At 41.1% G+C, this 109,182-nt stretch overlaps 3 protein-coding genes across 5 annotated transcripts; 1 reads left to right on the top strand and 2 right to left on the bottom strand.

Annotated features, from left to right (window-relative positions):
- Positions 1-9,068: 9,068 nt before the first annotated feature.
- On the top strand, positions 9,069-28,104 carry MFSD9 (major facilitator superfamily domain containing 9). Of its 3 annotated transcripts, none has more exons than XM_042459598.1 (6): positions 9,069-9,359; positions 14,228-14,315; positions 15,996-16,039; positions 21,935-22,064; positions 23,738-23,893; positions 25,053-28,104. In XM_042459598.1, exons 1-6 carry the CDS (start codon positions 9,078-9,080, stop codon positions 25,835-25,837), a joined length of 1,485 nt encoding a protein of 494 aa, XP_042315532.1. In that variant the 5' UTR covers positions 9,069-9,077; the 3' UTR covers positions 25,838-28,104. The 3 variants fall into 3 exon arrangements, with proteins under 3 accessions (XP_042315532.1, XP_042315531.1, XP_042315534.1); XM_042459597.1 differs by having other exon boundaries at positions 9,073-9,359; positions 23,738-23,947; XM_042459600.1 differs by lacking the exon at positions 9,069-9,359 and adding an exon at positions 11,791-12,375 and having other exon boundaries at positions 23,738-23,947.
- A 7,244-nt stretch (positions 28,105-35,348) lies between these two features.
- LOC121924726 (sodium/hydrogen exchanger 2-like) lies at positions 35,349-83,117 on the bottom strand. Its single transcript, XM_042456088.1, has 12 exons — positions 82,649-83,117; positions 73,984-74,447; positions 63,730-63,980; positions 55,445-55,662; positions 54,256-54,458; positions 51,587-51,676; positions 49,878-49,948; positions 47,622-47,783; positions 45,126-45,225; positions 42,684-42,809; positions 41,584-41,674; positions 35,349-36,295 (listed from the first exon to the last, which is right to left on the bottom strand). Exons 1-12 carry the CDS (start codon positions 82,902-82,904, stop codon positions 35,958-35,960), a joined length of 2,370 nt encoding a protein of 789 aa, XP_042312022.1. The 5' UTR covers positions 82,905-83,117; the 3' UTR covers positions 35,349-35,957.
- Positions 83,118-88,657: 5,540 nt separating this feature from the next.
- Positions 88,658-89,089, bottom strand: LOC121926653 (ATP synthase F(0) complex subunit C3, mitochondrial-like). The gene has a single exon (XM_042459812.1). It carries the CDS (start codon positions 89,087-89,089, stop codon positions 88,658-88,660), a length of 432 nt encoding a protein of 143 aa, XP_042315746.1.
- Positions 89,090-109,182: the final 20,093 nt, after the last annotated feature.

Genomic DNA, 109,182 nt, shown 5'->3' with positions numbered 1-109,182 from the left:
AGGTTTTTTTTCTAATGCGAAATTACTGAACCAAATTTATCTTTTGCTATAAAAAATCTATAAGTTTTACTGCTATTAGTTTGACATATAACATTTTTATGACTCGGTCTATGGAAACAGCCCTGTGCTCAGTTACATTGAACATAACAAAACTTACCTCTCAACATACTAAGACTTACTTACGAGCAAATATACATAGGTTCCTAGTATGTCCTTTTTTTCCGTTAGACTGAAAAATTAAAGACTAAAATGCCTCATACTGACAACTTCTATGTTTCATCTTCACCTGCACTGTGTATGCTGCATGCATTCTCATCATACAATTAACTTGGTTTGAAAAAGAGAAAATAGTATTAGCAACACATATACCATTAGTCCCACTGAAACTGCTATTCATAATATGTTTCTCAGATTCTTCCTGACTAGTGTAATTTTTCAAGCACTTATCTTCAGTTGGTACAAAAATGCATTTTAGATTATTATAATCATCTGAAACCTATAAATAAACAACAAATATAAATCAGAGTTACATTTTACCAAAAATGACTGCCTTTTTCTTGGCACGGGCAAGAAAAAACTAAATGATTAAAAAACTATTTGATACAAAAGTGTAAAAAATATTAACTATTCTGAACTATTTTGATCACTTCTAAACTATTATCTGATGCTATAAAGGATGGAAGCAGGAAAAAATAAAACCCAAAGATAAGACCAGATAGTTTGAGATACTAATGATCTGAATGTTGTTTTTATGTAGCACACTACTGTAGTAGTAGTAAGAATAATTCTGATTGTGTGTGAATAAAAGCAAATCAATCTTTGTCAACCTATATAAAATCCATTGCTAGAAAAGAGTATAAAACAAAACAGATGGGCCAAATAAAGTGGCTTCTGGATGCTTTGAGGGCATGGCATTTAGATGGGTCATCCTCAAGAGGCTGGAAGCCAGATTGTATCCAGCAGCACCAGATCATTTAGGAGCTGATTTAATCCACTCCTGCCAGTGTGGCTTGGGACTGCCACTGTCCTGAACAGGCTGCGAAAAGGAAACAGTACGAAACCACTCTCTTTGTGGACAAGTTTGGGCAACATTGAGACAGCCCTGGTGCAGCCTCCACACAGCCCCTCTGCGATCCATGGATAGTGAATCATGTGCATGCTCTTTCCCCCAGGATTGGCCCAACGGCGGCCCTTTTCAGCCATCTGTTGAGGCCATGGTCTTTCAATAGTCTGGACCTAAGCAGTACAGGGCTTTATAGATGACCAGCATTTTGAATTGTGCCCAGAAATGAACCAGTTGACAGTGGCATTCTTGTATTTTTACAGCTGCAGAAGATGTAGCTATTAGGCATATTTCTCCAGGAATGGTGATGCCACAGATTGTGACATTCTGCCTGAGTATTTAAACTTCCCGTGATGATGGTTGTGAGCACTGTCAGCGGCAGACTTATTTATACAGTGCACCCGTGTTATACGCAGGTGTGCTATACGTGGACTTGGCATACGCATTCCAACGCCGCGGGAGCACGCGGGGTGCAAGGGGCAGTGCATCCCATTCAGATGAATGGGGCGCGCGCCCATGGCACCAAGTGTGCCGCTGCACCCATCGCACCACCATGCACACAAGCCCAATTCAAATTAATGGGGCTCAAGCATAGGTGGAATTCGTCTTACGCTGGGGGGTCCGCAACGGATCCCCATGTAGGCAAGGGTCCACTGTACACTGTACTTCCATGTAAAGTTACAGTAAAATCAGTAGCATTAGAAAACGGTTACATAATAGAAAATACAATATTTTCGATAACCCAGTAACAATTAACGAATTTGGTGTAACCATGCTGGCCCTGTAGTAAATTATATATAAAATACAAATCCACAAAACAGTGATACCTTTATGGGACCAACTAAAAGTACAACATACCTCACGCAAGCATTGGAAGCTCCATTGACACTTCATCAGGTAAGGTGTTAAAAATCCTCAGGAGAAATAATGATGATGTTGAAATCACAGACCTAAATTTTGTCTTAAAATGTTTATTTTGTTGTCAGTTAAAATGGCAGAGGGAAACAATGCAGGCAAGGCCACTCCCCTTGTTGGCCATGTTGGTGAGAAACAAAGAGACAGAAACATCCAGCTAATCACATTTCAACTTGGTTATCAACAGACAAGTAACCATGATTTATTCAAGTCTTTTGCTCCAAGTCTCAAGTTGAGTTTCAAGTCTGGGAGCCAACTGCAATTAAAAAAAAAAGGAGGTGGTGGTGGAAGAGCTGGAATACAGTAACTAAAAAATCAAATAGAATGCACAAAGTTAGATTAAAACTTATTGGAGGGGAAAAACATGTTGACAATGGGCTTGACGCAAAAGGTGCTTCTAAAGCTTTTCAAAAGCTTTAGAGGATCCTCCAAGTGCAGTGGGACAGGCTATTGAGCACGATCTCAGCCCTGGTCTCAAGCTCATTATATAACAGTTTGCTGTTTCTGAATGAAGTTAGGCCAGCAAGTTACTAAGGATATCAAAGTTTTGAGTCTATCAAGTCAGTGCCATCATTTACGCCTAGTCAAGTCCAAGTCAAGTTACTGAAGTGAAGTGAGTTTGAATCAATCAACTTGAGTCTACGGCCCTTATCAGATGAGTGTGGAACTGGGGTTTGCGCACTGGGTGGTTGCGAATTCGCGTTATTTCGCTAAGTACCATCATACCAGCATTCGAATGGCCAATCCGCACTCACGTGAATGCGCAAGCTGCCGAACTGAATGCATACTGGCTCCTCTTTTTGGAGCGTGTTGGCCAGTGCGCTGATAAGGGGATTGGCGATATCTGGATTGGGGTCTGTTGATCTCAGTGCGAATGGTCTGGTGTGACCACCCAGTCCTGAATTCCATCGCAAGACCCCAGATTCCAATTTTAACTTCCGGTGGGTCTTTCCTCTGCCGGTTCCAGGGAAGCGGGGGGGGGGCGGTTTCCAGCGGCCTCCTCCTCCTCCTCCCGGCTTGAGAGGCATCCCTGGCTGCATCCCAGGCAGGGAAGAAGGCGCAGGGGCCGCTGGAATCGCGGTTCCAGTGGCCTCCTCATCCTCCTCCCGGCTTAAGAGGCATCCCTGGCTGCATCCCAGGCAGGAGAGGCGCGGGGGCCGCTGGAATCGTGGTTCCAGCGCCTCCTCCTCCTCCTCCCGGCTTGGGAGCACAGCCTAGGCTGCCTCTCAAGCCGGGAGGAGGAGGAGGGGCCGCTGGAACGGCGGCGATCGCCTCAATTCTAGCAGCCAGGCGCCTGTTCCCTGCCTGCGGATGCAGCCCAGGCTGGATCCCAAGCCGGGGGAGGAGGAGGAACTCTTAATAAAAGCATCCCCATTGACTTAGATGGCCATCCAGCCTCTTTGACAGCCGCTGGAACTGATCCTCCCCCCCCCCCAGAATACATACCACACACTCACACACACACACACGTAGAACCGGGCATTGCTAATTTGTTGCAGGGAAGGTCATGGTAACGTTAAACCAAGCAGGAATGTAGAGAGGAAACAGTAATGGGCACGTTGTATCGCGATTGTTAATGTGCATGAGCTGGCTCTCCAGCTGTTTACCGGGCTGTCGACGTGACCTCCCCTTTCACCCCAGAAGCGTTTAAGGTCGCAACCCATGCAGGGCACCACTGAGCATGTGCGAGGGGGCCGATACGAATCGGCCAATCCTCATGTTGAGCACCGGTGTGACAAAACATTCTGCACTGAATGCACTCACGCGAATGCGGATTGGCCAATTTGAATCCTGCCAATGCGGAGGGACTCCCAGGTATGTGGTTTGTGCGAAATAACGTGAATTCGAATCGCCCAGTGCAGAAAGACCCCCAGTTCCACAATATCTGATAAAGGCCTACATCTGAAATAACTCCCCTGAGATCCAAGCTGTCCCTCTCCTGTGGAGGCTACTGATCCTTTTGTTAGGCAGAGAACGAGTTCGCAAGAAGCCTGTTACATCAGGAAAATGGGTGCTGTATAGTTTAAACTTTAGATCGTGTATAGTTTAGGTGCTGTATAGTTAAAACTACCAAACTCTAGTCCAAATGAAGGAGTTGTACCTTTGTTGGAGGTAGAACCTCAAATAATTAAGTGTGTAATTCTTTGGCTTCCTTTTATTTAGCATTCCCCAGTTGTGGCTAAATTTGATATCATGAAATCACGAGGGTAGCTGTGTTGGCCATGAAACATATACAGCAAAATACAAAATCTTCAAAACAGTTACTAGTCATGATTTAAATACTCATACAATGGGTTAAACACCTCACAATATAACATAGATTATAGATTAAGTAATTTAGTCACTCTAAAAATCCATACCAGGACTCTGGAAAAAAAAATTGTACCAAGAGACAAAGAAATATAGAAACAAAAGAAAAAGAGTTCTGCTGAGTTTCTACATCTAAGATTAATGTACACAAAGTGCTTTGCATGTTCAAAAGCCCCTTTTTAAATGCTACCTAATGATATTAGGTATAGTACATAGTCATAGTGATGACAGAATTAATAATGTATCTCCAAAAGACTTTTCCTCTGAAAAAGAAGCTAACATCTCTTTTCAAAAATTGTCTAAGAACAAATTGTTTCAGGATCAATTTTCTTTTAAGGCTCCCCTCCATCTTTTTTTTTAAATACAGTGGACCCTTGTTATATGCTGGGGATTGGTTCCAAGATCCCCCGTGGTAACAAAATCCATGGATGTTCCAGTCCCATTAAATATAATACACAGCAAAAATGGTGTTCCCTTATAAAAATTGGAAAATCAAGGTTTATTTGCAATTTATGCTTTTTTCCCCCCAAACTGTGAATGCTTGAATCCATGCATAAAAATCTGTGTATAAGAAGGCCACTGTATACAGAACAGTCTTTTTTTAAGTCAACGAATCCTCGCATTATAGTTGGTGAGTATTCAGCCTGGTTTTCAGAGAGTTCTGGTGCTCAGCAAACTACTAATCCCAGGATCCGTAGGATATAGTCTGGCGTTAAAGTGTTGTCTTGTGTTAACTGCCCTCGCGTTGCTTCAACCATGGCAGCCTATGGGAGACATCTCCAAGACCCTCTGTCCTTCACTACTCTGCTTAGTTCCTGGAAGCCCATACCCTCCTTAATAGAGTCCATCCATCTTGCATGCGGCCTTCCTCTCTTTCTACTTCTCTCCACCTTTCCTAGCATTATTGTTTTTCCAATGAGTCCTTCCTTCTCATGATGTGTACGAAGTACGACAGCCTCAGTTTGGCCATCTTGGTTTCCAGGGAGATCTCTGGCTTGATCTGCACTAGGATCCATTTGTTTGTCCTTTTGGCTGTCCATGGGATCCTCAGCACTCTTCTCCAGCACCCCATCTTGAATGAATTGATTTTCTTCCTATCTTCCTTCTTAATTGTCCAGTTCTCACATCCATACATGGTAAGAGGGAATATAGTAAGTAGCTTGTATGATTCTAACCTTTGTGCTCAGTTATATATCTTTCCATTTTTGGATCTTTTCTAGTTCTTTTATAGCTGCTCTCCCTATTCTTAATCTTCTGATTTCTTGGCTGCAGTCCCTGATTTTATCAATGTATGATCCCAGGTATGAACATTCTTTTACCATTTCTATTTCCTCATTGCCTACGTTAAATTTGTGTAGATTCTCTGTGGTCATTATTTTCTTTTCTTTATGTTCAACAGTAGGCCCCTTTGCACTTTCCTCCTTGATCTTCGTTAGCAGGTGTTCCAGGTCTGCGAGGTTTTCTGCTAGTACTATGGTGTCATCTGCATATCATGGGCCCAGTACACACGGGCGGCAAAATGCCACTCCTGTTTGCTGCACAGCAGCATCCACATGCTGCTGCATAGATGTGCACTCAAAAAGGAGCCGCTCTGGGTGGCTTCTTTTTTGCGACATCGTAAGGGCTGCAATGCAGCCCTAGGACGCTGCTTCTGCTGAGAGGCATCTGTATGCGGTGCCACAGCTGTGCAGCTGTGACGCCCACTGTGTGGCCAGGAGCACGCACCTGTGACATCACTAGGGCTGGGCGCATCTGGATGCCCAGCCCTATCGAGCCCTAATATCACCACAACGTGCCCATCTGTACTGGGTCTTAGATTGTTGATATTCCTTCCTCCTATATTCACTCCTCCTTCTTCTCTGTCCAAGCCTGTTTTTTCTTATATGTTCGGCAAACAAGTTGAACAGATGGGGGAAAGATACAGCCATGTCTGACCCATTTGCCAATTGGGAACCATTCTGTTTCTCCGTGTTCTGTTCTGACAGTCATCTCTTGTCCTGAGTAAAGATTCCTTATTGGGACTATCAGATGTGTTGGCACTCACATGTCTTTATTGGCATACCATAGCCTTACATGGTCTATTCAGTCAAAGGCTTTGCTATACAGTGGTACCTCGGGATACGAATTACCCAGCTTACGAATTTTTCGGGATACGAAAAAATCCCATAGGGATTTATTGTTTCGGGTTACGAACGTTTTTTCGGGTTACGAAAAAACGCCGGCGCTGTTTAAATGGAGCCGCGGCAGAGCCGCGGCTTTTTTCCCCATTAGCGCCTATGGCAATTCGGGTTACGAAGGTTTTTCGGGTTACGAAATTAGCCGCGGAACGAATTAATTTCGTAACCCGAGGCACCACTGTAGTTTATAAAGCACATGCTGATTTTCTTTTGGAATTCCCTCATGTGCTACATTAGCCATCATATGTTTGCAATGTGGTCCCTAGCGTCTCTTCCTTTCCTGAATTCTCTAGAATTTCTCTCTCCACGTATGGACAGTGTCTACGTTTCATAATTTTGAGCATGATTTTGCTTGCATGGAACATCAGCGCTATGGTGTTAAAGTGGTGTTAGACTACTTTAATTCTGTGGTGTAGTTACAGACCTATTTGAGGGTTAGAAAACATTCCCTTCTCTATGAACTGAATGACACGCCAATATATACACACACACACACATACAGTAGCCCCTTGCAATTCACAGGGGATGCATTACAGACACACACACACCCTTCAAAAATGATGACTTCTAAATATTTGAGTCTCATTGAAAATCACGGTGTGTGTGACTGCGGAGCACTTTATCCCTCCCCACGTGTCCCTCCCCCGAAGATCGAGACTCCAAATCTGCGAAAAGGGATACGTGTACAGTCCTCCCTCTGTTCTTGTGGTCTTTGGACTCGCCTCTCTCGCTTATGTACGAGGGATGAACAGAGGGGGGAAATGGAGTGCAGCCCCCCATTCAAGACAATGGGGCTGGAATATAAGTGAAATTCTATTTTCACAAGGGGGTCTGGAACGGATCTCCTGTGAAAAAGGAGGAGTGGCTGAATATCTTTTATTTTTGGCTGTGGTCCTTTCAGAAAGATAGAAGTGTGTGCATCATAATCAAGTTATATAAAAAAGTGAAAAAATATTGGACGGAAAATCACATGCCAATGCAAAAAGTTTTAAAGACTAATATAAGTAAAGATCCTAAGATGTTTTTACTTAACATGATTGATGATTAAGATTTAGAAGGAAAATATGGTAAATTACTATTTTATATGATTTGTGCAGCTAGAACATTGTTGGCAACATGGTGTTGGAAAACAGAGGAAGTACCGGATATAGATTCTTGGATACTAAAAGTCTGTGACTATATGGAAATGGACAGAATGACCAATTATATAAAAAAGAAATCAACAAAAGAAATTGAACATGATTGGAAACCATTGGATAGATTATGTAAAAGAAAAAGGAACACATGCTGGTATTATTTTTTGAATAGATTCTGTATAAATATACAATCTACTTAAAATCTTTAAAAGATGTTTTATTAAGTAATTGGAAAAAGACTTGTCATGCTAAGAAAAGACATTAACTCAAAATATGGTTATTTTTAATGTATCGGATTTATACATGTAAGGTCAAATGGACAGTGGGAAGAGATAGTAAAAATGTACGAATGTCCAAAACACTGGATTGATAAGGATGAGAGAAAGTAATGATGATGTAAATATGTACAGCAAATAATGTCCAGTTATTATTCAGAAATTTAATAACATTATATATATTAATGTCTGATTAAAAATAATAATTGTAAGCTGCCCTGAGAGCCATTAGGGCTGAAGGGCGGGATATAAATACCTAAATAAATAAATAAATAATCAAGTTATGGATATGGACAATATGTTAATCTGACAGGGAAATACAAGGCAAGGTTAACTGAAATCAATCGTTTCCTTTGGTATTTAGGAAGAAAACAGACTTGTCAATAGCTAACTTCCTGAATGTCAGCCCTGCCATTTTGACTGTCCCCAATTGCTTCCTGTTCTTGTTGTGTGCCTTGAAATCGAATTTACAGCGACTCTGAGGAGAACCTATACTATCATGGGGTTTTCTTGGCAAGTTTCTTGGGGGGGACAACTGCCCTTGCCATCCTCTGAGGCTGAGAGAGTGTGGCCAAGATCAGCCAGTGGGTTCGATCCATGGCCATGCAGGGACTCCCCGTCCTCTGAGGCTGAGACAGTGTGCTTCTCCCCCAAGGTCACCCAAAGGGTTTCAACAGCCACCCTCTGAGGCTGAGACAGTGGGACCCCTGTCACCCAGTGGGTTTCCATAGCCAGGCTGGGACTCCTCGTCCTTTGAGGCTGAGAGAGTGTGACTCCCCCAGGTGGGTTTCCATGGCCGAGTGGGTACTTCCCATCCGAGACTAAGAGTTTCACTCCCCACCAAAGTGGGGTTTCGATAGCGGAAGGAGGATTCCCCAAGAGTGGCCAAGATCAGCCAGTGGGTTCCCATGGCCCTGCAGGCAGGGGCTCCCCGTCTCCTGAGGCTGAGAGAGTGTGACCTGGTGGGTTTCTATGGGCAAGATCCGAACCCCGCTCCCCAGAGTCTTAATCCAGTGCTGGAACCACTAGGCTCTCCCTCTGAGCCTCTGAAAGGCGGGCAAGGGAGGCTCGCCTTAGGAGGCCAGGGGAAGCAGAGGCGAGCGGGAGGAAGGAGGAGCCAAACAGCCTCGGCGTCCTCCTTTTCCTCCTGCTCCGCCGCGGCCGCCATTTTGAGCCCCGGCGAACTTTGACTTCCCTCACAATGCCCGCCAAGGCCTGCGCAGGCGCAGTGGCGGTGGCTCGGGCCTCCCCTGCGCTCTCTCTCTCTCTCGGAGGCTCCTCCTCTCGCGGCCCCGCCGCCGCCGCCGCCGCCCGCATGGAGAATGGCAGGCCCAGCGGGGAGCCGAGGAGGACGCCCCTGCCTCCCTCTTCAGCAGCAGCAGCAGCAGTAGTGCCGGGAAGGCCTCAGGCCCAGGAGGAGGCGGCGTCGGGGGCGTCGAGGGCGGGCCGCCTGGTGCTCTGCATGAACGCCGTGGGCTTCCTGGTGAGCAGCAGCAGCAGTCGGGCTCCCTCCGGGGGTCTCGGTCGGGGGGCGTCGGCGCAAATGGAGGGCCCTCCAGGGAAAAGGAGGACCCTCGGAAGCTAGTCAAGGCACTCCTCCCAGGGGCTTCTTCGTCATGCGCAGAATGGAGACAGCTGGAGGCCAGGGCCAAAGGAAAGCTCAAAACACTCCTAAGTACCCAAACCCCTGCTTCCATGTCCTGCTCAAAATGGAGGGCAGGACTCAAGGAAAGCTCAGGATACCGACAGAGATGTTTAAGCCATGCTTTAAACAAAAGCTAAAAGCACTCCTACAAATGAAAGTGAATCCATGCTGCAGAATGGAGGACAAAAAAATAATGGAGGACATAGCTCAAGGGAAACTAGAAACACTCCTAGGAATGTTAAACCCATGCTTCCTTGTCCTGCTCAAAATGGAGGGCCTTCGAGGAAAATGGAGGCCATGGCCAAAGGAAACCTCCAGACACTTGTGGAAATATGAAGTCCATGCTTCTTAGGCTCCGCAAGGAGGACATATGAAGAAAATATGGAGGACATGACCCAAGGAAAGTTAAAAACACTCCTACAGACATTAAATTCATGCTTAGTTGTGCTTCAAATGGAGGACATTCAAGAAAAATGGAGGCAACGACCCCAATAAAAGCTAAAAATATAAAATTAGTGTTTCTTAGTCATGGTCAACATGGAGGACATTCAAGGAAAATGGAGGACATGACCCCAAGACATGCATAGTCAAGTTCATAATGGAGGACCTTCAAGAAACTATGGAGGGCATGACTCAGTAAAAAAGGTAAAAACACTCATCAGTATTAAATTCATGCTGCTTTGTCATGCTTGAAATGGAGGACCTAAGGGAAATGGAGGATATGACCCCAAGGAAAGCTATAAAGACTCCTAGAAATATTAAATTCATACTTAGTCATGCTCAGGATGGAGGACATTCGAGAAAAATTGAGGACATGACCCAAGAAAAGCTGAAAACACTCCTAGAAATATTAAACCCATGCTGTTTAGTTGTGTTCAAAATGGAGGACCTTCAAGAAAATATGGAACGAAGAAAAGCTAAAAACACTTGTACAAGTATTAAATCCATGGTGCTTAGTTGTACTCAAAATGGAGGGCCTGTGAGAAAAATGGAGGACATGACCAAATGAATGATAAAGACCCTCCTTATAAATGTAAATTCATGCTTCTAGGTCTACTCAAAATGGAGGACATTTTGGAATTCCTCCTGGCCAGAAGGCTGAAACGGACCCCTGAGAGATTCTCAGCTAACCTCGGTTAAAGTCGTGTCAACCTGGATTATTTCTGCGGTGGGGATGCATTCTGACACCATTTGACTCGAGAGCAGTGTTTCTCAACTGGATTTTCTAAGGCAGCCTCATGAATGGAAGGCCATAGCAGAAGACTAGGGAGAGAGGGTCATGGAGGGAAGTGAGATGTAAAGAAAACGGAGAAGTAAAGAAAATGGAAAACAGAGAAGTGACCATGCTTCCCAATGGATGGATTGCCTCACAGACTCTGTGCCAATGTTGCTTCCGTTTCCTTATTCCTCCCACTTCTGCACTCCAGCACTGCGTGCACCAAGCTGTCCATATCTCTTTTATCACAGGCAAGGTGCGTGGCTGCAGCAGTGTCAGTGTGTGGGGTGCTGTTGCTTTGTGCAAGTATTACTGCAAAAGGTTGTATATCTTGCATTGCTGCATTCAAGAGTTCATTCGCGGTTGCTGTGTTCAGTTGCTTCTCGGAAAGATCTATTGGGATCAGACATAATTTTTCATTTGTCATTGTTCGGATTTTTCTAACGCTGTTTTATTTTTGAGAAGTGATCTTATGTCGCAGTTGCAAACATATGTAAAAGTAGTCTGCATCTGTTTTGAATTTCGTTTTTTGTTGTTGTTTTTAGATAGCCCATGGCTACCTCCACAAAAAATAAATGTCAACTACATATATATTTTTGGGTGGTTAGCACTGTTTCAATATTTTTATTATTATTAATATATTTTAAAACTAATAATTTTTTTAAAATAAATAAATAAATGTCAGCAATACTCAGTCAAGCATCTTGGCTATGGATTTATACAATCACCACAAGACAGCATGATACTTACATCTTCCATATTTATGACTACTCTTTCCGGTGAGAGTATGTGTCCATGTAAGCTGCAGAAGTATTTGGAAACATCACATAAAGACAAGAACAATAGACCACTGGAATGTTTTTGAGCATTGTGGGATACATTTGAAACTAGACCTACATTGAATCATAGAATCATAGAGTTGGAAGAGACCACAAGAGTCATCCAGTCCAACCCCCTGCCATGCAGGAACTCACAGTCAAATCATCCCCAGAAGCCATCAAGCCTCTGCTTAAAGACCTCCAAAGATGGAGACTCCACTACACTCCGAGGGATTGTGTTCCACTGTCCAACAGCCCTTACTCTCAGGAAGTTCCTCCTAATGTTGAGCTGGAATCTTTTTTCCTGTAGCTTGTAACCATTACTCCATGTTTTAGTCTGGAACAGCAGAAAACAAGCTTGCTCCATCCTCAGTGTGACACCCGCTCAAATACCTAAACAAGGCTATCACATCACCTCTGAAGAAAATGTTTGTTCAGAAACTGTTTTTATATGACAAAAGATTTAATTGCATCTTATGAAATCTCCAAACTGATAGCCAAAGAAGGAAAATGACACACTGTAGGGGAATCCTTTATTTTGCCAGCAGTGTCTGTTGTTTTTTCAACCAACATACTTGTGAAATTATAAAATGCATCCGTTTGAGCATGTCACCAGTGTTGACATGTATTGAAGAAATGGAAGAAGATGTGGAAAATCAACTAGTCCCACAGTTAAATGTTCAGAAGTTCAGAAGACTTCACACACTTACTATTGCATAAAAAAGTCTGTTGGCTGTCCAAAAGTAACTGCCTTTGTCATTTTGTTGCTTTGTGAGACTCATTTGTGACATTTTTCAGAGGCATGGAAGTGGAAGAAAAGGTTAGCACTAAATGTGATGTATTTTATTCATGTGTTGTCTTCAGAAAGCTCAGTTTTCTAAATAAACTTACAGGGCAGAAATTGTGACCTTTTTTCAAGCAAGGAGATTATTACAGGGTTTCTTGAAAAAATCACTCTGTATGCCACCAGTATTGGACATCAAGAATTTGCAGTTTTCCCCTTTGGCATCAGTTAGTGATGAATTGAAAGATGATGAAATAATTGTGTATGTGAACCATTTGAAGCAGTTTTGTAATGATACAGAAGCCTGTTTCCATGATCTGCTGGACACAGATACTTTGGCCTGGGTAGTTGATCCATTTGCTGTGAATGCTGCTGACCTTGATGTTTTTTGCAAGAAGCGCTCATAGAGATACATAGTGACATGGCAGCCAAAATAATACAAAGTCAAGAAAAACAACATTTTTAGATAAACATTACAATATTGTAAAGGTCCACAGCTTTGGGACACAGCAACATTGTTTTTCATGCCATTTCCTACTTCATATTTGGTAGAATTGGGTTTCAGTCGTGTGAATTATTTACTCAGCCTAACATGGAATCGCCTTAACATAATGGACAGAGGTGCTCTTCAGTTATCCCTCACAGAGATAAAACCAGATATAAAATAACTTGTTTCTGGTCACAGGTGTTGCATCGGTGGAGAAATGCTTAATGTGTAATTTTTTATGTAATAGGATTTTGTATAATTTATAAAGATTATAAATAAAACATGTTCTGTTTACAAATAAAACATTTAAATAGCTACCCTTCTACCAGTAGGATGGGGGTGGACACAGGAAGGAAACAAGGTCAGAAGGGGGCCACAGTTGGAAAAGGGTTAAGAAACACTGCTCTAGAGGTCTTGATGGGGAAGCAAAACAAAAAACAAAACAAATTCAATTAAATACAAAGACATCTCCCAAACCTTCTGAGGCCCAGATTTGGGAGGGGGGTAAATGAAGGTGGTAATAATTTGGGTACAATTCAGGGATGGGGTTCTCTTTCCTTATTATTCCAAGATGAGAGCCACCTTCTCAAATCAGCTCATGTGTGCGTGTGTGTGTGTGCAATAACTAAATGGTACCTCCAGGTTTAAAAGTAGTACACATCAGATTAAAATGCATGTTCTGCATTACAAGCATCCTACTTGAATCAGACTGCTGAATGTGATGTTTGCTAAAACCACAAAGCACAACCACAAGAAGTGAAGTCTAATCATGCCTCCCACTATCTATCCTTCAGTTAATTTCCCCCAATTAATTTACCGTCCAAATTTCCAGTAATTTTTTCCTTCGGTTAACTTGATTTACCATATCCACTTCCCACCAATTCCCATCTCCAAAAATATGTTCTTCCTATCTTAGTATTTTATTGCCAATATTTATTCAAAGGAGGCTTGCCATTGCTTTCCTGTTAGGCTGAGAGTGTGTGAAGAGAACTGAAGTGGAAAAAACATAGTCAATAGTTTAAAAAATAGGTTTGCACAAAGGGGTTGGGGGAAGTCAACACACAACAAACATTCCAGGGATGCTGCTTATTAATCCTTTAACACAATTATGTGTGAAGCAAGAATATGAGAGGACCCCCCCCCCCTTTCCAGTTTATGCCATTGAGATATGGAAATACTGCTAAAGCTAGATAGACTTGATGACTCAGCATTCAAGTATACCTTTGTTAACATAAACTGCTGTGAAAAACCTGGAGACCAGGGTTTGATTCCCAGTTCAGGACATTTCTGATTTTTGGACTGCAACATTGGGGTTGGTAGGAGGAATCCCTTTTCCAAGATCTATTTAAAATGCCATTGTTCTGTGTCTAACTAACTGCAATTTTGTGTTGTCTCTTCCAGGATTTCTTTGGCGTCAGTATGATTGTCCCATTATTAAGCCTTCATGTCAAGTCTTTAGGAGTGAGCCCAACAGTTGCAGGAGCGGTAGGTGAGCATATCAGCCTTCTTTTTAAGCAAATGGTGGGCAGTGACTTTTTTTGTCAGAAAAAGACTCTGGCCAAGACCATTCAGCTTTGCACTTAAGCACTAACCTGTCAGCCTCTGTAAAGCAGTGAGAGGCTTGGTGGAGGAAGGATAGAATTCTTGTCCTTCCCCTGAGTCCAGAACAGAACCAAGAAGGCAGATAGAAGTGGAAAGCGCACTGCTCTCTGCCACCATAGAAATGCAGTGATCTGTTGCGACACGGATGGATCTCTTCATCCCATCAAAATATTCTAAACCTTCTTTGCAAATTGGTAGGGTTTCTGGGTTTACAGTGATAAATTTGATAGTTGCAAATTAAAAAAAAAGATTTTGCTGATTCATCTCTTCACCATTTGCGTATACCAGTAGTTAAATTTCATAGCTTTGCATTCCTAAAGTTCTAACAAGTTGGGAATTCTGCAGTGCATTTTCCTTTCCTTCCTTCTGCTGATTTAAATAAGTGGACAAAAGAGCCAGAAAAGGAGGCAGAGAAGTGATGGGCTGAGAGATGACCCTAGGTTCAAGCCTCCAGGAACAGAAGCTCAACGTTCAGTCAGGTGGCAAGTCCTTTGTAATTTCCAGCCTCTCTAGGCTAGGATAGTTTGTATATGACATAATTTCTTCTGGCTTACTGTTGGCTCAGCTTGTTGCCCTTGAACATCTTTGGTCATTAAGATTGTGCTCATAGAAGGGTCACTTATGTGGAGCTGCCTTGATCTAAAGCTGATTAGCAACAGGACAGCTTGTTCCAAGTGAATTTGTCCACTGAGGAATCCCATCGAACCTCAAGTATTACAGAAATAGCCAGGTTTCTGGCTTCTGTCAGTAAATTATTGCAAAGCTTGAAAATGTTTTGGGAAAATGACTGTGAATTTTAACAAGCAAATTTAATGTTACTTGTTTAAAAAGTAATTATTTAGAAGATACCAGTAATATTAATCATTTGATGTGTTATTAAATAATTACTTTTATTTTGTATTTACTTTTAAAAGCCTGTCCAAGATAAGAATTTGAAGTAACAAGTAAATGTTGATCATTACAATCAAATACACACTCAAACTAACAATGAGAGTAATGTAATAGTTCTGTATAGGTAATGTTGTCCTCTCATTAGCCCCAAAAGTAACATATTACATGAACTAACAATACTGTTTGTAACATGCTACTTTGAAGTTTGGAATTGTTTGCACCATTTTCCCTATCTCTTCCATAAGTTCTTGCTAAATAGTAGGTTTGTCACTTGTTATTCAGTTTTAGGGACTTGATCTGGACAGATGTGTTTGTTAACCAAAGACTACAGTCAGAATTGAAGTCAGAGAATATTTGCTTTGCCATTGTTGAAAATATAGTGAGCTCTTAGTATCCTCTAGAGTTTGGTTCCAACCCCCCACCCACCCCCCACCCCAGTGCATACCAAAATCCATGGATTCCCAAGTCCCATTAAATACAATGGCATAGTAAAATGGCGTCCCTTAAATAAAATGACATAATCAAGGATTGCTTTTTGGGATTTATATTTTTTGGAATATTTTCAATCTATGTATGCTTGAATCTGTGGATAAAGAATCCGTGGATACAGAGGGCCAACTGTACAGAAAAAAAAAGATAATTAATAATTGATTTTTAATACTTTCCTTGCTTGTAGGATCTTTATATGGAATACTGCAGCTGTTTTCCAGCACATTAGTGGTAAGTGTGTGTCCCCAGATTTTAAACTATTGATGAGTATTTATTGTGAAAATATGGAGGAGACGGATTATCTAGACCCATTTCAAACCGGCTTTCGGGCGGGCTATGGAGTTGAGACTGCCATGGTCGCCTTAGTTGATGATCTCCGTCTGGGCATGGACAGGGGGAGCGTGTCCCTGTTAGTGCTCTTGGACATCTCAGCGGCCTTCGATACCATCGACCATGGTATCCTTCTGGGACGCCTGAGGTAGTTAGGTATAGGGGGCTCTGCTTTGCAGTGGTTCCGTTCCTACCTCTCGGGCAGATCCCAGATGGTGGAGCTGGGGGACTGTCACTCCGATAGGAGGGCCCTGACATCTGGGGTCCCTCAGGGAGCGATTTTGTCCCCTATGCTATTTAACATTTACATGAAGCCGCTGGGAGAGATCATCTGGAGACACGGGGTGCGGTGTTATCAGTACGCTGATGACACCCAAATAGTTTTCTCTGTGTCTCCAACTGATGTAGTAACTAAGGATGGCGCCTCTCCTCTAAATGCCTGCTTGGAGTCGGTAATGGGCTGGATGAGGGAAAACAGACTCAGCCTGAATCCAGAGAAAACGGAAGTACTGGTGATTGGCTCTCCTGGCCCGGGTAAGGAAATTTTTCCACCTGTCCTAAATGGGGTCACGCTCCCTGTGAAGGACTCTGTTCGCAGTTTGGGGGTGCTTCTGGACTCGTCGCTTCACCTTACTGCTCAGGTGGATGTGACGGTCAGGAGCACCTGTTATCAGCTTCGGCTGATACGCCAACTGCGACCCTTCCTTGGCCGGGGGGACCTTGAAACGGTTGTACATGCTCTGGTAACCTCTCGATTAGATTTCTGTAATGCACTCTACATGGGGTAACCCTTGTACCAAACCCGGAAGCTTCAGTTAGTGCAGAATATGGCTGCTAGGCTGGTTACTGGATGTTCCAGGGCCAGCCATATAACGCCAATCTTGAAAGATCTTCATTGGCTGCCTATTTGCTTCCGGGCCAAATACAAGGTGTTGGTTATTACCTATAAAGCCCTAAATGGCTTGGGCCCAGGGTACTTGGAGGACCGCCTCTCCCCATATAATCCGCCCCGCACACTCAGATCGGGTAAGAGACATCTATTAAGAGTTCCAGATGCTCGTTATGTATCAACTCAGAGGGCTTTTTCTATTTCAGCCCCACAGCTCTGGAACTCCCTCCCCAATGAGCTCCGTACTTCCTCCTCCCTTGATATTTTTAAGAAGGATCTAAAGACCTTCTTGTTCCGCCAGGCTTTTCCCCCATGAGCCTTATCTGTCATTCTTTCCCTTGGCAGTGTTATGTTGTATTCCATTCTACACAGCCATTTGTATGGGGAGCTGTTTGGTTGTCTATTGTTGTTATTGTTAATTATTGTTATTTGCTGGGGGTACTGGGGTTTGTGATGTTTTTAACTGTTTTTAATCTCTTGCTGTGCACTGCTGTGATCCTTGGAATAGCAGTATATAAATAAAATTTTTATTTATTATTATTATTATAATCAAATCTTCTCTGTGCAAGCTTTCAAACCATTTATTTTTTTAACTTGACCTAATAAATGTGGAGTTAAGAATTTGCCTCAACAAAGTTATTGCTGCATTTTTATGTCTTGAGGCATAACAAATTATCATTATTCATTTTTATATCCTTGGAAGGTAGTTCAGTAGCCTAAAGTGTTGTATTTAAATATTGGAATTCCAGGTTCACATTCTTGTTCACCTTTTCAGAATTTTGAGTAGCTCTAAACAAATAATCTTTCCGCAGAAGTAATGTATAGGTAATATAAAAACATGCTGATTGAATAGATAGTGTAGTTTGGTAGTGGAAGGTACAAAGAAAAGGCTGATATCTAACGATCTAGGCTAGAGTGGGCAAAGTGTGGCCCATGGACCACAGGTAGTCTCCCAGACCCCTTCAGGTTTCAAAAGTAAATAAATATGTACAGTTTTCCCTCCACATTTGCGGGGGTTAGGGGAACAAGACCCCTGTGAATCTGGAAAACCTGCCAATAACGCCCCCCCCACTCAGAAGCTGTTAAAGGGAGGGTGGGTAGAAGAGCTGGAGCATGTACTCCCCCCCATCCCTTTAACTGGCTCCCTGCCCCTTTCCAAACCAGATTGCTACCTTCCCTAGGGAGCAGTTGGGAAGGGAAAGGCTGGAGGAGTCTCCAGCCTCCAGAGCCTCCAGCCTCACAAGAAACCTTCTCTCCCTGATTGCTCCCTAGACAGCCTAGGGAGCTATTGGGGAGGGAAAGGCAGGAGGAGCCTTCAGCCCCCCAAGACCCCTTTCCACCCCGATCACTTTCTGGGCTGCCCAGGGAGCGGTCAGGGAGGGGAGGGATCTTCTGGGGCTGGACGCTGAACGTTGCAAATAATCGAAACCGCGAATCTCAAAGTCACAAATATGGAGGGTAGGTAAATTGTATATACAGTCATCCCTTCCCTTATGCAGGAGATCCGTTCCAGACCCCACCCCACCCGCGTAAGGGAAATTCCACATATGCTTGAGTCCCATTTAAACTAATGGGGCTTGTACCCGTGGCGATGCACTAGCGGCGCACGCCATTTGTTCTTCCAGCACGTGCTCCTTCTGGCGCAGCTTTCAGCGTATGCTGAAAAGTACAGTGGACCCTTGTTATATGCTGGGGTTTGGTTCCAAGATCCCCCGTGTATAACAAGTGGCCCAAAATGCACTCTAGAATCCCAGGAATTATTATTTATTTTGCCAGGAGTGGGTATAGTCAGAAGTTTGGCTATGGTCTCCTTGGGAGCTAATGAGACCCCTACCCTCTGCTTGTCCAATTCTGATTTAGGCAAACTCAAGGAAATTTCTGTTGCTACCATTACACCAGTTGTTTTTGGTATCCACCTCCACTTTCAAAAGCAAGTTCCTTTACCTTTTGGTTGCAAAAGGCCAGAATGCTCTGCTCAAACCCTCTTTGGCTTTTATGACATCATTGACATGGCCACACATCCTGATGTCTGGTCCCTGGGTAGAGTGCCATCAAAAGCTTCTTTGCTGGGGAGTTATTTTTTGCTTCCCATTTGCTGTCCCCACATGGAAAGGGGAAGGGGGAGCAAAGTGTACTAGGCCAACCATTCTGGTAGCTAGCTGAGTCCCAACTTCAGTCAGATTCTTCAAGTATTGGCCAGATGTGTGGTCAGCTGTGTGTGCCACTCAATGCCCCAACCTGCGCCAAGTGTGCTATTTTCCCAACATAAGAAAGCAGAGGAGGCGCAAAATGCACTCTTCACGGGTGCTTCTAGGAGCCAGTTACTCCCAGTCCCTGCTGTCAGTGGGTTCCTGGAAACACCAGTTGGGTGTACCCAACTTAACATACCAGTTGTCATCCCCACTGGGACAAAAGGAAACCCTGGTGTTATCTCTAAGCTGGGATCAAAGATAAGAGTGGAGATTCCTCTTCCTTAAAGCCTGTCAGGCACCAAACTGTACAGGCCAAATTGGGAATTTCTGTGAACTGAAAACATATTCAGGGGTAGCAATATCGGCCATGTAGCAAAATACTACAAAATCCAAAAGAGCAATACCTTTTGAGACTCTACTGATATGCCAGCTGGACGCTTTCCTGGAAGTTAGGGACCTTGAAACTATGGTGCGCTGGTAACCTCTTGTCTCAGTTTCTGTAATGCACTCTACATGGGGCTACCCTTGTGCTTGTTTCTGAAACTCCAATTAGTACAGAACACGGCAGCCAGGCTGGTCTCAGGTACAACTAGAAGAGACCATATAACACCAATTCTGAGATCACTTCACTGGCTGCCTATCAGTTTCTGGGGCCAGTACAAGGTGTTGGTTATCACTTTTAAAGCCCTAAATGGCTTGGGTCCAACCTATCTTCAGGACTGCCTCCTTCCATATAATCCACCCCACACACTTGGGTCCTCTGGGAGGAATTTGCTGCAACCTGTAAAAACAAGGTTGTCTGCTACCACCCAGAGGACCTTTTTGGCAACTGCTCCCAGATTATGGGATGGCCTGTCGGATGAGATCCGTCACATTACCACCTTAAACAGCTTTTAAAAAGTTGTTAAGATGGATTTCTTCTGGTAGGCCTAAACTGTTATGCCCTGACTTTTGCTGCAGTTATTGTTTGTTTCTTTGTCTATTATTTTATACTATGTTTTAAATTATACTTTATATAATTGTATTTTAGGGGTGGAGGTGGGATCTTGGGATATGGGAATGTATATTTTAATGTTGTAAGCCTCCCCAGTTGTGTTACACAGAGGGGCTGGATAAAAATAAATTTTATTGTTATTGTTATTAATAGTGGCTTTATAAAGGAGAAGAAAAGTGATGATGTTAGAGTCACAGGCCTGCATTTTGTCTCAGATGTTACTTCTGCTGTCATTTACGATGGTCTAGAGAAGGATCTTAATGCAGGCAGAGAATACTCCTCTTGGCCATGTGGGGACTGGGACAAAGGGTAATAAAAGACAATAAAATTTCAGCTCTATTAGCAATAGAAAAGTAACTTCCCTTGAGAGCCTCTGCACAGAGTAATTAGACCATTACTGCTGATTTCTTACACACTTTAGATTAAGAACTATGGAATCAATCTGTTCATGTTAGGGAGCTAGATTTATTTCTCTGTTGCTGCTACTATTAACAGTTAAAGGATGTTGTTATCTTATACATTAGGCTGCCACTTAAGGCATTGGCTTTGAAGATTTTGTCTTCCAAGTAGTAGTAGGAAACATATTGAGCACTTTTCCTCCACAGACATAGCTTACAACCAATATACCTTCCATAGCTCCAATATTATTATCTTTCTGTCTACACTAGCAAATCACTTGTCCAGCCAGATAACCAAACTATTTTCACTGTTCTAGCCACACCCATAGTTGCCCCTTCTGTTCCTATCAATTTTGTTGTTTTAGTGTGTGTGTCTGTGTGTGTAAGCCACCTTGGGTCCCAACTTGGGAGAAAGGTGGGATAAAAATTAAATAAATAAAAAAATAAAATGCCATTATCTATACCAGGGGTAGGCAACCTGCGGCCCACGGGCCGGATGCGGCCCAGCGAGGCCTTGGGACCAGCCCCAGCCCAGTCCTGCCGCCGATTGCCGCCAGGGCCTTTGGCCTCTCGCGCGCAGGGGCAAAGGGGGCAATTGTCTATAGACACCTCAGAAACATGCATTTATATTAACATTTTTTTAAAAGTCAGCAATTTTTTTTGCGTGTCCTCCACTTTTTTTAAAAAAGTGTCCACCATTTGAAAATGTTGTCCTACATTTGTCCCGGTTTATTTCTTTATTTAATTTTTTAAAATTATTTAATTATTTATTTTTTGGCTTTGGCCCCCCAGTTGTCTGAGAGACAGCAACCCGGCCCCTGGCTCAAAAAGGTTGCCTACCCCTGATCTATACTGTTCAACATCTTCCCTGTATAGTTTCTTGTCAAACCTTTCTCCTATCTTGTCATACACACCTTGTCTTTATTAGCCTGCAGTTTACAAAAAGGTCAGAAAGAAGATGTAATTGTGATTTTATCTGTAATAGAAGAATAATCAGCAGTATGAAATTATTCATGTGTTGAAGGTGTATGAAATTATCACGACCTACAAATATTGATGAAAAAGATTGAAAAAATATTTTTCAGTTTTTGTATATTCCTGAGAAATGTAATGAAAATAAATAAGGAGTTGAATCCACACTTGATAAGTGTAGCATATGCCCACTGAAATCAACAGGACCCTTGTCATGACTTAACATACGTCCCATTGATTTCAGTGGGTTTATATTCAAGGCATAAGTGGAGTCAAACCATTACATGTTTATATTGATTTATAACCTGCTTATGCAGATTTACTGAAAGCATTCCTTTGTGTATTCTACAGGGATCTTGGAGTGATGTAGTAGGAAGACCATATTGCCTTCTTGTGTGCATTCTCTTCAGTGCATTGGGTTATTTTGTGCTTAGTATGTCCACTAATATTTTCTTATTTGCGCTTGCTCGCATCTTTGTTGGTAAGTAGTTACATGTCTATTTAAACCCAAATTAAATTAATAATTAATTTGATATTAGGAGTTATAAATCAGTTTGTTCATTTAGTTCAGAGGAACAAAAATTCTGAACAATCAAGTGTATTATGCATGATCCAGCTAAAGTTAAGCATGTTTAATGCCAATTTTTTCCAGTAGGAAACTTAACATATATTTCTACTATGCAGTTAACTCTTAAGTTAAATTGTGCCTGTCCTCCATATTAGTGGTGGAAACATTTTGAAAACAAAATGGAATTTGGAAGAGTTAGTTTTTCAGATTGCATGCTTAGAATCCCCCTGCCAACATGGCAAAGGGGTTATTATATTGCTTTATTGCTTGTGACTAAAGGCCATTGAGAGGCTATTACATCATCATCATTATCTGAACAGAACACACACACACACACACTATATAGCTGTACAATATAGAATTATTTACAAATGTTGGTTTCTGCTGTACTCAAAACACAGGTCATCCAGGGGACTTTGGAACAACCCCAAATATTAGCGAGATAGAACAGTTTAGAATATGAAATCTGTCTGATGGGTTCACAGAACTCTCTCAAATCTTGCTGCAAAGACAAAGCAGCCTACATTATAAGAGACCTTACTGTCATCATCATCCTAAGCTACCTACCAGTACTGTCAAATAGAAAGACAAAAACCTCTCTTGAGGGCAATTATACAGTGCACAATAAAAGAGATTGTGAGGGAGAACCTTAATATTGCCAGTTGCACCTATACATTCCCTTTGGACCATAGGGATTTTCAGATATCTGCCAGTCAGTACTGTTGTTGGCATTGCCTGAGCCGCAATCTGGTAGATGCTTCCCCTACTTTCTATGACTACAATTGTGTGGATATTCCGTTGGGGGGATTATTATGAAATGGGGAGGTTTCCAAAGATCATATTACATAATTTTTCTAAAGATTGCATATAGCATTTTTAACCCCTCATTTTTCTTCAGGACAATGTTTCTCTAAGACCACAGATATTCCCCAGCCTCTTTTTATGACTGTCAGCTATTTCTGAATCCCTTGGACCACCTTTTTTCAGCACATAAAAAGGAGGGAGCATTGCCTTTCCTGGAAACATTTAGGTGACAGAGGCCTGAAGCAGACCAGCCAAATAAAGCAGCTTCCGGCTGCTTCAGGAGCATAGTGTTTATATGACACATGCCCCCAAAGCCGCCAGAAACTGCTCTGAGGCCAGCTAATGGGACCTGAGCCTACCAGAAAAAGGAGAGGTGAAAAGCTGCTCCTGCTGGTGGGCTATTCAGGACCGTGGTAGCAGCTGGCTTCGAGACTGCAGCATCTGGTTGCTGAGGTCCCAGAGTGATTGGGGCGGGAGTGGCCTCTGGCCATTCCTTTTCCCCTGTATGCTTGACACCATGGTTTGCCTTTCAAAGAACTTGCATGAGCTTCAGCCCGCCCCCCCCCCCCCCAAACACACTGTTTTCAAAACCAGCAGTGAATGTCCAGACTCCAAGTGTTTCCCCTGACAGAGGATCAGCCTAGCCTCCCACGGAATAGAGTTGCAGAGGGTAAGAGCAGTCACTGAGAAGTCTCTCTTCTTGTGTCCCTGAAGATCTTATTGTTCTGGCAGGTTCATATGGGGAAATACAGTCTTTCAACTACCTTTCTTTTAATTTGTAGGTATTTTCAAGCACACACATTCAATTTCAAAAGTTCTCATCTCTGATCTGGTTCCTGAGAAGGAGCGCCTCTTAGTAATTGGACATTTCAACGCAGCCTCTAGTTTTGGTTTCATCTTGGGACCTGCTGTTGGAGGCTACCTGACAGAGCTAGAGGGTGGGTTTTATCTGACAGCATTCATCTGTGCTTCTATCTTCATCTTAAATGCTGGTACGTTCTTGGGTGTTTTGTTCTTTTGAAGTTTTAAAAAACTATTTATTACTTAATAATCTTCATAAGGCTTCTATGTGTGTGGAAACAGCATACAATTATTTACACAATTACCCTGGACCAAGATGGGCAAAGTGGGCAACCCTCTTTGAGGATGTTTATGTATCTTCTATTTTTATAGCCTGAAAAAAATTCAAAGAAGCCATACATATGAGTACTGCTGAGAACAACAGAGAGAAAATGTAGGCTTGGGAAGCTTAGGGAAGAAATGGTTAAGAGGTGACATGATAGCCATGTTTAACTATTTGAAGGGATGTAATTTTGAAGATGGAGTAAGTTTGTTTCCTGTTGCTCTAGAGATTAGACCATGGAGCAATGGATTCAAACTACAGAAAAAAAGATTCCACCAAAACAGTAAGAAGAACTTCCTGACAGTAAAAGCTGTTTGACGGTGGAGCCCACTCCTTTGGAGAGTAGTGAACTCTCCTTTGGAGATTCTTAAACAGGCTGGATGGCCATCTGTCATGGGTGGTTTGTTTGTGAGTTCTTGCATGATAGGGGATTGGGCTGGATGGCCCTTGGGATCTCTTCCAGCTCTATGATTCTATAACTATAATATTAATTGGAAGATTTCTAATGAGGTGTTAGGGAGAGCCTTTTTGTTCTGCTGCTGTTAGATGATTAGAAATTAACAGCCTTACTGCTCTCTGTAAATCATCCTGTAGGTTTGGATCTCCCTCTACCTAACCCTACCCCACTAGCTTTCAATTTTGGATTACATTCTTTTTATTATTCCTTCATTCCATTTTGTATTTACATCATCTTTTTTTCCTCCTTTTGATTCATAAATGATGGCTGTAATTTCTCTCATTGTATTATAAACTGGTAGTTAGAGTCATGTGATTGTACCTTCTTGAATAAAAATTACTCTTCCTCTCTTGAGATAGGTACAGTTCAGTTCAAAGGACCACCTTTGCAATAATTCACGTTTACAGATTGTACATGGCCTACATGGGGTGGGTTTCTTCTAGTGTACCTCCTGTAAACATCTGATCATTTCCAGAAATGGTCAGATTCACTCTATAACTGTTCATTTCCTTTCCAGGTGTTTTCTGGATGCTGCTACAACATGAAAAAAACACCCATGGTAATGAATGGATCACTGTTAACAAGGCAAGAGACATTCTCTCAACAGAGGTCAAACAAAGCCGTCAGCTTCAGTCTCTATCTCATGTTAAGTACAGTGCTCCAGCTGAATCCTCTTGGACACAAGTTGTATCTGTGCTCAAGAGACTTGGCAGCATTGCAAGGTCCGATCTGTGGGATGTTTTTTTGGTACGGCTGCTGATGTCTGTTGCAGTAATGTTGTATCATAGTAATTTTGTCTTGGCACTTGAAGAGAGGTTTGGGTTGAAGCCTAAACTCACTGGCTACCTCATAAGCTATAGCAGCACACTTGGAGTGGCTGCTGGCTTTCTGCTTGGACCAATCACAAAACTGTATCAGCAGAATACCTATGCCATCTTGCTACGGTCTACTGTTCTCACATGTGTGCTCATGCTGCTATATTCTTTATCAGAAAATGTATGGACAGTGGTCGTATCGTCAACATTTTTAGCTTTTTCAACCACTGTAGGACGCTCTTGTGTTACTGACCTTGAATTGACGTTGGGGGGTAATGAGGCCAGTGGTATGCTCATTGGCATTGGTCAGTCTGTCTCAGCCGTGGGCCGTATAGTTTCCCCTCTTCTCTCAGGAATTGCCCAGGAATTCAGCCCATGTGGCCCCTCCTTTCTTGGTGGTCTTTTGGGATTTGCAGCTGTTCTCATCATGATCTTGAATAAATCACGATATTCTGGCAGCAGGAGCACAAAACTGAAAAGCACATAGTGAACACTTTGTAACACTCTTACATAAATCAAAAGAAAATGGCAGAGAAATAAAGATGTTTTATCAAAGATTGTAAGTGTTCGAAAGGCTGTGTTGCATTTATAGAATGCTTTGAAAAGGGCCATTGCAGAAACAAGGAAGAAGCTGTGTGGCTCTCCTGGATTTATTTATTTTTTTTATCCAACCTGTCAACTAAACAGTCATGATCTGAGATAGCCAACGGGACAGAAGTTGGATGGATAAAGAATACCCCTGGCTGTAGCACAAAGGGAAGGTTATCGAACACAATCATAGCATTAATGATTTTAAATTATGCAAAAATCCTTTTTTTAAAAAAAAACCTGCCAAGACTATGACAACCTGTGTAGTGATCCAGCTTGATCTCAAAATGTATGGCATCCTTCCATGAAAAAGGATCTCATTTTGTTGCTGGAAAGGCTGTCCCACAGGGCTGCACTCCCTGCACATATGTGCAGCTCCAAAAGTTGGTAAATTATTTTTATGTCATTTATAAAATGGTGTTTGCTATCACTCTTGCCTTAAAACAGTAGCACTATATACTGTATTATAGATGAAGGTATCTCCTTATGTACTGTAGTCTAGATTCTTGCTGTTAAAGAGCACTATTGTTTCACAGGGTCCAGCCAAACTGGAATTTGCAAAGCAAAGAAACAAGCAGGAAGACAGTTCTTCATTGTGGTTTCAAAGGAGCTGCCCACTTTCTGTCATTACTCCTCAATGAAGTCTTGGTCAAGATGTGCTTTTTCCTGTTCTGTCTCTATTCACAAGTCTCTCTTGTGCTTGCAGTGCCGGACAACTGCCTTCTACAATGGGTGAAGCTTGTGAGGTTTGCAGTTCTCTCCCTCTGAATGCCAATACACATTGCTGAGAGTTCAGTTTGCTTGGAAGGTTGCCCAGTTTGAGAGTATGGAGAAATGATCTGGATTGAGGATTCCTCTTTTATTTTAAAGTCAAAAGGATGAGTTTTGTACACAGAAGCATGAGTTTTGCATAACATCAATGTACTGAACCTGAAAATAGAACTGCTGCATATAAGGTTGAGAGCAACAAACATTCACTAGTACTGCACCATTCTGAATTAAAAATGAGTTGAGCTCTCTTCAAAAGTTAGCACATAGGTTGGTCACAGTTTTCTTCACTACCCCTCACTCATACCAAGGACCAGCTATTTGAAACAGAAACTTTGTTAAAAATCAAAGCGATTTGAAATCAAATGTGGACTCCTGTCTAAATAAAGTGTTAGTATAGACCTTCACAGCTTGTACTCGAGCACAATGAAGCATCTTTACATTTGAACCTTCAGTGCACATGTATGCGTTTGTAGTCATTGCAAGTCTGAGGCATACAGCAAAAACATGAACCTTTGATGCGCTGTGCTCAGTGGATGAGTCATGAGTTCTACAGGCTTGCTTTAGGAAATAACTAAATAGAAAAGTATCAGTCTGCAAAGAGAATGTTACATTCGAGTAGAGTCTTATCAAGCAGAAATAAGTGATTTCAGGAAACCTGAAACCTGGCGGTCTCCTGTACCGTAAGAATAAGGGGATGAGGATGTTCAACATTTTCCTTGCCCACTGCCCCAAACTGCATCACTTCCTCTCTTCTCCATCCTCCATGATATTTTGGCTACATGTTTTGCCAATGAACTGAAGATGAGAACTCCACAGTGGCTGTGGGTAGAGTTGGTTTGAAGAATGGTACATTGGATAATAGTTTCCAAGGGTGATTTGGAAACTATCATTCCATGTACCATTCTTCAAACCAACTCTTGTCAAGCATTTGCTTTCAGCAAATAAGTCATCTCTTCCATTTGAAATGGTCAGGATCAGGGTGTTAAGTAGGTGCTTCTGAGCCATTTGCTCAGAAATATGTCAGGTACATGAGACTTATTTCCAGGAAAGTGAGCATACAGTGGCAAACTAAAGCCAAATAGGGCACTTACCTGCCGACAACCCCAAATTGTATTTTCTTTGGGAACTACAACATTTCTTTTGAAACCTGGCACAGAACACTTAATCAGATTATTTATATTATGTACAGTAATTGACTAAAGATCCAGAAACTGTTTTGGTTTGTTTGGGAGAAGAAAAGCTATGAAAATGTGGTCTTGTGGATGTGTTGTATTTTGTTTTAAGGCACTTTTGCAATACTTGTTTCAAGGTTGTCTGAATTTTTATCTACAATGTAACTGTTCCTAAAATTGCACTATAATGTTGATAAAGGGAAATAAAAGGGAAATTAATACTTTTCTGCTTGCTTTCATAATTGTCATTTGCTTAATCATTGTTCCAGTTAGAGTACATATACACATGGTGTTCCAAAATATTTTTCACACTTAAAATAGAAAAGCATATTGTGGTAGAAATAAGCAAGAGACCATTGTGGTGTCTTGAATGAACATTTAATGCACCACAGGATTTTTCATAGATCGGGAAAGCTGATGTTCAGATTGATCAAGTTTATATAAAAGATACATCCCATTTCCTATAGATTCCATTGGTCATTAAACAGGATTATGGCACTGCACCAAAGCTGGTTTCTGCAGTATCCAAAAAACAAACAAACAGAAGATGGTATATTTATGACATGACAAGCCAGGGAGCCACAGAAACTGGCTTGTTGTGAAGGGGTGGCACTGGTGTACAGTACTCAGTAGCCCTCACTTGCAGAAGGAGCACCTAAACAAACCATAAAATTTTGCTCTGGTTGGTTTATTGTTTCATGTGGGCAGCTTGCCTTCTCTAGTTGCTTCTCTTCCTACAAATCAACTCAGGATTCCTTCTCTGGAATAATTGTAGCTCATGTCAGGGTGCCAGGCTGCATCCCTATGGTGAGAATAGTTCTGAGGGGTGTACAGGTATCTGTGAAGCAGCTTTTTAAAACCAGTGTTAAATTTTGTAGACGAATATCCCATATCCAAAATGCTTGGTAACAAGCATTTTAGAGTTGGGATCTCCCCCCTCCCTCCAGATTTTGGAATACACAACTAGGGCACCTATACTGTATTAAAAGGCTGGAGAGGGATGCAAATGGCAGGAGGCATAGATTCATGCCAAGCTTTATGCTGAGATTCCTACTATTCATTTCACAGATCCTGAGTGTCTCTCCATCCTAGTGTCTCTTTGCTACCAGCTGCCCACTTCTACCTTTGGCGGTGGGAGTAGTACTCCTGCTTGCTCATCTCTAGCCTTATGTCTCATTTGTTTATTACAGTGGACCCTTGTTATACGCTGGGGTTTGGTTCCAAGATCCCCTGTGTATAACAAAATCCGTGTATGCTCAAGTCCCATTAAATATAATGACATAGCAAAATGGTGTCCCTTATAAAAAATGGAAAATCAAGGTAAATTCATACTTTTTTGGAACATTTTCAAACCATGTATGCTTAAATCCATGTATAAAAAATCTGTGTATAAGAAGGGCTGACTGTACTAGTATATGAGATGCAAGGCTGGAGAGACACTGATAATCTGTGAGACAAACGAGCAGAAGCTCCACAGCCACCACCTTGAAGGCCAAAGCTGGTGGCAAAAGGTTTTTGGTTTTGGAGGTTTCCAGGTTTCCAAATTAAGGAAGCTCAACTTGTATATCAATGGTAGAAAACATGAGGCCCTCCTGACAGGAGTACAACTCCCATAAGCACCAGCTAGCACAGCCAATGATGATGAATGCTGAGAGTTGCAATCCAACAAGACGTGGAGGGCTGCGTGATTACCACCCCACCAACAGTAGTTGTAAGGTCATATTCCTAGAGTTACAGTGGTGCCTCGGGTTACGAAATTAATTCGTAACGCGGCCGCTTTCGTAACCCGAAAAGCCTTCGTAAGCCGAATTGCCATAGGCGCTAATGGGGAAAAGCCGCGATTCCGTGCGAAAAAGCCGAAAAAAGCACCAAAAGTTTTTTCGTAACCCGAAAAAACATTCGTAACCCGAAACAATAATTCCCTATGGGATTTTTTCGTATCCCGAAAATTTCGTAACCTGGGTATTTCGTATCCCGAGGTACCACTGTATTTTAGTTTTTACAAATGGCCTTTGAGTAATCAAGAGTTAAGTTCATATATACCAAATGTCATGCTTCTTTGTGGAAAGCCATATAGAAAAAATAGTATTTAAAAATTATTTGCACCGCTGCCACACATTGCTACAGGCATCAGGATACTAACTGTGAAAGTCTGTAATATTTGAATCTGGCCTGAGGTCAGAAATTGCTCCAGGTCCAAAAGAACCATACCAGTGTTTATCCATCTCTGCCCTCTTTTTGATTGGTGGACTACTGGAGGAGGAGAGCTCTAGCATTGCTGAAAGTAGAGGTCCATCTCTGCTAAGAAACATAAGGCAGCAATCACTGCATTTGCCCACTGTGATTCAGCAATGCTCAGAGATATTGGATCAAATCCACCATGCCTCGGGCCAAACTTTGAGAACTTTCCACTTCAACCTTTTGCACTGTAAAGAAACTAGTTCCATGAGACTTCCAGCTCTTGAGAGCTGGTTTCTGGGTGATGGAATTGAAAGGGGAGACAGGTCCCAGATCCATTGGATTTCACTATGTTGTCAACAGAGGTCCAACCCTGGAACTGTCATTGGTAGAATATTACATCTAGTAATTATCTAGTGCTTGTCAGAGCATTGAAAAAGGGACCCTTCAGGAGCAGAAGGATTTTGGCATCTGCCCAAAAGAGGCTGCTTATTAGTGTCAAGAGAGGAGTCAAGGGAAAGCAGGATCTACCAGTCTACACAGAAAATGAAACAAACAAACAAACAAAAAATCAGCAACATGAATATGGCTGTTTTCATCTTGCCTTCATGAAATATGAAGCAACTCGAGGCTGGTATACAATACCAAGTCCTGTAGATACATAGGGGCCTGCTTTCCTGGATGCTGTTGCTTACATAATTCATAGTAAGCACAGAAACTGATATACATAGCTTCCCTGGATAGTATGAGCTTGTGGCTCCATTGTTTGGTGTATGAATTGGTATTAGTGTCTAAACTCTATCTGCCACTACCAGTACCAGCCTTGTCTAGCAGTGCTGCAATCCATGTGGCATGCTCTTCAATATATCACACATGAACACAAGAGACACATGTGGCCAAACAACATTAGAGTGTGGTGAAGCTGGCAAAAGTTTTGAGGCGAGTTGAACATCATGATGTGGTGAGCCACACTGCATGACAGCTGTATAATGTATATGCTATCTGTTGGACTGTATATAGTGGTTTAAATGAATTTTAGTGAACTTTAATTTTAAAAAGTTAGAGAAATTCTACAAATTTGAAATTTCTCACTTTGCCACTGTGCCCAATTCTTAAAATGTAGTTTTTCCCCTCATCCATATTGATATACAAGATAAAATAAACTTGATACTTTGTATATTTATGTATATCTGTTCAGAAGTCCCATGTAACTTTGCAGAGTTGTTATGCAATCACTTATCCCAGGCCCTTCTCTAGAATCACAGCAGTTTAAATGGTACATGATAGGAGATCTATATTTTTTAAAAATCCATTAATTTATTAGTTTGCATAACAGATATTTCTGAGTTCATTAGAATAGAGTTCACTGTCTTAAAAAAAGAAAAGGAGAGTACAGTATAATAATTCTACTCATGTTTTTAATTTTTCCCCAATAGATGGCAGTAGAGACCAGCAATTGCATTCCTGCTCTCAAAACATCAATAATGATACTTTTAAGAGTAAGGAAAGAAATAGGACATTTTTGCATGAACCAATAGCATCAATTATAAACTCATTAAGATTTTACTAATATTTGGACAGTGTTAGTCACCCAGTCCCATCTTTTGGTGCTCAGTCTGGCCATTCTGTAGCATGATTTCATATATTAAATACCTACTAATTCAAATAGTAATTCAGCCTCCCAATTCCAGGGTTTTCTGGATGAAATGGATTATCTAGATCCATTTCAGTCTGGTTTCAGGGCTGGCTATGGGACAGAGACAGCTTTGGTTGCCTTGGTAGATGACCTATACAGGGAACTGGACAGAGGGAACGTGTCCCTGTTGGTTCTGCTGGATCTCTCAAAGGCTTTTGATAAGTTCAACTATGGTATCCTTCTAGGCAACCTCATTGGGATGAGACTTGGTGGTATTGTATAAAAGTGACTCTGTTCCTTCCTAGAGGGGCAAACCAAGCTGGTGGTGATGTGGGACTCATATTTCATTCCCTTGCCATTGGCTAGTGGAGTCCTTCAGGGTTCTGTTTTGTCACACAAGCTATTTAACATATATATGAAACCACTGGGAGAGGTCCTCTGGAGTTCTGGGGTGTGGTGCCATCAATATGTGGATGGCATCCAACTTTATTACTCCTTTCCCCCCCATCTGGTCCTAAACCACTGTCTGGGGTTATTCAGATGGTGGAAAAAAAATCCTGGATGAACGTTGGATTAATATCTGTTGTTCATATGAATTTTGAATGCATCAACTCAAGATTTTTTGGGGTGATACCCCCAAACCCGCAAATCCCAAAATAAACAATCTCAGAATTTTTCTCAAGGTTTCAAAAAAGATTTGCACTGTGGGCTGCATGAATAACCAATGCAAATAATATGGGATAAACCAGGATAAAACTGCATCCTTGAACGTGTTTCAAATACATCCACATCATCAACTCTACATATGACAAAACTCACAGAGATGCTTGTAGATGCAGTTCTGATAAAAAAAATACTGTAAACAACTAAACTGGAATGCGTGGTGAGATTATCCGCATAGTTGCACTAAAAAAACAATGTGTGAATACAGTTGGTCCTCGGTATCCTGGTGGGCCTGCCATCCATGGATCCAAGCATCTGTGGACAGCAAGCCTGTGTTGTCCTCAATGGCAGTGCATGCATGCACCTGGGCCACCATTAGGGACAGCCCTCATTGTCTCGTGCCAGTGGGTGCATGTGGCAGCACCACCATTAAATTCCATTGTCCCTAATGGTGGCACAGCCACATGCACATGCCACCATTACGGACAATGTGGGCTTGATATCCACCAGGGGGGGACGGATACCCCACAGATACCGAGGACTGACTGTAATTCCTCCATCATCAGTAATGGACTGGAAGTGGGCAAACAAGTTGAAACTGAATTCAGATAAGACAGAGGTGTTTTTTGTCAGTCAGAAGATCAGGGAATAGGGATTCAGCCTGTGTTAGATGGCAGTACAAGTCCCCCTGAAGACACAGGTTCGCAGTTTGGGGATACTCTTGGTCTCAGCTTTGAATGTGAAGACTCAGATTTCTGCAGCGGCCAGGAGTGCTTTTAGACATTTAAAGTTTGTGTGCCAACTGCACCCATTCCTTGAGACATCAAATCTGACCACAGTGGTACATGCCTTAGTTACATCCTATTTGGTCAACTTTAATGTGCTATACTTGGGGCTGCTTCTGAAGGGTGTTTGGAAACTTCGGGGCTGTACAGACTACCCCTAATGGGTAGCCTGCAGCCGCCTCTTTCTTCGCCAGATTGGGGCCATGGCAACCACATGCCACGGCCCTCATCTGGCCTTTCTTATTGTAATTTTATCTCTGTTGTAATCCCACCTCAATCTGCAGGGATAGGCGGGAAATATAAGTAAACCATTATTATTATTATTATTATTATTATTATTATTATTATTATTATTTCCGCAGTGCAAAAAGGAGCCGCAAAAAGCAGCTCCTTTCTGCACCATGGAAAGGGCACCATAGCCATTGGCACCACAGCTTTTCTGTGCTCTTTTGGTGCTGCATCATCTAGACGCAGCACCAGAGGAGTACCATGATGCCACCCACTGTATGGTGGGGTGCGCAGCATCACACCAACACGGGGGCAGAGTCGAGCCGTGTGTTGTGTAGTGTCATGAGAAAGGGAAGTCTTTCACTTAGTCCCACCACCATCACAAGCATGGTTGGTGGGGACACAAAAGAGGGCTGTCTTGGTGGCTGCCCCTAGACTCTGGGACTCCCTTCCAAGGGAGGCCTTGTTGTCCTTCTGTTGGCAAGCTAAAGCCTTTTTATTCAGGCATGCTTTTAAAACAGAAAGGGATTTTTTTAAAATAAAAGTAAAATGGGGTAAGAGGTACTATATTGTTATAAACAGTTTTTAAAGAGCTTTCTATCTTTTCAATTGCATTTTATTCTTTTAAATTTCAATGTGAATTGTTTGATGCTATAATTTAATTCTATTTTACTGTTCACTTTTTGTATGTTTTTAATTGTAATGTTCTTTTAAATTGTGAGACACCTCGAGGGTCAATGGGGGGGGGGGAGGAATATAAATAAATATAACAACAACAACAACTTGATTTTCCACAGTAAAATGCATATCATCTTTCGGAAAGATTAAATTTGCTCATTTTAAAAAGGTCATATCTGATACAGCTTGGACTCAATCAACACACTGAGGGGAACATTCAAGACAACCTGAGTTCATTTAGAGATCTGACAAAAATTTCAAGTTAAAATTTTAAAAGCAGGGAGAACTGTAGGAAAGGAAATTATAATCACAGTTTTCTCCCTCTCAAGTGACAAGGCAACTCCAAAGGGAACAAATACTCAGAAGGGAGTGGATAATCAGGACAATATACAGTATAAAAACATTCTGTTTGTAACTGTCAGTTCTGATACACATTATTGTTCTTCACATCATATTGAAGGCTGAAAGATGATTAAAAAATATTTTATTGAATAAATAATATGTCTCATATAACTCTTTTAAGTAAAAAAGTATGTCTAGATGAAATAAGAGCATTTTATGTCTTCATTTTTACCAGGGTTGAGAATTTAGATATCTTCGAAGCATCCTTCATATTACCTGGACCAAATAATAACATTAAAGACTGCAACATACACAGAAATATTACATTGGTTAAATAAGATTAGTGTTCCATCTATATCTATGCATTGTACATCCCTAAATTATATGAACAACTTTTGAATCTGATACAGACCATTTGATATGGCAGTAAAAGGGTAGGACGGACTGGAGGGGAGGAGAAGAGAATGTATACAGCTGCTGCTGCTGCTGAATAGCATGTTCAAGCATGAGGAAGGCGGCAATCCTTCACTCACCTACTTAGGTGTAAGCCTCTTTGAACTCAGTGGACCTTACTTGTGAGTATGCATGTGCTGGGTTGCTCTTGTTAAGACATTTCACAGTTCACTACTGTAGCCTTTTCACTCGTCAGCACCGCTCTAGCTTGCAACACGTAATTGTGTTTTGGTGCCTTGTGCACACTTAAGAGCAGGGATGGGCAACTGTGGAAGGCTAGCGGTCCATATTAGCTTCTTGAGACACCTAGGAGAGTTGCAATGCTTCCACAAAAAATAAATACCTGTAAATAACCCCCCCCCCAAAAAAAATACCTCTAGAGGCAATGGGGGCATTTTCACCATATTTGGCCAGGGAGCAAACAAAATGTGGTGGAAATGTGTGTGTGTGTGCGCGCGCACACACACACACACACACACCATGGGCATATTGAAGTTATTTGGGGGCAAAAAAGTTTTTGGGGGAAAAATGCAAAAATTGTTTTTAACCCCTGCAGGGGCCTCCTAATCTGGTGTAAATGCCCCCTAGGGTGCATCTGGGGAATTCTGGAACAAAACTGAAAAAAGATTTTATTTCTGATAGGGGTCCTGGAGGCCACAAGAAATGGACACATGGACTGCATGCCACTTTGCAAACCCCAGCCTTAGAAAAACACTTGCAGAGCATGCATTCTTGCAAGTCCCATTAAAAGGAGGTGCATTGTGCAATTTTTCAGTGCAACTCATAGTTAAAATTCACCATTGACAACGTTTACAATAAAACAAATTGTGCATATTAAAAATACAATACAGTACATACTTGGCAAAAGTTCCCTTCATTGTAGAAATTAGAAAATAATTGCAAAATTGTTGCATTATTTGGCTCCATATAGCAGATAAGGATCCCTCTATTCTCCTGGCAACTTAGTGAAAGAACATGATTTTCCTTCCTTCCCATCTTGTACCAGTATTGGGGACTATACCTTTAAATGGATCCAGCTGATCACTTACAGCCTACAGAGTACTGGCCTGCTACATCTGTTCTTGACTAATATTTACTCTGTGTATTAGTTTTTCAGTATGGTTCATTCTCGGATTTATCTCTAGGCCTTTCTGCTTTCGAGGACTGACGGGCTAGCCGAGGTGGTGGTACTGGCTTGGCTGATCTGTCTTCTTCTGTTGCCTCTTCTTCACTCACTGTGCCAAATGTTGGTCTTGGCAGTAATGGTTGCCTGAAGCCCCTGGTTCCCAGAGGATGACTTCCTGGGTCTCTGTCATCCCTCTCCATTTCATTCTTCCATTCAAATCTACACTGCTGCTGTCGAAGTCTCTGGTCTCTCAAAATTCTCCCAGCTTCTGACTTCAAATTCAGCACTGAGGTATGGTCAGATTCAGAATCGCTGCTCTCACTTACTGTAAATGTAGAAATTATTAGATATTAATACCTTTTCCGAATATTTAGCATGAAAATATATTATGGAGCAAAATGTTATAATAAGAATCCCAAAATGTGAAATCCTTGAGAGACACTTATTATGTGAATTACCTTGTTGCTGTGTGCATTCAAGTCATTTCCAGCTAATGAGAATGCTAAAGTGAACCTATTATAGGCAATGGCATCACTTACTATGGTGTCACTCAGTGTGGGAAGGGCAGGCATGTGCCCTACCTGCTCCTCCATCCCCAGGCTTCCTCCCTGGATAGGAAACCCAGGGATGGAGCAGTCAGCAAGGGCACATGCCTTCTGCCCTGAAGGGGGAAGAGGGCCCAACTAAGAGTCACTCCTCTTCTGGGTGTCATCTGGTGCGGTCCACACCCTTTGCATCCCTCTTTCCCATGACACCACTGATTACAGGGTTCTCTTAGCAAGATTTGTTCAGAGAAGATTTGCTTTCCTCTGATACAGAGAGAGTGTGATTTGTCCAAGGTCACCCAGTGGATTTCCATTGCCGATTCTGGTACCTCAGAGTCCTAATGCAATTCTGAAACCACTACACAACATTGGCTCCATTCCATTATATATTGCTTTACCTTGTGGAGATAAGAGACCCACCCTTTCACATGACTGTTGATTCAATGTATTAATCACATGGCTGAAAATGCTTCACAAATAACTAAAGTATTACTCATTCCCTAGACATCTGCATAGATGCATTCCAATTATCTGTGCCCAGCCTACTTGCCATTGTCAAATATTCGGACCAGGATGCATACCAAATTTCATGTTTCCCTGGCAAGGTTTTATTTGGGATATACTTCTGTATGAAATGGGATTTGGGATTTGCCACAGAAAGAAATCCTAATGAAAAAGAGACATTCCTCCTGATGTATCCAATACTATGTCTCACCAGTCAGGTCCCAGTACACAGGGGTGGAAAAGCTGGGAGAAAGACTCTTTATAAGAATCATCTGCTATATAGCAAAACCGAGTTTTTGCACAGCATGGTTGAATCAGGGTGCAAAGCTAGGAAGCGATGTGAAGATGTGCCATCTCTCCTCTTTCCATCCAACACTGTAGGGTGAATTCTACTTTCTGAGACTGCAAATTCCATGCCTGTTCTTATGTAGATTCAAAGTTGTTGCAGCAGCATCCCAGTGTGATCCAGTGGTGACTTGGAAAAGTCATGCAGTGCTTTGGAACTTGAGTGCTAATTTACTTTTAAATAATATCACGGTGGGAGAGCAAGATCATATTTATGCCAAAACATGAAATAGACATGGTAGGCAATGAGAGCAGGCTGATAAATTACCACAACACTGTCATTGTGTTGCAGTTCCAAAAGGAACATGAAATGGTAGAATGGTTATGGACAGATCCTAGCACCTTTCAGATCAAAAGAGCTTTTTACCAAGGCATGTCACTAAGAGAAAGATATTAAAATCTAGGAAACTATGAAAGATGCAGTGGCATAACTAGACCTCTGGTCAAATGCCTTAGGCATTGCAGCAGCGGCATTGAAAAAGGAAATGTTGTTACTTGTTTGAACTTGATGTTCACATGACAGTTACTGTGTTTTTATTCTTTCAAATATCACATGTTTACAACACATGTTCTAGTTAAAGCAGAGGGTTTGAAAAACAGGGCTAATACACAACCCAGTGATATTGGAAACCTGTAGGTATCAGGAATCTATGGCTGAGATCCAAAGAATTGCACAGCTAGTTCCACACACCATTGGTTTTTTAGGGGTTGTGGTTCTTAAACAGCTCCCTGGCAAACTGCTCTAGAGGCTTTTCAAAAGTAGCTTTGCTGCATAGAAGCCTGCATCTGAACTGGATAAAGTAAAGAAGGGAACTGGGAATGTTCAATACCCTGGATGTGCCTTCAGTAGTTCTTTGGATATGGGCCTAGTACTTTAACGTCAGAAGAAGACAATAGCTTCTTTCAGAGAATTAAAGATGTTGCAACAGGGCCTTTGTTACATGTCCCACTCTTGTCTCTGTTCAAACAGGTTTTGCAGGCTGTTTTTAAAAGTGAGACAATATACAACAACAGGACTAAAGTAATGGGTGTGTACACAATAGCCAATGATGCTTCCATCATACTCCTTTCCAGGACTAGCTTAAGGTGGTGGTGGTGAGAGTGAAATTTAGTCAAATGCTTTCCTGTGGGCCACCACCACCCTCCAGTCTTACTCAGTGAAAAGTCTTGTCAAACCCTGTTTCCACCCTCCTATTCTTGTAAAAAAGTAGGCAACAGAAGCTGTCACTTCTTGCTGTTACAATTAACATATTGTCACTCAAACGTACTATAGACTGTGAACAAGTGTGCCCATGCATGTCAGGATTCTTTGACCTGGAGTTACAATGTTCGGTGAAATGAACTGATAGATGGGGAAGAAATGTAGGCTATGTTCTCACTCTATAATGGGGAATGATTAACAAGTCAGGAGACAGAGGTTGGAATAACTGAGTATGATATTTATTGCAGACAAAGAACAGAAACACATATACACAAGCTAATAAGTCTGACAACTAAAGAGTTAAGTTCATAGAGGAGGATCAATGAAGTAGGAGTAGAAGATGCAGCATATTAGAGAAGTTATCAAAAGAAGGGGATAGAAAGGAGGAAGAGGAGGGGGGTTGGACCCAAATGGAAAAGTGGAAAGTAACACTGGGAAAGGGAAAGATAACGAAATATAAATACCTTGCACTTCACGGTACACAGGTAATTTGCTTAGGCAAGGAAGGAGAGATAGATAATGTGAAAGTGGAGAGAAAACGAGAGAATAGGATGCAATATTATCTCATCTAAAGAGAGGGTAGACCTGATGTGAATTGTGAGACTAATTCTTATACTAAAGTAAAAGGGATATGCTGGTTGTCTCTTATAGATGACTAATCCCTCCCTGGGCCTTAGATAATAGGTTGTGGGCTATTATCCAAAAGCAGAACTGTGAAATTTCTCAACTTGATTCTGTTATGTTTCTACAAATCTTCTACAAATATCCTGCTTTGTGTTTGTGTGTGTGTGTGGGGGGGGGGGGAGGTTGCAAGGAAATTTGTTAGGGTGTCCTTTTCTATGTTTAACAGGAGCACATATTTTGTATGCATTTTAATATATGTGTTTTCCCACTGGGGAACATACGTATGAATGTTTAGCTGATCGTATTTTTAAAATGTTGATATGACTTTGGGGCATAACTTCTTCTTGTTGTTGTTGATGTTGTTGGGCCTTGAAACCATTTCTGACTTATGCCAACCCTAAAGCAACATAATCAGGGTTTTTCTTGGCAGATTTGTTCAGAAGGGGTTTGCCTTTGCCTTCCACCAAGGCTGACAGAGTATGCCTTGCCCAAGGTCACACAATGGGTTTTCATGGCCAAGCTGGGAACCCTGGTCTCTAGAATGTAGGCCAACACTCAAACCACTACACCATGCTGGCTCTTCCAGAACATATCATGTTTCTCCAAAATGCCCTGTAAACTTCACAAAAGTGTAGAATTGGCAGGCAGGCTGTATTTTATCTCATAAAACTAAGGGAAGTCAATGGCAATAGGCAAATACTATGAATAGAACTGTACACACTAGGGGACAAAAAAAGTAAAGGGACTGGGGGAGAGAAGGGTCTTAGCAACTCCAGAAGGGGGAGTTGAAGCATCAAAAATAGATCAGCTAAACAAATTTCTGATGTACACTCTTAAAGGATTGGTTTAGTGTGAGAGAGGTCTTCCCAGAGGACAAAAGTGATCTAAATAAATCTTTACCATGGATGCTGTGTGCAAAAAGTAGACCTATGGTGAGCTTATTGTCTACCCTGAGTGCAACTGGAATTCCATGTATCCAGTTTAGGTAGATATTCTTAAAGACTGCTAATTATTTTACTAGCAAAAATCATACTTTTTGGCATGGAGTCACCCTTGCCATGATTCTGGCTTGGCCCATTAAAGGGTGTTCCCTGGGTGCTTTATTATTATTATTATTATTATTATTATTATTATTATTATTATTATTTCATAAGACTCCCCCTATTAGGTGAGATTACAAGATTCCCTCCCCCCCCCCCCCCCCCATTTTGGGACTTGGGTTTTTTTGGAGGGGGGGTGCAAGAACATTCATTTATGCAAACCAGCCCAAATTGTGCGAAAGATTTCATGTGATATTAAGATAAATGAAGATATCAGCTGAGATCCTGCAGTAGATTTATGAGTATGATATTGTAGCTACACTCCATCTCCTGATCCAGTCCCTGAAACCTATTTTAAAACCTAATCAGCCCTTCTGAGCAATGGAATTCTGCAGTGCTGGGATCTAATGGGCAGTGTGCTGAGAAGTTACAACAGGAGTCGCTCCTGCTGCTCCTGGCACTCTTGCTGACTGATGGAAGGCGGTGGCATTACTAAGGGGTGTGGGGAGTGTGGCCTGCACTTGGTGACACCCAAAAAGAGGTGGGCCCTCCTACTGCTGTGCCACTCCCAGCTTCGCTGCAGCAGTAGAGGCCTCCTCACAAGGAGACCACTGCTGCCATGGCAAAGAGGGCCGAGCATGCCCTTTTGGCTGCCCCCCCCAACAGCTCCCCTGCACCAGTTGACACCAGGACTGGGATGCCACTGGTGGGTGGGAGCTGGTCACATCATTCCTCAGCACTCCTCTTATCATCACCACATAGCTCTATCACTCAGGATGTCTGGCTGGCCTTTAAGGTGAGTATCAGGGCAAAAAAATCATAAATGTGAATATGAAACAGATGTGTCTTCATAATCTAACTTACTAACAGAATGCAGACACTATTTTCTTTCTTTCTGTCAAGGATAGGAAAATATGCAAATATTATTTACATCCCTGTTTCTGACATATCTTCATCTCCTGAAGATCAGAGCGTTGCTCGTTTATTTTTTGGACTAAAAGTCCCAGAATCCCCTGTCCTGGTAGCATAAACTTTTGCTTTGTATCATCTCTCAGACATAATAAAATGTGCTCAAGTCAAAGCATTAAGCATTATACCCAGCAGCCAGGCCAAGTCCCACAGTAAAAAATATATATATTAATACCAGTTATACAATTATATACACAAATATACTTAGAGAATGTTGCTTATACAACATATTCAACATGCTGCCTATAAAATAAATAGATGTGCAGTAAAACTACTTTGAACATATGAATAAAGCTCATGGCTTTGTCTAACATTTTTGATCCTTTAACAGGTAACCATGACAGAAAAAAATGCTGAATAATCCATTCTTCTTTTCATTCATTACCTTTGAAAGAAGACTGATTTCTTTTCCGTACATTCTCAGCAAGTTTAGTGTTTTTAGGTAGTGAAAGGTAACGTGGTGCTTTGGAAGTCGGCTGTGAAAACAAGCATAATACTGTATGTAAATGTACAATATACCTAATGCATATTAGTGGAGCTTCTTACACAACATTCTGAATTTAAGTACAAATATAAGTATGTGAAATACATGTTACAGTGGTAAGTATGTCATGTGTTAACCATAGAATTTTTCCTCCATTTAAAATAGTTTTTTATAAATTTAAAAATATTTAAAACTACACCCAGAAAATCTAGCTATTCTTCCATATTTTTGGAAAGATAATATATACATATGTGATTCTCTCAACTGAGAAGGCAGGGTGCCTTTTATTCTCATCCCTTTTACCCAAAGACCTCCCACCTTCCAAATCCTTAGGCCTCTTATCAAGATCTACTTTTGTTTCTCCTTTAGAAAAAATAAGGGCAATCCCTGGTAACATTTCAGGGCAAAAAGGCTGAACAAAGTTTCCAAAGTTGAAATTAGGACATAGGTGTGCTAGATAATTCCTTCTGGCTCCTTCTTTCCCTCCTCCACCCACTAAAGGCGGAAGTAAAAAAAATATTGAAAAGGTGTAGACAGTGCAGAACTGAGCAAATTAGAAATATCATAGAAAGTCATGTAGTGTATACATGGCACATAATTCAACTTTCTATGTTATAGGATGTGATTTCCATAGTGCAGAACTTTTGATATCTCTTCAAAGCTCTATGTGCATATATCCTTGCGTTAAATAGCCCTCTAAGATGTAACTCATGTGATGCTTTATAAAAAAAAAAATACTCAATTTTCATTGGCAATGACATTATGATCACTGCCATATTCCCACATTAGATGAAGGTGACTATCTAATTCTACCTTAAGGTCAGATGAATTTTACTTATAGGTATAGTCTGGCTGTGTGCCCATGAAATAGAAGCCACAGGTACCAAATAGAGCATGCTCCGACTACTGAAAGCCACCCAGTGGCCTCACCATGTTGTTCCAATAACATTATATATTATTTAGTCAGCTTGCTAGTAGGACATATTATGAATTACGAGTACCGGTCTTGACAGGCTGTTGCTCTTCCTAATGCTCTCCCTCAGGCTGTGCCGGCGACGAATCAAGATTTCTTTAGCTTGTTTTTCATTTGCGTCTTCAGCTAGACTGTATCTGTTGTACGATGGTGTCTGAAACAAACAAAAGCAATTGCCATATAGCTCAAACTGTATTAATGCAGTGACTAGTGTGTGTGTGTGTGTGTGGGCACATGCACCTTCAATTTGCCTGTAGAATTAGAAACATAGACTGATAGTGTTGGACAGGGCGTTATGGGACATCAAATCCAAGCCCCTGGTCAGTGCAGAATCTCTAGCTAAAGCATTCCCAGACTCTTTTTGAAGGAGTCCTCGCCACCTCTCTAGGCAATTGGTTCCACTGCTGAACTGCTCTTACTGTCAAGAAGTTCCTCCTAATGTTCAATCAAAATCTACTCTCCTGTAACTTCAAACCATTAGTCTTGACCCTTCCCGGTGGGACAGCAGAGAACAGGCCTGCTCCCTCTTCTGTGACAGCCTTTGAGGTGTATAAAATGGAATAATCTGGTCAACAATACCCTTGATCCCCAGCAAATTTAATGCATGGCAGCCCCATAAATATTACAGGAAATATAGCCTACAGCATGTAGTATTTGTTGGTGGACTCCAATCCAAGTACTAATGGGGGCTGACCCTTCTTAGTATCCAGAATGAGACAAGACCTGGTGCCTTCAAGGCATTTAATCATCCCAAAATGCAGCCATAGTTCAATGTGTTTGGGAGTTTCATGAATATTCAGACACATAAAAAAGAAAACAGATGTGCCACCTAGGTTTTTTGACAGCAATGGATTTTAATTGTTCATTAAAATATTGGAACATTTTATTATGTATAAAATGTGTTTTAAACCACTTCACCTTTGTGTTTTTAATAGAACTGTTTATTTAATTTTTGAAAATTTAGTATTAATAAGATTTTAGCTGTATTTTGTTTGTAATTTGTTCGAAGCCACCTTGGATCACTGGCATACACTGACTTGGTGACACCTGGTATGGGGGTGGGGCTTATGGGGGCAGGGCTTCACATGCCTGTGAATTGCACGCATGGCCCCGTGGCAGCCCGGCTCTGGAGGCCCTGCAACAGCCCCAATATTGCTCTGGAGGACCCACAGTGGCCCAGACAGGGCTCTGGAGGCCCCACAACTGCCCAAACAGGGCTCTGGAGGACCCACAGTTTCCCAGAGAGTGGGTCCAAGGTCCCAGTAAGGCCCCGTGAGGGGCAGGAGACCAACAGGATGTCACCCCCTCTTCTGGGGTGTCACTACTGCCTTGGACCTCATGCCTGGATAAGGAATTAATGAATCAATCAATTAGTTCAGAATTTTAGGTATCACAAGTGATACTTCAAGTGATACTTACTCCTATTCACCCAAGAGCATTAATGTATAATACACAACATAGATATACGTTATTTCTGCCTCCTCTGTTAGGACGACAACGTTCCACAATTTTGAGTTCTCTCAGATATCTCCCAAGAAATATTGGCTGGAGGGCATGAATAGGGATTCCTTAACATTCAGCATGTAGGAGCCCAGGGAAAGAACACAAAAATGCATCAGTACAACTATCACTGTGCTCCTTCATGCAGGATCCCAGCAAACAGAGCAACAGATGCCACAAGGAGTAATGAGGAGCAAAGTTACAATAGCTTCATCTGCTGCTTGGAATATGGATGATTGTTGGCAGGTGCAACAGTCAGTAGTGATTCTTGGGCAGGGTACAGACTGCCAGAAAGATGCGGCTGGGACCAAATTGCATGATATGGCTAAGCAAGAAAAAAAGGACCACTAAAAAGTGGTTTCGTTTTGCGCCACCGCAAACAGCACTGTCTATTTGTCTAGAAGCGCCACCCCTAGCATGTGATGAGGGCGTCCTTTTCGGCCCATCTGTACCGGGTCTTGGTTTCCATATTACTGGGGTGGTGAATCTGTTCCAGGTTTTGTCCTGAACTTTAAAGGAGTTAGAATTCTACATCTTGAATAGCTCATTTGAAGACTGGATGAAAACTCATCATCCCACTGACACTGAAACCACCAGCAGCAAAATAGGAACTCAGCCTAATGATGCAGAGTTTATTTTAGACTAAAATCTGCCACTCCGGCTTAGTGCCAAAGAGCACTGTACATATTTGAAACAAAGTTCCAGCAGGCTGTTGCAATCTCCTCTTAAGCTTTTTTGTAAAGACAGTAGTACAACTTGTCAAATTTCTTTGCCTTCACTACATTTATTCATCATCTTTCTTATATGCTAATCCTAAGTACATTTGCTTGGAGGCAAGTCCTACTGATTTTAATGGAAATTACTTCCAAATAAGCTTGCTTATGATGGCATCCTAGTGCTTTTAATAGGAGATGAAAAACATTACCAGCTGAGGAAGTAGGGTGTTACATTAATACAGTTTGCTACTTACTCTCTGCCGTATTTGATAGAGATTCTTTGTTAAAATATCTCTTATATCATCTGTCTGGACAGGATAAGAAGGACTTCTTTTTTCTTCTTCTTGATGCTCACTGTTGCAAAATAAAATATAAAGCTCAACATGTCATAATTTGGAATAATCTGAGCTACATTTCCCTTCAAGAAAAATAGCATTTTAGAAGTATCGGAGGACATGCATTGAAAGACATTTGTTATATTCCAAAAGAAGCATGAGAGGACATTTCTTATATTTTTATCACACAAACCTGGCTGGTCTAATTAAAATTTTTACACATTAGCTTTAAATTGCTCAAAAAAGAGGAAAGCAGATAAAAACTCATTAAGTTCCTCAGCTTTCTGAAGCTGAAGCTAAACAATTTGGTTCAAAATAATGGCTGGTAGGGTGGACAACTGATTTTAAAAAGTTTAATTGATCATCTGCCTTTTCAACAGATTATTCAATGTTAATAAATGTTTATAGTATTGAAATAAAAGTCTTGCTGAACACACTCAAATACCCCACAGTAAGACGTAAACTATCTCACAATAAAAAGTTCATGACATCTAACAGCAAAAATTTCAAGAAATAAAGAAAATCAATACATTTTTTTTCATTCCACCACATAATACTCAACAATAAAAACTCACAAAGACAAATCAGCTTGTCCATAACTCTAAGTCCACCCACAAATAAACTGACAGACTGCTTTAGCAGATTAATCTACATTATGCTTCCACTAAGCCTGTTTATTCAATAACATCTATCTGCAGGTATAGTTGTCAGCAACAAGACATTGGGCCTCTCCAGTGCTGAACCTCCCATTGAGGAAAGCTCTTTGTAGAGAAAGTCACCTGATATTTGCTTTTCTTGTAATTCTGGCACAAGGCAAGTACTTTTCCCACAGTCCCAAATATTTTAAATTTTATCCCTCTCTGATTTTGCAGGGATAGTCCTGGTTAATCCTCTGATGTTGCATTTTTTTTCATCTGTTATAAAAATGTCCATGGTTCTCTTTCCTCCTCCCACTTCTTTTCTTTGTCTTCAGTTTACTTCAGTTGCTGCAAATTGAGTTTAAAGTGCAAAAGTAGTTTGCACTAAGTTAATTCAGCAGTGGGGGGAGATGTTACCCCAGGAACCAGCTCATAATCATCCCTATTCAACCACTGATATCAAATCAATATCAAAAATGGAGGTTGCCAGTGGGTAGCCACCAGGGGGGCTCCCCAGCACATGAAACCAGCTATACCATAGTAGGACATCCAGATGGCTCAGCATGGGAAAAATCAGGGGCACTCAGCTGGGATCGCTCTAAATCTAAATCATCATAATCCCTTCACTAAGAAGAGTGATGGTAGCGAGCTGGACTTGGAAATTGTTTGCATACAGCAGACAAATACAGTTTCCTTTTGGGAATGTAACTCTTTTTGTCTGAGGACATTCACGTCAATTGTCAAGACGTTCCTGCATACTGCATCCCATTCTTCTCCCCTGCGAAAGTCACTTAAGCCTTTCAGCTCCTGAAACACTGCCCTCAGGACACATTTCTTATTATAAATACATGTGTTTAGACAATAGCAAATCAGTCTAATTGAAACCAGACAAAACCTCTGTTTGATTTCAGCTAGAGACCTCAGTAGCTGCCCACCCCACATGTTGCAAGTGGGGCTATGCTTCAGATCAGTACAGTATTGCCTCTTGGCCACCCTGCAACTTGCTATTACCTACTGCCTTTTGCCTCATTAGTTCTTGTGTGTGTGAGTGAGAGTGTGTGCTTCTGAGTGTGGATTCCCCTTTTCAAATAAACTATATTAATTTGTAAAATTGCCTCTGGCATTCTCTGGGTTTGGAACTGTTATAAAGTTGAGACCCCAAGTTTCCATTACTGAAGTCTTCTCACTGCTTCCCTTTGAGCTGAAGCAATTTCCTAATTGAATACAATTTGTGGATGCCCTGTCAGGACTCCCTGCAATGTAAGTAATGGAGAGGAGGGGATAGAGTCCTGCTCTTCCCTGCACACTCAGGCAAAAGCAAGCTGCAGCTGCTGCGTCTACTAATTTGTGCCATTCTGACCAATTTGTCAGGTATAAATTTTAACCAGTTTCACAATTTGTGCCATTCTGACCACACTTTGAAGTTGCTTGGCCACACCTGTCTCAATTTTCATCTGTGAAGATGAGAATATGTTTTCACGCTCATTGTTGTACTACTATTGTTGCTTTTAGCTCTTGCATGTTTCCTTTATGTATACATCTTACTGTTTTATTATGTTGGAAACCACCCTGGAAATCCTTGGAGCTGAAGAATATAACTCTTTGAAATATTTTAATTAAACTGTGTAGCTCTAAATGTGGAAAATAATCTACGTTCACTTTTGCCTTTGATTGGACAACAGGAAAACAACACAAACCTTGAGGCAAATAATATTTTTACATGCAACATCTAGTACTGACACAAGCTAAATCAATAATGGTATTGTCCTCTACATACCTGATAGAAGCTAGAGATGGCACTGTAGTCATCATTCCATTCTCAGCCATCTCAATGGCATGTTTTATTTCAAGTTTCCTATACAGGGCTACTATACTTGATTTGGGCTGACTTTCCCTAATCAGAAGTTTCCTCAGGTACATCTTGTCAAATTTTACAAACCTGTGAGAAGCAGGAATAATACTGTTAACTAATTCATCTTGCAAATGCATTAAAGGAGCTGTGTAGTTAAGACATGTTCCACCCCATTCCCCAGGTGACATTCTCCTTAAGCTTCAAAATTATATTACTTATAAAAATCACACCAGTTGAGCTAATAATCTGAAATTGAATGTTCATTCCCTACTCAATCAAATCTGTGAAGGCATCAAATTCAAATCAATTCAGTAACATTTGCCACAGATGCAGGAAAGTAAAATTTGTCAGATTTTTTACTATAGTTTTTAAACAGGCATATCATATAGCATTTTTTTAATGAAAAAATTGCATTCAGTCTTGATGAGAAGGCAGTCCTTCATATCTTGGTGACTATAAACGTTACTAAGGTTTTCCTATTCCATTAACACGTATGGTGGTACCTACTAGCAAACATATCCTGTACATGCTCAGTTTCATTATGAAAATAAAAAGCTGCCAGTTTCTACTTGGAACTACTTAACTGATTCCAGTAACCAACTAATGGATTCTGTGTCGTATGGGGTCAAGGGTAGGCAAGCAACGTGTGTCTCATAGCTGCTATCCTTTTTAACCTGCCCCTTTAGGTAACTAAAAATCCACTATTCAGAAGTAGTGGTGGAAGATGGAGAAGATGATTGGCAAAGGAGAGGACAGGGTAAAGCAGACAGGAGGACAACTAGCATGAATTACAGGAAAAATTTTCATGAACTACAAGAGCTGCATTCACAGTCAGTTAGAAAATGATAAATAAGGCATTTTAAACAAGAGAGCCAGTATTTTATGTGGTGTTTGTCTAACTGGGATGTGTGGCCAAACTCTGCTCAACTAAAGAGAAAAAATTGTGTGACTGAGGACATTATCACATTCTATTTAAACTGACTTATCCCTGACCAGATAAAGTCACATTTAATTTTAAAAGTGGGTGTTATCACACTCAGCTGCGACAAGGTGAGTGCAACCCATCTGCAGTCCAAATCCCAGCTGCACTTATCCAGTGGCTTTTAAAAAATAGTAAGTTCCTGTTTTTGAAAAGCCGCTGGATAAGCATGGCTGGGATCTGGGGTGCATATGGGTTGCACTCGCCCAGCCTCAGCTGAATGCAATAACACCTGCTTTTAAAATTAAACACAACTTTATCCGGTCAGGGATAAGTTGCTTTAAAGTGAATGCAATAATCTCTTTTGTCTCTGCTGAACAGGAAAAGTTAGTACCTAAAACTGCAAGTTCCTACAAACCACAAAATTTTATGACCCTGCACATCATTACTGATCACAGGATACATCTATTCAGCTAACAGCTTTAGCTTTCATTTCTTCCCAAATTTCCATTTGTTTTGTTTTTTAATTTTTCCATTTTGGTTTTTCTTTTTACCTTTTAAAACTAATATTTATTAACCACCTTTAGCAAAAAAAAATAGTATAAAGATAGCTTAAAATGTAATAAATAATATACTGATTAAACTCTGTTCTTAAACCTGCAGGGATTGTTTCTTTTCATCACTAAATGAGAATGGCTCCATGATTGAAATAAAGCCCAAACAGAATACTCTGTGGACATTTGCATGAATTGATATTTTGAATATATGGTTCTTTTTAAAAAAAAATATTCTAAATGAAGACACATTTTGAATATGGATATTGAGTTGAGAGGCAAGCCTTCGTGGTGTAGAAATTTGGAGCATTGTGCTATGACTCTAGAAACTAGAGTTCGAATCCCTGCTCAGCCATGGAAACCCACTGGGTGGCCTTTTCTCAGCCTCAGAAGAAGACAATGGCAAATCCCAGAACAAATTGTGCCAAGAAAACCCTGTGATAGGTTCACCTTAGGATTGCCCTAAATTGGAATTGACTTGAAGGCACAGAAGAACAGTGAGTTGGCAGATGTGAGAAATATCAAGCAAAAAACAACACAGAAAAAGTAGAGTGGCTGTATAAATTTAATATTAGCAGTCAAGTCTGATTCATTGTGAAATATTGCCACACAATATAACATTTTGTAGAATTAGCATATTTCAGAAAGCAAATATTGAGCTAAGCAATCTAATTAGCTTTCACCCTTATTCTTCGATGTTGTACTTACTTATCTTTCCAAAAGTTACGACCCCAGTGTCCACACACATCTTCAATGCCAGCCTTCACATGATCAAAGAACTTAAACGTAAAAACAGAGTCATTACATGTTTTTTTGTGCATATTTTCTCTACATGTGGATTTTACAGAAACATTAGTCTGTCACATAGGTCCCAAACACACTGTAGAAATAATCCAGTTTAAGACTGCTTTAACTGCCCTGGCTCAATGCTAGAAAATTCTAGGAACTGTCATTTTGTGAGACATTTATCCTTCTCTGTCAGAGAGGTCTGGTGCCACAATCAACTACAAATCCCAGGATTCCTAGCACTGAGCCTTGACAATTAAAACAATCTCAAACTGAATTATTTCTGCAGTGTGTTTTGGACCATAGATACAACAGAAAAGTCTCAAATGATATGACTAATTCTGACTAAGCCTACTCTCAAGCCTGACTACATATTTAATAGCCGTAAACTTTCATGCTACCCTACCCTGGGTGGCACAGCCGGATGGGTGGAGGAAGTCTGGTTTATAGCTCAAGGCATTTCTCCTTTATTCCCTTTCCAACCTATTTTTGGCCACCAGGGCCCAATTTATTATATTACCCTTTGCTTTCAAGGGAAGGCCTCTGTGTATGTGTAAATGCACACACATATACACCTATGTACATCCTGGTATGCAAGCAGTTCTTGCTTCAGAGTGTATTCCCAAGGTCAGTGGTTGTGGAACAAAAGAGACCTAGCTCCACTGGGCCATTTGTCTGCTGTGTTGCCTGTAAGGCAGGAATCCACATGCAGTACATAATTTTGCCTGAGATTAAAAGAAGTGAACTGGCTGCCAGTATGCAATAGCAATAGCAAGTACATTTCTATACTGCTTATCAGTGCACTTAAGCACTCCATAAGTGGTTTACAAAGTGTAAGCTAATTGTACCCAACAATCTGGGTACTCATTTTAGCAACCTCAGAAGGATGCAAGCCTGAGTCGAGATTGAGCCCTTTCACTGGTATTGAACTCATAACCTTATGGTTTTGGGTGAGTGGCTGCAGTACAGGCACTTAACCACTGTACCACCAAGGGCTCTAGCAATATGCTTGCTAGCGATGACATTACCCAAATGGCTTGGGATCTCGATACTTGAGGGAACACTGCTTCATATACACACCTGCCAAACATATAAGTCTGCTAAGGGAGCCCTCCTCTGTGTCTCCTCATTCAGGGCAATATGCTATGGTAATATGTGGCAGAGAGCCTTCTTTGTTGTGGCACCTCTAATATGGAACACTTTTCCCTTGTAGGCCCTATTAGAACAAACACTGTTGTCATTCCAGCACCAAGTGAAAACATAATTCTTCACTAAAGCTTTGAGGACTTAACTGGGTTGCCACAAACCCTCACATGTATATGATATTAAATTGTTTTAAACTGATTTAACTGTTTTAATCTGTCTTTTTAACTTGTTAAATTGTTCTTAGCTTTTAAAAATCGTTGTTGTTGTTGTTACTCAAAAACTAAAGACTTAGAATGTTGTAAAGGATCAGAGAAAATCTCATTCAAAAATATTTAGGTTCTTAAAATAAACCATAAATTTATATAACAAGTACAATACATGTGTATTATGTATAACACATTATTTCCTATTACAAAACAAACAGGCAGCTATTGAGACAAAAACTGAATGCATTTCCAAGTCATGCACTCAAACTTCAAACATACCCGACAATAAATTTCTTCACTGACAGCTGGTTGCTTTTTATTTGCTCTTTTAACATCAAGAAATTCCACCAGTGGGCGAATTGTTATTCCCTGTGCAAAGAACAACAGCAACAAGCATGAAAATCAGTTCAACCCTTATAAGTTATTTCCCATTTTGTTATTTTTATATTTTATAAAGCATTTAGTTCAATAAATGAATTTTCAGCATGTGGCACAAGGATATGAAGTTTTCAAAAGTAAAGACAAGACATTTGTGTTACATAAGAGTAAGCATAGCATTAAGAAAGACTTTGAAATTGCTTTGAGTGGCATTATAGACTGAGTTAAAAAGATTGAGATGTCAGAGGAGTAGGAGAAGGATGTACTACTCTAGTAAGTACAAAAGTAAGACTACACTACAATCCAGAATTTTAGAGGGAAAAGAGACAAATGTCTGGATTTTTTAAATGGCATACAGGTCAAAATGGCAATACTGAATGTGGAATGCAAAGGCAATGGAGATACCCAAGCCATGCCTAGTCGATGTTAAGAGGTGCTGTTTTTTTAAAAAAATTCATATGTATGCCACCTTTCTCACAGAGTGGGACTCAAGTCAGCTCCCAGACAGAGACAATTAAAAAAAACTTCACAATTTAAAAATAAATAAATAAATAAATAAAATTACAACATAAAAAAACCATTTAAAATCAGTTTACAAAGATAAATAAAACATCCCAATAAGACTTCCCCTGTAAATCTTTTGAACTTGTATGGGGAAATACAATCTTTCAGATAGTCTTGACCTAAGCCATTCAGGGCTAAGCTGTATAGTTAGCAACCTTATCTTGCTTATACTAACTGTTTGTTTGCATGCCAGATGACTTCTTAATTGTTTGTTTTTCCACACCTTCTGTCTTCCTGCCTCACTTTTATTCTCAGTCATTTTTTCTTCCCTCTTTCTCTTCCATTAGACAATGTGCTTGATTTTGCACAAGTGTCTGTAGGTAAAGCTACTTTTAAGCATTTTTCAAAGAAGACTAAAGGGCTGTACGAACAGCCCGTAAGGGGCGGCTCTATGCCACCCCTCAAAGTGCTGGGTTGGGGACATGGCAACTGCACACCACGCCCTCAATTCGGTACAAAAAGTAGCTGTGAAACGCGGCTCCTATCTGCCCCACCTACAGGGACGCCTTAAACGACCCAGCATGGCACAGCCTTATGACGTCCCTTGTGTGCAGTGCTGTTTGGGTGCTCTGTACAAGCAATGTCATCATGGGGCACGCTGTCTGCTCGGGCACGTGCCAAGATGGCGCCCAGGTGCTGACACAAGGGCTTTGAGCCTAGTTCAGGTCCAGGCTGGCACAAAGTGCTGGTCTGTACACCCTCTAAACTTTTTTCTTTGCTAGAACCTGTTGAAGGGGTAGGTGAAGCTGGTTGTTGTTCAGCTTCTGCCTTGCCAGTTGATCACTCTGCTATCCACTGCTATCTTTCACATACCCCAACAGTTAATAAGGTAGACGATTATACCAGGCCTGGAGGGTAGGAATAAGGAGTAAAGGAGTAAGAGGTTTTTACAGGAGTAAACAGGAATAACATTTTAAAAAATCTTACTCTGGAGTAGGACTAGGAGTAAACCCAATATCACCACTACTCTCCAGGCCTGTATTAATCAGGGCTGGGGAGTGGGAGTAGGAGTAAGGAGTAAAAGAGTAAGAGGTTCTTACAGGAGTAGGAGTAAGAATAACATTGAGAAAAAAATATCTTACTCCAGAGTAGGACAAGGAGTAACCCCAAAATCACCACTACTCACCAGCCCTGGGTTATACTGTCACTGGGTAGAGTGATCAAGGAGATTGGTACTGAATTTGATATTAGTATTGATTGATTAGTATTGCCAGTGGAGGTGACAAAGGAGGTCATTGCTGAATACTAAGTGAATACTAAATGATATATCCTTCAATAATAAATGCCATCAGATTTCTGATTTCTATGCATGATCTAGATAGTAAAGAAAACTGATAGGAAGAGAATCACCTCATTTCAATATGGTGCTGGATAAATAAATGCATCCAAGATTAAATCAGGCTTGAACTAACCCTAGCAGCCAAGATGACTAAACTGAGGCTGTTGTACATTGGCCATATCATAAGAATAGATGACTTAGAAAAGACAGTAACGTTTGGTAGAAGAAAGTAGGAAAAGAAGACCCCACTACAAGGGATAGACACAATCAAAGAAGCCACAACCTGAGTCTGCAAGACCTGACCAGAGCAGTAGATGATAGGGGGTGTTGGAGATGTCTCATAAATCGAAGTTGACTTGAAGGCAGCTAACAGCAATTAAGAAATTTAGAACTCTTAGCCAGAGAGAGTGTCTCACCAGACTATACACCCCAGGATTCCATAAGATGCAGCCATGGCAATTAAACTAGATCATAATGCTATATGTCGTGTGAAAGGTTTATAAGATATGACCATACAAGAGATTAGACAATAAGAGCGGATATTATTTATTGCATTATTAGTTCTTCTGGGGAAAAATGTTATTGATAAGGTAATAAGGTCATATCAGCTCATGTATTTCTTCTCATTTGAAAACTTTAGTACTGGGAATTGGGCGAATTACAGGATTGTAATGCAAATAACTGTTTAATCCCATCACACTGGAAAATACTATGAGCACATTCTTACCTGAATAAAAACAGTAAAGAATATCACCACAATAGCTGCTGTAATGAAAAGCTTCTTTCTAGGGAACACAGCAGAAGGAAGCAGGAAAACAAGTGAAAAGCATATGGCTCCTCGGAGACCTCCGTAGGCGATAATAAACTGGTCCTTAAATGTTATAGGAATTGTCCGAAACACATTAATGATCTGAGTCAATGCAAAAACGCCTAAAAGAAATAGGAAAGCACATAAACTATAATTCAGAACCTTACATTTAAGATAACTGAAAGCTTAAGAAACAATGAAAAGCACATGCCTTTCTGCTTGCATCATCTATAGCTACATATGAACTTCCCCCAAGAACACCTGTTCAGCAGCAACTTAATCATTCTTAAGAGTCTCCCCCATCCCTATGTATTGTGCTTGATGGTGAATTTTCTGGGAAAAAAACCTCATGTATATGAAAATGTAAGAAGACACTATTCTGCTGTGAAAAAAATTCCATCCCTGCTGCATTTTAAAGAAATCTGACTAAAGGATTCCATGAAATTTCATTTTGTTTTTACAGCTGTATGCCATTTTCTTTCTCTGTTTACCCTGATGATGTTACATAGGCGTGTTACAGGCCGCCCAGAAGGGGCGGTCTTGCGCCGCTGCCGGTTGCAGCGTGGAGGAGTCGCAGCAGCCAAACCGTGCGACTCCTCTGCGCTGCAAATAAGAAGCGCCAAAATGGTGCTTCTCTTTGAGGCGCAGATATGACGCCGTGAGGCACCAATGGCGCACTCACAGCATCATATGCGCCATGCGACGTGCGGACGCAGCACGTCTGCTATGTAAAGATGGCGGCCCCCATGTGGAACGGGAGCCGCCATTTTGTACGGACTCGGTCTGTATTAGGGTTAGGGGCGTCTGGAAGTGACGCCCCTTTCTAACCCTAATACGGACCCAGTCTGTACTATAGGCCTGTTTGTAACGGGCCTTAGATAGAATGGCTGTCTCCTCAGTTCTGGATCAGAGATGGGTCAACTTTAATTCTTAAAAGATGCTAGGAAGGGTCATCTGGAAAGATCCACAATTTTAGTATCTTTTAAGTAGTTTTCACTTTCTTTGACAGTAGCTCCTTCTTTAACAAAGATTCTGCTCCATTACAGATAAGATTTTCAGTTATAAAGTATGTTAAAGATCAAGTTAGAATGTTTTCAGTGGCTCTTACCTAGTGCACGCCAAATCAAACAGAACAGGAGAGTGAAGCAAACAAAGGCCCAGTTCCACTCATGGTTTTTTCCAACTGTAGATACTCCCATGAAAATAAAGATAAGTGTCTCACTGACACTGCTTAGCATCTTCATGAAATACTTTATTGTAGTGTAAGATTTCTGAGAAACATTCTCCTCCACATATTTATTCATGGTCATAGCGCAAGCAGTAATCCTGCAGAAGGAAACCATATTTAGTTTCTTCATATTTTCATTAAAGCTTTTTTTACCATGATCACCAAAGCATAGGCTGTTGTCCTAGAAAGTTTCTAAGAATCACTCATGACCATTTCCAAATTCCTGGTGAAATTCCTACTTAAACATTTCAGTATATTTTCAAAACTTTACAGAATATTCACACAAACAAACAAATCTGGAGAAATTAAAAGTAGAGCAGCATCTTGATAGCAAGAAGAATATTGGGCTGGAATGGGAAGAAATAGCTCCATACATTTAGGCTGCAGTATTATACTTACTTTCTGAGTTGACTTATTTTCTGAGTTACGCCTATCAGTTGACCATGTGGATCAGGATCCTTACATACTAATGAACTGTATTGGTGTATCTGAGGAAGGAGACCAAGTCTATGAAAACGTATGTTACAATGTCTTTTGCTCAGTCTCAAAGATTCCTTTGCATACTGATATCATTTTGCATACTGATATCCAGAATAATACTAGGTATGTGAATTCTACTCCCTTGGGAAGCTGTACTCGTTTCACTGAGATTAAGGGATCTACCTACATTATGGCAGGACTTCAATTTCTCATGTTATTTAATGGCAAGACCCTAATATTATTTCACATTGTACCACAAACTGCAGTTTATGTTGGAAATTGTGCAAGCCTTTTTGCAAGATACTGCCAGAGAATTGCACTAAATAAACATGCATCAGGATTATACCAAGCACACACACACACACTGCACAAAAAGCCAGAGGTCCGAAAAGAAGGAGATGCTTTTTCCTGATCCATCCAGCACCAAAGGCTATTTTACATGGTAGTGCAATGCACTGCAGAAACTGAGGGAAAATCTCATTGAGACATTCCAGATCGAAGATACATTGGCACATCCCATGAGGTATGATGTTTCTGTACATCAAAACAGAACTCACAAAAACTATTAGGTATAACATAGTTTTAATAATAAGATATTAATATATGATCATGAAAATAGAAAGGTAATAGTAATTTTACTTTTCTATTTATTTATTTTCTGCACTATTTGTTTAAAGAAATAACTTTGCTCCTGATTTAAGCTCATATTGCCAACTTCACATAATTCCGTGAGCTCATGAGAGCTCTAAGATTATCTGGAGAGACCCTTCTCTCTATCCCACCACCTTCTCAGACACCTTCGGGCCTTCTTGGTGGCAGATCTCAGACTTTGGAAGTTCTACCCTAAGGAGGTTAGGATGGCCCTGCCCTTTATCTCCTTCTATTATCAAGTCAAAATATTTTTACATCATCAGGCTTTTAGAAGCTGACTGGGGTGGACTTTTAACGTTGTGCAGTGCTATTTTAAGGTTTGTATAATCAACCCTGTTGGTAAACTTGCCATCCGCAGATTGGAATATGCACGGATGGCATTACCCTGTTCTCCTGAATGGAGGTGCGTGCATGCAGCCATGCCAATGTGACCCAGGTACACACCATGCCACTATTGACTGTAATGGGACTTGAAGTCCTGTGGTATTTTGAATATATATATATATCATTGGATAGCAAGGCAGATACAAATGGCCGACTGTATATAGTCTTTTAATGAATTTTAATATTTTTAATATTTTAATTTTCTAAATTAACTCATAACTTATAAAATAGGTCTTATAGTTATACTTTTTAATGCCTTTGTATAGTTCAAATTTGTGTTGTTTTTAAATATGTTGTTAGCCACCTTGAGTTCTCTTATTGGGAGAAAGCTAAGATATAAATGAATAAAATGATAATAATGATAATTATGCACATTTTATTTTCCTACTGCACAGTATATCCAGCAGTACTTTGGAATAATGCCTGACATGCACACATTGTTCAATAGATAAGGCTTAACTTTTTTTTTCATTTTTTATCTGTAGAAAAAGAGAAAGTAATGACTCTTCAAGGGAAGTTATTTGCTTTTGTAGTTCTGGAAAGCCTGACCATCATGCTGACCTTCCAGGCCAAGCAGCTGCTATAATTAAGTGTGCCTTTTTTGTTGTACAACTTTAGGGATTTGATGTGTCATGATTTCACTTTTCACAAGATGCCATTTGATGACTTCAGATGAACTGCAAATAGATGTGTTGTGTGGGTGGCTCTGCCAGATCTTCCATTTTAATTTTGAACTCTGAGGTGTTTTCCATGATGTGGAACCTATCAGATATTTTCCAGGTTCACACTTGGAACTTCTGTTTCATGGAAATATCAAACATTTCAGCAGGAAATCTGGATTTGCCACAGCTCCCAATCAGAGATTGGAAAAGTTATTCTTTGGATTATAACTGCCAGGTCCCCCAACCAGCATATGAACTGTTTTATCTATACTCTGGATGCCACCTAGTTTTCAAATGGTTCACATATATATCAGTGTCAAGTAACCATATGAAGGCTGCATGATAGCAGAAGCTGTTTATATTCAACAATTCACCAGACAGCTTCATCATCAACTGCAGCTTTTGGAAGAAGAGGGTGAGTACAATGGGAATGTTTACACCCAGTCACAGTCTTCAGCTGGGCCACAAGAATATTCCAGATCCACACTATGCTATGAACTGATCATAGAATCATAGAGTTGGAAGAGACCATAAGGGCCATCCAGCCCAACCCCCTGCTGTGTAGGAATATTTATTCAAAGAAGTTCCGACAAATAGCCATCCAGCCTCTGTTTAAACATTTCCAGAGAAGAACATCCACCACTCTCCAAGGCAGTGTGTCACACTGTCAAACAGTTCTCACCATCAGGAAGTTTTTCCTAATGTTGAGGTGGAATCTCTTTTCCTGTAGCTTGAATCCGTGGCTCTGTGTCCCAGTCTCTGGAGCAGCAGAAAACAAGCTTGCTCCATTTTCAAATATTATTCCTTCAAATATCTAAACATGGCTATCATGTCATGCCTTAATCTTTTCTTCCCCAGACTAAATATATCCTGCTCCATAAGTTGCTCCTCATAGGACACGGTTTCCAGATTTTTCACTATTTTGGTTGCCCTCCTCTGGACACACTCCAGCTTGTCCACATCCATCTTGGATTGTGGTGGCCAGAACTGGTCACAATATTCCAGATGAGATCTGATCAAGAGCAGAATATAGTGGCACTACTACTTCCCTTAATAATTACAGCAGCATTCTGGATTGAAGCTATAATGGCTGGAATAAATTGTTGTAAACAATTTGCAGCTGTACAGTATTTAGCAGATTTAACAGTGCAATGCCATACATGCCTATTCCAAAATATGTCCACGGAGTTCGGCAGGAACTCTATTTTCCCCCTATCTGGTTATCCAATGAAGAGTCAGTTAAAACATTGGATTTTAAAAATTTGGTTACAAAGAAATGAAGCAGAAAGGAGAAAGAAAAAGCAAAGGAGGAAAAGAGAAGAGAAATAAAAGTATGTAGGGCTAGACATATCAACTCAGCAGATTTCCAAAAATACATTTTCTTGAAATTGACATATATAGAATATGTGAATGCATATATTTCATGATAGCTAAAGATTGACAGTAAGAAATTATTCTGCTACCTTAAAAGCACCTGGAATAATCACATTCACTTATTTAAAACCATCTTTAAACCAGGAAAAGGAAAATGTTTAATGTCAATATAAACTGCATCTCATTATGGACCTACCAGTATTGCAAGTCACCCTGCACAAACAAGGCAGTTTCTGTCTGGTGACTGGAAAAATCTAGAGCACTAAATGTAGTCATCAGGTTTCTTTGACCTACTACTAAGACTTACAAAAGTTTCAGTGTGCTTTTAAGCACTCTAATTCAAAGCAAAAATGAAATAAAATAAAAACGTAAAAAGAACAACATGAGAAGTTTTAAAAGTAAGAACAGAGAAAAGGCTAACTTTCCAGAAGCCAAAAGATCACTAAGTTGATCTTTTCTAATGGATTTTTAAGTAAAGGCCATGTAAGAGAAGATCAGGAGATGAATGTGAAGCTATTCCAAAAACACAACTGAGGCTACTCATTGCTACATACTGTATCTTTCTCTTCATTTCCCATTAGGCAAAACATAATAGGTTGGATCCTACCTTTACAACACATAGATTACCATTGAAGTGAATGTGCCATTCACCATGACTATTGATTTCAATGAGTCTGCTCAAAGTATTATTACCCCAAGAAACACACCGGCTCTTTGTGCAATCAGAAGTGACATCACATCACTTTTTTGAAATGACTGTTTTTTGTAGTGATTTGACTCTCTCTCTCTCTCTCTCTGTGTGTGTGTGTGTGTATGTGTGTGTGTTTGGCTTTTTCTCTTTTTGGAGGGGCTGAATATTTTTTAATTGAAAACCTAGAGAGTCCAGGGTCTCAGGGGTCAAAATTGGTCTTCTGAGGGACAAAAAAAAATAGCTCCACAATAGCTAGATGTGGCCCATGGGATGCTTTTTCCCCACCTCTGTGATATATCAAACATCTTAATATGACTGTAGCTACCACACATGGCTCTATCAAGAGAGAGCCTATGTGAAATGGATTATCTTCTAGGTCCTAGGACAATATATAAGGAATGAAATCAAGAAGAGACATGTCTAGATTATTTGTTGCCTTCAAGTCATTTCCAACTTAAGGAGACTAAAGGTAAATTTATAATTGGGTTTTCTTGGCAGTATTTATTCAGAGGGGGTTTGCCATTGCCTTCCTCTGAGGCTGAGAGAGTTTGACTTGCCCAAGGCCATGCAATAGGTTTCCATGGCTCAGCAGAGATCTGAACCTTCATCTCCCAGAGTGTTAGTCCAGCACTCCATGGTAGCTTTCGATTTCTAGGTTAATGAACTTTTAGCCCAGCACCCTAGCTGTTAGCCTAGTATGCCATATACACAGCTTATCAGCAAAGAACACTCTTGCAGGCTTCAGGTAGCATGTTGGACTTTATTCCATCTGCTCATCTACTAATTCACCACTGGCTAAATGGTTATTAATGATTGGTTCAGGGACTCTAACCTAATGTAGCCATGCTCTGAACTACACATAAGAAATTATAGTAGGTTATTGGAATTTGTCAGAACAAAATGTTATAGCAGTACTGATGTTAACAGTAGTTATAGCTAACCTATGATCCAGCTAGACCAGTATTTCAAACTGGCTGTGTTAGCATTTCCAGAATTACTGCCTTGTATTTCAAATAATTACAATGCATCACTTAAGAAAGCAAATTCCCAGTGATTTGGAGGCTCTGTGCTAACTAAAAGTAATAAATAGTTATCTCAGCAAAAGACTGATAAAATGACTGTGTATCATAAAAAGGACAATCACCCTGTTAATGACTTGAGAACTCATTATATGTGCAATCAAATGTACTAGAAGGCCAGCTGTAGTAGTCTGTTATAAGCACAACAAAGAATCTTGTGGCACTTTTAAGACTAACAGATTTATTGTGGCATGAGCTTCCATGGACTTTGTCAGATGCATGAAGAAATTGTAATCCAAATTAGAAACAGAAGGAAACTGGAAACTATTCAAATGCTATTAATAGAATTTGAAAGAGGAGATAGGGCTTTTCGGAATGAGGTCAAATGGATTAATGTGTTTTACTTGGATTCATATCTAAGAAGGAGGCACGTCTAACCTTATTTATATTACTCTTTAACTTTATGCAAGGCTAGGAAATCTTCTAGAGCAGACATGGCACCATGGAGGGATGTAGAAAAAGAAGAGTCCCAGTGCTATTGGCACTAGTTGCTGAAGTAGAATTAAAGTGAAGCTGAGCAGCTCAACAGACAGCCCCTAAGGGGGACTCTGTGCCACCCCTTTCCTCACCAAATCAGGACCCCAGCAACTGCATGCTGCAGCCCTGGTTTGGCCTTTCTGCGGCACAAAAAAAGCCACAAAAGCAGCTCCTTTTCACGCCATGGAAAGGGCATCATAGCCACCATGGTGGAGGCCTTTGGTGCAGTGTGTTTAAACACTGTGCCAACAGAGCACCATGATGCCCTCTCCAACTGTGTGATTGGGCACGGAGTGTTACGCCAGCATGGGAGTGGCTGACATGCATACACCACACCCCACTCCTGCGTATAACACCGGTCTGTACAGGCTCTGAGTTCCAGCACTTTAAAATAAGCCTGTAAAAGCACTGTACTTAACCACTGTATTTAACTGCAACCAGATGCCGCAGCCTCCGGAAGGACCAAAACCAACCTGCTTCCCAGTGGGTTCTTTTTGTGTCCAGAAGGGGCACTACAGGTGTGCTCTTGTTCCATGATGATGCCCCTTCCGTTCAGTGCCATTTGGGCACTGCACTGCCCATGCATCATCATGGTTCGCACTGTATGGATGGGTACACGCCATGATGGCAGCCAGGCAGCAAAAGCAAGGCTATGAGCATGTGGACACTCAGCCCTACCTGAACTCTACTGTACATGCAGGCTGACACAAAGTGCCAGTCTGTACTACCTCTAGGTTTTGGAAAGTCAGCTATGAAACATATATCACTGGATAGCAAGTTCAGGATCTTCCATGACATTGTATTTCTGATTTCTATATATAGTTGTGAAAGTTAGACAGTGAACAAAGCTGACAAAAAGAATAAACTCATTTGAAATATGGCACTGAAGAATAGTTCTACAGATATCATGGACTGCAAAAAAGACAAATAAATATGTCACAGAACAAATCAAGGCTGACCTCTCCCTAGAAGCCAAAGTGGCTAAACTGGCTATTGTACTATGATTCTATGATTCTATGGCCATGTCATGAAATTAGAGGACTCATTAGAAAAAAACAGTAAATGATTGGTAAAATCAGAGGCAGCTGGAAAAAGAAAAGCCTGCTTTACAGGTGCATAGACTCAGTCAGGGAAGCTACATTTCTGAATTTGCAAGATCTTAAAGGGACTGTTAATAATGGTATATCTTGGAGGTCTGCCATTCATAAGGTCACCATAAGTCAAAGCCAATTTAACAGCCATTATGAACACCAAGAAGTTATTATCACTTCAGAAAGTTAAAAAGATTGTATATAAAATGTACTTGATGTTTAGAACAAATGTATAATACAGTGGGTCTTCCATATTCATTGGGGTTTGGGGCACAAACACCCCATGAAAGTGGAAAAAACACAAATTAAAAATCACTATTTTTTTAAACTGAGAGAACAGCTCTCTCTAGGTCCTCCAGTGCAAATCTCTGGTCACCTTCTTGCAGAGTTGTATTGCAGGACCTAGACATTCCTAGAGAGAACATATTAATCAAATCTGGGAATAATCAAATCCGCAAAAGTCAAAACCATAAATGTAGATGGCCAACTGTATAGTATTTTACCTATGCAGCAGATGTGGGGGGAGGAGGCTTGATGTGAGCTTGGTGTCTTGATTCAGACCATGCAACAAGTTAATAGTACAGTATAAACAAGTTTTGAATACATAAATATAGGAACTGTATAACACTACCTACTGTTATGATCTATGGCAAATGTCCCTGGATGCATACAACTGCAGCTTTTGTTTAAACTCAGCTAGGTCAATGGTGAAATTAAAACATTTTTGTTAAGCACATCTGGAAACTGTTTGGTAATTTATTTGGAGAAACCGTCAATGAATAAAATGCAACTCTAACAGCTGATTTACTTACATACTGTCTTACATATGCTACTAACTGATTTGCTGGTATGTTTTTTCCAAAACAATTTTTAAAGGGATATTACATTAAAATATTCATCATCAATACAATCCAGTTAAAGCCATTAATAATCTGAGTATCGTGAAAGTAATACAAAAATAGTGATCAATTAATTCATGGCTATTTTATCTGATCATTTCAGGGGGGAGACATCCCCCAGATTAATCTTCGTGGGGCTTGAGACCCCTTGCTCCCTTGTTCATGTGTCTTTGTCTGGAGAAAATCTAATTTTGCCACTTGAAATTTTTATCTATGCTGCAGTCTAAGGATTCTGAACTGAACACTGGTACAATATTCTGAATATTCTTAACTCACAGCTAAATCCTAGTGATTTTAAAGCAAGAGCAGAGATTAAAGACACTAATACATCCATGGTATTCCTAGCATCCTATATGTTTTTAAAAATCAATACTTACGCCATAATACCTGAAAGGTGAAACATTTCGGCTGTTATGTATGCCAGGTAACTGTATAAGAAGACAAACAGTGGCTCAATCACTCGGATTTTATGGGTATAACGAGTAGTAAAAGCTGCTACAAATCCCAGTATGATGCCAATCAAGACTCCACCAATGCCAACTACAAAGAAATTAGCAATTCCAGCAAATATGTCAATGACTTCAATTGTACGCATCTGGCAAAAAGACTTGAATAAGTTGTACAGGACCTATGAAGGGAAAAGGTTAACATTTTAGAATCCTGTTCATATCGGATCAGCATAATATTAACCTCAAATGTAAAAGAGTACAACTTAGCTGTTATAGTTTCAGACAGCAGAACAAGTTTAGAAATAAATACAATAATTATTTTTAAAACACAGGAAATAGGTGCTCTTGGAACACAAGCTGATCAAAACAAGTTCTTTTAGCTTGAATTAGTATTTGAAATAAATGTGCTTACTTATGACAAGATCATGACCACGGTATTTCACTAGAGGATTGTGTGTGTGCATGTGTGTGTGTCTGTGTGGATGAGAAATTCTTAGTCAAACTCATTGGTAATACCTTTATGTAACAATATAAAATCTCTTAAATCCTTCTAGATAGCATGTTCATGTAGTCTACCAGTGGGGTCATGTTTATTATTTATTTTTCTAATTCCTTCATTGGTTTTTTTTTCTTGTTAATTCATTTTCTAGCTGTTTAAACATCTGGGTGTGAACCCAGACATCGTAATTTTCTAAGAATTTTGAATCTGTTCACCCATTAGTCATTATCTTTGCTCTATGATTCACAACCACAGGTGATCCATGAATTATATTCTGTACAGTTTAATCTTTGGCCCATGGGAGAGAATTTGACCATATAATAATGTTTATTTCATGCTGTCTGAATTTTCACAAGTTTCATTTGCTAAGAAAACTGCTGAATGTCTGATGTTCACAGAGTTTAAAAGTCATGCCATCCACTTGAGCTCTTCCTGAATGACAATGTCCTCTTCATTATCTCAGCTGCTGATTTGTTGTTGTTGATGATGATGATTCAGCTAAAATTCAATAGTATTTCTAATAATTTCAGAATAGTGACTCAGGCTGGTGCCACACTACAGAAATAAAGCAGTTTGACACCACTTTAACGTCCATGTCTCAATGTGATAGATTTTATTGCATGCCTCCCTGATCCAGTCTCCCCCGGCACTTTTTAAAATAACAGGATTTTCCCATTTTTTGCAAAGTAAAGGATACCATGATTGGGTATGGGATGCCTCCAGGCTGGGCACAGAGGCATGCAATAAAATCCATCTTTAAAAGTTTTCATCCTGCACCTAGGTCAGGAAAGAAGGAAGGAAAGATGGGAAAGGGCAGTGCAATAATCTTCACAGTTATAGCACTGTGATTCCACTTAAACTGCCATGGCAGTTCGGAAACTTCAGTGGGTCTATGCTGCTGCCAGAATGCTGACCAGAGCCAAATATAGGGAGCATATAACTCCCTTGTTAGAACAGCTTCACTGGCTACCAGCTCATTTCTGGGCACAATTCAAAGTGCTGGTAATGACCTATAAAGCCCTATACAGTTTGGTCCAGATTATTTGAAGAAACATATCTCCCCATATGAACCTGCCAGAACACTAAGATCATTTGGGGAAGGCTCTCCCTTGGTCCCACGCACCTGGTAAGGACATGAGAGAGAGCCTTCTCAGTGGCTGCTCTCACCCTTTGGAACTCCCTTTCGCAAGAGGATAGATTGGCCCCCTCGCTCCTTTCTTTTCAATGGCAGGCTAAGAGGTTTTTATTTAAACAAGCATTTAAAACAAAAGCATGCTATGGTGGTTTTTATATTGAGTATGTGTATTTGTCATACTTTTTAACGTCTGTATATTTCCATGTAATTTTTTTACTGTTTTTAGATGATTTTAACTGTTTTTAATGTTATTGTAATGGTTTTTTTTTAAATCTGTGAGCCTCCTTGGGTCCCTTTGGGAAGAAAGGTGGCATAGAAATGAAATGAAATGAAATGAAAGATGGCAGCATCCTATGAAATCATGGGGTTTGCATTTAATAGCAGTATTTAGAATGCTCAGCCAGAGATCACCAGTGCCTCAACAGACTAAAAATCCCAGGAGTGTGTAAAGTTGGCCTATAACTGCCAATTCACCAGATGTTGTTGGCCTATGGCTTCCAATCGTGTAGGCAATGCCTCTGACAGAATGACTGGGCATTTTGAAGACTATTGATACTAGGCTGGTATAACTGAATGCTATGGGGCTGCATCAATGGAAATGGCCTATCACTCATCGTATTAATTAGAGAAGCAATTAATCTCTGAAAGACAAGTTTTCTGATGAAAGTAAAACATTAAATAACGAAGGGCCAGGATATTATGTATATTTATATATATTTACCTTGAACTTTTATAAATCAGCCTTTAACCACAAGGGATCCCAGGGAGATATTGAAACATTAAAAATATATAAATGAAAAGCAATTACAAAATAAGAATTACTCAAGTACCAAACAACTCAAAGAACTTAAGATAATACTAGCCAGAATATACTGTTGTATGTGTTCTTGCACCCTTTCCAGTGGCAGATACAATGCATTACATATCTCACTCTTTATAGATGAGTTTAACGTATATGATGTCCTTGATTCAATTCACACGTGTACTCTGCAGTATTATAGTCATTTAAAAATATGAATGCATCCTGACTCAAAGAGCAAAATGTGTATATGACGGCTTTCCATACACAGGTGTGAAGATTTGCTTCATAAACCTCTGCTCTCACAATTTACAACTCTATGGTAATAATGGTTAGAAGGAGCTGTTACAACTTGGTCTGGTTTGTACAAACAAGCTATGATAATTAACCATACTTTGAAGTTAGTCTGATTTCAGAAACTAACCACAGTTTATTTTTGTGGGGACATAAAACCAAATTTTGTTTCATTGGTTAAAAACTGAATGATCTTTTCATCTTATTGATGCTGCTTTGGAGAAGAAAGGGAAGGGTAATAAATTACTTTTAAAAAGAAAATGCAGAAACCACACCATGAAAATGTTAATTAGACTGCAAAAAAAAAAGCAGAACTTTTATAACAGATACAGCAGAAGGATGCATCCATTTACTTAAGCAGAAGATTAATAATATCCATCTCATCAAAGATTTTGCAACTATGAGTGTGGTGAAATTGAGGGTATCTTCCATTATTTATTAAGCTGCCCAATGTTTTTATTATATCTCCAAGGCATGATTTGTATGGTATAAAATATCCTAATAAAATACAGAAATTTCACCAGAAATCTCAACAACAACAAAAAAGTCACCACGGCATAATTTGCTTACCTGCACCTTCAATTGTTTGTCAGATAGAATCACCCTAGAACACACTTGTACAGTGCTAGGAGGCAGTGATATTTTATCTACAATTCTGGTTGCAAAATTTGCCCTGATTTCTAGAATTATTGTTTGAATTATTGTGTACTTTATTAGTGTGCCCATTATATTAAAAGAGAAAGTTTTACTGTAAATCTTACTCCTGCCCCCATGTATCCACTGTTTGATAACCATAAATGTCACATTTAATTGATTTGTACTTTTATATGTACTTTGCATTTTTATGTTTTTAATTGTGATGGCCTATGGCTATAATAACATAATAATAATAAAGATTTATTTATAGCCCGCCCAATCACGAAGAATCCAGGCGGGTTACAACAATAAAATACATCAATTACAATGAAGTTAAAAATCAAACCCTAGACCTACCGCCCCCCCATACCCAGTACTAAAACAGAATTAAACAATAATAGTATAAAAAAACAATGAAGTTACAAGTTATAGTTACAGTTACTTCAACAGATTTAATTAGAGGGCAGTTTGCCAAACAAAAAGAGAGGGCAAAACATTTAAGCCCCAGACAGCCTTTGCTTTGAAGCACTTTAGCACAGGATTTAAATCTACTGCACAGGAGTGAAAATGGACTCTGAGCAATGCTTTCCCATCTCACATTAAAGCAGCTTGCTCACTTCCTTGTTCCATTCCCCAGGCATTCCTTCCTCCTATCAAATGTCTGCCATTAAATTTAGGCATTAGGGCAGTTTATTTTCAGCAGAATGGAGCAGTCACTGAATCGCACCACTTCAGTCTGCAGGTGAAGAACTGCATGTTTGAATGATCCCTATTGGAAAAAAATCCTACTTTTAGAAGAATGTCTTACAAGGGGCGGGGGGCAAAGAATGGTATGCTTTCCCATCTCACATTAAAGCAGCTTGCTCACTTCCTTGTTCCATTCCCCTTTTCAGTATTTACAAGTACAGTATTTATGAGATCATAACCTGGATTTATGATCTTTTTGTTTGGGGGATTCATGTTCAGGTTGCTGATGACCAGACATGACCCCAAAAACCTACCTCTTAAGCCAGGAAGCAGCCCAACCAAATGGTGCCTGTGGCTGCATCTGCACAGCAAAATTAATGCAGTTTGGCATTGCTTTAACTGCCATAGTTCAATGCTATGGAATTATGGGATTTGTAGTTTTGTGAGATGTTTAGCCTTCTCTGTTAGAGACCTTTGCTGCCACAGCAAACTACAAGTTCCAGGATTTCATAAGATGGAGCCATAACAATTAAAGCAGTATCAAATTGCATTAGTTCTGCACTGTGGCAGCCGCCTGAGGTGCTGAAGATTGCAGCACAGGGAAATGATAGTGTTCTCCCTGTCCCAGTGCACATTGCAACAAGCAGTTCTGGCAAGACCCTGAGGCGTCTCTCCATCTACCTATCTCAATGTGCTACTCAACACAAAGATAGCTGCAATCATAATTTCTAAGTGACCCAATCCACAGTGTATTGGAAACCCTCTAGCTGGGGTGCTACCTGGTTACAACGTAGGTTTTGGGTGGTTAGCTTCAGCAGAAATAGCTACAATGAAGGGGCTCAGTCATTTTAGCTATGTCTGATGATGCAGGAGCCTGACTGTTCTTGGAATTTTATCTCCTGATGTTAGACCTTTGTGTGTGCTTTTTGGAAGAAGGAACATTCAAGCATACTTCCCCACCTTCTGCTACCTAAAGTGGTCGAATATGCTCTCATATAATAGGCACAGACTGCTAAATGTACTGAAAAGAAGAAACAATGAGTAATCAAATTCTTCTGAATTAATAACAATACAAAATTCAGTTCAACAAAACTGGGGAGCATCTACTTATGGAAGTCTTTTATAGAAGACATCTGCAGCTATGATACCTATGATATCATAGCTGTGCAGGCTATGATATCTACACAAAATCACCAAGCTAAGAAATAAATCTGACTGGGGACACAATTAGCTTTAGTCACCTTGGTATGTGATCTAAACTAGGAAGAGTAAAAGATAATGTGGTGGTTCTTCTTGGAATTTTTAACAATATTTATTATCAAAAAACATGGTAGCCTTCCAGAATTTTTAGTGGCTATGATTCTTGACAGCATTGTTTTCAGTGATTATGGTTGTGTTTGTGAAACTCTCACAGCAGGTTTGTTACTACTAGTGTTCAGTTCTGAAAAGTTATCTTATGGGGTTTTTTAAAGCTCAATATCAAACACTATATACTTGCATGAATCTGCTCAGATATGTCATATAGAGTTTGGGTTTAAGTCTCATCTGTATTTTGGGAATACCTGTCCATCCCTGATTCCATGGAGGATGTGTCAGTCATGAATCTGTCTAGATATGGATGGAGGTGAACAAACGAAGACCCTATCACATGGGGTTAAAACTCCGGCTTACCTTTCCCAAATTGAATGCTAATTCGGGAGGGAATCGGGTCCTATCACACAGAAATTGTCACCAAATTGCTACCCAGGTCCATCCTGGATGCAGCCCAGGTCCTGTAAGCCACTTCAGCAGCCATTTTTAGTAATCGGAAGCTTCCTAAGGGTCCTAAAGCTCAGTCCAGATGAGACTGATGTTGGTTAGTAGACAATTCAGCCTAGTAGCTTTACAAACTTTTCTTGATGGAGCTGCACTCCCTGGGTAGGACCAGGTTTATGGCTCGGGAGTGTTGTTTAACTCTTTGCTGCTCCTAGAGGATCGGGCAACACTTATTCATCTTCAGTTGATACAAGAATCTGACCATTTATTATTTGTGCCTTAAGGACCTTTTGCTATCACAGTGCACTCTACGTGGATCTGCCTTTGTAACATGTTTGGAAGCTACAGCAAGTGCAGAATATAGCAAGCAGGATGTTGTCTGGTGTGCACTAGTCCCAAACCAGTTCCACTACTTTGAGTTTGTTTCTAAGTCAAGACACTGATTCTGTCACATAAAAACCTAAACAGCTTTTGGCCAAGATACCTGAAAGACTATTTCCTGCCTTTTGAACCTGTCTGGTCTGACATCTTCATTAAAAGTCCCGTTGCATTTTCCACTATCCAGTGAAGTTAGTGAATGGGTACACAGGATAAGATGTTATCTGAATTAGCACCTCAGTTGTCAAACTCCCTCCTACATGAGGTCAGGGTAGTTCCATCCCTATTTAATATTCACCAGGAAGTTAAATCTGCATTGGTTTGACAAACCTTTGGCTTTTAAAACTGTTTTTTATCTTTTTAACAAATAATGTTTGTCATTATGTTTTGTTTGTATGTGATTATGATTTTACTGTCCATTGCTTTAAATTTCCTGGAGAAGCCATATATATCTAAATTTCTTTATAAAACACAAAAACACACACATGTTATAAATAAATGTGTAGTATAGTTTCTACTGCTGATCATCACAGAAGCATCTGTTCATTGGAGAAATCAGAATGCAGGATTAGATGGACCTTTGGTCAGATCTAGCAAAGCTTATCTTATGTTCTTATGTTCTCAACATAATAATAGCACATTTTATAAATATTTCATAAGCCTCCAAAGCATAACTGGTAAAATCTGCTAGTATATTATTAGATCACATATAGTGTATAGTGAGCAATCGATAAGATTTTTAGACTTTTTCATTTATTTATTTTTAATTTAACAGAACATTCAATTGATGAAGATTCATGTTATTATGAAGACAACTAATCTCAAAGCATTGGCTGTTAGCTAAGTGTTATTGATCTAAAAATCTATAAGGCAGGTTTAGAGAGCCATGTGGTTCTCCAGATGTTATTAGATGCCCCTCATCCTTAGAAAGAATAGCCATTCGTGAAGAATGATAGGAGCTGTCTGGCAACATCTGGAGAACCAGATATTGCCCATCCCACAGATAACTCATAAAAAGATGTTGATTGTTCTTAAGCAAATAGTTATATTCATTTTAATTCCACTGATCAGACTACCTTAATCATCTCCAACACTAAACATCATCATTGCCTTCACAACTTTACTCCATACAACACAAAATATCAAGACATCCAAGGAACTTCATGCTGTGTATTAAAAAAGGCTTCCTCAACTTTCACAATTTGGCAAGGACAGTCCAAATTAATCCTTTGCCATCCACTTTTTCAGCTGCTTTCAAAATATCCCAATTTTTCTCTCTTCCTCCCACTTCCACCCTTTAGGTTTTCAGCTTACTTCAATCACTGCAAACTGAGTTCAAAGTACAAAAGTAATTTGTACTCAATTAACTCAGCAGTGAGAGAAAGGGGTAGCACAATCTTTCCCTTCCCTGCAGACTCAGGGAAAAGCAAACTGCTGTAGCCACTTCCACATTCTTTGGAGGGGAGGGTTCCTCATTAATAATTTATACCATTTTGGTCACACTCTGATGTTGCTTTGGCCATATGTGTCCTGGTTGTCATCTGTGAAATACTGGAGGAAAGGATGATGTGGAAGATAATTTGTTCTAGAACGGAGACAGGAATGCAGAGAGGAGCAGAACCAGTTCAATACAAGACTGGATCCTGGATTAGCAGACTATAGTGGGTGTTTTATTCCTATTCCATGTACAATTAGTCAGGACTCACATATGACATTTAAATATGTACACAGCCAGAAGCCTAAATCCAATTGCTAATGCCAAATGAAATGCAGCCATTAAATTAATTGACTTTACACAAGGGTTGGCTTTGCATTCAGCTGTTGACTCATTGTCTCTACCTCAGTTTGAACTAGCAATTAGGTGCAAACACACATTGTTTAGTTCATATTGTAGTGGACCCTCACAAAATCTTTTCATAACTGAGTAATTCCCTCCACCGCCCATCACCCAAGGAGTGAGGAAATGAGGACACAGCGGTTTACTTCTACTGCAACTCATCCCTGAGCAGCAGTGTATCCATGAATGGTTTGAAAACTATGTGAAAATTTCTCATAGGACTTGTTATAGTCCTTGCATAATTCCATTGTGAGATGATTAATGATAATTTAAAAGGTTTCAGCTTCAACAACAACAACAATAACTAGATAAAATGTTGGGTGGAGCATCAACATTTTCACTATGATATTTCTTTTATTACAAAGCTCCACTATGTAGGTTCACATTAGACTGGTGGCATTCATCTACATATCTTGCTTTTCTTTATTACATTACAAGTCTAGCAGGGGATGGAATATCAGAAGAGAAGCATGTGTTTCTTTCCTCAGCACAGTTAGAACCAAAGTGCCACCACTGTGAAGCTAGAATGCATAAGAAAACTGTTTTCATTGGTTCCAATGGCAGGAAAAGGTTTCCTTCCCATTTCTATGAGCTTTATACCAGTAAGCTTTCTAGTCATGCACACAAGTCCTCAATTCACTAAGAAAAGACAAAGAGGTAAACTTGAAACCTATGTACCTAGTGAAGATCTAATTTGGCCTTCAATATTTTCTTCTCAAATAGCTAGTTTGATGGTACTGTACATCATTTGCAGATCTTTGACTGGCTTCAGTGTGCTGAGCATGCATATGACTTCCTTAGTACAATATCTCCACTGGATACCAATCCGTTTCAAGATACAGTTCTGGTTATGACCTATAAAGCCCTATGCAGTTTGGGTCCAGGCTTTTTAAAGGGAGTGGAGTTTATCTGATATGTCTCTCTCACACACACAAAAGTACCTTATGGCACTGTATGCAAAGAGGAGTTTAAATGCATATCAGGGCAAAGCAGACTGGCAGCTCGGCCAAGGACCATGGCAACTGGGTGTCCCATATTAAAGCAGGCCATTACCACAGTCTCAGATGGGCCACTGACCAGGATCGGCTTTTTGCTGCTTCTTTTGCCGGAATCCTCAGAGCGGCTTCCGATCATGTTGCATCGTCTGCAAATCACAAAGCAGCTGGAAGCCACACTTTTTGGCCCATATGTTTTGGGCCTCAGAAAGTAATCCAAAATCTTTGATTACCCTTATTCAAAGGGGCTATCAGAATCTTGTGCCAACAGAGATTCTGTAAAAGATACTACTTTGCCTATTCTGCATTTTCCATGCTCTGAGACAAGTATATGAAAGTTAAAAGAGGGATATTTCTTTATTTGAGCAGAAGAATACTATGCATTTAAGAAAGAAAAAGGATTCCAAGGGCTATCTATGTATGTTTGGGAGAGGACTGATGACATTGTTTATAAAATAGTAATTTAGCTGCTATAGCAGGAACTGATTAATGCAAACAAAGACTTTTCAAAAGAAAACTGAGTGAAGGCCAAGGTCTAATAACGTCCCTTGTGTAACAATTGTCACTTATGGAAATGGATTGCTCAGGTAAATGACATATATCATCTTTTAAAACCAATCCAGTTAATGATTAAACTGTGCTCCCATCTAAGGGCTGCAAGATGAATTACATAAAGTAATAATCTCAGAGCACTTTTAAGCAGGCAAGTGTCCACAATGAGACACTGCTATGTGAACCATCTCAATGTAATATTCATTTGAACTCCAGGCTGTGATACTTATCCCATGTGTCAGGTTGTGCCAATGATCCCTATCTCACACCTTCATATTTCTGCTTTCTGTGGAAACTGAATGAAAAATTTATAGAATATATAAAATAATGAGAAGAACCATTAGCATGTATTATAAGTATTTCTCCTGCAATTAGATTGAGCAGGAATAGGGATTGTTCTTAAACACAAACATTCTGCTCTATGACTTTTATTGCTGAAAGAAATATAAGAAGTTGCAAGGACTGCACTGGTTAATCCCAACTAGAATGGAACTGGTTGAAATGGTTGAAAAGTAAGTCAACTCAATTCAGTTGGGTCTACTAAAGATAGGATTAACAATGGAATTCGGACTTCAAGAGTTTAAAGTGACAAAAGATTTTTTAAAAGCAACTTACCACTGTTACAGCATCATTCAAGAGTGACTCTCCAAAAACTAGGATGTACAATTGCTCATTGACATGAATGTTTTCAAAAACAGCCAACACTGCCACAGGATCCACAGCTGAAATCAAGCTGCCAAAGAGGAGGCTTTGCAGGAGAGTGATGTCAGTCAGGCCAAAGGCCTCAACCTGGCAAATGGCAAAGAGTGAAATGCCAATGCCAAAGGAATTCCAGAGAGTTCCCACAACTGCATACCAGAAAATAGTACCAAAGTTCTCAAAGAAGAGGCGTGTTGGCATAAAATAGCCGGCATCAAGGACAATCGGAGGGAGAAGATACAAGAAAAAAACATCACTCTTCATCACTGGTGGTGACATTTCTTGTACTCCAAATATAATCCCCCCTAGAATCAATCCAACCAGAATAAGGAGGCAGCTCTCAGGCACTACATGGGGCAACTTGTGGTAGAGATGGAAACCTTCAGAAGCAAGCAAAAAACAGAGGGGGGGGGAGAGAGAGAGAGAGAGTTAGCTTGTGCATAAGAAATAAACTAATGTTACACTATTCTCCCTGAAATTATTTACTTATTTTACCCTGAGTTTCCCACTAGATTACTAGACTGAAGGATTGTTCAAGGCACCAACAGATTTTAAATAATCACACAATATGGTACAAAGACAAGATAACAATTAAAATCCAGATTACACAAACACCTGTATATTCAGAAGCAAACAAATTGCAAGCAGATAAACAAAAAGGGCCACCAAAATAAAATCATTTTGGTCTTCTACAGAATTCAGAGGTGGGGAAATCATGGCTTCCCAGAGGTCTATAACTCCCACCAGCCCTAACCAGCATAGCCAGAAGTGAGCACTACTGGAAATGGTATCCCAACATCTTGAGGGCCACAAAAATGTTCCTGGCTCCAATCTATAGCTCAGGGGAATATTTCCCCCATAATGTGGGTAGAGTCATTGCTTTTGCCACCAGTTGATACTGGTGCTTGGTGTATCTAGTGGTGTTTCCAAGAGCTGTTCTGTTCCTGTTGAGCAGACAATAAAGTTGTTTTCTAGCTTTCTGACTTGTCTCCTTCAAACTGGAATGAGGAACATTTGCTTATCCAGATGTTGTTGGACTGCAACTCTCATCAGCCTATCCAATGTTGAGGGATGGTAGAAGTTCTACTCATGGGACACTTCTATCAGTGGAAGAGTGAAAAGTGGATTTCTTTTACTCTCCCCTCTCCTCAGCATTTTGGTCACCTCAAAATCTCAGAAACACTGGGTGATATTCTGCAGAATCAGTTTCTTCCTTCTGCTGGCAAAATTCTCTGCTGGTTCTCAGTCATGTCTGAGAATGGAAAGAAGTCTTTAGATCTCAGAATTCTTGTTATTTTCTGAACCAGGATTTGGGGATAATTTTGATATGGGACTGTTTGGATTACAGCTATATGTCAAGGCCCTGGCCTTGAATTTGGAGTCAGAGATGCCAAGCAAGGATAAGGTTGCTATACCACTGGTTAAGTAGACCAGATTCCTGGTACTAATATTGTAACTAGTGTTCAGGGTCCTGAAGAATCCAAGACTGAATCCTTCCTTTCCCTGAGCCGAATATACTTGAAAAGTTCAGTTCAGTACTTCCTGCACCACCTTAGCTACTATTGATGTAGGGATAATGCCAGGTAGCATGTGCTTGACTTTAATAGAGAATGGCTTTTAATGAGTCACATGTTTCACACACTGAGTTAAAGCTTGGGAGGGGTAACTGGGTGGAGGGGTTCATAATGCTTTGGCTGAAGTTATACACTTAGAGCTTTCCATGGTGCTGCAACCCCTGAACTGACCTGTGAGTACTTTCTGAAGGCAGATCTGAATGCCCTTGGACTAGGGATTTCAACTATCTGCCTTTAACTTAAGGGTATCTCACAGGTGTTCGGTAACACTTCCTCTATCATAATTTCCTTTAAAAAGGTACCAGCATACCAGAAAGGACATATAAAATGAACCCAGATTAATAAGACTTTCAAAGCATGATCATATGAGCAAATGCTTGAGGTGTTTAGGTCAAGATGGACATAGTTCAAGTGTCATAAACAAAATGGGAGAAAATGGTTACCACCACCTAACACCCTTACAGTTCCCACAGCACCTCCTCTACACTTTCTGTAAACCCAGAGGGTTTCCATAGTTTTGGAGCAGGTTTTGAAGACACAGTGGTGTGGGGAGGGGGCTGGAAGAAGAGGAGGCATCCTCCATCTTCCACTGGACAGAAACTATTGAATCAGTTTAAAAAAACCTCCACTGGATCCTCTCTCAAGGCTTTATACCAAAGGAATATTTAAAGATCTACATCCAGTTAAAACCTGGTTAACTTTTTTGTGTGATGCAGGATATAAATGGGGGTGGCAACATAAGACTGTGGTTTGCATATTTGGCACATACAGACTGATGGCCATCCACCTACTGGGACAAGAAAGGAAACACAGTTTGGATTTTGCACTTCAAGAAGACATCATTGATCAAGTTCTTTTCATTGGCAATACAATGTGATTTTGATTGCTCTGTGCACATTTCCTCTTTAACTTCCTCTGTAGCTCTCAGGCAAAGTAATGGAAGTTTATTTTTAAAAGGCCACTACTTCTCATTATCATTAAGGAAGAGGTTTACAGGTTGGAAACGGATGGTCTATATGACACAGACTCACAAGTGCTAAAATCTAAATTCATCTGAGAAGCCTATGAAAGCAGTAATGAAGGTCCAGAAGCTCTGAATCATTGTCATTGCTTGTGTTTAATAAAGCCAAAGAAGGCTGATTCACAGACATTTTGGGTTCTGAAACATCAGGGTCAACAACAACAACAACAAAATATGTTTGGTGCATGTTTACTTGGGAGTCAAACCTGCTGTGTTAAATGGAGCACATCCCCAAGTAAGAATGGATGCAACTGCAACCCTATTCTGTTGGGAAGCTCAACAGGATTGACTGCTGGGAAAGGATTATCTTCAATTATAGTTTTGTTAGGTTGCCTACTCCCACTATTTGTACTTTTTTTATATCTCAGTGTTCTTTTTCCAAGCTGCAATGGTTCAACCTCAGCATTAAGGTCACATTTCAAAAATTCAAATTTAACACAGGGGGAACAACTGAAGACATAGCTGCCTAAAGCAAAAGGAAAGCAAAGCACTCCCAACTAGTTTTAAAGGTCTTGTTTATGGACAAAGAGCCATATATTCATAGCTCACTGTTGAAGTTTCACCTAATAGAATCATAAGTTGCAATGTTCTGAGGTACATCATAAAATGACACTTTTTATTGCATTGAGAGACTTTTCTTCAAAAGCCATAATTTTATGACTGCCTTCCCTAGATGCCTAGGGAAAAAATCATTGACATATTTTCCTATGTAAAGCATGGAAAGCTGACAAGTAGCATTGTCTTGTGAACTCTTTTTTATTGCTGTTTTTCTGGACTTTTATAGCTTACAATGATGAGTGATATTCCATAATAGTATACCGTGTACTGCAAGTGGTACCATATATTATGGCAGCCATTGGGTAGAGTATATCATTATAATGTACCACTCATCACTGTGAGCTATAAAAGCATAGAAGAATAGATCTCTATTACAGAGCATGGTCTGAAAAAATATATGAATCAAGAACAATCGAAACTGCAGGTAGGGAAACTACCCTGTGGTGGCAAACTCTTTCACACTGTAATACAGGTAGTCTTCCTCCAGAGTTCTGGTGAGAAGAGAAATCTGCTTACATCTTAGTTCAAGTTAATTATACGATGTGGAAACATTTATACTGTTATTCAATGCTTTTCAATGTATATCTTTATTAATAAAATTTCAGATCATGCATGAATCAATGGAAATTGAACAAGAAAAAATGAATACCAGAGTGCCATTTTTATTTCAAGATGCTCTGCTGGTACAGGGCAAAGACTTTTCTAGACTGGTATCTTTCCTCCCTTAGTAATCAAACAGTTCCCAATTGGAAGCCCACAACCAGGACATGAGAAACCATTAACTGCACCTCAGCAACTGGCATACCGCCACTAAATCTGGAGGTAGTAAACATTATGACTATATGATATTATGGTCATACAGAACAATCCTGAACTTTTATAGTGTTACAGTAGCTATTGAGATTACTATGAGGTTCTCAGCACAATCCTATGCCTGTCCACATAGAACACCATGAGGAAAAGTTAGTTTCAGAACTATTCAAGCCACACAGCCAAACGTAATACCCACTAAATTAAATGAAACTTTACTCCTGGGCCAGTGTGTATAGGAGATGCCCAAAGTGCAGCTCTCCAGCTATTGTCAGACTGCAACTCCCTGCATTCTTCACTCTTGGAAATGTTGGCTAGGCCTGCTGGAAGTTGTAGTCTAACAGAATTTGAAGGTCAACATTCTGTGTTACTTCTCATGTATGTGATGACAGCCTTATGGATCATAGCTTTCCTTAATCTCCCTTTAAAGTCATTAAACTGATGGGTCTCACCACATCTTGACGAAGAAAATTTAAGCACTGGTGAAGAAGTAATTCCTTTTGCCTGTCCTGAGTGCAGGTTCTAATAATGGCAGTCACTATTGCTGCCACCATCCCAGGATTGTCCAAAAATGGAGATCCTTTTGATCCATATCATCTATTTGGATCCATGACAGCTGTTTTGATCCATATCGTTTGATTCATATTTTCATCTCCATCAGGACAAAGCTGACAGGAGTTAATTGCCCACTCAAGACCAAGCCATCACAAAGTACTTGGCTATACAAGGGCAGGTCAATACATCATATTTGATAAAACTCATTCCCCTGTCCACCTGCTACTGTGAGAAAGAAATGCGATTAAGCTCAGAGGAAGCTTGAGTGCAGATGACACTATTGTCCCTCCTAGTCAAATAGTCATGGTTTTCTGGATCTTGCTATTCCTGCCTTCACATACTACTGGGCCTGAATTAGTACAGACTCAGTATTCCTGCAATAAATTGTTTTGCTGTGTGCTTTACATGAAGGTAAAATGAAAGTGTACATTACTAGATAAACCACACTGCAGTCATGATCACATGTGTTCTCACTGTATTGGTAAAAACTAATTCCACTACATGAACAGGAGCCGTACATGCAGTAATAAAAAGTAAACTACACTGAGGTCTGAGTTGACCTACATAAGACTGCAGAATTAGGGCCTGGAAACAGTGACTTTGGAGGCTATAATTCCCACATTCATTCATCTATTATTTATTTATTACATTAATTTGTATCCTGCTTTTCTCCCAAAATTGGGACCCAAAACGGCTTACAATCTAAAAATTTACAATTAAAAACTTACAAAAATACGATTAAAAACTCACAAAGATGACAATTAAAATGTAATTAAATGTATTCCATTTTAAATCTAGCCCATGTATGAAAGCAAGAACCGGTTTCATAACAACCTTGTGCTTGTGGTTATCATTGGTGAACCAACTGCTATAGCTTCATGTTAGCAAATATATCCATGATGCTTTTATTTAATATTAAGCTTGGAGTAAAAGAAGCTGCTTTTGTGCTGTGTATGCAGCTGTATGAGTTGTACTGGCTCTCCTCCTGAGATGACATTTATCTACCTCTGGGCACTGAGGGTGCGGGGAGTGAGGACCGTACCAGGCAGCATCCCAGATTGCTTGCTGCACCTCATGAGGAGACCACCAACCACTGCGGCCAATTTTATGATTCTACTATTCTACTTATTCAGAATAATTAATATTCCACCCTGTAACACAAAAGGTATTAGAGTGGCTCCCAATATAAAACCAAAACAGTTGCAAAAGCTAAAATGTAAAATGATTTAAAAAACCTATTACAAAATAAGTCAACAAAATGACCCAAGAGAAAATCTGTAAAGTGAGGAGTGTGGGGTGGACAGGAGGGAGCTCTCAAAGCCTCAGGGTCATTAATAAAGGAGAGCACAAAATAACACACTCTGCACAACAGAAAGATTCTCTTTAGGAAGAAAATTTCAAAACTCTATGCGATTGACAAGTCCCTGTGTCTTTCTTCTGTTACTGTTCTTCTTATTTTTGTTGGCATGAGACTGAAAAAATATACACAGACACATTGTTGCACACATATCACAACAGAAAACACATGTCACAAGAGAAAAATAGAATCAGAAAACTAGAACCGGTATCACACATCTCATCCATGTACTAAATCAGATTACCTCCAAATAAGTAATTTTCAGGGGAACACCTACTGTACATGAAAACATGTGCAATAGTTTGCATTTTTAAGCTCCATTTGTTTCAGTGTAAAAATCAAATACATTCTCAACATTCAGATGTTACAAAGGAATGATGATATTAGAACGGGACTACTTCTTATTGTTTGGCTTCAAGTTGTTTCCAATTTACAGCAACCCTAAGGTGAACCTATCATGGGGTTTTCTTTGTTCAGCTGAGGTTTGTCATTGCCTTCCCCTGAGGCTGAGAGCATGTGACTTGACCAAGGTCACCCAGTGGGTTTTCATAGCCAACTGGGCATTTGAGCCCTGTTCTCCAGAGTCATAGTCAAACATTCAAACCATTAAACCACAGGGTAGTTAGAGGTGACCAACAAAACTAGGTAACAGCAATGGAAAGAATGCAGTACTAGTGTGAGAATTTCTACAATATGTGTGGTGCAGTGGCTGGAGCATTGGACTACAGCACTGGAGTCCAGGGATTGAATCTATGGAAACCCTCTTGAACAAGTCACATTCTTTCAGCCTTAGAAATCTTGCCAAGCAAACCCCTTAGGGATCAACTCAAAGTCACACAACAAGTCTCCTTCCTTAGAGGTCTTTAAACAGAGGCTGGATGGCCATCTGTTGGGGATGCTTTGACTGAGATTTCCTGCATGGCAGAATGGGGTTGGACTGGATGGCCCTTGCGGTCTCTTCCAACTCTAGGATCCTATGGTTCTAACAAGGCCATATGTGTGCTACAGGACAGTGCTCCTCAGGCTATTGATGTCTGGAAACTAGCTTTTCTTTTTTCCTAATGTGCCTGGCACCACATTTGTGTTCTTTCTTTCTTTCCAGGAAAGTCCCAATGGAGTGACAGCTAATGGCTGGAAGACCTGCCCTTGAGTTGCACTGCCATCGGTGATGCTGTAATAGATGTTTTTAGATGAAATCTTTTTTTAAAAAATAATAATAATAAAATAAAAGTAATTGAGGTGCAACAAACACGAACCCTTCTTCAAGAGAACAGGAATCTCAGTCCCTCCCAAGTCTTTATTTATTTATTTATTTACTTACTTACTTACTTACAATTGTTCTGCTTCTACAGAAGAGATAACAAAACCTGCCAGGGCTAAAGGGATCCGATTGCACATCAGAAAGATATTATTATGCAGGAATCCTCCAACACCCGATCCTTATCTCGAGATGTTTCTCCGGCCACAAGAGCAAGTGATGCTGCCTTTGTGATAGAAGGAATCCGCCCCGATTGCTTTATGAGCAACAAATTGTATTGAGAGAGAAATCTTGATCATGCAAACAGGGGAAGGCTCTGAATTGGAGGAGCCCAAGTGTTTTCAATACAACTTCGTGATCTGCCCTAATCTGACCACAAGGATGAGGAGGGGGACCTGGAAGGGGGCAAGGGGTGGCCTCAGTGAAGGAGTTGGTCAGTTATGTGAAAAGTCAGCGAGGGAAAAGTTTGCTCCAGGGCTTAGAAAATCACACTTCTCTTTCTGCAGAGAATCACAGAACAATAGAGTTGGAAGAGACCGCAAGGGCCATCCAGTCCAACCCCCTGCCATGCAGGAACTCTCCATCAAAGCATCCTCGACAGATAACCATCCAGCCTCTGTTTAAAAGATTGGGGGGGGGGATCCTGGATTTCCAGATGTGCCGGGCTACAACACCCATCAATGTCCAGTCATTCCACAAAACTTTGGTCCTCCCCAGCTGTTTTGGACTCCAGCTCCCATAAGCCCCAGCCACCTTGGCCATCAGACAAGGATGATGGGAGCTGGAGGAGCAAAGTTTGGGGATCCTTGCATGCTGTCTGGGGACGATGGGATTAGGAGTCCAAACCATGGGGAGGGGCCCCTCCCGATAGTTTGGACTCCTGATCCCATCATCCCCAGACAGCAGGCAGGGATCCCCAAACTTTGCTCCTCCAGACTCCAGCTCCCATCATTCTTGCCTTTCTGAGCCCTTGCCAACAGGTTTCACACTCACCTTTCCCACTTCCTAGCCTCATCTTTGGTGTTTGTTGGTTAAACTAGATTTCTAGACACCCAAAGCCCACAACGCAGTGTATACCTTTATGGGACCCACCCAGTGCGAAATAAATAAAGTCGCTGTTGTTGTTGTTGTTGTTGTTGTGTGCCTTCAAGTATCCTCTTGTTGTTTTCTTTTCCCTTGGCCAGATCATGCGTTCAGAGGAGGTTTGCCTTGGCCACCCTCTGAGGCTGAGAGAGTGTGAGGTCCCCCAGTGGGTTTCAATAGGGATGCACTAAAGCAAGTGACAGTACTTGCCCATAGAGGATCATTGCACAATACTTGCCCTATGGGCAAATACTGTCATTCCGAGCAAAGGGCCCAAATGCCAAGCCCGGGGTGCCAAATGCAGGACAGCCTGGGACTTCTGGGTGGCTCTGCTTGCTCTCCTCCTGCCCCGGCCCTCGTCTTACCGATCTTGGCTAAGGAAGCCAGCAGGATCCAGAGGGTGATCTCGAAGGGGACCTGGACGTGGGGGTAATCCAGCGTGAAGACGTGGAGCCGGGTCTCCTCGCCGGCGGGGGTGCCAGTGCTGGGCAAGGTCTCTGGGGCTGCGGGGCTGGGGCTGAGGCCGGCCATGGCAGCCTCCTGGAGGGCGGCCACGGAGGAGGGCTGGAGCAGCCCCGCCAGGAGCAGAGGCCAGGGCTCCAGCCGGAGGAGAGCCCCCATGGCAGGGAGGGGACCTTTCCCTCTTCCTCCTCCTTGTCTCTTCCGCTGTGTGCCGGCAAAGTGTTCTTCACTTTGCCCTGGCCATCATCCTCTGAGGCTGAGAGGGTGTGACTCGCCCACTGGGTTCCATGGTTGAGTGGGGACTCGAACCCTGGTCTTTCCAGAGACACTCAACCCTCTGCACCACGCTACTGGCTCTCGTCCCTCCTCCAAGCTCTGCCCGGCTCCCGACGGAGGAAGGCGGGAGGCAGGCAGGCAGGGAGGGAGGGAGGCGGGCAAGTCCTCCCTGCACCTGCTGCTGCGGCGGGGCCACTGGGCTCCTCCTCCTCCTCCTCCTCCTCCTCCTCGCCGCAAAGGAGGAGAAGGGCTGCCCCGTCGAGTGGGGCATGCAAGGGAAAGGGAGGGACCTTTCCCACAGGAAAGGCTCAAGAATGTAAAGTGTAGAGATGTCAATCCGTGCTTCGCAGCCAGGCTCAGTAGATGGAGGACATACACCACACACACCCTCCAAACACTCCCTCCTCTTTTGTTTTATTTGTTTCAATGGCTTCCCTCTCGCCTTTTCTATGCCGCCTTTCTTCCCACACTGGGATTGAAGGCGGGTACCACAGAAAAGCTTTACCACAGAAAAATAAAAAAACCCTCCTAGAAATGTAAAGCCATGCTTCCCAGCCATGCTCAGCACGGAGGACTTTTCCCACACACACCCTCCAAACACTCCCTCTTTTGTTTTACTTTATTTATGTCTTTCAAGGCTTTCTTTCCACAGTGGGATTCAAGGCGGGCAAAAGCCCCAAACACTCCCGTGCTTCTCTGTCAATGGAGGACGTTTTGGAATCCCTCCTGGAGAGAAGGTTGGCGTTGAGGACAGGAAAAGGAGGACACCTCGGGCTTCCCACTCGCCTCACCGGCGCTTCAGGGCTCCACCGCAGTTGTGCCTCCGAGTCCTTTCCTTCTTCGGGCGCCGCTAATGCCAGCCTCTCCTGCTGGGCTTTGCTGGCTGAGATTCCTTCCGAGAGGGCTTGCCCTGGGGCCTTGCTCTGGGCGCCCAGTGGGTTTCCGTGGCCAGGATTCGAACCTGGTCACAACCCTAGACTTAAACCACTGCCACACTCACTCACATGCACACCCAAGTTAGTCTTGTTATCTTTTCCAACTTATGGCGACCCTAAGGCGGCGAAGCTATCATGGGGCTTTCTTGGCCAGTTTCTTCAGAGTGGGTTTGCCCTGGCCATCCTCTGAGGCTGAGAGAGTGTGACATGGCAGGGATTCGAACCCAGGCCTGCTCTTGGCGCCCGGGGGCAGGAGCGCCTGGGGCCGTGTGTGTGTGTGACTCCCAGCTTCACAGAGCCAGAAAGGAACAAGGGACAAGAGGAGTTCCTTCCAAGCAGCAGGGAAGCCAAGCCAGGCCCGCAGCCCCGCCTCGGCCGGGACAAGGGCCGCCAGGAGCCGCCTGAGGCTGGGTTCAAGGGAGGTCGCCCCCGGCGAGGGCAGGAGGCCGGCCAGCCAGGCCAGGAGTCAGCCCCTCACCCGCCAGCCTCGCTCGCCTTCCGAGCCCCGAGGAGGGCTAGTGAACAGCCGGGAAAGCCGGCCCCAGGAGCCAAGCGCCACGGAGAAGGGCGTCCGCAGGGCAGGCTCTCCCTGCGGTTCCCAAGGCAGCCATTCCGCCATTGGATGGAGACGGGCAAAGGACACAGACAGCAGCAGGCCGCCATGATCTCCCAACAATCCTGGAGAGTTCTTGTTATGTTGTTGTTGCTGCTGCTGCTGCTGCTGCTGCTGCTGCTGCTGCTGTTAACTGCCCTCAAGTCAATCTCAACTCATGGCGACCTATGGACAAGACATCTCCAAACCCTTGTCCTCCACTGCTCTGCTTGATTCCTGCTGCAACCCCATGAAACCCATGACCTCCTTAATAGAGTCCATCCATCTTGTCTGCGTCCTTCCTCTCTTCCTCCTTCCTTCCACCTTTCCCAGCATTATGCTCTTTTCCAAAGAGTCCTTCCTTCTCATGATGTGTCCAAAGTCCGACAACCTCAATTTTGTCCTCTTGGCCTCCAGAGAGGTTTCCGAATTGATCTGCTCTAGGACCCATTTGTTTGCCCTTTTGACTGTCCATGGGATCCTCTGCACTCTTTTCCATTTGTTTGAGATGTGGTGCTGGAGAACTGTCCAGCTCTCACATCCATACATAGTAATAGAGAATGCAATGGCTTGTATTGTTCTAACTTTTGTGTTCAGTTGTCTATCTTTGCATTTTAGGATCTTTTCTAGTTCTTTCATAGCCGCTCTTCCCATTCTTGATTTCCTGACTGCAGTCCGCATTTCTATCAATGTATGATCCCAGGGATGGGGATTCTTTTACTATTTATATTGCTTCGTTGTCTAGTAGGTTGAACTTGTAAAGGTCCTCAGTGGTCATTTTTGTTGTTTTCTCTCTGTTCAGCATTAAGCCTGCCTTTGGCCCTTCTTCCTTGATGAGGGCTATTAGACCTCACTTTGGGGTTGGATACCTCAGGATTAATTATCCCCAGCAAATTCCTTATTCATGAAACCTCTGGCTTTCTCATTTGTAACTCACTGGTTCAGACAACAACAACAACAACAACACTATTTGTTTTAATGCATATGTGTCCTGCTTGTTCTTTTAAACTGATGTATGTTTCAGCTGATATTGTGTTTTTAACCTGTTTGTTGGTCTGTTGGTGTTCCCTATCTCAATTCCTGGGGAGAGGCAGGTAAAAAATGATGATGTTGATGATGATGATGATATAGTTGTTGTTATTTCTTTCCTACCTCTCCTCATGGACTGAGGTGGGGAGCGACAGCAGACCAACAAATATGTTAAAAGCACATCAGTTAAAACAAACATCAGTTTAAAAGAACAAGCAAGACACATATGTATTAAATCAATCAATACGTATGAATTAATACGTATTAAAGCAAGCACTTATTGCATTGTTTTTCACAATGTGTGACACAGGTATGTGCTCCTTGTTATTGTTTGCCTTCAAATCATTCCCAACTTATGGCGACACTGTCATGGGGTTTTCTTGGCAGGGTTGGTTCACATTTGTCATTGTCTTCCCCTGTTAGGCTGAGAGAATGTGACTTGCCCAAGGTCACCCAGTGAGTCTTTATGACCAAGCAGGGATTCACATCCTGATCTCCAGAGTTATAGTCCATTGCTCAGACCACTACACCACTCTGCCTCTCAATAATGTGACTACTAGTAAGGAGTCAAACAATGGGTCAGTGAAGTACACTTTGTCATTTGTAATTCACTGTTTCCGCCAACACACAAGCTGTTATTGCATTATTTTTCACAATGTGTGACGTGGATTTATGTTCTACTGAAACAATAGTGTGATGTATTTATGAAGTTTAGGGTTGCATTTCAAGCAGGCACTAGACTTATAGCATGTTGTTGTTGTTGTGTATGTTCACATAGTTTCTGATTTATAGTGACTCTAAGGGGTTTCCTTGTTCAGATAGGGTTTGCCTTTGTCTTTCTCTGAGGCTGAGAGAGTGTGACTTGTCCAAGGTCACAGTGGGACTCTATGGCCAAGCGAGGATTCAAACCCCAATCTCCAGAGTCTGAGTTCAACATTCAACCACTATGCTATGCTGGCTCTTAATGGCATTATAGCTTTCCATAAAGTAATGCTACATAACAACCTGTCTACTCAGTCCATTTTTAAAAACCAGCCCATAAACTGAATGCTATTACAAGGTTTGATGCCATTAAATTAGCTGTCCTAGTGATGAAAAAACATCCTCAGGGCCAAGACAGAAAAACTACCTTTTTGCCTGAGACAGTCCTCATTTTCCTGGCTTACCAACTTTACCAGTAACTGCATCTACACTTTTTGCAGGGCGGCAACATAGGAGGCATGCTGTATAACACATTAAAAAGCATGCATATCTATCAAATATGAATCTATGCTTTCGTGAAAAATATACTTTATGTGTTTGTCAGTGTGGGTAATAATCTCCTATATAAATCTGAATGTTCCAAGAACAGCAAAAATCCTCCTGGGAAGATTGTATCACTAATACTCCAGAGAGGTCTGCACTTTTATGGCTTACTCACTATGATATAGTGTTCTTGTCCTTGCCCTGCCAGCTCTGGGATACTGTGAATAAATAGAAACCTGATTCCAATAATAGCCATGACCAAATGCCTATGGTCTTCTGTTGGTGCAGATTTAGCTACTAGAACTCCATCCTTCTCATGGCCTGGATTTCTCCTAGAGGTAAGGAACACTGAAAGAACAATGTTCTATGGGGTTGGGGAGAGGAAAGTTTGTCAGCACTAGGACAACCAGCCTCCCTATGGAGTCAAGCACTAGAACAGCATATCTTCCCATGGAATGAAACATTCAATTTATTTGTTTATTTTCCAAAATGTATTCGGATTTAGTACAAAAGGTGATATGGAAGGATATTATAAGTCTTCCATAAATTAATGTTCCACATCCAGCGTGGCTGTAATGGTTTGAGCATTGGACTATGACTCTGGAAACCAGTGACTGAATCCCAACTCAGCCATGGAAACCCACTGGGGTGACCTTAGGCAAGTCACAGGAGTTTATCACATGGGAAGAATTTCTCTTATTTTGAATGAAAAGAAAGTGGGGCCAGAACACATTCATGTGAATGCGCTAGTTCAGCGAATTTATGTGAATTCGAATTGCGTTTGAACTGACTTCTCATTGCCCAAAAATAGCTTGCCATTGCCTGAAATTGCATGCGATCACTTCTCATGCAATAATGTGAAACCACATGATTGCGTTCGGACTGACTTCCCAATGCCCGAAATTGCATGTGGTAGTCTATCACGCAATAACATTAAACCTCATGATTGCGTTCGGATTGCCATTGGATTATACTTCCAATTTCCCTTGTCTGATAACATCCACGATCTCTCAGCTTGTGTTCCTGGCCTATACAAGTGTACATATTCAGATATAGAATGATTACATCTGTTGACATCTCCAGAGGACTCCAACAGATTGCAATGGACGATATCATCACTAATCTGCATCTGGCTCTGGGGACACAGCTGGACACTTCTCTGATCCCTTCCCCACCAACTCTCCACTCAATGGCTTTTGAGGCTGCAGTGACTAAACAGTGAGTTCAAAGGAAACCGAGAGGACAGATGCAACATAGTTTCACCTTTATAATGTTTATGCTACATTCTACACCACATAATCTGGTCCAAAGTATGTGAAGTGTTTTAAATACTCCAAGAGTGATACTAACTATGTTTTGGAATATTGTTGCAATATTTTATGTAATCTGTCTAGAGATGAGAAGCTGAAAATTAGTTTATATACACATTTGTAATATTTATACTCCACTTTTCTCCAGTGAGAAAGGTAACTTTCCTCTCCCCAGTTTTACTCTACTCTAACTGTGACTATAGGGTAGATTTTCGATTTCCCACTTGGCATGGAAACCCATTGTGTGACCTTGGGCAAGTCACATGTTCTCAGCCTCGGGGGAAGGCAATGGCAAACCTCCTATGAACAAATCTTGCCAAGAAAAGCCCATGACAGGTTCAACTTAGGGTTGCCATAAGTCAGCAACAACTTGAATCAAATAGTTTTTTTAAAAAACAACTCATTACCATCTTTAATTAAGCTGCTTTGGAAGTAGCATACATTTCCATGATAAACGTTTTACCGAGGTGAAGTTCATAGAATCACATTGTAGTTCATTAATGCCAAAAGTATGAAAGGGTATCCTCACATGGCAAACAAGATCAAGAAAGCAACCATCAGACAGAAGAGATCCATGGCTTCAGACAGGGCAAATCCCAGAATAGCATAGGAGAACAACTGCTGCTTCAGAAAAGGATTTCTTGCATAACCAATGATTACACTTCCAAAGACTGTTCCAGTACCAGCACCAGAACCAGCCACTCCTACTGTGGCAGCACCAGCACCAATAAATTTGGCAGCAGTGTCAATGTCTCTGCTGATAGCACTCCTTTGAAATTCCCTTAGTGCTAGGTGACTGCCTATGTTTTGAGCCCCAGTAAGGAAAGGTGTACTGCCCTCTCCAGTCCTAACCTCCGGCCTAGACAACACTGATACAGAAATTGGTCTATAAAGGATTCTTGATCCCATACACATCAATGCAGGGGAACCAGTGGCCAGCTTGGCACAGGCAAACATGGAGGCGGTTGCTTTAGCTGCTGCTGATGGCGGAGGCGGCGTCTGGGGCCAGAGGGACTATGGGCCTTCTGGCCAGCATCAGTGGCTCCTCCATCTGGGCTAGTGCAGCGGTAGAGGTCAAAGGGATGGCAGGCCACAACTTGAATCAAATGAGAACATTGCAATCTATTAAATGTTTGGTTTCTAGTAATGTGTTGCTAGAATTTGAAAGCACACAACAACAATAAGCTAGAATTTTAAACCAAGTATAATAATAATAATAATAATAATAATATAATAATAATAATGATGCAAATGTAAACAAGTCTAGACTGCAACTCTTAGGAAAATCCCTTCTAAAGTCACAATGGGAGTGGTTGCTTTTGAATGGATGAAAGACATTTTGAAACATATCCATTCATTTTCTGCCACAGGACCCTGAAGGCAGCTTTTAAAAATCCCATCAAGAGCAACTTACAAAACCAGTAAATTCCAGCCAAAAACAAACCCATAATTAAATAATGATTGAAATAACAGCTTGCAGCAGCTGTTTGAAGCAGCATAGAATTTAATGTAAAAACAAAGGAGAGAATAAAATACAGTACCCTTCCTTTCAGTTTATATCAGCTGGCTGCCCAATCCTCTTGGATGAGGACTCTTGTTGAAATACACATTTTAATTGACTGGGTTCCAGAAGGATGGAGTTTGCCTGACAAATTTTAATATGGAAGAATTTTTAAAGGAAGAGCAGGCCTGGCCCAAGTTATTGTGCTGTACTGAGAGACTACTGTATGTATCATAACTTTGGTGGCAGGATGGGATGTGCTACTGTAATACATAACTGTGGTCTCAAAAGTTTCCAAATAAGATTTGTCTTGCACCTTTTGAAACACAAAATCCCACAAATATATTTCCACCCTCCCACAAAATTACAATAATAACACATTAAATAATTTGTTGCCCTTTCATGTCACCTTGAGTTAGCTGCCACAAGCCTAGTGGGAGGTGCAGCCCTTCTGCTGTATAAAATGAGAGAGCAGGCATGCAGGCCCAGTCCTGCTATTAAACAGAGCAATGTCCAGGCATTAGGAAACAACTGCAAGATGTTGGAGAAAAGAGCTGAGTGGCACACAGTCTGTCCTGCACCCCATAAGCTAGTTTGCAGTTTCCCAGTCTGGTGAAGGACTCTTAGTACCTGAGTTGCAGTGAGATTCAGTTGTGTGTATAATGGAAAGGGACATGATCATGTGATGGCAAATGATCACCATTTTGTTCTTTGTGTTAGGTAGCAAGATGGGTTGTCTGTTCAGGGCTGGTACAGAGACCCTAAACCCTTCCTAAACACCTGTAAAAAGAACCTCTGACCTTGGAAATTGTACTTTTTGGACTGCAACACCTAGAACCTCCCAATAAGGATGGCCAGAGGCCAATGTCAATAGGGAGGCTTCTGGGCAAGGATGTAATTACTGTGTTTGCCATACCACTGATGCTAAATAATATTTACTGTGTTTAGAATTCAGAGACATAGCTGTGTTAGTTTAGAATATCAGTCTGCAAAGGGATCTTGTAGCACCTTTGAGACTAACTATGAAAGAAGCTGTATCATAAACTTTTTATGACTTGGTCTGAATCTGAGGAAGTAAACTACATCTACAAAAGCTTATGCTACCTTTTCCCACAAAGTTAGCCTCAAAAGTATTTATTTAGCTTATTATGGCTGTGCTGGCTAGGAGGTAGGAATGGTAGCCCAAAAAGTAATATATCCAATCTGTGCTCTGAGGATATGCACAGCAGCAATAGCAATAGCAAGAACATTTCTATACTGCTTATCAGTGCACTTAAGCACTCCCTAAGCAGTTTAAAATATATAAGCCAATTGCCCCCCAAAAATGGGTACTCATTTTAGTGACCTCAGAAGGATGCCAGGCTGAGTCGAGCCTGAGCCTCTGGCTGGTAATGAACTCACATCCTTGAGTGAGTGGCTGTAGTACAGGCATTTAAGCACTGCACCACCAGAGCAAGTGTGGTGTAGTGGTTTGAGCATTGGACTATGAGAGAGTTCAACTGGACTCTGGAGAACAAGGTTCAAATCTCCATTCAGCCATGGAAACCTATGGGTGATCATGGGCACACTCTCAGCCTCAGATGATGGCAATGGCAAATCCTTGCTGAAGAAACCTGCCAAGAAAAATACATGATACGTTCACCTTAGGATCGCCATAAGTCAAAAACGACTTGAAGGCACACAACGCCATGACTATATTCTAACCATGTTCAGTAGTCTAACCATTAAGTAAATGAGAACCTGAAGGCGCACGCTGACATTTCCATATTAATGTGCCAGTGGTGACACATCCCATGCTTACATCCCATTTGGACTACTGTAACACATTCTATACACAATGCATAAGGTTGCCTTGGAAAACTGATTGCAAACTTCTGTTGTATCCAGAATGTTGACTAGGGCCAGTTACAGGGATCACATTACTTTTGTACAGTTCAAAGTGCTGGTTATGACCTATCAAATCTTGTGCAGGTTAGGTAAAGATTATCTGAAAGTTCTTATATCTCCCAATATGAATTTGCCAAAGTCTTAAGATCTTCCAGGGAGAGCTTTTTCTTGATCTCACTACCATCACAAGCCTTTCTGGTAAGGACACATGAAAGAGTTGTTCCCAAACTGTGGAATTCCCTTATACAGAGGTTTATCACATGAGGCTTTTTGCAGCTCAGATCTGGAGTGACTCCTTGTTTAGCTATGTGAATTCACGTCGTAATGTGAATGTTTTATCACACCTGGTTGCCTTTCCGAATTGAGGGGGAATCGAATTCAAGGCAAGTCACGTGATGCGGATTCATGCAAAGCGGAGTGAGTGCAAATTGCATTACCACACCGGTGTATACCATGCAGATTCAACTATTTGAATTGGGACCCTTGCACATACTCAGTGGTTCTCTGGATGTTGTCCTCCTTCCCTGTCCCCTCCTTAGCTGTCATCCTTCATCAGGCTGAAGGAGCAGTCAGGGGATGATGGGATAGGTCACAGGGGGTCACTGGGGCCAGGATCGGGCTGAAGGAGCAGTCAGGGGACAACGGTATAGGTTGCAGGGGGTCACTGGGGCCAGGATCGGGTTGAAGGAGCAGTCAGAGGTTGATGGGATGGGTGGCAGGGTGGCAGAGAGGACAAGATGGCATGAAGGAGGAGGAGGAGGATGAAGGAGCAGGACTCAGGGGGGCAAGGGGGGCAACATCGGAGTGATCTTCCACACCAGACCAATTTGAAGTGAAATCAAAGTGAGCTTGAAAGTGAATTCTGTGAATTCACTTTTTTTCCGATTTCACCAAAATGAGGGGTCACTTTGGAATCACTATGGAAGGAGCGCCCATAGAAAGAAATCTCGTCTGATAACACATTCACATTATAACATGAATCCGCATCATTGGACCCGCAGTCACTCCGGATCTGAGCTGCAAAATCTCCAAAAAGCTCCGTGTGATAAACCACAGAAAGAGCTCCCTCTCTTCTCTCTTTTCACTGGCAGACAAAGTCGTTTGTATTCAGACAGTCATTTAATGATTAAATTGTTTCCAGAAGTCATTTTTATTGGGGTATAGAGGCTGCTATATTTTTAACTTTATTTTTAATTTTTTAAAAATGATTTTTCCTTTTTAATAATTTAATGACATTGTAAATAACTCCTTAAAATGAATTTTAGACTGTTTTAATTATTAGTTTGTTTTTTAAAACTCCCATGCATTTTAACATTGTTGTAAGCTGCCTTGATCCTAAGCTACAAGAAAGGTGGGATACAAATAAAATAAACCAAATAAAGTTTTTCCTATAACAGCAGCTCATCCAGGTCCCTCCCTCCCTCCAATATCTCTTGGGAAACAAGCTTGCTATGTCTGTGGGCATAATTCCAGGCTGGAGTCCTAACACCTTTCAGAACCATGGGTGGGTGTGTTTGCACATGCTTCAAGTCACCTGTTGACTTATGGAAATCCCATGAATTTCATAGGGTTTTCTTTGACAAGGAATACTCAGAGGTGGTTTTGCCAGTTCCTTCCACTGAAATATAGCCTACTACACATGGTATTCATTGGCGGTCTTACAGCCAGATACTAACCTAAGCTGACCCTGCTTAGCTTCTGAAATCAAATGGGATCTGTTCTGAGAGCGAAGCATTTCAAGAATGTCCCAAGTCCCGTGATCACAGTTTCTGCAAATAAAATTCTTTCATTACTTGAATGCAAATGTTTTAAACTTCTCTGCCTCTTACATCCTGATCACATTTCCTCCAACTCTGATTTTGCATGAATCTTTCTCTTTCCATTCCATTCAGGTTAACTTCCTGTTATTTTGACTCTGTATCCCATGCGAGTTGCTATCCCTGGTCCCTAATTTTTTTAGCGGGCCCTATACTAGGATAGGAGACCACCAATGAATACCAGGCATGATAGGGTATATTTCAGAGGAAGGAACTGGTAAAACCACCTCTGAGTATTTCTTGCCTTAGAAAACCCTATGAATTTTGTGGGGTTGCCATAAGCCAACAGGTGGTCCTCTCTTATTCCTCAGGCAGCCTCAGCCATTGTTATTCTTTAGCAAAATCCTTCCAAAGTCTTTCCAGATTGATCTTAGTCTCATCTTAAACTATCTGCCACAATCATTCAATACTTCCCCCTCCACATACCTCATTAGTTCCCAACCTCTTATGGCACCAGAAAAAATCTTGAATAGCCAGTGTAGTTGGTGAGCGTCCTGGGAACGGGCTAGTCTCATTTCAGTGCCTGCCACTCTTTTTATGCTGAATACATATTTAATAGCAACAGTATTTATTTACCTCATTGTTTGTTTTAGGTAGTGCAGCATTGCCACTAAGAGATTTATAAACCATAAAGAGTCAGGTTTTGTCTCTGACATGAACACCCTAATCAGCCTTCTAAAAGCCCATATCAGTTTGCCTCAGCTCTTGTCATCATCCCTATTTGCAACACGTGGATCCTAATAATACTCTCCCACCTTACAGGATTTGTTGTGCAGCTAGCAGAATTGCTGAATATTGTAAAGATTATCTAAAAACAAAGGGAAAGATAGTGGAGTTCACCAAAGAATTTCAGAAGAAAATCAACCTGTGCTTTAAACATTATAGCAAAGCCTTTGGTAATATTCTGAAAAACTTTCAAAGAAATTGATGTGTCACAATATTTGATTGTCCTAATGAATAACCTATATTCAGGCCAAGAGGCCACTTTTAGGACAGAATATGGAGAAACAGAATAGTTTCCATTTGGAAAGGGGGACAGGTAAGTCTCCATTTTATCACTGTTTAATTCATAGATAAATATATGATAATGCAAAGCTGGAGAAAGGAGTCATGAAAACTGGAGGAAGGGACATCAACGATTTACGATATGCAGATGACACCACATTACTAGCAAAAATAGCAAAGACCTGGAATGACTACTAAAGAAAGTCAAGAAAGGAATTGCAAAGGGAGCTTTACAGCTTTATATGGAGTAAGAACACTGTGACTGTACTAAAATGAAAGGATCTCCTCTGTGTTACTTCAGCTATACCACTTTGGCTTGAGTTAATATTTTATGTTCTTCTCAGAGCAGCCTCATAAAATGTCACAACACATTCATATGCAGAAGGGAATATATTTCAATGGTAGCAGTGAAATATGTGGTGAAATTGGGTAGCAAATACAGTCAGCCCTCTGTATCCATGGATTTTTTATCCACAGATTCGAGCATCCATGGTTTGAAATGTTTTTTAAAATATATAAATTCCAAAAAGCAAACTTTACTTTTGCCATTTTATACAAGAAACACCATCTTACTATGCCATTGCAACAATGGGACTTGAGCATCCATGGATTTTGGTATCCATGTTGGGTCCTGGAACCAAACCCCAAAGGATACCAAGGGCTCACTGTAAATATGATCATGAAGACTGCAATATTAATCTTCCAAGGAACAGGATGTTTAACTGAAAAGTTTACTGTCTGGAAATACTAGCATACTAGCACAATATATTTTCCTAGCCACAAGAATAATTGGGATTTTATCACTCTTTCCCTATGGAGGGAAAAAAATGTTCCCTATGGGGACAAAAATATCACGCATAAATGGATATGTTGAATGCTTTCCATTTGAACCACCATCATGATGGAAAATGATTTCACAGATAATTTATCAAAATTATAAATCCAAAATTAGAGATCACAACAGACCTACACTATATTCAATGGCCTTTTAAGCCCCCATAAAACTACCTCCCTGCTTAATATTTAAACAAAAGCTAATTAAAAATTGAAAAGCACAATTGTTCTCCTTGTGTCATATGCCAGTTATTGACTTCACCTCACTATATCCAACCCATAAGGTATAAAGTAAAATACAGTGTTTGTTTTTCCCTGCAGTTTATAGGAATGTCACTTTGATATCTGGCAGTTTATATTCTGACAACAATACATTGATATTGGTCTAAAGTAAAATAAAATATAGCCAGGTTGGTATAGTGTTTTGAGCATTAGATTATGTTTCTAGAAAGGAACAGTCAAATCCCCACCACACCACGGAAACCCACTGGGTAACATCCTCTCAGCCTCAGAGGAAGATAAAGGCAAAAAAACTATGTACATGCAAATAAATTTAGGCTATGTGTGTGATATTGTAATTTAAAGGTATAATTTTAATTTTCCCAGTTGTTTACGTCACAACTGTTGCCTTTATATTCAGTGATATACAGGAGGTACAATTCATGAATAACATTAGCATAAAACAAATTATTAAGGATTCTGTATGGTGTGATCAATGCGTGAGTGACACCATATGAGTTACCACATTACCACGTAAGGTGGGACCAACCCTAATGATGCCACTGTGTTTGTGTGTTTTAACTAAAACCAGGCTACAATCTTGTGTGCAGGGCCATAGGGGCAGCACTTTAACCTCTCCTCCCACTTTTCTGCCCCTAAATTGTCCCCCCAAGCTATTTTTCCCCTTGCAACCAGTATACTGGTATAATTTCTGCTATTGTAGGAAGATTTTGATCAGAAATCTGGCCAGGGGAAAAAGTGCTATGTATAACAAGTCACTCTTGTAGATATTTATTTTTAGCAACAATGAGCTGAAATGCTATTAATTTTTTTGCCTTTAATGGTCAGGATTGCAATTCATTACTAATCAGTGTGAGCTAGTAGAGTTTCAGCCCATTACTCTTTACAGGGTGTCTGAGCAATAGAGGTGAGAGTGGGGAAGGCCACATAGATGTCTATCTTCTGTTCCTCCTTTGTGGAGTGAGAGGCAGCTAATGGGGAGCAGAGCAACCAACAACAAGGTGGGGAAGTAGGAGTAGACAAATGAAAACATGAGATACACTAGAGACTCAAATTGGCAAGAGAAACAGAAAGAGATAGACATTGTGAGCACATAGAGGCAAGGGAGCTCTAGTCAACTGTTAGATAGCTGTCACAATAAAAACACTCTGACACGTCAGCAGTGGCATTACCAGGACCATAAGGTAGACTGGTATCCCTCTTGGAGATTTGACTGTATTAGGAGGGAAAGATTCAAACTTGGACTCTTCCCCCATCCAACTCAGAACATGGAAAAAATATTTTCTGGACCCAAGGCTGGATTAAGACCTTTAGAGACCCTAAGCATGTAACATATTTTGGTGCACCCATATACATACATATATATGCAATAATAAATAATAAAATTAAAAATTAAAAAATGCAAAATTTGTAGAAAACTCTCTATCTGGTACCACTGTACTGAGCACCATAACACTCACTCTGAGTGGATGACTGAACAGAACAGTCAACATGACTAAGACAAGAACGATCATGTGATCTCCAATGTACTGTGTGGCAGTTTATCAGTTAACAGATTCTAATTTGATTGAATTCCCAAAATTTATGTATATGATCAACCTCTATTATTACTATTTTATTATTATTATTATTATTATTATTATTATTATTATTATTATTATTATTATTGTGTGTGTGTGTGTGTCTGTGTGTCTGTGTGTTTGTGTGTGTGTCATTTTTTCATTTATTGTGGGAGCCTTTTTTTAGAGAGGAACCTGGTTCAGCTGCACCATGTGTAGTTTTTGTGCTATATGATCCATGGTAAATCTGGCAATGGAAAATTTCTATGGTCTCTTCTCTTGATCCCCTAAACAGGTGCTTATTTTGCTTAATTTTTAATCCAGCCCTGTCTACATTTCAACACCCATGCTGGCAGGGGAATTCTGGTAGATATAGTTTTAAAAGTAATTTTTGGGTTATTACCATGCCCCCATGAATGGAAAGTGTTTGTGCAAGCTCTGATGCTATCAGAAAAGTAATAATAATAAATTACTAGGCCATAAATAATGAAGGGGCAGTGCAGATGGGTGGCTAGAAACCATCCCTGTAAGCCCTGCATCTGTGCTGCAGCATCCACATGCTGCAACATAGACGTGCCCTCCAAAAGGAGCCACTCTAGGCAACTCCTTTATTGAGGTGTCATAAGGGCTGCAATGCAGCCCTATGACAACTCTTCCGCCTAGAGCCATTTGGACACTTGGGTGCCGTTATGTCACAAGGCTGCGTCCCGTGTGGATGGGGCCACAGCCTTGTGACATAAGGGCACCAATATTAGGGCTCAGCTCATATAGATGCTGCACCCTATCAAGCCCTAATATTGGTGCAAACAGCCCATCTGTACTGAGCCTAAGTAAAGGGAAAGGGGATGAAGGAAATGAAAGAGCAGGAGAGCAGTAATTCCATTCCTCCCTGCCCTGCCCTATCTGGCTGAAGTTAGAAAATGTTGGAACACTTCAGCTTTGAATTAGCTTTCCCCTACCCAACTAATTTCAAACCTGTTTAAATGACTGGAAATGAGGCCCAGGAACTGTAGTTTGATGCAGGTCCTACACCCTGTAACAAGAAGAAAATAGCAACATGGCTGTGTCCAATCCTCAGCAAATCTCCACCTCCTCCATAAGAATATTCATCGCAGCTAGCTTGTAGCTGAAATCCTACTTACCAGTGGTAGAGCATAAAGTTCCACTAACACACTTACACAGGAAGGCCAAGAGAAGGTGATGATGCAAAGGACCTCTCCTAGTGACCCATCCCACAACTCAGTGTCTGTTTGCGCTAAGGGGACTGGTCATGGATATAGGTAGCACTAAACAGGAAACCTAGCAGGAAGAATCACTATGAGATTTCCCTTTCTCAATGAGATTTTATCATACTTTCCTCTTTCTGGACTTTACCACCAGTGGTTAGGGTTGCCATAAGTCTGCGCAAACCGGGACAATGTAGGACAACGGTAGGACAAAATTTCAATGGAGGCACTTTTTTAAAAATGGAGGACACCGAAAAAATTGATGGTTTTAAAAAAGTTAATATAAATACATGTTTCTGTAGGCATGATCAAAATGGAGGACTTTTGGCATTATTCTAGACAGATGGACAGAAATGGACATCCCTTTTGCCCCCCCCCCTCCCCCCATTCCAAACAGCACATTTGGGCATTGAACATGGCTTTACTTAACATGGCAATCTCTTGCATATTTCAGAGGCTTATTCCATAAACAAACTCTTTGGGTTTCACACTGAATATGTCAAGGTGATTTAACAAGAAGTGGGTTTGCTCTCGGATTCAACTGTTCTTCTCAGAAGTGTGTACTTGGTCAAAGGACTTTGGGTTTTTTTCACTGTGCATGAGTTTGTAAAAATGAGAGTAACTTACATTGGTCGTGCCTCAGAAGCTGGCTCATTTCATCATCATCACTATCCTCTTCCTCCTCCTCCTCTTCTTCCTCCTTGTCCTTCCTCCCTCCTTTCTTCCTACCCCTTCCTCCTTCCTTCCTCCTCCTCCCTTCCTCCCTCCTTCCTTCCTTCCTTCTTCCTCCTCCTCCCTTCCTTCCTTCCTCCCTCCTTCCTTCCTTCCTCCCCCTTCTGTCCTCCCTCCTCCTCCTCCCTTCCTTCTTCCCTCCTTCCTCCCCTTTCCTCCCTCCTTCCTCCTCCTCCCTTCCTTCTTCCCTCCTTCCTCCTCCTCTGCCTCCCAGCCCAGGCCCAAGTGGAGGAGGAGGTGGGTGGCTGCCTTGGCACGCTCCCCCCGCCCGCACGCCAAGGCAGGAGGCAGGCAGCCAGCCACCTCTGCCTCAGCCTCCTCCTCTGCCTCCGCCTCCCAGGCCCAAGGAAGTGCCCAGCGCGGAGGCGCGCCAGGCGGAGGAGGCGGTGGGTGGCTGCCTGCCAGTAGCTGCTGCCTTGGTGCGCGCACGCACGCAGGGAGCACCAAGTCAGGCAGGCACCTCTGCCTCCTCCTCCGCTTGGGCCTGGGCTGGGAGGCGGAGGAGGAGGAGGAAGGAAGGAGGAAGGAGGGAGAAAGGAAGGGAGGCTTGGAATGGAGGAGGAGGAGAAGGAGGTGCACCTCCTGCCCACACCCGCGCCCCCTCCCCACCTCCCCACCACCCTCCCCCCACGCACTGCCTCCTCCTTTGCTTCCCAACGTAGGAGGAGGGGGAGGTGGGTGGCGCAGCCATGCGGGGAGGCAGGGGAAGGTGGGTTGGCGCCGCGCGGGCCCCAAGCCGGGGGCAGGGGGCCAAACCGGACCGTGACCATGATGGCCCCCCCAAAAGCAGGTTTGTCACGGGGGCCACCAGGTTATGGCATCCCTACCAGTGGTCAACCTGAAATTGCTTTTTGTCTGAACCTTAGAATATAACAAGAGTCCTGTTGGTCTTTCTGTTCCAACAGCCAGATGGTAAGGGACATGAGTCCAATAACACCCCCCCCCCATTTACATTTTTGTATTACTCTATTGAGTAATACATTGTCTCTGAAACTGGAGGTATAGTGTAACCAATATTGACAGTTACCACTGACAGATTTATTTTCTTTGGTGGCCCTTACTAGTGAGGCCAAGTTGTTGGCCTGTAGGCATCAAAAAGGGTAAATGTACCTATTTGGGGGTGTATTCATACTGCAGAATTAAAGAAGTTTGATACTACTTTAACATGCATGAAGCAATACTAAAGAATTCTGGAATTTGTAGTTTGGTGCGGTATTCAGCCTGGTATATTAGAGAGCTCCAAATTCAAGGCTACTGTAGGACGGAATCATAGACAGAGTGGTTTCAAACTGCTTTAGTTCTGCACTGTGGCTACCCCCTGAGTCTCCAAAACTCTCTTTTGCAGAAATACTATTAGCAGTAATAAGTAGAAGGTGGGGAGATATAGTGATATCTTATTATTCAGAATTGTAGAAGAGTGTGTGAAATAGTCCTACCAAGCACATGCTAACATTACATAATACTAGTTTGTATATCCCCCAGAAGAACTTGATATATTTTCAAAGTAGCAAAAGTTCTGAGAAAATACAAAGCCTTTAATCTATTATGAGTATCAAAATTCAAAGCTATTATTACTTGGCAAGAGAGATGTGTGACTCTGATTCCGTTATGCTGCTTTGAAAATCTCAGTTTTACAGATCTCACTCATTCACTGAAATGAGCTAAATGGAAAAATAGCACATTTCATAACTTACAAATGGCTACTGTTCTGTGGGGAAACTAAGGAAGTTTAGAATTACTGCAGTTTTATGATGAATTATGCTTCCTTATATTCAAAGTCTTGCCCATTTATGTTCTTACACAATTTACTTTTATGATTAGTCCAATCATAAGGGGTGAATAGGTTTTAAAAGTGTCCCTACGCTTCAAATATTTTGCACTTAGTGCATTTCTGAAAAGAGATAAATGTTCTGTCCAAGCAAATGAACAAATTCTCATTTCTTAAAAGGTTTTGAGGCATAATTGATCATTTCAATCTGAAAGACTGCCTTCCTGTGTGTTGCTACACTATTTCCTTTTCATTGCCCTCAACTCTCAACTATTCTACAATCTGAGACAGGAATTCCTTTCACTTGTTCATACTGTATATTGAAGAACTTTGACTAAAGACTGTTGCTGTAATTTTTAAAAAGCAATCAAAACTTTCTAATCCACTATGACCTCCCCAGAACCACCATCAAAATCCAGTACAATTGGATAAATATTTTACATGTTCATGCTGGGTTTTACTAAGACGCCACCACACAGAATAATTAGCTGCACACTCACTCTTAGAGACAAAGGGGTCAGAAGAGACTGGCACAATCACTAGGAATACTTCTCCAGTTAAATCCATGAACAATGTACTCCACCATACTATGAACCTTAGCTAAGTTTAATGCCCTGACTTTGACGTAACCAAATAAGATTGTCTAAGGTGATACAGCACGTCCAGGATTTACTGTTTAACCGGTTAATTTGCTTTCAGTACAGGAGATACAATTTCAGTAGAAAGAATGAATTTCCTTCTCTTCCGGAGTTCAGCAAGTCCTTTTTACACTAGTAGACATGCCAAGTTTCAGCAAAACATTTCTGTTACCAAAGTTTTAACTGACAAGTCCTCCCTCAAATAAAATAAAATAAAATATCCACAGAGACCATGGAGAAAACTTTTAGTGCTTCAGACAAGTAAACCTACATGGTGTGGGAGGGTGGGCAACACTGGTGACGAAGGAGGCGATTTTTTTTTTGCCATGGGCCACAGAAAAAACAGAAAAACCAGGAGGGGATCAAAACTAAGTGACTACACATCCACTCTCATTTTTGACTGGGGGCAATGAGACTTAGGGTTCCTTGTTATCCCTCCTGTGAATTAAAAAGTAAAAAAGAAATAAAACCAACCCTGTAGGCTATAAATACAGCTTAGGGTATGGGTTGCACTTTTCCCAGCCCTGGTTTAGTGGTTAGAGTGTTGGATTACAGCTGGAGCAATACTGGTTTGTTTCCCTGGGCAGCCTTGAGGAACACTGAGCAGCCTTGTGTGCCAGTAATACTCTGTCAACTTGACCAATCTCTAAAGCAGGGGTAGGCAACCTTATTGAGCCAGGGGCCGGGTTGCTGTCCCTCAGACAACTGGGGGGCCGAAGCCAAAAAATAAATAATTATTTTTTTAAAAAAAAAAAATTAAATATATAAATAAACCTGGACAAATGTAGGACAAAATTTTCAAATGGAAGACACTTTTTTTAAAAAAAATGGAGGACATGCGAAAAAATTTGCTGATTTTTTAAAAAATGTTAATATAAATGCATGTTTCTGAGGCTTCTATAGACAATTGCCCCCCAAAGGCCCTGGCGGCAATCGGCGGCAGGACCGGGCTGGGGTCGGTCCCAAGGCCTTGCTGGGCCGCATCCGGCCCGCGGGCCGCAGGTTGCCTACCCCTGCTCTAAAGATTGTTGTAAAAATCAAAGCAAAAGACAATAGGCCTCTGGGCTTCTTGAAGAAAGGGCCCAAAGTAGTTTACAGTGTAATTTCATTGAAGGGCAGAACCTGTCAATAGGCTTTCAATCTCACTGATATTCCATTTCTGTCTTAATGCAAGAGGTCCCTTCCACTGCAGTTCTGCTTCTCAGGCAGTCATGTGGTGTGAATGGACATGATTCTGCTTCTCTCCCTCACAGCAATTGTGGCTGCCAGTATCTTCCTGAAGCTGACTGCTGTGTATACATTCACACAGCAGCTGGCTTCAGGAAGATGTTCATAGAATCATAGAATCAGAGGAGACCACAAGGGCATTCCAGTCCAACCCCCTACCATGCAGGAAATCCAAATCAAAGCATGATGGCCATCTAGCCTCTGCTTAAAGACCTCCAAGGAAGGAGACTCCACTACACTTCGAGGGAGTTTGTTCCACTGTCGAACACCCCTTACTGTCAGGACGTTCTTCCTAATGTTGAGGTGGAATCTCTTTTCCTGTAGCTTGCATCCATTGTTCCAGGTCCTGTTCTCTGGAGCAGCAGAAAACAAGCTTGCTCCCTCCTCAATAGGACATCCCTTCAGATATTTAAACAGGGCTATCATATCACCTCTTAACCGTCTCTTCTCCAGGCTAAACATTCCCAGCTCCCAGAGTCATTCCTCATAGGGCATGGTTTCCAGACCTTTCACAATTTTAGTCGCCCTCCTTTGGAGACGCTCCAGTTTCTCAACATCCTTTTTAAATTGTGGTGCCCAGAACTGGACGCAATATTCCAGGTGGGGCCTGACCAAAGCAGAATACAGTGGCACTATTACTTCTCTTGATCTAGACACTATACTTCTATTGATGCAGCCTAAAATTGCATTGGCCTTTTTAGCTGCCGCATCGCACTGTTCACTCATGTTCAACTTGTGGTCTACTTGGACTCCCAGATCCCTTTCACAAGTTGTCTCATTCAGCCAGGTGTCCCCCATCCTATATCTGTGCATTTTATTTTTCCGCCCTAAGTGCAGTACCTTACATTTCTCCCTGTTGAAGTTCATTTTGTTAGCTGTTGCCCAGCTTTCTAGTCTCTTCAGGTCATTTTGAATTTTGATCCTGTCCTCTGGAGTATTAGCTATTCCTCCTAATTTGGTGTCATCTGCAAATTTGATAAATATTCCCCCAATTTTTTCCTCCAAGTCATTGATAAAGATGCTGAACAGTACTGGGCCCAGGACAGAGCCCTGTGGGACCCCACTGGTCACTTCTCTCCAGGATGAAAAGGTGCCATTGTTCAGCACCCTTTGGGTTCGGCCGGTCAACCAGTTACAAATCCATGTAATGGTTACCTTGTCTAGCCCACCTTTTACAAGCTTGTTTGCAAGAATGTCATGGGAAACCTTGTCAAAGGCCTTACTGAAATCAAGATATACTATATCCACAGCATTCCCTTCATCTACCAAGCTGGTAATTTTATCAAAGAAAGAGATTTGATTTGTCTGGCATGACATGTTTCTCTGAAACCCATGTTGACTTTTTTTGATTATGGCATTACCTGCTAGATGTTCACAAACCCTCTGTTTAATGTTGGCAGCCAGGATCACTTGTCCTCCCACTTCCTTCCAATCCATGGGGCTGCTGAGTGAGAAGTTTCATACTGTGGGCAGCCTCACACTTCGGGGCCAGGAGGAGGAATAGCCCTAGCCCCAAACACCTTTTTGAAGCCTGCTGGTATATGCTCATTCACACAGATGCTGGCTTTGGGAGGCAGATGGCTGATGTGTCCACTTTTTTCCCCTTCCTCTCAGAAAGTTGCATTTGGCACTGCGGAAAACAGATCACACAGCCATGGATTGCCAAAGTGCTATCATGAGGGGAAGTGTGATATGAAATGAGGCCAAAGGTTTATGCTTCCATTCTTAAACTAGCAGGATTCTGGTGGGACAGCAAGCTGGTATGATACTATCATAAAATTGTTTGCAAAAAAGGCTAAAATAAGATGAAACTCAAATGCCAAAGATCTCTGGTTAAGGAGGGAGACGACCAATAAAACAACACTGGGCAATTTTAAATAAATTAAAAGAACCTAGAACAATCTAAAACAATTGAAAACAGTGTACCTATTAAAAATAGCATACACAGTGCACATCAAAACAGAAATTCTCATCCTGCTCAAGCCTCAAAAGCTTTAGTGAAATGCCAGGTTTTAATTTGCACAAAAATTAGGCCAACATCAGCACAAGCTGGGCCTCTGGGTGTGGGGGCATTCCACAGCCAGGGTGCCTCAGCAAAGAAGGACTTCTGCCTGAACCTTACAGAGAAGAACTTTTCTTTATTTTATTTACTGCATTTCTGAATCATCACATAAGCAGACAACATACAGTTTGAACACATAAAAATGTCTCATAAAATCTAGATAATACCTGAGTGGGGATTGGCTCAGATGTCTGGATCTGGAAATTTTGTGGACTCTCAGCAGGTATACAGAGGGAGAGGTAGTTCTTCAGGCATTGAAGTCCCAAATCAACTAGGCTTTGCAGAATCCAAGAACAGATACCTTCTTTTCCAGGGTTCATTACTGGGGAGTGAACCTGATTTGCAAATATATTCACTTAAGTGCTTTTCCTAAATACACAGAAAATGACTTGATATTTTTCTTACAATCACCCACGTACTGAACTTTTCATTGAGGATAATAGAATCTGTGGTAAAATAATAAATGTAATGTATAATCTCACATGGCCAAAGACTGGGTAATGGCATAACCAAATGGTAAAGTTCAGATAACAAAGATGAATGCATACCTGAAGTCAAAACTCAGCTACCTTTCAATAATATAAGCATTCACTTTTAATTTTGTTTTGTAAAATTATTTTAAAATACACAAAAAGCTAAATATCTGTAAAATGCATTGAAACAAGATTCAGTTTTCAATTATTTGTTAAGTATTTTAAATGCATAAAATTTACACACTTTTAAAGCTTTATTAACAAATAAAATCCCCTACTTATATTTGATTAATCATTCATCTTACTGTATTTTAGCCTTTTTACAAGCTATGTTATGATAGTATCACACCAGCTTGCTGTCCCACTAATACCAGGTGCTGTAGGCTATAAAGAGGAAGGAACTGGCAAAACTATCACTGAATAATCCTTGTCTATGAAAACCATGACTTTATGGCCTTAAAATGTCTTGAAGGCACATAACATCAAGAAAACTCTATGAAAGTCATGGGTTGCCATAAGCCGACAAGCAACTTGTAGTCGTACACGCAAACCCAAGGAAGGCTTAAGCAGATGGGCCTAGGGTTGCCACACTGAAAACTAGAAAGGGATCCTGTATATTTAATGACTGTGTAAAAGATGTTGCAGCAGATGTTGCTTATTACTTGGTTCAATGACATGCAGCACTTGCTTGAATTTTTAACTATTCAGGAGTCCTCTCCAGTTTTCAATCTGGCATCTCTATAAAATAAAATTATTACCATTATGATGAAGGAGCAGAACAACAAGGCTTGGATCTGTCATTTCTGTGGCTTACAGCTCCCAGAATTTCCCTGACATTGACACAGTAGAAAGTAGCTTTCAAATGGAAAAGACTGTCTGCATCAAGCCCTATTTGCAGAGCTCTGAAGTAACTTTGGAGTATACCATAACCCCTCAAGCAGCATTGCTGGCACATTCTGTGAGATGTAATAAATAACTCCTCCACCTTCTGCCTTTTTGTGACTTTCCTAAGCTGACTACTTGTGCAAACTCACTATGGGCATCACATATGAGCCAGCACTGCCGTTTTTAAATGATGTGTACCAGAGTATTTGAAGCAGAAACTTTCACTAATTCCATCAGTTACTTACAAAGTGGGGACACTGCCTGTGCAATTAACTTTTTCAATGATTTCTTTTTAATGGTATCTTGGCTAGTTGGAGATGTAAAAGCCAAAGCAGGCTTTGTAAACAAATTCAGAGCAATCTTCTGTGAATCACAATAAGTACTGGATTGACTAAGGTTGAACTTACTTTAGTTCATGGGTATAGTTATAATGGGAAAAATGAGGGCATTGTCTCTCTGAAATTTTCCAAATTTCTAGGATTGCAAAGAAAGAGAACTAGAACTTTTATATTTGCTGTGTTACACATTCCCTTGGTGATTTTGCCTGCCCTCCTTTGCTTTGGATGACTAAAATATATTTCTAACTGAAAGTTTAAAGTTACTGAATTAGACATTTGGGAACTGAAGGAAAATTTCATTGGAGGCACAGTCTTAGAATCATAGATTCATAGAGTTGGAAAAGACCGCAAGGGCCATCCAGTCCAACCCCCTGCCATGAAAGCAATCACAATCAAAGCATACCTAATAGATATCCATCCAGCCTCTGTTTAAAAACCTCCAAGGAAGGAGACTCCTGCTACACTCCGAGGAAGAGTATTCCACTGTCGAACAACTTTTACTCTTAAGAGGTTCCTCCTAATGTTGAGGTGGAATCTCTGTTCCTGGAGCTTGCATCCATTGTTCCATGTCTCTGAAGCAGCAGAAAACAAGCTTGCTCCATCATCAATATGACACCCTTTCAAATACTTTAAGAGGGCTATCATATCATCCCTTAACCGTCTCTTCTTCAGGCTATACATACTTAGCTCCCTAAGTTTTTCCTTATAAGGCATGGTTTCCAGGCCCTTCACCATTTTGGTTGCCTTCCTCTTCTCTGGACACACTCCAATTTGTCAACATCCCTTTTGAATTGTGGTGCCCAGAACTGGACACAGTATTCTAGCTGGCGCCTGACCTAGGCCTAGAAGAGACCATATTACACCAATTTTAAGATCTCTTCACTGGCTGCCCATCAGTTTCCGGTCCCAGTACAAGGTGTTGGCTATTACCTTTAAAGCCTTAAATGGTTTGGGTCCAAAATATCTCCGGGACTGCCTCCTCCCATATAATCCACCCCGCACACTTAGTTCTTCTGGGAGAAATCTGATACAACAAATAAAAACCAGGTTATCTACAACTGCCCAGAGGACCTTTTCAGCTATCACTCCCAGACTATGGAATGGCCTACCATATGAGATCTGTCATATAACCACCTTAGAGGGCTTTTAAAAAGCTGTTAAGATGGATCTCTTCCTGCAGGCCTTTCCTGAATAGACGCCCAGCCACCAAAAAGAGAAAGTAATGGACCGATACTGTTCCTGTTTGCCTGTCCATTGTTGTTTGTTTGTTTTTATTTATTGTTTAAATTGTTATTGATCTTTTTAAACAAGTTTTAATTGTAAAGTGTTTAATTGCATTTTAAGGGAGGGAGAGTTGAGGGATATGATATGTAAATTTTTAATGCTGTAAGCTGCCCCGATTGCCTGAGTGCAGATGGGATGAGATGTAAATAATTTTTATTAATATTATTAAGGCAGAATAGAGTAGCACTATTACTTCCCTTGATCTAGACACTAGACTTCTATTGATGAAGCCTAGAATCACATTGGTCTTTTTAGCTGCCTTATCACACTTGTGACTCAGCAGTACCTTACATTTTTCTGTGTTGAAATTCATTTTGTTAGGTTTGGCCCAGCTTTCTAGTCCATTCAGGTCATCTTGAATTTTCATCCTGTCCTCTGCGGTATTAGCTATTCCTCCTAATTTAGTGTCATTTGCAAATTTGATAGGCATGCCTCCTATTCTTTCATCTAAGTCATTGAGAAAGATGTTGAATAGCACTGGGGTCCAGGACAGAACCCTGTAGCACTCCACTGGTCACTTCTCTCCAGGATGAAGGGGAGCCATCGCTGAGCACTTATTTGGGGGCAATCCCCCACCCCCTGCTGAAGCTACACCCTTGCTTTAGTTTAAACTACCAGATTAGAAGATAACATGAAAAGAAATGGTTTTCACATATGTGTATCATCACCTCTAGCCTGGTATGTATTGGTCTACTGACACTCAGAAAGTTGCCCCATCCTGTTTTTGTGATCCCAGGCAAGCGGTGTGAACAAGAGGGGTGTCATTGTTTCCAGTATGTCTTCATCGATGACTGACAGCTCAGGCCTGAGGCAGAGAACCTGAGATCTTCAAGTACTCTTTCTACAGACAATTCTTGCCTAGGAAAAAATGGCATCTACTTCTATCATCCTTGTCAATGAAGTACAGTGGTGTAAGTCAGACTTGCTCGCATGACCAAGCAATCTCCGGTGCAAGGAGGAATTATACATTTATACATTGTAATAGCTAGTTTTTAGAATTTCAGCAAAACAGGTAAAAAGTAAATAGGCTGCATGGAAATGATATATTGTTTCACACCCTCCAACTATCTCAGTTCAGCAGGACCATTTCTAATTAATGCATCTCACTTTTCAGCTGCTTTTAAAGTGTTTCAGGTTCTTTCTCTACTCAATGCCCCATTTGTCCTTCAGTTACTTCATTTGCTGCAAACGGAGTTCAGAGTGCAAAAATAGTCTGCACAGAGTTAACTCTGCTAAGAGGGAGAGGAAGGGGGCATAATCTTGCCCTTGCCAGTTGACTCAGTCACCTCAAATGAAAACAAACTGCTGCAGTCTCTTCTAGTTTGCGTGTTCTCCTCATTAATCTTGAACACATTCTGACATTCTATGTTTCGTGTGGTGCCAAGCAACATCAGAGTGTGGTCCAGATGGCAAAAGTTATTAATGAAGGAAAACACATAAAGCCTGGTGAATCTGCAACTGTTTGCTTTTGCCTAAGTCTACTGGGAAGGCCAAGGGCCCACCACCTTTTCTCCTCACCTCAACTGAGTTAACTGAGTGCAGACTACTTGTGTGCTTTGATGTTAGTTTGCTGA

Source organism: Sceloporus undulatus, chromosome 3 (assembly GCF_019175285.1).
Source record: "Sceloporus undulatus isolate JIND9_A2432 ecotype Alabama chromosome 3, SceUnd_v1.1, whole genome shotgun sequence".
In the NCBI taxonomy this organism is placed as follows: domain Eukaryota; kingdom Metazoa; phylum Chordata; class Lepidosauria; order Squamata; family Phrynosomatidae; genus Sceloporus; species Sceloporus undulatus.
This window is presented reverse-complemented; position numbering and strand designations above follow the sequence as displayed.

Coding starts and splice junctions, on each gene's coding strand:
- MFSD9 (XM_042459597.1), top strand. CDS start 9,078: ATGCCCGCCAAGGCCTGCGCAGGCGCAGTGGCGGTGGCTCGGGCCTCC. Junction 22,065..23,737: donor GCTTGCTCGCATCTTTGTTG/GTAAGTAGTTAC, acceptor TTTAATTTGTAG/GTATTTTCAAGCACACACAT. Junction 23,948..25,052: donor TATCTTCATCTTAAATGCTG/GTACGTTCTTGG, acceptor TTTCCTTTCCAG/GTGTTTTCTGGATGCTGCTA.
- LOC121924726 (XM_042456088.1), bottom strand. CDS start 82,904: ATGGGGGCTCTCCTCCGGCTGGAGCCCTGGCCTCTGCTCCTGGCGGGG. Junction 51,677..54,255: donor TCTTTACTGTTTTTATTCAG/GTAAGAATGTGC, acceptor TTCTTTGCACAG/GGAATAACAATTCGCCCACT. Junction 36,296..41,583: donor AAATCAGTCTTCTTTCAAAG/GTAATGAATGAA, acceptor CTACATTTACAG/TAAGTGAGAGCAGCGATTCT.
- LOC121926653 (XM_042459812.1), bottom strand. CDS start 89,089: ATGTTTGCCTGTGCCAAGCTGGCCACTGGTTCCCCTGCATTGATGTGT.